This window comes from Tamandua tetradactyla, chromosome 14 (genome assembly GCF_023851605.1).
Source record: "Tamandua tetradactyla isolate mTamTet1 chromosome 14, mTamTet1.pri, whole genome shotgun sequence".
Taxonomy (NCBI): Eukaryota; Metazoa; Chordata; class Mammalia; order Pilosa; family Myrmecophagidae; genus Tamandua; species Tamandua tetradactyla.
Window position 1 is genome coordinate 38142051 of NC_135340.1, and position 143409 is coordinate 38285459.

The 143409-nt window shown below is 34.6% G+C and overlaps 3 protein-coding genes and 5 pseudogenes across 3 annotated transcripts; 1 reads left to right on the plus strand and 7 right to left on the minus strand.

The window, feature by feature from the left end:
* Positions 1 to 26637: 26637 nt before the first annotated feature.
* On the minus strand, positions 26638 to 46948 carry LOC143655324 (olfactory receptor 4K15-like; annotated as a pseudogene).
* A 7643-nt stretch (positions 46949 to 54591) lies between these two features.
* On the minus strand, positions 54592 to 55564 carry LOC143655325 (olfactory receptor 4K15-like; annotated as a pseudogene).
* A 12994-nt stretch (positions 55565 to 68558) lies between these two features.
* LOC143655326 (olfactory receptor 4K15-like) lies at positions 68559 to 69584 on the minus strand. The gene has a single exon (XM_077126697.1). The coding sequence runs from the start codon at positions 69531 to 69533 to the stop codon at positions 68559 to 68561; it is 975 nt and encodes a 324-aa protein (XP_076982812.1). The 5' UTR covers positions 69534 to 69584.
* A 10896-nt stretch (positions 69585 to 80480) lies between these two features.
* LOC143655327 (N-alpha-acetyltransferase 50 pseudogene) lies at positions 80481 to 80972 on the plus strand (annotated as a pseudogene).
* A 3814-nt stretch (positions 80973 to 84786) lies between these two features.
* Positions 84787 to 87728, minus strand: LOC143655328 (olfactory receptor 4K15-like). Its single transcript, XM_077126698.1, has 3 exons — positions 86818 to 87728; positions 85284 to 85355; positions 84787 to 84973 (listed from the first exon to the last, which is right to left on the minus strand). The coding sequence occupies exons 1-3, from the start codon at positions 87726 to 87728 to the stop codon at positions 84787 to 84789; spliced, it is 1170 nt and encodes a 389-aa protein (XP_076982813.1).
* Positions 87729 to 97525: 9797 nt separating this feature from the next.
* LOC143654954 (olfactory receptor 4K15-like) lies at positions 97526 to 98536 on the minus strand. Its single transcript, XM_077126559.1, has one exon. It carries the CDS (start codon positions 98534 to 98536, stop codon positions 97526 to 97528), a length of 1011 nt encoding a protein of 336 aa, XP_076982674.1.
* Positions 98537 to 112854: 14318 nt separating this feature from the next.
* On the minus strand, positions 112855 to 113857 carry LOC143654955 (olfactory receptor 4K15-like; annotated as a pseudogene).
* A 13161-nt stretch (positions 113858 to 127018) lies between these two features.
* Positions 127019 to 138806, minus strand: LOC143655329 (ras-related GTP-binding protein D pseudogene; annotated as a pseudogene).
* Positions 138807 to 143409: the final 4603 nt, after the last annotated feature.

Below are 143409 nucleotides of genomic sequence, written 5' to 3' on the forward strand. Positions count from 1 at the left end.
TCTGGTAAACACAACCTGAGCCAGAAACAAATATATATGAAATTCAGTTTAATAATGGGGACATTTATAAAAATTTAAGGAAATAGAGGTTATTCAATAAATGGAGCTGGTAGGAAAATAATTTCTATTTGTACAGCAGTCCAGGAATAATGAATATTTTTTCTGCTACTTAGTTTTTTATTTCTTTTGATGCCTGGAAAATTTATATATTTATCCCAGCAGTTATCTACCTTAGCACTTCTGTCTCTCTTAAGACTGTATAATTTACTGTTGTTTTAAAATTAACACTTATGTTACCCCATATTATACAAAGTATAATCAATTACCTTTATCTATTTTCATGTATTTTTCTTTTTTCTCCCTTTGCTGCCCATTTTTTAATGTTCCTATATGTATTTTATCACAGGCTAAATTTCCAGAGTTCCTTCAGTTACTCTTTCCCTTTAAACTTAATTTTATAATTTTATATTTTACATTCATATCACTAGATCAATGTTTCCTAGCCTCATTTTTTTCTTAAAATATCATACTATTTTGCCTGGAGGCCCTAATATTTGTACATGTGTTCCTCATCTTATTGTGCTTCACTTTATTGCACTTTCATAGATATTATGTTTCTTAAAAATTGATGGTTTATGGCAACAATGCTTTATCTCAAGCAAGTCTGTCCTGCCATTTTCAGAAAGCATGTTATCACTTCATGTCTCTGGGTCATATTTTGATTAAAGTATATACATTTTCTCTTTAGAAATAACGTTGCTGCATACTTAATAGACTACAGTGTAGTGTAAATATAACTTTTATAAACACAGGAAAACCAAAAATTATCATGTACCACTCTTTATTGCAATTTTCAATTTATTAGAGTGGTCTGGAATCAAACCTGCAGTATTTTGAGGAATGACAGTATAAATGAATCTTTAAAGCCAAATACTGTTATTAAGATACATTTTAGAATTTGTTATTAAGGAAAACCTATCTCAGGTCAAAATCTAGCACTTTTGAAATGTAGATATATTTGGTGTTCGATTGCTATAATGTTTCTTAATTTACAGTTTTAAATATTATTTCTATATCATTGTCTCACATCCCCTTCCTTTTATTCCAGAGACAATGATGATATATATTTTAGATATCTTTGTCGGATTCCATGGTCATCAATTTTTCTCAGTTTATTTATAGTTTTTCATAAACTGCTTTATAATGATTTTGCATCCTTAATTTTTGTTTGCTGATAGTTAATTCATGTGAGATATGTGGCCTCTTATTTTTCTTCATTTACTACCATTGTATGAATGTTGAGTACATTTTAATGTTTATCAAGAGTTTGCATAACTTCTCCTACTAGCAATAAAATTTGATCCCAGGAACTAGTGAGAAATTTTGAAATGCAACCATGTTTTAGCTGGAGAGCACTGCCTCCATTTGAGAAACTCCTATAACATATATACACAATGAGTTGGTTTAAACAATGAACTCTAATTGGCTTATGATGTGAGAGGCCAGGAGTCCAAATCAAGACATTGGACAGCTCTCTTTCTCCTGAGTCAGCAGTGTTCTGCTGGCAAGCAATCCTTGGTTTCTTTGACGTTCATGTCACATGGCAAGATCTTCTCCATTCTATTCCCAGCTCAGTTGATATCTACCTACCAGATCCTGTCAGGGGCATTCTCCCTATTATGTCTGAATTTCTTCTGCTTAACAAGGACCCCCATAATCCGGATTAAGGCCCACCCTCATTCACTGGGGCCACATCCTTACTAAAAATAACAACTTCATGAAGTCTTATTTATAATAAATGCACAATACCCACAGGCAGGTGGATTAAGATTAAGAATATATATATATGGAGGTACATGATTCAACCAAACATGAGTATAATTTTCTGTTGTTGCAATGAGGTACAGTTTCTTTATTAAATAGAACACACGGCCTTCTGAGGTTATTACCTCTTTCCCAACACAATTTACAAGTATTTTATTTTCATTTTGTAGCTAGTGATCTGATGCACCAGAGTCACAGAGTTCTGTCTTTTTGTTTTTCTTCTCCTGCATGGGTCCTTTCATTCTGTCTGTATACTCTCATTTATATTATATGTGTCCATCAACACAGAGAACTAACTTTACTTTTATTCCAGGCTAAGGGTGGATAACAGATCAAAAGTCGCTTGACTTAAAGTTACCTCCATTTGCTCTTTTTATTACCAATACTCTTTTTATTCCAGGAATACTCCAAATTCATATCCCCATGACGTTTGTTTTCACTTTCCTCTGCCTTTGTGTTTCCTTGTATTTCACTCTTTCACTTCATTATATCTCTGCTCAAAATTCACTTCCTCAGAGAGAACTTCCTGATATTATCTGAAATAACAGCCCCTAGGCTTTCTCTCCTTTCCTGATTTTACTATATTTCCAGTTATAACTATGTAATGTTATACTATACATTTGTGTGAACAGAAAAGGTTAGTATACAGGTGGGTTGTGGTAGCTCAGTGCTTATCTTCAGGGATGTGTGAACTCTGGTACTGACTCCTGGCCAAGAGAGGAACAAGAATTGGTGGCCACTTATTTTAAAGTGCTATTTCGAGTCTAAATCTAATCTGTGAGAATGTTGTCTACCTTTATATGAGAAATGTGTGGATTGATGGTTTGCCCTGGTTCCCTTGGTTACACAATCAAGTACTAGTGAGGTACAAATGATCCATCAGTAAAGGACAGTCTTCATTTTATTGGGGATTGAATTATTTTCCCTGCAAAAGAAATGATTTTTTTTAAATCTAAATTTCTGTTAGGATGAACCAATTTGTAAATGGGACCTTTAAACATACCATCAGTTAAGTTGTGGTCACATTGAATCATGGTGCGTCTTAATGCAAATGAATACAGACCTTATAAAGACAGGGATTTCAGGCTCAGTTAATCAGAAGCAGCTAGAAAGCAGGAGAATCAGAGGCTGGTAGAAATCAGAAGTCCGAAGAAGCTAGTTGGAGACAGAGATGGCCATGAGATGGAGGCCCTCCATCAGCACAATACTATCGACTCTGAGAGAAAGTATGGCCTTGGTGACATCCTGATTTTGGACTTCTTGGTTACAAAGCCTGAGACTATAAATTCTAGGTTTTAATCCAACCCAGTATGTGGCATTTGTCATATCATCTGTAGCAAACTAAGACAGTCCTCCAGAATCCAAGGTATGCTGAATGATATCCAGGTGGTTCCCAATCCTGTGCCACTGGGAGAAGATGCTGCGATGTATGCTTGGAAGGTGCTGACACTTAAATGTGTTGTCTACTTTCTTCCGATGTACTTTCACTTTCATATTGTATTTATCTTCATTAAACCCTTACATGAATCTCAGGATACTTTCTGTTATTCAACCATGTGTAATTGATGCAATTTGTGTGATATTTATTTTGTATAGGCTTCTCTGTCTACTTTCTGTGTCCCTAAACATAATTTTTGGTTACAACAGAAATTGGCAAAATATGAATCCGTGACACAAATCTGGTTCACCTTCTATTTTTTGTGTGGCACACTGGATAAAAATATTTTTGCACCACTGAAAGGTTGTAAAAAATAATAATAAAATAAAATAAATTAAATCAAGAAGATAAAATAAATAAAAATAAAATGCACCCAAATCATATGTGGATCACAGAGTCTAAGCATGAACTACCTGACAATTAAATAAAAAAGCTTCCAAGTCATTGTTTTAATTTAACAGGTCTATTTGGTTAATTCATTGCTATATAGATAGCCTCAAGGACACTCCTTGACATATAGAATGTGCTTAATAAAATTTTAACATGTTTATGTATGTGTTTCACACTGGCTGGGAATGAGAACAGAATCAATTTTATTCTAAGAAAGTGTTGCTTAAATATATATAGTGTAAATAATGATGAGAATACAACTTACAAATCACCATTGTCTGTTTCTATGAAAGAACTTCTAATTGGGTAAAAAAAAATCTGTTTGCAAGTCTAAAACCTTTCCTGCTAAATGTTCTATCCACAAAAGTACATGTTAGGTTATACTTCAATAGTTACCTGCTTCCTAAACTCACACCTCAAGAATTAGAGGCAGAAGAGTACATTGGTTAAGGGTTCCCTTGACAATCAGATAGTCTGGGATTATTTTCTTCCTGTCACCACTAGCTGTGTGACCTTTGGCAAGATGCTTCACCTCTCTGGGCTCGAATCACCTATTCTCTAAAAGCAGGCATGGTGCCTGTACTAACAACTAGGATCTTTCAGAGCATTAAATGAGGGCATTTGAAGCTCTAGAATGAAACATTGAAAGGTGCCTGACATGTTCTGTATTATAACATTGCTCATGATTAATACCATTATCAAATTAAATAAGGCCACAGAAAACTTCAGAATTCTGAGGTTAAACTATGTCCATAATATTCACAAGTCTTGAACTTCTTTCTCTTTTTTCTTCCGTTTTCTTAATACCTGAATATTTCTACTTCTGTTTTTCATTGCTTCTTTCCAGATTGAATGTATAATAATACTTTGTTTCAGTTGGCTGTACTATTGCTGTTTGACTAACTTTACATTGATCTTGAAAAGCCTCTTGAGGACAAATCTTAAACTTGTTGCTGCTAACAGGTCTAAGTCTTTTCAATATATTTAATAGAAGAGAATATGTGAGGGGGTGTTTTGGTTTGCTAAAGCCAATATACTAAACATCAACTGTTTTTTACCAATGGGAACTTATTAGCTTATGACTTTACACTTTTTAGGCTGTGAAAATGTCCAAATTAAGGCAACAACAGGATGATACATTGACTCTGACAACAGGCTGTTGGCACTGGGGTCCCATCTGTCACATTGCAATGCACATGGCAACATCTGCCATTTTGTCTCTCCTGGGTTTCATTGCTTTCAACATCTGATTTAGCGACTCCTTTTCTCAGCTTCTCTAGAGTTCTTCTCTATGAGCTTCTATTAATTCATTTCCCTTAGCCTCTCTGAATTCATCTCTTTAATTCTGCATGTGTTTTGTACTCTTATAAAAGACTGCAGTCATAGAATTAAGACAACATGGAATGAATGGGCTAAATATCAATGAAATAACCTAATCAAAATGTTCCACCCTCAAAGGTCTGTGGTCACTGGAATGGGCTAAAAGAACATGATCTCTTCCGAGGTAAATACAACCTCCGAACAACCATAGGAGGAACGCAGAGAATCAAGTTTTCTGCAAATATTACAGCCTATTCCACACTAGGCAGTAGTCCATTCTAAAACGTGTCCCTCTGGCCCAACCAAGACACTAAAAAGCCAAAACAACAAAAACCTGGATTTGAAATTCATTGTGCAACTTTGTAACTTCATAAATTGTTCTATTTCTTAAACCTTTTGAACCTTGCTTATATCAGGCATAAAATGAGAAAAATGAATATTTCATAGAGATGTTTTAAAAAGCAATACTGCCAGCCAAGAATTTATTTACTTTCTTTAAAAAATGAAGGAAAGATTAAGACGTTCCTAGATAAGCAACAGCTGCAGAAATTCATCAATATTAGTACAATCCTACAAGCAATGCTAAAGGTAGTTGTTCAAACTGAAAGGAAAGGACACTAGACAGTAGTTAAAAGCAGCATAAAAGAATAAGCACCTGCACTAATGTAACAATTTGGGTAATTGTAAACACCAATATTATTGTACTGTGTTGTTTAGTATGTAGCTCCACTTCCTACTTTTTACAGGTACTAGGTGGAAGTAAACAAAGAGTAATTACATCATTTAGGGCAAACAATGTGCAAAGATATGAATGGTTGTAAGTACAAGAAAAACAAGGTAAGAAGAAGGGTGATAGAGGGAAAGTATGCATGTATACTATCAAAGTTAAATTGGTATTAAGCCAAATATGATTTTTGTATTTAATATGTGAAATTTTATCCCCATGGCAACCACAAGGAAAATTGACAACAATATATCCAGATAAACAAGAGAAGGAACTTAATAGGGTGCAATACAAAAAATAAATAAATATAAAAGTAGGCATTAACAATAGAATTGAGGAAAGTTATAAAACATGCAAAGCTAAGTAGCAAAATGGCAGATGATAGTCCTGCATTAGCAATAGTGACCCTAAATGTCATTGGAAAATAGTCTCCTGTCAAAAGTCAGAGAGTGGCTGTTAGTCACGGTTCTCTAGAGGAACAGAACCAATAGTAGAGTTATGTAAATTGGAGATTGATAAAGGTATCTCATGCAACCATGGGAATGGAAATGTCCAAAATCCATAGGACAAGCTGTGAAGCTGGAAGCTCCAATGAAGGGTCTGGAAAACTTGACAGGAAAGGCTCAATGGTTGAAGTAGTGAAAGAATCCCTCTTCTTTTTTAAAGGCCTTCAACTAAATGGATTATTTGGTTGTGAGAGATATGCCTTAGTTGATCGCAGATATAATCAGTCACAGATGCAATCAACTGACTGATAATTTAATCAACCCATCATGAAATATCCTTGCAGCAATGGCCAGATCAGTATTTGACTGACTAGACAACTGGCAGAATCACTTGGCCAAGTTCACACTAGATCCTAACCATCACAGTCCACCCCTTGTCAACTTCGCAGCTAAACTCAGCACCTTGAAACATGATTAATTTCCAAATAGAGCACATATATTTCACCTAACAATACACAACTGTCCTGCATACAACTGGAAGTGCACTACATCTCTCCAGAAAAGGGTACAAGTTTTTAGCTAACATTCACTCTTCAACTTTATATCCTATAAATAAACACCATAACATGGCCAATACAATTTATGTCCTGACAAGAGGAAAACAAGATATTTTTCTATGTAAAAATGCAAGCACACTTATAATAAAAGAGAGAGAAAATATTCATTTCCAAATATTCATAACAACCACAGTCTTCATTTATGTAACTGGTCATGTGGTTGTGGTTCATATTTATGATTATCTTTTTCCATTACCCATTCCATGTTCCCTTTACTCTCAGAAAGCATTCCAGCTGGTCATGATTCTTTTCCAGTTGGGGTGACCCAGACCCTCATTCCTGAAGTTTCTGGGCCATTGGTCCTACTTAACCTGGATTGTATTGTTGCAGCTTTCCTTCGACTTTAAATCACAGAGCATGGTAGTACTAAGAGACAACCTAGGGAATCTTTCTGTATTCCAGGAAAACTCTTCCTTACCTACACTGTATAGTTGCAGTGTAGGTAAGGAAGTGTAGGACCCAGACAGAAAAGTAATCTCCTTTCATGCCTGTTGATCTGGTGGCATATGAAGCCCAAATTGGCCAGTTGGCAGTCTTAATTACAAGTTCAGAGGAATCATTATTGTGTCTCCTTAAAGGAGCATTCTTCCTTGTAAACTAAGACCTGTATGCCAAGAGAGCTTATGGTTTCAGGGACAGGAAGCAAAAACTTTCTTAATGGATCACTTGGGGTGATAATGAGTGATTTAATTCCCATTTCCATCCCTTGATTCCTGGGTCTGTGAATCCTGGCTACGGGGGAAACTGCACTACAGAGTGGACACTGATTCAGAATATACACAGCCTGCTGGAGAACATTGCCCAAGCCCTGCAATGTTTTGGGCCTAGTTGGCGCCATACTTGAGTTTATGATAAGCCACAGTCATCTTCCAAGTACCATCTCTTTTCTGCACAAATCAATTAGGAGAGTTAATGGGGATGTGGCGGGGATCACTTGTCCTCATCCTACATGTCCTTAAGAGTGACACTAATCTCTGCAATCCTTCCAGGAATCCAGTACTGCTTCTGATTCACTATTTTGGTATGTAGGGACAGTACTAGTGGTTTCCACTTGGCCTTTCTATGATAATAGCCCTCACTCCATGAGTCAGAGAACCAATGTGGAGATTCTGCCAGTTGCTGAGTATGTTGAGTCCCATTATGTATTCTGGAACAAGGGAAATGATCACAGAATTGGTCCAGAGATCCATTGGATCTACTGTGAGATGGACCTAAGGTAGAAATCTCTCAATCACCTGACCTCCATAAACCCCTACTTTGATATGTGGACCATTTGGACACATATGACATTTTGGATCTCTTGGAATTAGTGTCACTTCTAGGCCAGTGTCTAACAATCTCTGAAATATCTGATCATTTCTTTTTCCCCAGTGCACTGCCACCCTGGGGAAAGGCCATAGGCCTTCCTGGGAAAGTCTTGGAGGAATCTTAAGAGTGTAAGTTTTGAGCAGTGTAAAGCGTCCTTCCCCAAGTTTACCCAGCCCTCCCCTCATTTGAGGGGCTCTGGATCTGTAAACTGTCTCAAGTCTGGGAATTGATTAAGGGACCAGGACTCTCTGTTTTGTTGTAATTCTAGTTAGACTTCTGTTCACTTGACTTAGAATTCTTCTGCTTATACAGCTCAAACAAGAATTTAGTAGACTGCCCATGCATTTTACTTCTAAGTACCCTATGATGTACTAGTCAATGCCACAAGTCTCTGAAAGTCAAATTATATTGACTGCTTCTTTGAGTTTGCTGTCCATTATGATGTCCATGCCCACCTCGTCTCTGGTGATTAACTGTCACCATAGGGCTTCTGCCAAGTTGGGATCACATCATACCCAATGTATGTAAGGATTCGAGGTCAATGGTAACATTTCTCACAGCAATATCTAGTCTGCAGAAAAAGGCTAATTTTTCAAGGATGATGGAGTTAGTCTCACAAATTTTTCTCAAGGTTCTGTTGAAAGATGTGTCTGCTGGGCATTTCTGGGTTGTGTGAGTAGGTGTCCCGTGATAAATGCATTCTAACATTCCCATCTCTCTAAAACTCTGGTTCCCCTCATCTACATTATACCAGGGAAGTTCTGAAATTTTAACCTCAGGTGTTTTCAACCACCTATTGATCTATGTGTCAGCTAACCTTCCAATCTGTTAATGCCCTTTCTAACCCTTTGAGTTACAACACTGAATACAGACTCTCTGCTTATTGGGCCCATATCAATAAATTCAGCTTTATCCAACTTTATATTCCGTCCACCATTACCCTATGCACTTAATATCCATTCCCACACATAATGCTTTGATTTCTGGCTATATAGATTAGAAAAACCATGCAGTTCTTTTGGAGCATAGCATACATTTTCATGGATCACACTTTATATCTCACCTTTTGGGGCCTGTTAGGAATATAGTCTAGTTATAGGTTTGAAGAAAAGAGGGTTTGTGGGGCTGGGTCATGAAAATAGATAAAAATGCCTTTCAAGCCAATTACCTCAGGGCATTCCATTGAAGTTTCATCTGGTGAAACAGAATTAATCACTCCTTACAGAACAGTGAGGGCTCTTTCCCAAGGGGAGGTTACAGGGTGTGCTGGTTTGTATCTGTTGTGTACCCCAGAAAAGCCATGTCCTTTAATCCTCATTCAATATTGCTGGGTGGTATCTTTGTTTCCATGGAGATGTGACCTACTCAATTTTTGGTGGTAATTTTTGATTAGATGGTATCCACGGAGAAGTGACTCCACTCATTCAAGTTGGAGATGTTTACTGGAGCCTTTTAAGAGGGAACTATTTTGGAAAAAGCTTTGGAGCCACCAGAACCAACAGAGCCCACACAGTTAGAGAGCTTTGGAGAATAAGAAGGAAATCACATGAAGGGAGCTTCATGAAATGAGAAGCCAGGAGAGAAAGCTAGCAGCTGTCACGATGTGTCCTCACAACTGAGAGAGAAACCCCAAATGTCTTCAACCTTTCTTGAGTGGAGATAACTTCTTGTTGGTCCCTTATTTTGGACATTTTCACAGCCTTAGAACTGTAAATTTGCAACTTAATGAATTCTCTTTTTCGAAAAGTTATTCCGTTTTACGTATATCACATTCTGGCAGCTTGCAAACTAAGACAGGCTTAGCAGGTAGTGAAGGTTTGTTTATTCACATTAGGTTCTGGTTGGATGGCAGACTCCTCTGAGAAGACTGGAGGCTGGGAAGCTGTTTTCTCAAGGCAAGCTGGAGCTCAGGAACCTCTTTCCTCCAGGCAGTCCATTACAGATCTAGCTAACAAAGGCTTAGCAGATTCCAAGGATCCTGTCTCCCCATTGCCAGCATTATCAAGACATATATCACCATCCCACAGTTCAGGATCCCATTTTTTTTTACCAATCAAAGCCCTTACTTTAATAGCAGACATGCTTCAAGGTTGAAATTTTAGTTTACATTGTAAATCTGCTGCTCACACAATGAGGCTCTGTGTCTGGCTTTCAAAGATATCAATTCCACTACCACAGGAAATAAAATTTTCTTTCAAGCTACACATGGAAACATTTACATCATTCATATTGCACTGAAGTTTCAAATTTGAAACCTTGAACTCATCCCTTTCCCTCATCACCATATCCAGTGTATTTACAACAACCAGACAACATCATAATGCCACTTAATTCTACAAAACTCTGTAAATGTGTCAAAAACATTCTCACCCAGGGGCTTGCCTCATATGCACAGACCTAGTGGAATCTAATGGTGATATTTTGAGTATTTCTTTTGCCACCTTACTCCATGGAATGTCAGTGCCATTTTGTGTTGTATCCCTGTGAAATTAAACACACAGACACACAAGACAGATACAATGACTGCAGCCTTGAAGAGCTTCAGCTGCTTTATTTTATATCCTTTCTCACTGCTCTTTTGCGGACTAAGCCTTTTTCCAAGATCTTAATAGTTGGCCAACTCAGGGAACATTCCTTTCTTTGCATGCAAAGAGGGAACAAAACAAGTCTGTTTGCAAAACATGTTTCTCCCAAGGCCCCGGACATTGCTCCTGGCCAGGAACTCGCTGTTTGCAGCAGACTTCCTCATACCAAGGGCATCCATCTGTAGAGGTCTTTGTGTTTGCACCAAGACCTCAAGTAACCTTCAATTTTAATTATTGGAAATAGAGCCACTAGTACTTCTCAGTATGGTAAGAGTAGAAAATCAATTGTAAAAACCTATTTTTAAGATTCTGTTTCTCAAGAACCACTCCTAGTACCAAGCTGTATTAGTCAGGCTGCTCTACAGAAACAGAACCAACAGTTTTGTTTTTGTAAATAGAAATATATTAAGGTGTTTCACACAACCATGGAAACGTGAGAGTACAAAATCCATAGGGAAGGCTGTGAAGCTGGCAGCTCCAACGAAGGGTCTGAATGAACACTACAGGAGACTCTTGCTGACTGAAGAAGCAGTGAAAGTGTTTCTCTTTTTCCTTAACAGTCCCTAACTGACTGGATTACCTCATTGTGAGAGACACACCTTAATTGATCACTGATATAATCAGCCACAGATGCAATCAGTGGACTGATGATTTAATCAACCAGCCATGAAATATCTTTGCAGCAGTGATCAGGTCAGTACTTGCCTGAGCAGACAATTGACATAATCATTTGGCCAAGTTGACACCAGAACCTAACCATCATACTGGCAGAATGGGTAAAAAAGCATCACCCAACTCTATGATTTCTGCAAAAGACTTCCATTAAATTCAAAGATATAAGTGGGTTGAAAGTAGAAGGATGGGCAAAAATATGTCAAACAAGTAGGAAACATAAGAAATCAGGGGAAGATATACTTACATCAGATAAAATAGACAGGAAATCAAAGATAATCACAAACATATTATATACTGATAAAGGGACAACACAACTAGAAGTTCTAACAATTGTAATTATACAAGCACCAAATAGCAGACTACCAAAATATAGGAAGAAAATAATGACAGATTTGTAGGAAGAAATTGACAATTCTACAGTAATTGTGGGAGATTTTAAAACACCACTATCACTAATGGACAAAACAACTAGTCCTAAGATCAATAATGAAGTAAAGGACTTGAATAATACACTAAAATAACTAAACATAACAGACTTAGATAGAACACTGCATCCAACACAAATACAATCCACATTCTTCTCTAGGGCATAATGATCATTCTCCAGGATAGGCCATATTCTGGGTCACAGAATAAGTCTCAATACATTAGAAAATAATGAAAACATACAATATAAATTCTCCAACCACAATGTAATGAAATTGAATAACAAATGGAAAATGAAAAACTACAAATATGTGGAAACAACATACTCATAAACAACCAATGGGTTAAACAGGACATCACAAGTGGATTTAGGAAATAACTTGAAGTGGATTAAAATGAAAATACCACACACCAAAACTTAAAGCATGCAGTGAATGCAGTGCTGAGAGAGAAATTTTTATCTCTAAATGCTTATTTTGAAAAAGAAGAAAGACTTCAAATCAGATCCCTAACTTAATAACTGTAACAACAAGAAAAAGAAGACCAAATTAGCCCAAAATGAGCAGAAAGAGGGAAATGATAAAGATTGGAGTGGAGATAAATGAACAGAAAGAGTCAACAAAATAAAGTTCGTTCTTTGATCCAGCAATAAAGTTGACAAATCATTAGCAAGACTGATGAAGAAAAAAAAAAGAGAGAAGGCACAAATAATTACAATCAGAAATGAAAAGGGATACATTACTACTGACTCCATTTAAATTAGAAAAAGGATATAAAAGAAACCATGAATAATTGCATGCCAGTAAATTAACTAACATAAATTAAATAGAAAAATACTTAAAAACACACACATTTCTACACTGATTCAAGAAGCAATAGAAGATTCCAACAAATGAATTACTAGTTTAGGGATTGAATCAGTAATCAAAAAATTCTCAGCAAAGAAAACCCAAAATTAGATGGCTTCACAGGGGAATTCTACCAACATTACAAGAAAACATAACTCCAATTCTGCTCAAACTCCTGCAAAACATTGAAGAGGACGGAATGCCCCTAATTCCTTCTATAATGCCAACTTCATGCTCATTAAAAAAGCCAGAAAAAGAAATCTCAAGAAAATACTGCAGATTGATATCTATTATGAATATAAATACAAAAGAATCTTTAAAAGTGTGGGCCATAATGGCTCAGTAGGCATAGTCCTTGCCTGCCATGCCAGAGAACCGGGTTCGATTTCAATCCAGCTGCATATTAAAATAATTATACACCACGGTAGAGGGATATATCTCTAGCACGTAAGGTTGGTTCAACATAAGAAAATCAATTAATATAATATACCAAATTAATCCAATGAAGGGGAAAAAAACACAATCATCTCAATTAATTCCGAAAAAGCTCTTGACAAAATCCAGTACAGCTTCTTGTTAAAAACTGTTAAAACATGAGGAATGGAAGGAACTTCTTCAACATGATAAGAGCATATACAAAAGCCCATCACTCACATCTTACTTAGTTGGGAAAAGGCTTTCCTTCCAAGATGAGGAACTAGACAAGGACTTTTATTCAGCATTTTACTGGAAGTTCTTGCCAGAGGATTTAGGCAAGTAAAACCATTAAAAAGATATGCAAATTGGAAAGGAAAAAGTAAAAATTTCCCTATTTGCAGATAATATGATCCTATACACAGAGAATCATGAGAATATTATGACTAATCTAGAGCTAAGAAATGAATTCAACAAAGTAGTAGGTACACGATCAACTCCTAAAAATCAATACTATTTTCATACAGAAGCAATGACCAATCAAATGAAGAAATAAAATTCCATTCATTATAACAGCTAAAAGAATGAAATATCTAGGAATAACCTATATAAAGTTATATAAAGAAAAACCTATGTAAAGTTATATAAAGGTGACATATAGGAGTTACACATAGAAATCTGCAAAACATTGCTGAATGAAATCAAAGACCTAAATAAATGAAAGAACATTCCATGTTCTGGAATTGAAAGACTAAATATAACTAAGATATCAATCCTGAAAAAGAATTATTCTACTCTCCAGCATTTTGGAGCAGCCAGAAGAAAAATATCTGAAATAGTGAAGTGGTAACCCATAACAAACTCTGAAATCTGTTCTGTAACTACTTGTTGATGTGTACTTTGAAAATCAATGTCTTTTACTTTCTTTTCTTTGTATATATGTGATATTTAATGATAAAGAAGTTTGAAAAAATGTATCAGTCATACCCAAAGCAATGTATAGATCCACTGCATTCCAATCTAAATTCCAACAAACTTCTTTGCAGAAATCGAAAAACAAATCACAAAATTTATTGGAAGGGCAAAGGGCTCCAATTTGCTAAAGTCGTCTTGAAGAAGCAGAATGAAGTTGGAAGGCTCATACTTCCCTATCTTAAACTAATTACAAGGTAATCAAAACAATATGATCCTGGGACAAGGACAGGCATAGAACAATGGAATAAAATTGAGAGTTCTGAAGTCAACCCTCACATTATGGCCAACAATTTTTTTTTCTTATCTTGAACAACGTCAATTTGACATCTCATTTCATTCAGAGAAAATAAAGCATAAAGATGAAAGATGAAAGAATGATTGAGTGAACATATACCAACACATTGCTTTATCTCATATAGTGCTATGAGAATTTTTCTTTAGTGCTTTATCATGTCTGTTCATGTATATTAAACTTTGCCTCATCCAAACATCATTAATTTTGAAATTAGTTTGCATTTCAGGTAATTTGCATACATTAGTTCTGTTCATGCCTAACACTTCAGTATACATATCTTAACTCAAATTAATTTATATATTTTTTGTTATAGACAACATCTGTAAGCAGTTATGCATGAAAATATTTATGTTATCCAATGGTTTTGAGAAACATAAACACCCATATATCTTCACCCTCAAGAAAATAAAGCCTATTACCAGCATCCAAGAATGTCACTTCAGTCTTCCTTAATAAATCTTCCCATCGCACTGCTTACCAAGACACAACTATTAGGCTACTTTTTACTCATTTGTATGTTATGGGGTTAATTGTTCTTGCTCTAAGCATTTTTTGTCTTTATTTTTTTACTCATCTACCCCATACTGGATGAAGGGAGTGCCAGTCACAATGTTTAACAATCTCATGTTCACATAATTAAAGCTATATAGTTGTACAAACATTATCAAAGATCAAGGCTACTAGATTACAGTTCAACAATTTCAGGTATTTCCTTGTAGTCATTCCAATACATTAGAAGCAAAAAATAAATGCCTATATAATGAGTCAGTACTCATAGTAATTTGTTAAATACTAGTTTCTCCATTAAACCTCATCTCCTGCATTTGATCATGCTCTCAATCTTCAGTGAAATCTGGGCATTGATAATTTTGACTATCATGCTAAAAAGGGGTGTTGACCCTATGGGGTAGAGGACTGAGACTGTTTGATGTTCTTGGAGATACTGGCATCTCTGGATTCCCAGGCTTATCTAGCATAAGAACAATCTGGAGGCCTTAAGTTTCTGAAAAAATAAAATTGATAAGAAAAACATTTATTTAATCTTAGCTAAAGCTCAGCCTATTCTTTAGTGTACAAAGCCTACTGGTATAATATCATAGTTACACATTTACCATGACAACCTATATGAGAACATTTTAATTTCTTCCACAGAGCAGAAAGAAGAGGGGAGAAAAAGGAGAATCAAGACAACAATAAGAATCCCATACCCTTCCCTCATATCCTCCTCCATTGACATTTAGCATTGACATTTGCCTTTGTTTAAATTATGAATGAATATTGCAGTACTACTGCTAACTATAGACTGTAATTTGAGTGGATTGTATTTTTCCATATATCATCATTTTTTACTCCTTGAAATGGTGGGTTTCATTTGTTCTCCCTTATGCAAAAATTTTCTTATGCTTGTACATGTAATCACCATCATTATCTGATCTAGGTTTCACTAAATTATGGAGTCCCAGGTTTTATCCTCTTTCCTTCTGGTGTCATATATTCTCATAGTTTATCTCTTTCAACAACACTTACAGTCAGCTTTGTCTAATAAACTTACAGTATTGTGCTACCATCACAGAATTTTGTCTATCCATTTCTGAATAATTACAATCAAACCTGCTGATCATTCTGTACTCCTTAAGCATCAATTGCCCAATCTCCACCATCTTTCTATCTCCTGATAACCTGAGTTATCATCTTAAAATCTTAGAGTTTACTAGTTAATAATTAGTTTATATTAGTGAGTACATAAAGTATTTGTTTTTTGTTTCTGGCTTTTTTCACTTAACATAATATTCTCAAGTTTTATCCACATTATTGCAGGTATAATGGCTTTATTCCATTTTACAGATGTGTAATATTCCATCATATGTATATGCCATTGTTTGTTTATTCACAAGTTCATTGATGGACATATGGGCTGTTACCATCTCTGGACAATCTTAAATAATGCTACCATAAACATTGCTTTGAAACTTTTCTTTCATATCCCTGCTTTTATTTCTCCTGAGCATGTACTTAGTAATGGGATTGCTGGATCAAACAGTAATTCTTTACTTAGCTTTCTGAGGAACTGCCAAACTACATTACAGAGTGGCTGCGCTATCCTTCCTTCCCATAAGCAGTGAATAAGTGCAGCTATTTCTCCATACATTCCCCAGCACTTGTACTTTTCTGCTCTTTTTTTATAATGACCATTCTTATAAGTGTGTGATGATATCTCATTGTGGCTTTTATTTGCTTTTCTGTAATCAAATTGAGATGCAAAGTTGAGCATCTTTTCATATGATCTGAGTCACTTGAATTTCCTCTGTGGAAATGTGTCTATCCATGTTTTTCACCCATTTTATTGGTTTTTTTGTCTTTTTGTTGTTTAATCATAGTATCTATTTTTGTATTCTGCATGTTAAACTCTTATCCAATATGTGTTTTCCAAATATTACCTCCCATTGCATAGGCTACCTTTTTACTTTCCTGACAAAATCCTTTGATGTAGAAATATATTCAATTTGAGTAGATACCATTTATCTATTTCTTCTTTCATTGCACACACTTTGCGAGTAAGGTCTAGGAGACCAAGTTCTACCAAAAAAATCTTCAACCTGTCTCCTTATATTTTCTTCTAATGGCCTTAGTTCTAATGTTTAGGTCTTTGATCCATTTTAGAGTTAGTTTTTGAATAAGATGTAAAATAGGGGTCTTTTTTACATTCCTTTGGATATGGATATCCAGTTCTCCAAGCACCATATTTTGATGTGACTGTTGCTCTAGTTGGGTCAACTTGACTGCCTTATCAATAATCAGTTGTCCAGGGGTGGTGCAAGGGTAGCAAAGTGATAGAATTCTCACCTGCCATGTGAGAAACAAAAGTTTGAGTCCCCGAGCCTGTGCTTGCCTCCCCCTCAAAAATATCAGCTTTCCATAGATGAGAGAGTCTATTACTGAACATTTAATTCAATTCCATTCATCAGGATAACTCTCTTGATGTCAGAACCATAATATTTTGGCCTCTATAACTTTTCAGTATGTTTTGAAGTCAGGTAGTTTGAGATCTTTTACTTCATTTTTCTTTCTCAAATAATTTTTAGCTAATCAGGTCAACTTCTCCTTCTAAACAAATTTGGTTATTGATTTTCTATTTCTACAAATAAGTTTTAGGAATGGTAATTGACATTGCAATGACTCTATATATCAATAAGGGTAGAATTGATATTTTAACTCTATTTAGTTTTCCAATCCATGAAGAAGGTATGTCCTCCTATTTTTTAGGTCTTACTTGATTTATTTTAACAATCTTTCATAACTGTGTGTGTATAGGTCTTTTGAGTCCTTGGTTAAATTTGTCCTAAATATGTTATTCTTTTCACTGCTATTGTAATTGGAATTTTAAAAATTTCCTCTTCAGATTCCATATTGCTGGTATACAGAACCACAACTGAGTTTTACATATTAATATTGTATTCTGCCACTTTGCTCTACTCATTTACTACCTGTAGTAGCTTTTCTATAGGTTTTTCAGGATTTTCTATATATATGATCATATCATCTGCAAACCAATAAAGTTTTACTTTTCCCTTCCAATTTAAATGACTTTTATTGCTTTTCCTTGCCTAATTGCTCTAACTAGAACTTCCAGCACAATGTTGAAAACCAATGGTGAGAGTGAGTATCCTTGTCTTATTCCTGATCTAAGAGGGAATGCATTCAGTCTTTCCATAATGAGTATGATGTTAGCTGTGGGTTTTCATATATTCCCTTTATCAAGTTGAGGAAATTTCCTTTCACTTCTAGCCTTCCAAGTGTTTTTATTAAGAAAGGATGCTGAATTTAGTCAAATACCTTTTCTGCATTAATCAAAACGATCATGTGTGTGTTTTACTTGATCATGTGGTTTTATCTTTTGATTTACATATGTGGTGTATTGCATTTATTAATTTTCTTATGTTGAACTACCCTTGCATACCTGTAAAAAAATCCACTTGGTCATGGTGTATAAGTCTTTTAATGTGCTGCCAGATTAGATTGCGAGTGTTTTGATGAATGTTTCTGTGTCTATATTTATCAAAGATATTAGAATGCAATTTACTTTTCTTGTATCTTTGTCTGGCTTTGGTTTTAGAGTGATGTTGGTATCATAGAATCAGTTAGGTATCTTTACCTTCCTTTCATTTTTTGGAAGAATTTGAGTAGGGTTATTACTAACTCTTTCTTGAGTGTTTGGTAGAATTCATATGTGAAGCCATCTGGTCCTGGATTATATTTGTCGGTAGCTTTTAATAACTTAGTTGATGTCTTGGTAGCTTTTAATAACTTAGTTGATGTCTTGTGATTGGTTTGTTGAGAGCTTCTAACTGTTCTTGAGTTGTTGTTTTTGCAGAAATTTCAAAAAAGTTGTCCATTTCATCTAAGTTGTCTAGTTTTTTAGCATATGGTTGCTCATAGTATCCTCTCACTTCCTCCTTTATTTCTGAGGAGTCAATAATTATGCCTATCAAACTTCAGATTTTATTTATTTTCATGTTCAGATTTTATTTATTTTCATGTTCAGATTTTTTTCTTTGTCAGCATAGCTAAGGGGTCTATCGATTTTATTGATTTTCTCAAAGAACCAATTTCTGGTTTTGCTGATTCTCTTCTTTGTTTTCATGTTTTAAGATTCATTTAATTTCTGCTCTAATCTTGGTTATTTCTGTTCTTCTGTTGCTTTGGGGGCTGTTTGCTATTCATTTCTTTAGCTCCTACACGTGAGCAGTTAATTCCTTGACTTTTGCCCTTTGTTTTCTTTTTTTAACATAGGCATTTAGGACAATAAAACTCCCTCTCAGCCCTGCGTTTGTCACATCCCATAAGTTTGTATATGTTGTGTTCTCATTTTCATATGTCCCCAGCTATTTACTGATTTGTCTTGCAATTTCTACCTTGAACTACTGGTTGGTTAAGAGTGTGTTGTTTAGACTCCACAAATTTGTGAATTTTCCAGCCTTTGACCATTTATTGATTTTCAGCTTCATTCCATTTTTATCTGAGAAAGTGTTCTGTGTGATTTCAGTCTTTTTAAATTTAATGAGATGTGCTCTGTGACCCAACATATCCTGGAGAATAATCCATGAGCACTTGAGAAAAATGTGTATCCTGTTGGTGTGGGGGGCAATGTTCTGTAAAGGTCTGTTAAGTCTAGTTCATTTATCATATTATTCAAGATCTCTATTTTTTATTGATCCTCGGTCTAGATATTCTATCCAGTGATGTGAGTGGTATAAGGAAGTCCCCAACTATCATTGTAGAGATATATACTTCTCCCTTCAGTGTTGTCAGTGTTAGACTCATGTATTTTGGGACACTCTGGCAGGTACATAAATATTTATGATTGTTATTTCTTTTTGATCAATTGTACCCATTATCAATACACAGTGTCTTCTTTGTCTCTCTTGCTTTACATTTGAAGTTTATTTTGTCTGATAATAGTATAGCTACCCAGGCTCTTTTCTGCTTATTTTTATGTGAAACAACTTTTTCTAAGTTTTCACTTACAATCTAACCTTATCCTTGGGTATAAGGTGAGTCTCATGTTGACACAATATAGGTAAATTCTGTTTTTTTGCTTTTTTTGGTCCATTCTGCCTGTGTATTTTGATTGGGGAGTTTAATCCATTAACATTTAATGATATTACTGTAAATGCAATACTTTCATCAACAATTTTCTTATTTAAATTTTATATATCAGATCTTAATTTTTTATCTCTTTTTAACCTTTCTTACCTTTTTTCCCTTATCATTATCTTCATTTCTACATTCCTCTCCAAATCTCTCTGTATAGCACTCTTGTGCTGGTTCAAGAGGATTATTTACCATAGAAATGCCATGTTTTAATCCTGATCCAACCTTGTGGCTGCAACCTTTTTCTTTTAATTCCTATTCAATAATGTAAATTGGCATATTTTGATTAGAGTATCTACATGGAGATGTGACACACTCAGTTGTGGGTATTAACCTTTGATTATATGGAGATGTGATCCCATCTATTCCATGTGGTTTTTGATTAGTTTACTGGAATCCTTTAAAAGAAGAATCATTTTGGAGAAAGCTACACAGCAGAGAGCCCACACAGCCAGAGAACTTTGGAGATGAAGAAGGAATATGCCCCCAGGGGAGCTTCATGAAGCAAGAGGACTGGATAGGAAGCTAGTAGACATCATCATGCTCACCATGTACCATTCCAGTTGGAAGAGAGACTCTGAACTTCATCAGCCTTTCTTTAATCAAGGTAAACTTTTGTTGGTACCAAAATTTGGACATTTTTGCAGACATGCTTTAATTAGGACATTTTCATGGCATTAGAACTGTAAATGTGAAATTTAATAAATTCTCCCTTTTTAAAATCCATTCCATTTCTGGTGTATTGCATTCCAGCTGCTAGCAACTAAAACAACTCCCTCTAGTATTTCTTGTAGGGCAGTTATCTTATTCACAACTTCTCTCAGCTTCTGTTTATCTATAAATATTTTAAACTCTCCCTCTTTTTTTTTGGCATGGGGAGGTACTGGGAATTGAACCCGAGTCTCTGGCATGGCAGGCAAGAACTCTGCCTGCTGAACCACCATTTTTGAACGATAGTTTTTCTGGATATGAAATCTTGGTGGCAGTTTATCTCTTTCTGTCTCTTAAATATATCATACTACTGCCTTCTTGCCTCCATGGTTTCTGCCAGAAATCTACACTTAGTCTTATTGAGCACCACTTGTATATAATGAATCACTTCTCTCTTGCTGCATTCAGAATTCTCTCATTTTTTTTTGACATTTGATAATCTGATTTTAAGCATCTCAGAATAGGTCTAGTTGGATCTATTCCAATTGGGGTATGCTGTGTTTCTTGGACCTGGATATTATTTCTTTCATAAAAAATGGAAAATATCCAGTGCTTATTTCCTTCAGTATTCTTTCTGCCCCTTTTCTTTTATCTTCTTTGGGACACACATTACAAATATATTCATGTGTTATGTCATTCAATTCCCTGGAACCTTGCTCATATTTTTCCATTCTTTGCCCTATCTGTTCTTTTGTGTGTAGGATTTCAGATGTCCTATCCCCAGTTCAGTAATATTTTCTTTAGCCCCTTCAAATCCACTGTAGTATGCCTTCATTGTGTTTTTTGTCTCTTCTATTGTGCCTTTCATTCCCATAAGTTCTGCCATTTGTTTTGCAAGCTTTTGCGTTCTGTGTGTTCACCCAGTGTCTTCTTCATATACTTCATCTCTTTTCCCACGTTTTCTTCTACTCATTAAATTTACTTAGAAGATCTACTTGAACATCTTTAATTAGTTGTTTAAATTCCTATACCTTATATGAAGTTTTAATTTGTACCTTTGACTGGATCATATATTTGTGCTTCCTAGTATGACTTATGATTTTTTGCTTTGTGTCTAGACATTTGATTTTCTTGATTACCTTATTCTGGAGGTCATTTTCTCCCTTTTTCCTAGGGTTTTCTTGATGCTTGGTTTTATTCTCTATCTGTTCTTAGACATATGGTTCAATGAACTCTAGACCTCTAACATAGCTTCTATTTAATTCATCAGAATACTTCAGCTCTTGTTTTTCTCATTCTTGCCCTGACTAAATGGATTGTTGCATCTGTGCTGTGATTTTACTACCAGGGAGAAAACTCTCTCTTTCTTCTTCCTCCTCAGGAATAACATCTGATGTTTCTTTTGTTTTGTTTTTAGCCTCTACATGTTTGTAACACATCTTTCATTACCCCTAGCTACTTTTACCTAGGGGTCTAGCTCTGGAATGAATGTCTCCCAAGATGGGATCAATACCAGTCAGATTTCCCCAGATAAGACAGCCTCAGGACTCATGAAAGAGGCATAATCTGTATCAAGGTTCCCTGGGGATAAAATTCAGCAGAGTGCCAATCATTCCTGTGAAGCCTATTAATTATATGCTTTTCTTGTTCTGCCCATCAGATGGCACTTGTCAGCCTACTGCTGCCCAAAGGCATAAAGTGATACTGTGTCTTAATTCTCAGCAAACACTGTCCCTGCCAGGGTTATGCTTGAGACAGAGTCTGAGCCTAAAGATTGACTTAAATGGATTTGGTTTTTGAGCTCCAGGGGTCTGAATTCTGTAAGTAACCTTTTCTCGGCCTTGACCCCTTTTATTGGGTGTGAGGAGCCATTCATCATCTCCCTATTTCCTGCAGGCTGGAAAAATGACAGGTCTCTCTAACAGCCTCCTTTTCCCCACTACCATGAATGTGTGTGAGGCAGACCTGGTTCCTCTTTTTGTATGTTGAAACTGTTAAATGTTTGAGACAGCCCAGTCACTGCTTTCTGTAAGTTGAAACCTCTGCTGATATCCCAACCCTTAGGGTCTGAATTCTCTGGATGAGAGCTGCCATTTGGACTCAGCCTCATCTCCCCTTTTTAGAGATTATACACCCTTTAAAGAACTAACTCCTCCTCCCAATTTGTTCCTTTGTCTCTCAGGCATTCATTAATACCATGCATGCCAAGAACAGTGCTGAAAACTAAGATGCCTACTGCGTTCTATAATGAGCTGCTAAAAAGTAAAAGAAAATGAAGAAGAAGGAAAATGAGGAGGAGGAGGAGGAGAAGGAGAAAGAAAAGAAGAAGAAGAAGAAGAAGAAGAAGAAGAAGAAGAAGAAGAAGAAGAAGAAGAAGAAGAAGAAGAAGAAGAAGAAGAAGAAGAAGAAGAAGAAACCCTTTTCAGAGCTGGTCCCCAGCCCTCCAAGTGTTCACCAATTAAGAGTCAGAGCTGCTACTCAGCTTTATGTGCCACTTTCCATGAGGCAAAGTCCATTTCCAATATTATGAGCTCAGGCAACTCCAGTATTCTTTGCTTTTTTGTCAGTTCCACCTCCTTGCTGCTGGGGAGAGAGCTCCCAGATTCTTTCATATTTGCCTTGTAGCTTTATAATTCGCAAGACTTGTATTCAGCATTTCAAAATTGTTAATCAAATGTGCAATTGGAGCTTGGTTGAGCTCTCATTCTCTTGTCCCTAGTAAGAGAGATCTTCTGTTTCCCACTGGAGAGATACTCTAAAGCAGCTTACCATACCAGTGGGGGAGGGTCACCAGCCTTCACAGCATGGAAGAATTTACTTACAGTCCTGTGCTATGATCACTGCATTTCCCCTGGTCCATGTTGGTTTAAATTGTGCACCACAGAAGTCTTCCAAAAGATATTTCAGACAGTTTCTGGCTACTTACTAGCTGCCCTTGAGGGCAAACTAAATCCCAGCCCTACCTGTCCCAGCATCTTGCCCAATCTCCATCAGATTTTGACAAAGGGCCAAAGATTAGTGAATTGGGAAAGAATAATCTCTTCAACTAATGGTGCTGAGAAAACGAGATCCCCATTTGCAGTATGCATATAAATATATGTATTCATATGTATATAGTGCAGACCCCTAATTCATAAGTATACACAACTCAACTTAAAATGAATCAAACACTGAAATATAAGAGCCAGAACTATCAACACCCTACAAGAAAACATAAAGAGCCAACTTTATGACCACATGTTATGCAATAGTTTTTTAGACTTTACATACAAATTGCAAAAAACAAAAGAAAAAAGTAAATAAATGAGACTTCATCAAAATTAAACTTTTTGTGTGCCTCAAATGACTATATCCTGAACGTTAAACAATAATGTCCTCAATGGGAGAAAGCATTTGGAAACCACATATCCAATAATGATTTAACAACCAAATCTATAAAGAAATAATAGAACTCAACAATAAAAAGACAAACAAACTCTGTCAGCTTTAAAGTATTATGTACTTCAGAAAAACCATGTTTTAATCTTGATTCAGTCTTGTGGAGGCACCATTTCTTTTCATCTTGATTCAACAATATATAACGGAGAGCTTTGATTAGATTATCTCCATGGAGATGCGATGCGCCCAATTGTGGGTCTGATCTTTGATTAGATGGAGATGTGACTCCACCATTACTGGTGGTTTTGATTAGGTTACTGGAATCTTTTAAAGGAAGAAACATTTTGAAGAGAGTCATAAATGACAGCCAACAGAAACATCACAGCAGAGCTGACACAGATGTCAATACTTGGAGAACACAGACACAGATGTTTGGAGATGCTTGGAGACCAGCAGATGTTACCATGTTATGTTAAGCAAGCTGGAACCTGGAGAGAGCTAAGATGAGCAAAGAGACGAAGGCCATCCTCCGAGAAGCAAATTAGGAACCCCAATAAGAACAAAGGCTGAAAGCACAGAGCCCAGAAGCAAGGGACCAGCAGATGCCAGCCACATGGCTACCCAGCTGACAGAGGTGTTCCTGACCCATATGCCTTCTTTTAATTAAGGCATCTTTCCTGGATGCCATAGTTTGGACATTTTATAGGCTTAGAACTGCAAACTTTTATTAAATTCTCCTTTTTAAAAGCCACTCAAGTTCTCCTATATTGCATTCTGGCAGCTTATAAACTAACACACAACTCATTTAAAATATGGAAAAAGAGATTTGAATAGACATTTCTCAAAAAAGATATACAAATGGCCAAAGAGAACATAAGAAGATATACAACATAACTAGCTATCAGTGAGATGTAAATGAAAAACAAAATGAGATATAAATTCACATCTATTAGAAAAGCTACTATTTAAAATAAAGAAAAAGAAAATAAGTGTTGGAGAGGATGCAGAGAAATAGGAACTCTCATTCATTATTGGTGAGAACATAAAATAGTGTACCTTCTATGGAAGACTAATTGACAGTTCCTCAGAAAGTGATGTATAGAACTACCATATGTCCCTGCCATCCCACTTCTAGTTATATATACAAAAGATTTTAAAGCAGGCACTTGAACAGGTATATCAATGTTCATGGCAGCACTATTCACAACTCCCAAAAATATAAGAACCCACATATTCATCAACCAATGAATGTCCAAATGAATGTGGTGTATACATACAATGGAATATTATTCTGCTATAAAAAGGAATGTCTCTTGATACACGCAGCAACATGGATGAACCTTGTAGACATCATGTTGCATAAAATAAGGCACACACAAAAGGAGGAATATTGTATGATCTCACTGATTTGACACAATTAGAATAAGCAAATTCATAGAGTCTGAATCTACAATATAGGTTACCAGAGAATGGAGTGGAGATAATGAATTAAAGATAACAGAGAAAATGTACAGGGTTCCTATTTGGAATGTTTTCCTAATGGATGAGGGGGATCATTAACACATTTTGAATGTAATTAACCTCACAGAAGTATATATCTGAGTGTGATTAAAGTGGCAAATGTTAAATTATATATAGTGACAGAATAAAAATTTTAAAAATCCCATGATACTACATAAACAATGAACACTACTATGTCAAACATTGGACTACAGTTAATAGTGGAATTATAAAAATGTTCTAGCATCAATTGTAATGACTGTTCCACACCAATGCAAGATATTAATAGGGTGATATATGGGAATCCTGTATTTTATGCATGCCTGTTTTATAAATGTACAGCTTCTGTAATAAATGGGTATAAAGTCCACATAAAAATTATTATATCTACAACACTTTGAAAATGATTCTTTAACAAAAGATAGTGACCGTTAATTCCTAGGGGAAGATAATGTATTTATACTAGGATTCAGGTAACAATCTTCATGAAAATTCGTCTTGAAATTGCCCAGGTTATTTAATAATTTTTCAGAAGATTCAACAAAATAAATAAAACATACAATGGTAAATAAGTGCATGCAGTAAGTTGTTATCCATGAATAATATTTATTTGCAGTTATCTCAATAACGATTTCTGAAACATGTTCACGAATTAAAATGACTTGCTGGAAAGCCATTACATTTTGCATTTCTATTGACATCAGTCATACAATTGTCTTCATGTACTTTCATTCATATAAGGCAATTTTAGATACATCTGTATTAGGCTTATCATATATTGAATATCACATAACACCTATCAGATATAATATTTACATATGTAAATATTGCTATTATCTCTAGCGCATAGAGATACATGCCTTTTGCTTAAAGTTAGTGTCTGAGCTGATCTCTATTTGAGTGAAGGGTTAATCTTTCTTTATCATTTAAAAGTAAATGGTATTTCCCAATGTCTTTCAAAATGATAAGCCTATGTCTTAAAATGGTCTTAAATAAAGAAGAAATGTAGAAAAAAATGAAAAGCACATTGGAAGGAAGAGAATCTTAAAATTCTTAGTGTGCCTTATGTAGCTTCTAATTATTATCATTAACCTTTCATTCATGTTTCCCAATCAGTACCTTCTTTTGGTCAAAATTGTTTGCTTTCATGAGTTATTCCATTTGTAACCACCTAAAGAAAATACAAAAGTGGCGACAGTCTTGTAATTTGCATTGTTTCCAGAAAAAGAATATTTCTTAAGGCTGCGGAAACCTGGCTAGGTTTCAAATACCTGCTCTTCAGTTTTAACATAGCTGCCTTCATCTCTTTGTTCCTTAGAGTGTAGATAACTGGGCTTAAAATGGCAATAAAAATGGTGTAGAACACTGGAAGGACCTTGTCAACTGAATAACTGTTGAAGGGCCACATATAGATGAAGAAGCACGGACCCAAGTATAATAGGACCACCGTGATGTGGGTGGTCAGCATGGAGTGAGCCTTTGCCATGCTGGTGGAGGAGTGTTTCCTGACTGTGATAAGTATCAAAGTGTAGGAGATGAACAGGAGGACAAAGGAACCCATAGAGAGAAAGTCATTGTTTGTCACTATTAGCAGGCTGATGACGTAAGTGTCTCTGCAGTCCAGCTTGGTCACTAGAGGGAGGTCACAGAAAAAACTGTCTACCTGATTAGGACCACAGAAATGCAGGCTAATAGTAAATGCTAATTGGATAGTAGTATGGATGAGGCCAACACTCCAGGAGGTGAGCACCAGAATAACACACACGTGGTGGCTCATGATGGTCATGTAGTGGAGAGGTTTGCAAATAGCAACATAACGGTCATAGGCCATGGATGCAAGGAGCACCATCTCACCACTCACTACCAAATAAGGGGACAAAAAAAATCTTAGCCAAGTGGCCTTTGAAAGAAATAGTCTTGTGCTCTACCAGAAAGTCTGCAATCATTTTGGGGGTAGCAAAGGAGGCAAGACACATATCTGTAAAAGAGGTTTGCAAGCAGAAATTACATGGGAGTGTGAAGGCGGGCATCTGAGGTCACAGTGAGGATGATGAGAAAGTTGCCCACCAAGATTCCTGTGTAAAGTAGTGAAAATATAACAAACAAGAAATGTTGGAGTTCCTGAGAGCTAGAGAGGCCCAGCAACACAAATTCGGACACTCGAGAAATATTTATCTCATTCCTTGATTTTGGAAGTGGCTTATCTTCTTTTGTCTGAATAGGAGAGAAACTGATCAAACAATAAAATAGACATGGGTTGTATCCCAGTTTCACCTCAATCTTTAGTGCTTGTTATTCTACTTAAATATATGCATAGATTTTCAGGCATTGTTACCAATTGTAGAGAAAGCACCTCATCAATCAAAATGAGAGGCCAGAATGAGACACTGAACTTATGCTCCCAAAGACATGGGATAGTGGTGGTTATTGGGAGGTTCAAAGGTGAGAATTTCAACTAACTGATCTATCCATGTATATGACTTTAAGAAGCCATATCAGTTAATTTAAAAATGAAAATGAATATCTGAAAAGTTGTTTTGACATAAAAATTCCAATCTCACAATATAGAGAACAAAACCTATTAGTTTTTTCTGCACCAAATCAAACAAGAACTCTTAATGAGAAAAAAATTTGCTCTTCTATTAGAAAGGATACAATTTTCACAAAATTAAAACTTAATGATGTTAGATTCAAATAATAATTCCATATTACTTTAAATAAATTTGAAAGACAGAGCTAGTCTGTGGTATTCAGTATAGTGGGTGTCCTTGAAGAAAGGAAAGGAATAGGAAAGGTCCATGGAAGTGTCTTCTGTAGTGCTGGTAATGATCAGTTTCTTAATGAGGTTGATAGTTTTATTGGTTTCAGGAGGTAAATAGAAATAAGAATTGACTTTTTTTCTTCTCTTCATGATTTCTGAAGACCTCAACCTGCTGGAAAATTTGAAGCAAACTTCTCATTCGTAATAAGATAGTTTTGTTTTTTGTTAAATATTTTCAATGAAGAAATTCCTATACAAATCACTCCCAGGTTTTCAAATTTGGGTTATTTGACTTTCTAATACTAAGGTGTAAGTGTCCTTTATATTCTTTAGTATACTAGTCCATCATCAGTTATATGATTTGCAATTCTGTGCATTGTCCTTTCATCATTCAGGGCATGAACTGGCTTAATTCTGATGAAGTCCAATTTAATCACTTTATTACTTCATTTGTACTTTTGATGTCATATCTAAGAAACCATTGCTTAATCCAAAACATGGAGATTTAATCCTGTACTTTCTTCTATAACTTTTATGGTTCTGACTCTTATATGCAGTCTTTTGATCCACTTTGAGTTGATTTTTGTATATGGTATATTGTATGTTATTCATTTCTAGCTTCATTACATTGTGTTCAAAGAAGATACACTATGACCTTCTAATAATCATGAAATTTTATGATTTCATTTTTTTTTACTTGCTGAGTTTTTTATAGCCTATCATACATTCTGTCCTGGAGAAAGATCCATGTGCCCCACCCGAATGATGCATATTCCACTGTTATTGCATGCAGACCTCTCTCTCTCTATATATATATCTGTTAGTTCTGGCTGGTATAGAGTATCATTGCTGTCTTCTCTTTCCTTGTTGATCTTTTTCACTAATAGTCTATCTATTATTGAAAGTTGTAATTGAAATATCCCATTATCAATATAGAACCGTCTATTTCTCCATTCACATCTGTCAATATCTGCTTCATATATTTTGAGAATTCTGCTATTAGGTGCATATATTTAAAATTTTTACATTTTTTAATTGTTTGTTTTATCAGTATATAGGTACCCTCTTTGTCCCTTATAATGTTTTTTTACTTTAAGACTAGTCTATCTGATATTAGGAGAGCTAATCTAGCTCCAACTTGATTTCTACTTGCATGGTATATATTTTTTCTGTCCTTTAAATTTCAACCTACTTATGTCTTAAAATTAAGGTGAGCCTCTTATAAACAGCATGCTGTTGGGTCATCCTTTTTTATCCATTCTGCCCATCTCTGCCTTTTACTGGAGAATTTAGTCTATTTACATTTAAAGTAACTACTTATAATCCAGCGTTATCTTTTGCTGTTTTGCTATCCTAATATGAGAGATTTGGGCATTTGTTTTCAGAAAATATCTCTTTCCACAGGTCAGCATTAAGGAGAAGATGCTGCTGCATTTTATTTACATCCAAAATATGATATTTTCTTAAAAAATATTATTTCTACCATTGAAATTACTTTTCCATATACTTAACTATTATGGGTATCAACTGGTGCAAAGTGTAGCTCTCATCATTGTTCTTAAGGTAAGCATTGTTTGTTGAATAAAAGAATAGATGTGATTATGTCCTCTTCTGTCACTGACTAGCTCGGTAATTGAGCAATGCTTTTAAATGAATACCATCATTATTTAGAATGTAAGATTAAGGTGTTGGGCAAAAAAGTTCAAAATTACTTCCCAACATAAAGCAGTTATTTCTGTTAATTCACTCTGAAGATTTTAAATGCTTAATTTATTCAAGTCCCAGAACTAGAAACTGGTGATAGAGCAGTTATTTTTATAACTTGCCAGCTGGTGGTCGTTTATTAGTATCTTTTTTCATTGAGAGAAGATGATGTACCTACGTTTCCCACCATCTCCATTTCCCTTCATTCTTTCCTAGATGAAGTAAGAGTACTTTATCACTTATAAAAAATGGCTGTTTCTTAAGCTGAATAAAATTCCTGTACTCTAATAGAAACACAAAACTGTTGAAATAAAAGATTCTAGGTAAAACCACAGGTGTATTATCAGACAGGTGTATGTCATTGAACAGTTTATTTAGTCTTTTAGGACTCATTGTCTTTAAGTACAAAATGTTGAGAATAATATTACCTTTAAAGAGGAGCCAAAATTATATCTTAACATATTCTGGAGGTTCAAGCTTTTCAAGAAGTTGTAATGACTGCACAAATAAAACGTCCTCAAGGATGATATATTTCAGAGAAGTATTAGTACTTTATTATAATTAAAACTGCTTACAGATAGTATCCTCTGACTTACACAAAACTGAGCTTCATATTGCTGGATGTGTCCAAGCAAAACCATTTTTTCATTTTTTGTTTTATTTAAGGGTGAATGAATACATGCATTGAGGGATTTGCTAGACTACTTTCAATAACCTTCCTATGATAATACCTTCTTATGATAATACACTATAAAATCATCCTCTCTGGAATATTATGATTGGTGGGTAACATTAATATAATTAGATGCCATCAAATATCATTAATTAATGTAAAAATCTTCAGAAACTTTCCTTCTTTTCTTGCTCCCTCCCTGCTTAAAAAATCTTCCCTGCTTTTTATCTATTAGTTACTGTAAACAAGAAAACATTGATGACTCATAGTCTTTGAAAATAAATTGATGAATTTCTTTCACTTATCCAAGATTAAATGAAAAGAATAGACACACTGGTAATCTGTGTGGCTTGGAAAGGGATTGAAAGTTTGTTTGGAAAAATATTGGCCTGTCATTGAGAAGTTGAGTCATAAAACACATTTGTTTATAAAGAAAGAAATGTACATGGGGTGTCCAGAATGGGCTTTCTTCCAGGAAGAGGTAAAAGGCTGGATGAAATTTCCTGATGGAGGACCTGTGCATTAGGGGAACACTGAAAACTTTTAGGAATCTGATAGAAGAAAGAGTGTTGGTAAAATAAAGGAACAAATTAACACTGAAAACCAATTTGGTTATTACACATTCCTTGGAATTTAATATATTAGTCGCAACACTGCTTTTGTTTATAAGATAGTAAATTGCAAAGAGCTCTAGAAATTAAAACCAATCGTACCTCACTAAGATTTAGATGAAGATAATTGATTCCTGCTCTCCATTCTAACTATATATTTTAGTGAAGTACTACCTTCCAATTTAATCCCTAGAAATATAAATGGAGACATTCAAGAAATTAAAGGATTTATCTCAAGGAAGAGAACAATTTTAACTGCAATTTTTTCCCATTAAGTTCTCTTTTTTCAAAAAGAAAATGTTTCAGTAAGAAATAGTAATCAAAGTACATCAAAAATATTTTTGGAAGTACCTCCAATTCTCTTCATATGATTTAAAGTTATAAAGTCACTGAGATATGAGGAAATTGAACCATTTTTCAAAAGCATGTCTACAAATTTTTACATATTTCCTTCCTTTAGCTCACTTTCCCTTCATTTTAAAGAGCAGGAAAATATCTCCTTTCTCTCAAGAATGCATTGTATGTGATCATCATATAATTTAGTCAAACGTTTTGTGCTGTAATAGTGCAATGGATTTTACTAGAGTAGTGACAAAATTCTCAGAGATTACATCACATGTTGTGTATGCATTTTCCTTAATTAGGTGCAGAGAAGGTGTCTTACTTTCATTACTTTTTTCTATACCCATACTGTCATGTCTTGAATAAACAGATATCATTCTAAATGAGAAGCTCTATAAAATTTTGATAAATCACATTGCCCTCTCAGGCACTCAGCTTCTCTTCAAAACAAAGGAGATAAATTCTCCCTTCCAACCTCTATTATGTGATTATCTGAATTTTGAAAGCATGGTAACCAAAGAACAAATTTATTCAAGGTGAAAAACAGTGCATCTGCTTGCATTGATGGAAACAATGTATACAATCAAATAGTTAGGCAAGACTGGTTTCAGAAGGATGGTCAAGCACTATTCATTCTTCAGGGACATGCATTTGTACAATAGATAGAGACAAACTGACACAGACTTGAGCAGATTATGAAAGAAGGTGGAGGATAATGGCCTGTCTCTGCTCTCTCTTCTAACTGAACTGAGATCCTAGAGGGACCTTGTCCCATGCTTTTTAACATCTGCATCTATCAAAGAAACTAACATTTTTGATATCCATGGATGAAAGCCAAAGACTTCAGTGTGACCTTTTTCACTCCCTGGAGTGTCGTTATACAAAGGACACACATAACAAGATGGGAATCATATAAGTAAAAGGGTGGCTGAGAGCGGAAATAAGGCTTTTCACTGTCGATGAGGAATGTTACAGATGAAGGAGAAAGGAAAGCTCGAATGAAGTATTTGGTCCTGTTTTAGAACTGGTGACATCAATATGAACTTATGCTAAGCTTAATATAGATGTAGAAACAATTATGAATGTGTGTATATACTCGTATTAATATAGATATAGAAACAATTATTAATGTGTGCATACTCATCTTAATGTATTGCCCATTTCTGTCCACTCAGAGTGCCTGGAAGCAGTTGACATTCAGTAGCAAGGAGCACATGTAATACCCAGATCTTGGTTTCTAAAGAACCAGAGATCTTTGGAGAAATGCCTGATTCTCGGACTTGTGTTCAGGGACTGAAAGTGTTAAAAAAGTAAGGTACCTTAATGAATTACAAAATGAAGATATGCCAAAAGTACCTGAAAGCCAACCTGAGGAAATTAGGTGACTGAAACCAGAAAAATACAAGCACAATATAAATAATGTAGTATTGGGTCAAAACCAAAGTGTGCAATAAATATCCATATCTTGCATATGAAAATGAAGAATTTTAAAATATGAAAGAAATGAGAGAAATCTTCCTTACTGAAGAATTAAAAAGAATTTTAGAATTACTCACCACTAAAAGGCATGGAACTTAATCCCTCCTATCTTCAGTGTGGCCTGCACACTGTGACATTTTCAAATGATGGGGTAGTGAGTGGTTACATTGGGAAACAGTCACTTTATAGTATAGAAATCTGGCAACCATGAACTTATGCAGGTAATCATTTTATCATTATCTGTGGTATATTTATAGAATATACCTTGATATATGATATAATGAGAAGGACATTACAACTTTATTTTTTTTTCTACTCCACAAACTACAACCTCAAACTAATTGTTAAAAAAGTATCTGAATAACCCAAATTTGAGAATATTTGTGTAATATCTGACCATACTCCTCAAAAATGTCATGTTCATAAGAATAAAGAAAGACTGAAAAATTATCACGATTAAAGGAAACTAAGGAAAGAAGACAACTAATTCTGTGGTGGAATTCTAGATAGAAATCTGGAACAGAGAAAAGCCACATTAATATTTAAGTAAAATAAATGAAATCCAAATATGTTCTTGAATTTGGTTACAAGTAATGTGCTTATGTTGACTTCATTGCTATGACTCATTCACCACAATGTAAACTGCTGATAATAAGAGAAGCTGGTAAATAAAGGAACTCTGTACTAACTTTGTAACTGCATAAATCTAAAATAATGCCCCAAATGCAATTTAACATTAGAATTTAGGGCATAATTTAAGATTCCAGGCATTATGGTATGTAGAGTTTTACTGGGAATAGGAAATTGTACATTATGGATGGTTAATTTGCTAAAATAACCCTATGACCTTTTCCCACCATGCTAACTTCTTGTGGAACTCCACCCACACTAATAAAGGGGGGAAGGTTCACCTCACTATGGGCTTATTGCTATTTTATTGCTATTCAAAGCTAAGTTTTTTATTCCCTGTCCAGTACAATTGTCTACAGTGCAATTCTCACTTTCAGTCATACCTATGGGTAAATAGGGAAAAATTACACTTTTGATGATACAAAAAAATATCATAAAGTGGTTATTTCTGATGACCATCCCATCAAATTGGTTGAAAAGAAGCTACTTCTATGGACTAAAAATCAGCCATTCTTGTGTTAGTATGTGGCTGTGAGTTTATCCATCTCCCCAGAGGCAATGGCTGGAAGATGCTGCTGATGAGGTGAAACATGCAATGGTTTATTGTGAGCTACGGAATTTTCAAAAGATATTTAAATCGCTCCTGCCACACAGAACTAGATTTTGAGAAATGAATACATTATTAATATTTTAAAGTTTAGATTTTGAAATATTTCTTCATCTTATTATTATTTACACCTCTTTTAAATCCAAGCCCTGTATACAAACAAATCAACAAGATTAAAAGTTTTAAAAAGAATATTAACTTAAATAAAACAATTTTTGCACAACTGAATAAAATTTGCGTGGTCCTTAATGAAATCATGTAAATATACATATAACATTAATTATAAGCACTTTAACAATTAGAAATCCTATAAAAACAATACACTAAAGTTCAAATGCTATTTTACTAAATCTTATTAATATGAAAAGCACAACGGTAGTATAAAAACTATACAATGTGATAACATTTTACTAAGAAAAATTAAACTGTAAGAAGTACACTAAAGATAAAAGACAAAATATTTATAAAAGATTGCTAGGGCATTTGGAATTTCTTTTATCCTAATAGTTTCCAGTTTTCTCAATGAACTCAATTGCATTTATGATGAATATACACATTTCTGTGAATTCACATGCTTATGTATATCCACAGGTTTCATGAAATAGTTCATTTTTATAAAATATTTTTGAGTAGTTGCAATTGGTTCTCTTTCTGCATTTTAGTTATTTACTTAAAATAATTAAATTTTAGGTAAAATTCCACTTAATTATGATGTACAGAATTTGTTTTGAGAGTATTGGTTGTCGTTAAGGTGTAATATCAAACAACCAAAGATTTTCTTAAAACAGTATTAATTGAGCTGGATTTATTTTGCAAGAAATATCACACTATTTACTTAATTTTTCAGGTTTTGCTCTTTTTCTGACAACCACAATAATGCATGCTAATATTTGAAATTTGAAAGCAAAAATCATGAAGAACATAATCATTTTCCCAGTAGCAAAGGTGAACACTTTGCTTTAGCTATAAATTCTTGAAGTCCTTTCAAAATGCACATTTGAGTCACACATTTTATAAAGTATTCTACATGTAAGTTGATTTATTACTGATAAAGACCAACATAAGCATTAAATACTGATCCTGAAGTAGTGAAGAACACTGTATCCACTAGATGGGCACAGATGATGGGAAGAAAGGATTCCAGTATAATGGACTGTAAGTCAAATTACACACCTTTTGTGTGTAGAATGTTGATTCTTAAGATTTGCAGTTGCAGAGGGCTGGCACACTAACACTATGGAACCAACCCAGTAAAGAAGATACATAAAATACAGGAAAGCTCCTGATTACTCTACCCATCATTAGGAATTATGTTGTTCAGGAATTTAGGGATTCAGTTACTCACCCAAAGCACATAGGGAATCATTAAAAAAAAATTATTCACACCTTCAGCCAGAAAGGATGGAACACAAAATTGCATGTACTGGGGTGATACTGGTAGACTTGTTTTAAAAAAATGATGAATGGAAAAAAGAGCACCATAAAATGGATGTGGTTGTTGCAATAATATAAGTAGCATTTTAATGAGATGAGATAACTGCTGCCCTGGTCAGCCCAGCTGTGGGTGATGGGAAGGACAATGTGACATTGAGGGAATTTTGGCTGCATGAGCCTTGCTTTTATCCTACAATTACACTTAGCTTGTGCTACTCTCTCCTTATGGACTATCTTTTCTAAAAAGAATTTTTTACCTTAGAATTTATTGGATTTATTTTTAGATAAAGTTCAGATTTTCTATAGCTTAACTGATTTTCTCTCAATTATTGAATTAATGAGTTTTGGAATCTCTAGCTACATTTATGGATTTATTTGTTTCTCCTTAAAAATACATCAGGGGTGGTCAACGGTGACTCAGTGCCAGAATTTCCTCCTTCCACACCAGAGACCTAGGTTCAATTCCTGGTAGCTGCCCATGCAAAAAAAAAAATAAAAATCCATCCATTTTTCCCTCATGTATTTTGAAGTTTTATTGTTATGTGAATAAACACTAGAATTGTCTGTATTCTTAGTGACCTTTTCATTATTATATAATGTCTGTCTCTCTCATAATATCAATGTTTTAAATTCTGCTTTTTATAAAAGTAATGTAGCTTCTCTATATTTCTTATGGTTTAGTTGAGCATGATAAAAATGTTTCAATTTTTTTTGTCTGCAGCATATCCTTGTCATTACATTCTAAGTAGAATTATTGTGTACAGCATATATATGGGAATTGTTCAAGCCCAAACCTAAAATCTCTCTTTTAACTAATATAGACACATTTAACATGAGTGTTAATAGGATTGGATAAAAATCTACCATATTATTTGTTCTTTATAATTTGTTCCATCTGTTCTATGTTTATTTCTTCTTTTTCTTGTTTTAATTGGGATTTTTAATTCCAACTAATTTTACTTGTCTGCTAATTATTTATACTTCATCTAAAAAATTAGATGCCCACAGTTTACAATATACACCTTTAATTGTTTGGTGTTTACCTTCAAATAATGTTATGCTATTTAATCTGGTTAATTTGTAAAGAAATTTCAAATATATATTTCCTAATCCTTCTTTTCATCCTTTATGCCATTTTAGCACTGTTTATATTTATATATGATATAAACACAAAGTAATTTCCTACTATTTATTATTTGGAACATATATTTTATATTAGGGCAATGAAACTATGAAAATGCTTTCAGCTTTACCTCCATTTATTTCATTTTCATTACTGTTTCTTTGGGTAGTTTCAGAATTCAGTCTCTAATTTTTTTTTGCTTGAAGTTCTTTTAAAATTTTTCATAGAGTAGATCTGCTGGCAAACAATTCCTTCAGATTTCTTTCCTTGAAAACAATTATTTGTTCCTCAATTTTTAATGTCATTTTCACTGGGCATAAATTCCTCAGTTGGCTTTTTTTTGTTAAGAATTTTAAAGTTTTTTCTGGCTTAAATTTTGTCATGTATTGTATTCCCTAAAAATATATGTATAATTTCTAACCTCTAGCACCATGAATCTGATCCTGTTTATGATTAGGATCTTTGAAGATGTTAATAGCTAAGATGGAGCCAAACTAGATAGGATATAGGTTTTAATCCAATATGATTAGTGTACTCATAAGATTAGAACATTTGGACATAGGAGGAGACAGAAAGACTATATGTGTGGAAGGTAAAGACTAGATAGGATATAGGTTTTAATCCAATATGATTAGTGTACTCATAAGATTAGAACATTTGGACATAGGAGGAGACAGAAAGACTATATGTGTGGAAGGTAAAGACTGATTTATGCCACAGATCGCTGGCAAGGTGCCATTAACTTGACTGACTTGAGAGGAATCATAACTCTGCTGAACCTTTGACTTCAGATTTCTAGTCTGTAGGTCTGTGAGACAATACATTGCTATTGATTTAAGCCATCGAGTTTGTGATACTTTAAGCCTTCACTAGCAAACTAAAACATAGGACAATATGTGCTTTTTTCTATGGCTTCTTTCATGATTTTTCTTTGTTGTTTCAGCGCTTAGAATATAAAATGCCTATGACTCTTTAGTACATTTGTTTATTTTATTACTTGCATTGCTCTGTGTTCTTTAAGGCTATTGATTCTGTGATTATGGTGTTTGTCATGAATTTTGGAAATTTGTATTCATTATTCTTCAAGTATTATGTTTGACCTGTTTTATCTCTCTCTGTGGGATTCCAGCTATATATATGATATGGTCCCTCAGATTTTGAATGTTTTGTTATGTCTTTCTCTTTATATTCTTTATGTGTTTCAATTTGAATAATTTCTGTCAAACTTCAACTTCAAAGATTTTTTCCTCAACTGTGATGATTCAACTGCTTAGTGTGTTGAAGGCATTATTTTCTTTACTACTGTCCTATTTCTTCATAATATTTCCATTTGGTTCTTCATTAGTGTTGTCTATCTCTCTGCTGAAATTATCCATATAATCTTGCCTGATGTCCATGCCTTCTGTATAGACTATAAGTTAAAGTCTATAAGTTAAAGTTTTAACTTATAAGTGATAGTTACTTTAAATTCCCTGATGGATAGTTGCTATGGTTGCAATCTTCATAATATATGATTTTAATTGAAATAAGTGCTTTATATCTCTTCAGCTAGTGATTTTTTATTGCTTTTTCATACTTCATACTTTTTGTTGAAAGATGCACATATTATGTAGTATATTATCGATGGAATTAAGTAGATTTTAAGCTTGAAAATGGATAGACCTTTCCCTCTGGTAGGCTTATTATGAGGGGCTTCATTTAATCTAGTTAGAAATTGGGCTTGGCACAAGACTTGGTTTTTGTTACTATGATTATTTTCAGTGCACCATGGACAATGTAATGCTTTATGTCTAGGGTGTGGAATAGTATACTTGAGCAATATCTAGTTGTTTCTGAGTTCTAGTACATTTCTTTGTGCTGTATCTCAGAGTGTTTCTTTACATGTTCTTGTTCTTCCTATGTCCCTCATCCACTATTCTGCTGTTACTTGTTATTTGAACCTCTTTAGCTTGCTGTTGTAAGGGGAAGAGGTAGTTAGTGTAATAAATCATGCAGCCTCTCCTGTTCTGATTAACTCTCATTTGGAATCTACACTACTTCCCTAGTCCTGTGTGGTGTGTTCATCTCAAATCCTATGACATTCCCCAGCTAGAGTTGTGGGGTCTCCATGTAATTCTGCTCTTCTCCCAGAAACAGATCCCAAATCTACCGTGTTCCCTTTCTGCTGTTGCAAAGTACTGCCCACGGTATCCTGAAAGGCAGGGTGGTTTCTGTACTCCCTTCAAAATTTTAGGGTTTTCCTTAACAGTGGAAATGGAAAAGAATCAGGTGGAATTTGTTGCACATTCTGCATGACTTTCGCTCCCCTCCACCATGTCTGCACCACAATAGCCACTCCTTAGGGCTCCTTCCAATCTTTTCTGTGAGTACCACACTGGTTTTGTGGAGAAAAGCCAGAAAAAGTTTGTTGATTCCCCCAACCTTTGCAGCCCCCAATGGTTATTTTTCCTCACTCAGCATTAACCATTTTTCAACTAGTCTAGCTGAACTGCTTCTTCTTGTGCCCTGTTGCATCTACTCCAGTTGAATAAGTGTTTATGTCCACTTTGTCCCTGTAGCCAATGCCTCTGCTCAAACTTTGAGCCAATTTCTTTGTCTATGAACTCAGCCCTCAGATGGGCTCAAAAATGAATTTTAAATTAAGCTAGCTATTTATCTTTATGAGATTAGTATTGTCTTTCTTTCCTGCTTTCTACATTCCAATACAGAGCTAGCATTTTAATACATTACTGGCTTTTCTTTGTTAATATATTTGTGAGATATTAGAATGTAGGTTTTTTCTTAATAACATATCCTTGTTAGGTTTAGAATCATGATTTCTCAATCTCATAAAAAGAACAGGAAGTCTTCTCTTTATTCTACATCTAAAAGATTTTATATGAGATTGTTATTTCTTTCTTCCTTGAACATTCCAAAGCATTCACCAATGAAACATTTGGATTTGGACTGTTAAGAGATGAATTTTAAGGGCAGATTTGACTATGTAAATAGATTTGACTATTCAGATTTCTACTTTAATAGTTTCAGTTTGGAGGCTTTTGCATTGCAAGTAATTTTAATTTCAAAAAAATTAAATAGTGTAAAGAAGTTAACTAATGACTTTTATTAACCATTTAATGTCAGGATTAATAGTGATTCTCTTTTTTAAGTTCTGTTATTTTTAAAGTCATATTTTTCCTTTTTATTTCTTTGTCCATATTGTTAGATTTAACCAATTTTATGATTGTTTTCCATTTCATTTCTTTGTCAATATTGCTGTTTAATCAATTTTATGATCTTTTTAAAGAACCAGATTCTACAGAAGTCTATTTGCTAAATTGCAAGTTTATGTTTGAAATTTTCATTCTCTTATTTCCAATGATTTAATATTTTTGCTTCCTACATTTAGTTTTTGTCCTTTAATTTTTTACCTTACTCCATTTTAGAATATGAATTTAAATCTAAACATCCATCCAAGCCCTGTTTTAGTTGCATTCCACTAGGTTTAAAATGCTGCATTTTCTTTTATAATTAAGTAAAAAATGCATTCTTTTTTCTATGGTAATTTCCTTCCTTATCTATAGGGATTGTTTTGTGAAGTGTGTGATATATATTATTTAAATGTTTGGATGTATATTACATTTTTTTAATTGAGTTCCAAGTTAATTTCACAGTGGTCTGGTAATATGCAATTTTATTTCAATTCTGTGTTGACATTTTGGTTTTGGATCACAACAATACCTATTTTGGTAAATGTCCCTGTGCCCTGGCAAAAAGATGTGCATTCTGGAGTAAGTGACCAAAAGTGATTTAATTTGATACATATATCATTTAGTGAGAGTTAATTGTGTTATTTAATATCATTATGTTCTACTAGTGTATTTTTGCTTTCTCAATTACTTAGGGAGGTATGTCAATATCTGCCATGATTGTAAAGGTGTCTATCATATTGACTTTTTCTTTGTTTATTTTGAAATGAGTTACATGCACATTAATGATAGCTATTTCTTCCTAATTAACTGACAATTGTATTATTAAGGAAAATCTAAATATTGTTCTATACACCACTTGCATTTGATTTCATTTACCATCCTTTTTTATATCAACATTTCTGTATCTTTATTTTAATGTGTCTCTTGAAGCAACAGAGACTTATTCTTTTCTTTAATCTTATCAGAAAATGTTTGTATTTTAATTGAAATATTTATAACATTTATATTTAAGGTAGTTTAAAATTGTTTTAAATTACAGTCTTGACATTAGTTTTTTTATTTCAACAATGTATTTATTTAAACAAGAAGCTATCCTTGAAATACTTTATTAAAGGGATGCATTTCTGTTTCAATTTTATTTCATCTTCAATATTTTTTGTTTTGTTTTGTTTTAATTTTTATTGGATAGTATTACATACATCCAAAGCAAAGAAATAAAAAGCAATAGTTTTAAAAGAATCCTTCAACTTAGTTACAGGACAGATCCCAGAGTTTGTCATGGTCTACCATATGATCCTCTTAGATTTTTGCTTCTAGCTGCTCCAGAATATAGGAGACCAGAGGGCTTAAATATATTTTTATCACCACAATCAACTTTTTTTTCCTTTTTTTGTGAAAAATAACATACATACAAAATAGCAATATATTTCAAAGCACAGTGCCACAATTACATATTTCAGAGTTTGACATGGGTTATAATTCCACAATTTTAGGTTTTTACTTCTAGCTGCTCCAAGATACTGGAGACCAAAAGAGATATCAATTTAATGATTCAGCCCTCATTTGTTAAATCCTGTCTTCTCTGTATAACTCCACCATCATCTTTGATCTTTCTATCCCTCTTTTTAGGAATATTGGACTATGGCAATTCTAACATTTTCATGTTGGAAGGGTATGTCACTAATATGAGATATGGAGATAGAATTATCTGATGATCTGGAGAGCTGGACCCTCTAGTTTTTTCAAGACTTATTTGGTCCAGGGAACCTTCTGGAGATTGTAAGTTTCTGGGAAGTCACTCTAGTGCATGGAACCCTTGTGGAATCTTATATATTGCTCTAAGTGTGCTTTAGGACCTGCTGGAATGGTCCTGGTTGGAAGTTGGCAGGTCATGATAGGCAGTGATGCCTAACTGAAGCTTCCATAAGCACAACTTCCAGAGTAGCCTCTCAACTCTATTTGAACTCTCTTTGCCGCTGACACTTTAATAATTACACATTTTTCCTCCTTTCGGTCAGGATAGGATTGTTGATTTCTCAGTGCCAGTTCTGGATTCATCCCTCAGAGTCATCTCCCACCTCGCCAGAGAGATTTCACTTCTGGATGTCATATACCATGTAGTAAAGGAGGACAATGATTTCACTTGCAGAGTTGGACTTAGAGAGAGTGAGGACACATCTGAGCAACATAAAAGATCCTCAAGAAGTAACTCTTAGTCGTGCTTATAGGTAGTCTAAGCTTCTCCGCTACCCACATAATCTTCACAAGAGTAGGCCTCATGATTGAGGGCATGGCCTATTGATTTGGGTGTCCCTAAAGTTTGACACAGTATCAGTGGGACTCCTTGATGGTAAGGTTTAATAGTTGCATAGTCTTTCTCCCATCCATCCTTTAGGGGACATTTTCAATACTTTTTGATTATCTAATATACTCTAGGATGCATCCAGGCATTATATACAGTATTAAAGGACCTCTTTCTTATTCTGTGCTCCCTGTGTTTCAGTTGTTCAAATGAGCTATACAGATATGTTGAATTAAATTATGCACTACAGAAAATTTCAGTTCCCAATCAAATAAACCTTTCTTCCATTGGTCTCAAAGAGTATATGTGGTTCTAAAATATAGACACTGTCTTTATTACCTCTATGAACTGAACTATTTTAACCCCAACTTTTCCTGCTTTGTTCTTATCTCAAATTATTAGGTTATACATAAAACAGCTTCTCAAAATCCAGAAATAATAGTCACCACTCTGGATTTTATATGTCTTCTGTAAAAGCTTAGAATCTAGGACCCTGTTTTTTTATAAGCATTTTCTAAAGGTGACCACACCATTTTTGTTCTTTTGTTTCTGGCTTATTTTTTCTCACCAAATGTCCCACATGCTCATTCACATTCTTGAATACCTCACAACTTTGTTATGTTTTGAAGCAGCACAACCTTCGTTCATAAGTATAGACTGTGGTTGGCCAATCTCCTCCTCTACCAGAGCATCTTTCAGCCACCTGCATTTTATTTTTCCATAGGTTCTTTATTCATTTATTTCTCTTTTCTGATTGTTTTTACATTAACCAATTACTTTTATTATTTAATTTTTCCTCTATTAGATGTTTATTTTTAACTACTTTTATCATCCATCCACTTTATAAACATTTATTTACAATATGATTTACAACTTCATAAGCAATGGGGAAAAAGGAATATTTCACTTATTCACTCATCTTAATTAAATATTTTCATATAGTTTACATTATAAATCATATATTTTAATAAATGATCCTAAGAAGCCAAAATATTATATTATATAAATATGATATAAATATTATATTTATATTCAATATTTACAATTTCTGGTTCTCCTCTATTCTTCCTGAAGCTCAATGTTTCCATTTTGGATCATTTCATTCTCCCTAAAGAACTACCAATTTGATTATTTATAGTGAAAGAAATCTGGCAACAAGTTCCCTGTACCATTCTTTTCTGAAAGTGTATTCATTTGTTTTAATTTTTAAGGTAAATTTTGATGTGTATAGAATTCTAGGTTAGCAATTTTTCTTTTTCTTTCATCACAATATAGATACTACTCTATTTATTGCTGGCTTCAATTTTTACTGTTGAAGAGTTACCATTATTTTTATTATTTCTCCTTTGAAAATAATATCACTATTTTACCCTCTGGTTGCTTTAAAATGATCTTTTCATCTTTGAGTTTTAGTAATTTACTGAGTGTGATTTTTATTTGTACATATCCTACCTGGGCTTCCCTGCATCTCTTGAAGGTGTGGGTTGATGTATTTTATCATTTTTGAAAAATGTCAGCCAGAATTTCATCAAACATTTATTCTTCATTTCTTTTATCCTTTACATTCTGAGTCTCCAGGCATACATATCTTTGCATTTTTTATTGTGTCCCAAATTTCTTTTATATTTTGGCAGTATAAGTGGAAATAGATCTTAAAGATCCAATAGAGATGTGTTTTGGGTTTTGTTAGGAATTATTTCATTTGTTCTTATCCTGGGGATTGTCTTTTGGTCTTTGAGTTTGGGTCTCACTCTTAGGACTGACATTATAGGAATTAAACTGAAAACAAGGGTCTCTCCATTTAGATTGGAACTGTAATGCAAACTTTGAAAAATGTTCTTTGTTCTTTAGTTTCTGAACATTTTTCTTTTGGGCATCCTGCAGAATTGCTCTGTGTAGAAGTAGTTTGTCAGTCAAAGAACCTGAGAGAAATTTTACAATAATTACTGGGCTATTTTTATTCAGTTCCCTTCTCTTCAGAACCCTTCTTCCTACGTAAAAGCCACCTTAGTAGTGTCAAACTCTTTTACCTTTTCTCATTGTTCAGGTGACTTGTCTGAACAATGAGATTTTCTTTCTAGTGACTTGCTTTGAAAATTCCCTCAAAAAGGAAGTGCAGTCAATGTGGAATTTTTTCACATCATAAAATTTCTTTTTGTCAAGGACTGTGATGGTTATTTTAATGTATTAACTTGGCCCAGAGATAGTGTCCAGTTGTTTTTTCAGGTAAGTACTGACTTGATTGTTACTGTAGGGACATTTTGTGAACTTAAGTAAGTTGATTGCATCTATGCTTGATTGCATCTACAATCGACTGAGGAGACTGCCTGCAACAATGAGAGATATCTCATCCAAACTGTTGAAGGCTTTAGCAGGAGAAATGAATTTCAGCTGTCAGACAAGGGAACTTCCATCTCACTTCAGAGAATCATTGTCTCCTATAGAATCAAAGCAAGTAGTCTTCAGAAATTCTGACCTGCGGGCTACCCCAAAGTATTTGGATTTGTGCATCCCCATAGTCATGAGAGAAAATTCTTATAAAAATCTCAAAATATTTATATATATCTTCTGTTAGTTCTGTTGCCCTATAGGGCGCTGATTAATACAAGACTCATAGTCCGGCCTTGATGACTATCTAATCCAAGCAGACTTGCATACATTTTCTTAGGATTTTGTGGTAGTTTATGGTGGTAGTGGAAATCTAATATAGCTACCTTCACATTACCCAAACATTATATCTTTGTCATTTACACTGTTAATGGCACAAGATTTCATTTATAATAACTTCTTATGAATTAAATTATGTTAAGCTATTCTATTGTAATGATAGGTTGGAATACATTTTGCAATGTCTTTCCATACCAACATTATGAATGCATTTTGGTGTTTTCTTGTGTCTCGGTATATTTTTGAAGTTGACCTTGTTAATCCATCTAGGTCATATTTAAGTACAGAGATGTGGGTGGTCAAAATTTTATTATTATTAACCTTAGTTAATATTTCATCTTTTCCTCCTTATTTATTTAAAACATCCTTTATCAAATTCTGAATTCCCTTAAAATGAGGATTTTTTTTACCATTATTTGTCCAATGGACCTATTATTTAAAGATTTATCTACCATAATTTTAATTAATTTAGTTTTAAACATATTTTTGGTATATCATAGGATAAATCCTAACTGCACTGTCCTACTTTTTACAAAATTTTAATCTAATTTTCAAAATTGATCTTTTAAAACCAGATTTAAAAGTCTCTTTGTCAAGTTTCAAACTGTTTAACAACCCATCTCCAATCTTATAGGAATTATGTCTAAATCGCATTGCATTTGCATGTCTTTATTTTATTATTACCTAAAATGATAAATTTTGACCCTTAAGATCATGTAGTCAGCTCTTTGATGAATAATCTGTGCTCTCCTTTTATTTGAGCTTTTTATATATAAACAGTAAAGATTTATTATTTTCTTCATGGTTCTCACATGTATTTTCAAAGTTTAGTGTGAACTGTTTGAACACCTATGGCTATTTGAAATTGTATCATTTCCCTCAATATTTCAAAATTTGTTATGAAATTTAGTGTAGTGGTTTGGAGCTCTGTACTGCAAAAACACATGTTCTTGAATTTAATCCATTTCTATGGGCATCATCCCTTGTAATTAAGACCATTTGATGATGTTACTTCAGATAAAGTGTAACCCTGGATGGGTCTTAATCCTGTTACTGAAGGCATTGTAGGAATGGTCATAGAGAGAAAGAAAAAGCCACAGCACAAGAAGCTGGGTGCTGAAAGTCAATGGAACCTGGGATAAAGGGAGAGGACAGAAGAGGCTGCCAGGTATATCATAGTGTGACAGAGAAGGCAAGGACCAAGGATCATCACCAGCCAGCCCAAGGTTGCCAGCCTTTGAGAAGAAAGCATAGTCCAGATGACAGCTTGATTTGAACTTCTCCCAGCCTCAAAACCTTGAGTCATTAAATTCCCATTATTTATGCCAAACCACTACATGGAATTTGCTTTAGCAATGAGGAAACTATAACACCCATTGAAGGAAGATTTTATCTTTTCCATATTTTATGCCAATCCAATTTCTTGAATTATATTTTAGGAGAATATCTTGTTCTTGGTAGACAATAATTTTTTAAATCCATGTTGAAAATTTGCCTCTTCTTTCTAATATTCTTGCTTTAAGTTGTTACCTTTGTCTCATTTCATAAGACTGGATAGAAACTGTGATTGTAGATGTATTAATTGGCTTTACTCAAGTTATATTGACATGATAATTAACTGCATATGACAGTGGCTTTCAACAAGCAGGATTTTCCTTGCTTGTATTGATTGCTAGCCCTTGGGTGGGCCAAGGCATATAGATGTCTTCTTCATGCTGGGATCCAAATTAAAAGAGAACATTCTTTTTTCATGGAAGAGGAAAATTAGCCCTGGTGAAAACATATAATGGTTGTTCAAGGCTTTCTTATAAAAAGGGCATGTTTAATTTTTCTTATACCTCATTGCCCAACCTAAGATACACGACCTAGTCTAACATCTGAGAGGCAGAAATATGAGTCTTTTATAGGAAAGACTGTTATTCACCTGGGCAGAAAACACTACTTACCTTAGAGGCCATCCTTGTTTGTACTTAAATTCAATAGGAGGGTTTACCTTATTTTACTATTAAAGAATTATTTTGATAATTATTTCTGATATGGATATATTTTACTACATTAAACAATTCCATTCTATGTCTGGTTTATTATGATTTTTATTAAGAATGGGTGTTCAATTTGACCTAATGCCATTTTTTTTAGCTTTTAAGAAGGTCTTTTGTTTTTCTCTAATAATTAATGAATGTAATGTTATAGTCATATATGCTAGTAACATATGGCATGGTATTGAACAATGCTTAAATAAATTGAATAAACCCCATTTGATCATATTACATTAGTTCATGACATTCTACAACAGAATATGGTTTAATATTATAATTTTAATGCTAGGGTCCTAGTTTGAAAGTATTATGTACCTGATAAAAAAACATGTTTTAATCCTTTTCCAATCTTTGGGGGCAGCCTTTTCTTTTAATCATAATTCAATATGGTAGGTCAGAAATTTTTGATAGATTATCTCCACAGAGGTGTGACATGCCTAATTGTTGGTGTGAACTTTTGATAAGAGGAAATGTGACTCTACTCATTCCAGGTGGATCTTGAGTAGTTTACTGGGGACTTCTAAAAGAGGAAATATTTTGGAGAGAGCTTAGAACCAATTCAGATACTTGTAGAACAGTTGGAAATCAGATTCAACATGAGATCCAGAGTTTTGGAGTTGAAGTGCCCAGCAGATGAAAACCACGTGCCTTCCCAGCTGGCATAGGTGTTCCAGATGATATCAGCCTTGCTTGAGTGAAGGTAACCCAGTTCCTTAGTTTGGACATTTTCTCAGCACTAGAACTGTGTAAATTTACCATTTAATAAATTACCCTTTTAAAAGGCATTTCATTTCCAGTATATTGCATTCCGGCAGCTGAGCAGACTAATACAGATATTGGTACCGGAGAAGTAGGCTGCTGCTGTGGTTTGCAAATACCAAACATGTTGGAACAGCTTTTTAAATGGATAGGGAAAGATTCTGGAATTGTGTGAACCTTTATAGAAAAGGCTTAGAATGCTTTGAAAAGACTTCATAGAAATGTGGACTCTAAAGGTACTTCTGATAAGGCTTTAGGCAGAAACAATAAACGTGACATTGCAAACTGGAAGGAAGGCATTCTTTGTAGATGGAAGGCAGAATTTGAGAGTGATGAACTTGAATATTTAGCAGAAGAAATTTCTAAACTAAATGTGGAAAATGCAAGCTAGCTGCCCCTTGCCATTCATAGTAAAATGAGATGGGAAAGAGATGTTGAGAACTAAACTCTAGGGTACAAAAAATAGAAATCGATAGTCTGGAAAAGTCTGGGTTTCCAGAAAGAGAAACCCCAACGACTAGGTCTCTACCTTTAAGCAAACATAGAACCAGTCAGCCATTTCATAAAAGGCAATGATTGGAAATAGAGTTATCCAGAAAGGATTTGTGGAAAATCATATTGGCTGATGGTTATGACACAGTAAAATGCATAGAAAACCAACAAGAGTTTTGCAAGATCTGCATAGAGCAGAATCACTGGTAGTCTGGACTAAAAATTGAAGGAAAAATGGGAAAATGAATGTGGACATACCTTCCTTCAACAGCATTTCAAATGGTATTTAACATATTCCATGTAACTTTCTGTCAATTTCTTCAACTAAGTGTGAAGGAAACTTTACTTATACCTCAATTGCAAAGTTCAAGGAACAGCCTTTTTTAGCATAACTGACTTTGACTTAGATTCTTAAGTGATACATATTTGACTTTAATATCTGAGACTTTTATATGAACTGTAATCTTAACTCAAGAATAATATATCATAGGGTAAGAATCTAGTTTGACGTGAAGGATCATGTTATCCTAGAACATGATTCCTTACTTTTCTTGATAAATGTCAACTTGTTTGCCACTCTTTTTTCATTCAAAGACATTGACTGACATTAGCTCACATTGCTACTGTGTTCTTTGTCTTTTAATTATTTATTTAGAGAACTTCTTTGGATATTTTGAATTCTACTCCTCTACTTGGAATAATTATTGATCTCTTTTTTCCCCAAATTTACACTGTCTTGTTTTCCAGATGTCTTCTTTCAACATAATTAAAACTATATCAGGCAGGCCATGGTGGCTCAGCAGGCAGAGTTCTTGCCTGCCATGCTGGAGACCCGGGTTCAACTCTGGGTGCCTACCAGGCAAAAGATAAATAAATAAAATAACACCTATATCAATTTAATGTTTAGTTTTCCTCCTCCTTGTTTAAAACCCTTTGCCAAGTTGGAAATATTTATAATCTCATATATGTTTTCCATAATCATTTTCTATTTATTCTAGAAATTTTAAGGTTGTACTTTTCACTGTCTTGTCATTTATTGAATATGGGAATATATTTTAAAATGTTAAAGATGAATATTATTCCTTGCATAAGTAACTATTTAAAAATTCTTGGGAGAAAGACTCACAAAGCATTGTATACATCAATTTTTAAGAATGAAAGCAAGTATAAAAATATGTTAAATAAGCATACCATCAGTTACATATAGAATTCACATCTATATTTACTAAATTAAAGTAGACACTCAATAAGGAGTGAAAAGATAAGTAGAAAGGTGTGGGAGAGGGGAAGAGAATAAATTTAATGGATGCAAAGGAATAGGTAAAGGTAGATGCTTGAAATTTTAAGAGCATATATTTATAGTTGAAAAATACAGACATTGAAAGATTACTAAATATGGACATTGAAAGATTACAAAGTGTCTACCCATACATTTATAAAAATGATAGATATATAGATATAAGCACTAAAATATTTAGAGACAGAACCAAAACATGTAAAGATAAATAGAACAAGTAAGGAAAACATGAAGCAAGAAAATCTAAAGTCAATTGCAAAGGCAACAGAAATTTTTAACAGCTTAGAGGGGCTGTTCTTGTGTAACAAATCTGTCATTCATTCGATCAGGAACTTAAGGCTGGGTTATTTGGAGTGATCACATGGATGAAAAGACTAGTTTAGAAAATTCTTCCTTCCTATGAAATAGTTCCTTTTCAAATCTCAAAGCTTATTCTTAAAGTAAGTATTATTTTAAAATAATGGCATATATTTCCACAAAGTTAAAGGATTTGAACACATGTTAACTCATGGCTAAGACTTTAAGAATAAGACCAATTTACTATAAATTTAGATAGCAAATCCCTGTGCTAAGCAAAACAAAACACAAGCAAAACAAAAAAAAATCTTCACTTTATTTATTGGCTTATTTTTAAAAACTGTACAGTTTATGATATCTGGATGTTGAACTTAAGAATCACATGGGATTTCTTTTTTCTGAATGTCACTTTTTTTCCAAAATCATGCTGTTGTTTTCAAATGTGGATATTAATAATAATGTTTAGGAAATTCAGAAACAATAAAACATACCAATGGAAAATTTAAACAAGTCAAGCAGTATAAAAAGCTCTAGCATTCTCAGTGTGGCTAAAAAACGGATTTATAGTTACTAATTTTTTGAACACTGGTCTCCAGCATGGCAGGTGAGAGCTCTGCCTGCTGAGCTACTGTGACCCACCCCTATAATTATTCTTATTCTTATTATTCTAAGGATGCTTTCTTTAGAATAGTGATTTTCAGGCTTTTTCATCTCAGGACCTCTTCAACATCTTGAAAATTATCAAGGACTCTAAAGAGCTTTATTTATGTCAGTGATATCTGGTACTATTTACCATTTTGAAATTAAACTGAGAAAAAATGTCTATTTATACATTCATTCTAAATTGTCAATAATAAACTAACTATGCATTAACATAAATTATGGATATTTAAAAAATAACTTTTCTAGTTAACAACAAAAGTTAGTGAGAAGTGTTGCCTTTATTTACAGTTTGTATAATTCTTTAATATGGCTTAATAGTAATTTTCATTTCTACATTCAGTTTGCTGCAATCCCACACCTCATATAATCTAGAAAACTCCATTTAAATATCGAGAAAAAAATGAGAATGAAGAAAACGTATAATAAATTCATGTTATTATGAAAATAGTTGAGACCTCCAAGCCCAGAAATATTCTCAATGGCCATTAGGGGTGCAGACCAGACTTTGAGAACCACTAGTCAAGAATATCCAATTTGAGTATATTTCATTTGCCTCACAAAATTCACCTGAGAGTTGGTAGATCCAGCCTCCATGTTAACCACACAGTGCTGCAGAGCCTTTTTGAATCTTATCCCATGTCTTTCATATTTATGAATTTTATTTAAATAGTTCATTAATGATAATGATAAACACTAGCATTTTAACTTGAACTACAATGTTTGAGAACCAATGCAGGCAAAATATTCCCAAACAATATTTATCATTATCAACTGAGAAAAAAAGTATTGAATTTTCTCTCTATGTGGTTACACAGCCAAGTGCTAGGGGATGTGACAGATTCCTCAGTGAAGGAGGATCTTGGTTCCCCTGAAATAAAAAATTTTTCTTGTTTCTTGGTAGCTGAAAGCCCAGTGCCATGAAGGAAGGATGCAGACAACTGTGCTTGCAAGTCTTAGACTTCTGGCGTGCTTTCTACACCGTCCTTATTAATTTTTTTTAAATTGCTCCTAAGTGTACTAAAGCCTTACCTATATTTCAGAGATCATTAAATTTTTTAAGCTCATGTGTTTAATGCAAATTATATATTGTTTAATTATGTATGTGGTTGCCATCTTGTTTGATTTCTGTGTCCATCTCTAGAATGTATGTTCTGTGACAGTGGTTTGGAAACTCTGGCGTAATGGACAAAATAGGTCCCAAAGCCTCTTTATCCAAGGCCCAATCATTAAGAATCATTTCTCCACTTTTAAATAATACAAAATAAACCAAGGCAGAACAACAACTATAAACTGAAAAATGTGCAGCAGAGACTCATGGAGGATAAATATTAACTATCTGGCATTTACAAAGGATTTGCCAATCCTTTTTAAGGAAACAGGGATCTAGAGTGTTAAATAAACAGCTCTATAGGTAGCCTCAAGAACAGTGCTTTTCATATAATAGGTGCTCAGTGAAATATTAATGGGTAGGAATATGTGTGTGTGTAACAGTTGAGTTCAAGAAAAGTGGCTCTACTCCAAGGTTGTACTGCTTAAAAATAGAAAGGATAAATATTGATAGAGCACACAATTTATGAGTCTGCCTTGTTCTTCTCCTAGAGGGCAAAGCTAATATTGGATTAACAAATAAAACTTGTTTACATGTCCTCAGAGGTCTGTCTCATGCCTGTGTTCTACCCACCAAGGAGAGCGTTAGAGTAATACTGAAAGAGTTTCCTCCTCCTCAGGCTCACACTACAAAAAGTAGAGCTAGAGTACAAAGGTTAAGAAAAACCTTTGCTTGTCAGACTGTTTAGGCTCACCATCAAGGCTCTGTGACCATTGGCAAGTTGTTTCATCTCTCTGGGCTCCAATCTCCTCCTCTGTAAAGATGTGTGGTGATTGCACCAGTCCATAAAGTTATTGAGGGCATTAGATGAGTCACTGTGTATAGGATTGCTTTTATTTTTTTGCATGGGCAGGCACCAGGAATCGAAAATTCACATCTCCAGCATGGCAGGCAAGAGTTCTACCACTGAGCTACCATTGCACTACCCATGAGTCATTGTATATAAAGTACACAGAACTGGAACTTGAAAACTGCCTGACACATGTCAGTGATATATGAGTGTTCTCACATTTAATGTCATCATCAAAATCAAATAAGTCCCACAGCAAAATAAAATTTTCTGAGACTAATTTATATTCACAATAATAACAAGTTTTAAATTCTTATATTCTTTACCATATAAATGTACAATGTACTTTTTACCAGTCACCTGTCTTCCTGTTGTATGATTAATTTTACAAGATTCTAGAAGAGCCTCTAGAGTCCAAATCCTAGAGTTGTTTCTGGTTTTTCCATATTATTAGTAAGAGAGAGTGTGTGAGAGGTTAAGCAGAGAATCAAGTCTTCTGCAAAGATCAGAACCTACTCTACACTAGGTAATAATTCATTCTAAAAGTGTGTCCTTCTGGGACAACAAGATATCAAAAATCCAAATACAAAAAAACTGGAATAAAAAGGCCCTGGGCCATTTTCAAACTTTTAAAAATTTCTTAATTTCATTAACCTTATTCATATAATATATAAAATGAACAGAATAAATATTTCATTGAGAGGATTTCAAAAATAAAGACTTAACCCACTAAAATCCTTACTACGTCGCTTTTCGTGCACTATTAAAAAATTCAAACTAGCTAACAACAAAGTGACCTATCATGAATTTTATATACCATATTGGAAAAAAAGTATAGAATTGGGGGTTATTTTATTATTACGTGAATCTGAGTATACAGATATACTTAGAGACTAGTACATGCTTGTTTTTACATCATTTTTTATGAATTGAATAAGGTGATACTTTTGTTTCATAAATTAAAATATGCACATTATTTTTTTTTAGTCAATGAAATTATAGATTCCCTTTAGGGGATTCTGGGGAGTGGGATCTAGAAAGGAGTTAGGTAACATTATTCAGATTGAAATTAAGAAGCAGGAGAAAATACAAAAAAATACTTGAAAAAGACATGAGGGAAATCCTAAAATATCATACAGTGGGAATTCTAAGAAATGTCAGTCTCATATGATCTTGGAGGTATAATTTCACTGCTATCACAAAGGTCTAGTAATGGGGCTCCATCATCATTGGGGCCTACATTAGGCAATTTAATGTGTATTTTAACTAAAAGCCCACATAGAAAAATAGTCATTTATACTGGTATCAATCTAAAAACGTACTTTGTTTAATGAAGATAGAGACCGTTAATTCCTAGGTGGAGAAATGGTTTATGCAGGAATTCGGGTACAAATCCTCATGGAAAAGCATGATAGAAAAAAATAACCCATCTCTAAAATAACCCAGATAATTTTATTATGGTTTCAAAAATACAACCATAAGTAAATACAAAAGACAATGGTGAATAAATTTATGCAATACGGTTGTAAGGAATAAATTTATTAAGTACTCACTTTGACCAAGGATTTCTGAAAAGCGCTCTTTAATGCATCTGCTTGTTGCTGGAAAACTATTACATATGATATTTCACTGACACTATTGTCATAAATCAAGGAATTGTTTTCATGTGCTGCCACTTACCTAGTGCTAGTTTATGTGTTCTCATCTAGGTACATCATGTAACCTATATCACATGCCACCTAAAATATATCATAAATATCTATTACCTATATGTTACAGATATGTCTATTATCACTCTAAATTTGGAGTCAAAATGTTAATTTATTCGAGTAATAAGGGGGGATTTTTTTTTCACATTCATACTTAATTGACAATCACCTGTGGTCTCTTAAGCAAAAAATTCTATATCTTAAAAAAGATTTTATTTAAAAAATTTAAAGGAGGAGACAAAAATAAAAGAGTAAAACATCAATGTTTGAAGAAAAGAAATGTTAAACTACTCGCATATATTCTGTATTTTTTATTATCATCATTACATTTTCCTTCCTATTTCCCAATCAATTCTTTCCTTTAGGCAAATTGGTTTGCTTTACCATCAGACAGATTCCATTTGTGACAATCAGCCAACAATACTAAAGTGGCAACAATGCACTAATTTAATTTATTCCCAGGAAAAGAATATTTCTTAAGACAGCAGAAACCTGGCTAGGCTTCAGATATGTGCTCTTTGGTTTTGGCATAGCTGCCTTCACCTCTTTGTTTCTTAGAGTATAGATAACTGGATTTAAAATGGGGGTAAAACTGCATAGAATACAGAAAGGACCTTGTCAGCTGAATTACTACTGAAGGGCCATGCATAGATGAAGATGCACGGACCAAAGAATAGCGTGACCACCATGATGTGGGCAGTTAGTGTAGAGCAAGCCTTTGCCATGCTGGTGGAGGAGCATTTCCTGACTGTGATAAGTATCACAGTGTAGGAGATGACCAGCAGGACAAAGGAACCCATAGAGAGAAAGCCACTGTTTGCAACCACTACTAGGCTGATGACATACATGTCTATGCAGGCCAGCTTGGTCACTAGAGGGAGGTCACAGAAAAAACTATCCACCTGATTGGGACCACAGAAGGCAGGTTCACAGTAAAGGCCAACTGCCTTAAAGTATGGATGAGGCCAATACAAGATTCGATGACGACTAACATGATACACACATGGTGGCTCATGCTTGTCATGTAGTGGAGAGGTTTGCAAATAGCAACATAGCGGTCATAGGTCATGGATACAAGGAGCACCATCTTACCACCACCAAATAGGTGAAGGTAGAAAATCTGAGCCAGGCAGTCTTCGAAAGAAATAGTCTTGTGCTCTTTCAGAAGGTCAGAAATCATTTTGGGGTTAGTCAAGGAGGCTAGACACATATCTGTAAAAGAGAGGTTTGCAAGCAGGAAGTACATGGGGGTGTGAAGGCGGGCATCTGAGATCACAGTGAGGACGATGAGAAAGTTTCCCAGTAGGATTCCAGTGTAAAGTAGTAAAAATATGAGAAACAAGAAAGGCTGGAGCTCCTTAGAACTAGAGAGTCCCAGCAAAACAAATGCTGTCACCAGAGAATGATTTGTCTCATACATCGACTTTGGAAGGGATTTACCTTCACTCACCTCTGTAGGAGAAAATAAGATATAAATAAAAATACAGAACATTCATTTTATTACCCAATTTTACTTCAATCCTTAGAGATTTGGTTTCTCCTAAGATATTTATTTGGATCATTAGGCACCTGTAATTATTATAGAGATAGCTGCAAGTCAATCAAAATGAGACAAACATACTGTTTATAACTTACTGCCTCACAAATTCTTCTAATAAAGTGGAGAAGTGGTTAAATGGCCAGTAGAGAAAGTTTCAACCAATTGATTCATTCAGAAGGATGACTATTAGAGATCAAAACAACTAATTTACAAATGAAAGTCTATTTCTGAAAAGTTGTTTTTACATCACAGAAATCCTGTCTTAGAATCTATAAAAAAAGCATCATTTTTCTAAGACAATTTAAATAATAATTATTAAAAAAAGAAAAAGTATGAACTGGTAAGAGAGAATTAGAATTTCGCAAATTAGTGTTGACTGAGGTATATTAGACTCAAGGAATTCAAGTTCTATTATTCTATTTATATACCTTTCAAATACAAGCAGGACTAATCTGTGGCATAAAAAGCCTCAATACTGGATTTCCTTGAAAGAGGAAAGGGATTAGAAGTGGGTTTGGGAAAGGCTTCTGGGGTGTTGATAATATTCCTTATCTTTATTTAGGTTGACAATTACCTCCATGTGTGTTTCAAGAATGGGATGGGAGTTCCTTGCCTTGTCATGTGTTCTAATGACCTACTCCTGTAAAACCTGAAGTTGTTTTCTCACTGCAAAGAAGATAATTTTCAGAATTGACTTAAAAAACATCTCCTTCCAGAACTCAGCATTTATGCAAAGAAAAATTTTTGGGATTATCTTAATGGCTGACACTTTAATTTTATTTGTAAGGGTTTCTCTAGCTCACGCTAAAGGATTTATGGGTAGAATGGAGGCACTTTCAGCTCACTTCTTTGCTTCAGGGAAAATATTGTCAGAACAATAAGTTGATGGATGTGCTTATTCACTCTTCGGTCACTGTCTAACTTGATACATTTTGACAAAGCTCTTAAATCAAGACCTTCACTTTCTAGAATGTAAGAGAAAGGTGTTGGGCAATGCAAACTCTAAGTTTCTTTCAAATATAAGTTCATTCTTTCCTGTTCTTTCCTCTGAAGACTTTAATTGCCTATGTTACCCTGGGCACTGAGCAGTACATTTATGATAAGGGAAATTTGCTTTATGCCTTGCCAAATGAAGGTCATTTACTGATACAGTCTTTTGTTCATTTAGGGACGATCATGTACCTCCATTCCCTTCATCCCTGGGATCTCCTTTCCCAGCTGAAGCAAGAGGATTGTATGACTTGATAATAGGACTTTTTTTTAACCCGGTAAGTTCCTTCAAGTTGGGAAAAAAAACTGCAGGAATAACATTGTATAGGATAAAATCACTGCTGTATCTTCAGCCTGCTGTAAAACATTGGGCAATTTATTTAGTCTTTTAGGACTCACTGTCCTCAAGAACAAAATACATTACTCGCAAAGAAGCACTGAAACTATTTCTTAGAAGATTCTATAGGTGAGAGCTCTTGAATCAATTGTAATGACTATGTATGTAAAACATTCTTAATATTTTTTTCAAAGCTGTAATTTGTATTTTTCCTGGTAATTAAAAGTGCACAAAGTAGGTGTGATCTTCCTTATAGGGAAATGATTTTGTCATTGCTGGATGTGCTCAAGGAAAGTCAATTCTACTTGTAATATTTTAGAGTGAATTAATGAACACTTAGAGAGAATAGTTAGACAGCTCTTAAATCTCTCCTAAAAGACATCCTGTAAAATTACCCTCTGCCAAATACCTACCTTTCTGAAATATTATGAGCAGTAGATAAAGTGAAGTAGGTGCTAGGTACAATTTGCAGATGTTACCAAACATTAAGAATTCATAGTGAAGGTCTTCAGAGTCTTTCCTTCATTGATGTCATCTCCTTCGTACCTTCCCTTGTTCTTCCCTGCCTTTCAATGAATACAAGAGGACACTGACTATGCACCCTCCTTAGAAATATATTAATGAATTTCTTTCACTTACCCAAGATGAAATGAGAGAGTGGACACATTGTTTATAATCAGAAAGTCTTGGAAAGTGGTTGACAGTGTTCTGGGAATAACACTGATCAGGTGTGGAGAAGATGAGTCATAAAGCAGGTTAGTTTTTAAAGGAAATAGATACAGGATGTCTGTAGCTAGGATGTGCTATCTTGCACGTAGTGGGACAGGCCTGGGTGCACTATCCTAGTGGAATCTCCACACATTAGGGGGGCACTGGTAAATCTCAGGAATCTAACACAAGAAAGGAGATTGGGTGAAAAGAAAAGAGGCAAATTAACACTGCAAATAAATTTGCTTATTTCATATGTTGTTTGGAATTTTGCACAGTTGTTGCAGCATTGCTTTTGTTTACAAGAAGCAATTATGAAAAGCATTAGCAATCAAGGTAACTGGCAAAGACCTCACTGAAATTAAAGTTTATCATACCTCACTAGGGATCACATGAAAAGACCCGATTCTTGCTCTCTGTCCTGTGTATATTAGTAAAGTGCACCTTCCAATTTAAACCTCCTGAAATATGAATGGAAACCTTCAAGGAATTCAGCAGTGATCTCAAGGGAGGGATCAGCAATCTCAGCTATAGAATGGACTGCTCATGATGAACGATCTCCAATCAATGGATCATAGGGTGGGGACACTGGGTAACAGAAACCTTACAGTAGAGAAATCTTGCAAACACAACTTGAACCCACCCCAAATATTTATGAACTTTAGTTTAATAATGGGCATTTGTAACAATTTAAGGAAATAGAAGTTATTCAATAAATGGACTTGGTGGGAAAATAGTTTTATTTGTACAGCAGTCCTACAAACAAGTGAATTTGAGTTGGAGCAGAATTTTTAACAAAATGTTACTAGACATCAGCAAGATGAAAGAGCAAGATATTCTTAGAAGATACCAACCCACAGAAATTTTTTAAAAAGACCATGCAGAATCAGTCAGAATCAACTTTCCTGACTTTCCCAGAATAATGGAAAACAGTCCACTTTAAAACAGCCAAGTAAACACTATAATAAAAATATGTAAAAATTAGATAGAACTAATAAGAAAAAAGAATATTTAAATATTTGTTTAAAAACTCGTTTTAAGTAATTCTGTGCAAATAGGTAAAATTTATATATTTTTTTCAGTTGTTTGAGCAAAAAGTTAGATTTTTGCTTTCTGCACCACTCTGAATATCATCTTCAATAGATTACATTTATGTACATTTATTTATAGAAATGATTTTTTTATTTCTGCAGTTCTTTGATGTTATATGTATACTGTATATCAGTAAATATAGAACATTTCTTACACAATGTTTGACCTGTTTTTTATGCTCTTTAGTTTTTACTTTTTCTTGGTATTTTAAAAGTTTATGTTTTTGTTCTTGCTATTATCCATCTTAATCACTTTTGTTACACTTAGGCTTTTATAATTCACTGTAATTTTAAAAGGAAGAATTTTCCTAATTCATATTATATTGGTTGTGATCAATTTGATTTACCTACATTCAATTTTTTATTTCTTTTTTCTCCCAAGGCTGCCCACTGTTTAGATATTGCTAAACATATATATATATATATATATATATATATATATATATATACATAAAAAAGCATATATGTATATTAGCTTTTCCAGAATGTTTTATTATATGATATAATAAGTTTTGAAATTACACAGAAAGATAGAAGGAAAATTGCTTTGTGGGAGGGTCTGGAAACCCAGAGAGTGGACAGGCTTCTGTTCACTGAGAATGCAGCTGTCAACGCCCCTACATTGCTCCCATAAAATCGCCCTCCAATGTTGGCTGAACACCTACCAAAGAGCAGGGGCACAGGGATGCCCCATGAGGTTCAGGAAGTGGAATGGAGGCAGGGCTTCGATGACAGGCAGAGACAGCCCCATGGTGGGGGGCCTGTGGAGCTGAGGGGTTGTGCACAAGAGAAATGCCTTTGTGCACTCATCGACCTGCAGGTAGGCGCCTGCATGGGGAGTAGCACCCTGCAGACAGAGCTACTAGGCAGACAGGTGGCAAAAGCATGGGTGGGTGGGAGTGGGGATGATTGTCCCCAAGGGTTTCCGTGGCTTTGGGATGCTAGGGCACAAATTGGGCAAAGGGAGCAAAATGGGCAAGGGGGCCAGGCCTTGGGCTGCCAGATAAAATGCCAGCCACGTGCCCCGGCCAATTCTTGTGCTATACGTATAAAAGATTAAAGATTAAATTTACACAGAATTCTTTCAACTATTCTCTCCCTTTAGATTTTCACTTTATGATTTTATATATTACGTTCATATCACTAGTCAAATGATTCCCTGGCTTGTATTGAAAAAAAATCATAGCATTTCTTTCAGTCATCTTCATGCCACATCCCTTTATTGTACTTTCATAGATTTTATGTTTTTCACAAATAGAAGGTTTGTGGCAAAATGTTTTATCTCAAGCAAGTCTACCAGCACCATTTTTCCAACAGACGTGCTCACTTAGTGTATCTTGTGTCACATTTTAATTAAGACATCTACATTGCCTGTCTTTTTCCAAATAATACTATCACAAACTCAATGAACTACTAGATAGTGTAAATGTAAGTTTTATAAACACTAGGAAACAAGAAATAAATCATGTGACTCATTTTATTAGGGTTTTTAATTTATTAAAGTGGCCTGGAAATCAAAGCTGCAGCACCTCTGAGGAATGACTGTATAACGGGGTCTTTAAGGTCAGATACCATTACTATGATACATCTTAGAGTTGGGTATTTAGAGAAACCTTTCTCAGGTCAAAATCTAGCCCTTTCAAAATGTAAATATACTAGGGTTTTTCCATTACTGCAAGCTTTTTTACTGTATGATTTTAAGTATTATTTCTGTCATTATTCTCTCACATGCCCCTCCTTTTCTTCCCGAGAAGAAATACAAAATTTGTCCAAAATACAAAGGTATTTTGGATACCTTTGTCTGATTCCTTAGTCATTAATTTTCTCCAATTCTTTCATACTTTTTAATATGATTTCTAAGGATTTAAGAGCCTTAACTTGTGTTATTTTTCTTCCTATACTACCATTGTATGAATGTTGAGTAATTTTAATATTTATTAGAATGTTTGTGTACTTTTCCTATTAACAATACAAGTTGATTCCTATTAACAATACAAAACAAAACAAGAAGAGTTTTCAGGTGTGACCAGTGATTAGCTTCAGAGTACTGCCTCAGTTTGAGAGACTCTTAATGCATATAAAAACCATCAGTTAGCTTAAACAATGGGAATTTCTTGGATCATGATGTGAGAGGACAGAAGTCCAAATCAGGGCATTGGCTAGATAACTTTCTTCTTCCTGAATCAGCAGTCTCCTCCTGGCAGGCAATACTTGGTTACTTTGACTTTCATGTCACATGGCAATATCTTCTCCATTCTGTTCCCAGCTCAACTGACATTTGCCTACCAACTCCTGTTTGTGGATTCTCTCCCCTACTCCATCTGAATTTCTTTTGCTTATCAAGGAATCCAGTAACCCAGAATAAGTCCCACCCTCATTCACTGAGGCCACATCCTAACTAAGAATAACAACTTCATGTAGTCTTATTCACAATGGGTTCATCATACCCACAAGCAGGTGGAAAAAGATTAAGAATATGTCTAAATTGGAATGCATGATTCAACCTAACCCAAAAGTTAGGTTGGTAGTAAAGTACAGTTTCTTTATTAAAAAGAACACAGGGCCTTCTGAGGCTGTCTCCTCTATCATGGCACCTAACAGGTATTTTATTTTTATCCTTCTAGCCAGTGCTCTGATGCTGCAAAGTCAGAGTTCTCTCTCCTTGTTTTTCTTCACCTGGATGGGCCCTCTCATTCTGTCAGTACACTCCCAATTATAAGTGTTACACCATTCCTGAGATCTCACTGCATTTCTTCTTTTCCACCCAACCCCTCCCTGTTTCTCCATAACAGAGCTGACTGCAGATCTAACTTTGATAGCATCAAATATTTTTTTCTCAATTTTTGTCTATTTATGTTGGAATTTATAGCATTAACTTTTCTATTTTCTAATTATATTTTAGGGAGGTGTCAAGGTTGATTACATTGCTCTTATTATGGATCTTCATTATTTTGGGAGATGTGTAGAGAGACTCAGATTTATGTAATTAGGATTATCTGTAATACCAGGAATGGTAGACAGAATATAGCCACCTGCTCCAACTATCAAGTGCTCAATTATATCCCCTGACGTGCAGTAGACTTTGTAATTGTGATTAATTTAAGAATCTTGAGATGGAGAGATTAAATTGGATTACCCATGCATGCCCAATGTAATCACAAGGGTCCATATAAAAGGGAGGCAGAAGAATCAGACTCAGTAAGGGAAGATGTGATGATCAAGTTAAGATGTTGGAGTGGCATGAGAAAGGGGCCACCAGCCAAGAAAACAGGTGCTCTTGTGAATCTGAACAAGGCAAAGAAATGATTTCTTCCCTGAGCCTTCCAAAAGAATACTACCTAAAGAATCCAACTATAAAGAATTTATAGTTCTGGATCCAAACTATAAATCTGGATATTTGTAAGCCACTACATTTGTGATAATTTGATACAGCAGCAGTACTAAACTAATAAACTAAAACATCAAATATCAATGAGAAAAATTTAATTTGTGGGAATCCTGAGACTTATTTTTAAAGTAGCATTTCCTCCTATAAGGATTTGAAATCGCGTTTTCAAGAGCCGGGGTTACAACCATAGGATTAGGACTGAACTCTTCATGAACGCTGAGGTAATCTTGCCATCTTAGTTTCCATGCTAACCAACAGTTTTTCACTATGTTCAAATTTTATTTTATTGCCAATAATTTCACTTACCTCAAAGTTAGCTTCCATTGCTCTTTATGGTTCACTTTCTTTACAAACTCTTCTGACTTTGATCTTTATAATATACTGATACTTCTATTTTATTTCGTTTGTATGTTTTTGTTTTGCTTTTCTGCGGGGTGTCTTAGAGATTCATTTTTATTGACATCAAGCCCAGATTTGTAATAATATATTTTTCAGTTGAGGATATAGCCTTTTTTGTAGAATGAATATTTTCTGGGTTTTTAGCTTGTATATATGAAAATCATATTCAAGATCTCCTTGAAATAATAAGTTGAGATCTATTCAGAGTTACCTATGGTATTTAGACCGCAGACATTTCCGTCTTTATCATCATTCATTTAGAACATCACTGACCATATTCTAATATCCTCTATCTTCTTTTTGATTCAGAAATAATCCAGATTCATACCTCTGTCTTGACTTTCCTCTTCTTTTGAGGTTCTTATGATTCAATCTTCATTTCATCATATGTCTGCTCAAAACTTGCCTCCTCAGAGACATCTGCCTGATAAACATATCTGAAATAGAGAACTTAGGCTTTTATCCTTCCCTTATTCTGTTTTAGCTTCAGTTCTAACTATGTAATGCTATGTTATATATGTGATTACAAATTATCACCTAACTTTGGGGTGTTTTCTTCCAATCAGAAAGAGTCCACTACTTCCCAGAACAGTGTATCTATTATTAGAGTGCTCAAATGGTTCTACCATCTGTAGAGAATAGATCAATTTTCAACTCTCTTCAATATGATGGTTCTTCAAGTATTTGAAGGTGCTCCAATTTTTTTCTCCATAACGGACCTTCAAATTATTTGGAAAAAAAATTCAGGTATTTTTTCAACTAGATTTATAAAATATATTTTCTAGAAGCCACATAGACTATGTCCAGAAGTTGGGAGGCAAGATTTAATGATTATATTTAAAGAAATTGAGGATAAGATTCTGTACCACTCAGCAAACTCAGCTCACTGTACATATTCTAGTAAAAATTTCATAAAAATTGTGTTGCTTAACTCACATAGATTATGTTTAATGTTTTCAAACTAAACAAACAAAAAACAAGTAAAAAAGAAAAACATCTAGCAGAGTATTGAGATAGCCCAGGATGGAATGATTCTGGCAAAATTCATGAAATGTATGGCAAGTTCATGGCAGAATTTAAGTGAACATGTGGAGAAAAAAGGAACTCTGGAACATTCCAATATTGACTGGAAAGTTTAATGCTTAAGACATAAGTAAATGGACTTCATGGGTGGGAGCTAGAGTTTTCACAATTGGTGAGGGATGTTACATATAAACAAGAAAAGAAAGCTAAGATGAATGTTGTAGCTCTGGGATAGAGTTGGAGCCATCAGTATAATCTCATGCTTAGCTTACTATAGATACAGAATCAATTATAAATGTGTGTAAGCATGGGTTAGTACCCATACATTTATTGCCTTGCTCTGTTTGCTAAGAGGGCTGTTGTGTTCCACTGATCTAGCAACAGGACCCAACCTGAAAGAACAAATATAGAAAAACCAAGCCAGCACTGTCCCAAAACCACCCTACAAATGGGGCTGATTGCGATCTTAAAGAAAGTAAACACCAGATGACCAGTCTATTAGCACTTTTTATAGGAATGAGCATACAGAGAGCTGCAGCTACCTTACAATGGAAAACACTGATATTGCAAAAAATTCACTCAAGTATGTACATATCTGTGACAACTGCACTATAGATTGATTCTGGTTGAAGAGCAAGGGTAGCTAAGTGCCAGGGGTTTGCCTGCAAGTATTGGGAAAACATCTTGGTATGTGCACTTTTTGAAAAATAGGATGGGCTCAGGGAAGTCTATGCTCAATTTTATAATAAAGCTCAGAATTTTTCCAGGATGTTGTGAGAGGGGATTTCAGATGTGGAGGTAGGAGTGAGATCAAAACTCACTCAGCTAGGAGATGCTACGTATAGCTACAAGAGACTAGAAACGATGAGTCCCAAGTACCAATTAGCGTGCACAGTTCTCAAGTCTTGGTTTCTAAATGCCACTCTCTAGTAAAGGGAATTAAGGATCCTTGGAGAAATTTCTGGTTCTAGAATTTGGGCAGGGAATACAAGATGAGCTTGTAGCCTTTTGTACTTCTAAAAATTAAGAAAGCATGCAAAAGCTAAAAGACAGAGACATGTCAAAGGGATACAGATGTCAGTGTGAGAAAGTACCAAAAACAAAACTGGAAAATTTGGAAGAGCAGAAACAATGCAACATTGGATTGATTACAAGGAATAAATAAATATCCAAAACTCCATGCTGTATACAAAATGCCTAATGACCTTTCTTAAAATAGCAGCTCAAAGCCTTTTCTCTTTCCCCAGTATAGATTTAGTGGTAGTGGTCACTATCTTAATGCTATAATGTATGTGTGGAACATAAGATTAGCTTGCAGGTGGTCAGTGCCAGCTTGATGCTTATATTCAAGAATGTTTGGAACCATGGCCCTGAGTCCTGGCCAAGGATGAGAAGTAGTAGTCAGTGATTTATTATATGTGGCTCAAGATTTAAAACCACTGTCTAGGCACACCTAACCATGTTTCTGCATTTGTTTATTAGAAACATGTAAATTGATATTTTGTCCTGGTCCACTTGGTTACACAGCTAAGTACTAGTGAGGAACAAAAGACCCTTCAGTGAAGGAGGATCTTGGCTCCCCTGAGATCAAGAACTGTTGCTTGTAACTTAATTGTTCACCTGCCTCTGCCATTGAGGAAGAGCACAGACAAGGGTATTTGCAAGTCTCATACCTCTGATGTGCCTTTTACACTCTCTCACTATAATCTTTTTTGTTTAATAATTTTTATGTTTACTAAGGCCTTACCTGAATCTAAGGAATCATGAAATTTTTCAAACTCTGGTATTTGATGCAAACTATTTCATGTTTATTTACTTGTGTGTTTGCTATCCTGTTTGGTCTCTGTGTTCATCTCTAAAATTTATGTTCTGTGGCAGTGGTTTGGTAACTTTGGCCTAATAGGAACAATAGGGACCAAAGTCTGTTTCTGCATGTACCAATCATTAAGAATAATTTCTCCACTTTTAAAATAATGTAAAATAAACCAAGGCAAAACAACAACAATAAGCCAGAAAATGTGCAGCAGAGACTCATGGAGCCTAAATACTAGCTATCTGGAATTTACAAAAGATTTGCCAGTCATTTTTTCAGTAAACAGGGATCTAGAGTATTGAATAAACACCTATATAGAAGGCTTCAAGAACAATATTTTTCATGTAAAGGTGATTATATGAAATTAATAGTGAAATGTTAATGTGTAAGACTATGTGTATGTAACAGTTTAGTTCAAGAAGAGCGACTCTACTCCAAGTAGAGTCTATTTCTAAAGACAGAAAAGATAAATAGTGATAGAGCACACAGTTTATGAGTCTGCCTGTTCCTCTGTTGGAAGGGAAAATATTCGGATTAGAAGAATAAAAATTTGTTTCCATGTCCTCAATGGTTCTCTCCTTGTCTATATTCTGCTCACCAAGGAGGATGCTAAGAGTTATTCTGAAATAGTTTCCTCCTTCTTCAGACTCACACTACAAAAAGTAGAGTACAGAGGATAAGAAAATGTTTGCTTGCCAGTCTGCCTGAGCTCATTTTTATGCGCTGCCACCAAGGCTCTGTGAACACTGCTATGTTCTTTCATCTCTCTGTTTCATCTCCCCAATCTCCTTCTCTGTAAAGATGTGTGGTAACTGTACCAGCCCATAGAGTTGCTGAGAAGATTAAATGAGTCACTACATGTCAAGTACATAGAACAGGGCCTTGAAAAGTGTCTGACACATGTCACTATTATATAGGTGTTTCTCATGTTTTAATGCCATCATCAAAATCAAATAACTCCCACAGCAAAATAAAAATTTCTGAGGCTAAATGTGCCCGCAATAATCACAAGTTTTATATTCTTCTTCCTTTTCTGGTCTTTTCTTAATACTCAGACATAGTTGTGTTTTGTTTCTGATTTTCTTAGTTTCTTTACCAAATGAAAGTGCAATAGTACTTACACCAGTCACCTGTCCTCCTGCTGTATTTCTAATTTTGCAAGAATCTGAAAGATAATCTGGAGTCCAAACCCTAGAGATTTTGCTGATAATGTGCCTGACTTCTCCACATTATTAGTAGGAGAGAGCATATGAGAGTGTAAGCAAAGAATCAAGTTTTCTACAAAGATCAGAACCTAATCTACAGTAAGTAATAGTGCATTCTAAAAGTGTGTCTTTCTGGCATAAGGTAAAAATCCAAACACAACAAAAATCTGGATAAGAAAACACTCTGCCATTTCAAACTTGAATTTTTTTTCAATTTCCTTAACCTTTCTTAACCTTATCCATATAATAGATACAATGAACAGAATAGGTATCACACTGAGAAAATTTCAAGACTAAAGACCTAGTCCATTAAAATCCATACTACATTGCTTTCTGAGAATTGTTAAATAAATTGAAACTAGCTAGTAACCAAACAACATGAATTTTATACATCATATTGGAAAAGTGCAAAAGTGTACAATTTGTAGATATTATATTATTAACTGAATGAGTAGCTGTATACACTTAGAGACTAGTACATGCTTATATTGTCATTTTTTATATCCTGAATTATTTGGTACTCTGTTTCAGAAATAAAAAATATATGCTGATATTTTTGGTAAATGAAATTATAGATTCCATTTGAGAAATTCTAGGGAGTGGGGCCTAGGAAAGAGTCAGGTGACATTATTCAGATTAAATTACAAAGCAGTAGAAAATAGATTAAAAAATCCTTGAATTTGATTTGAAGGAAAGTGTAAAATAAACTGTTATGGGAATCCTAAGAAATTTTAGTCTCATATGTGATCAAGGATTTATAACTGCACTGCTATCACAAAGGTCTGGTAATGAGGCTCTGTCATTAGGGCCTGTATTAGACACTGAAAAAATATATTTTAACTAAAAGCCCATATAGAAAAAATAATCATTTTTACTGGTATCAATCTGGAAAACTACTTTTGAAAAAGAAAATAGAGGGTGTGCAAGGGTAGTACAGTGATAAAATTCTAGCTTGCCATGCAGGAGACCTGGGTTTGATGTCCGATTCATGCACTTCCCAAAAACCAAACCAACAAGCAAAACAAATGATAACCAACCAAACAAAAATTCAACAAATGGTGCTGCAATAATGGAATACTCACATGGAAAATTATGAAATGAGACCCTGCCATAGAGCATACAGATAAAAAAAAGGTAGAGACTATGAACTCCTAAGTAGAGAGACAGTTATGCCAAAATTCAAGCACCAATCCTCAGGAAAAATTATGATAGAAAAGAATAATTCATCTCTGAAATAACCCAGATAATTTTGTTATTTCTTCACAGACATAACCATAAATAATGCACAGTACAATGGTGAGTAAATTTATTCAGTAACGTGTTATTTATGAATACATTTATTAGGTATTCAATTTGACCAAGGATTTCTGAAAAGTGCTCTTCAATGCACATGCTTGTTGCTGGAAAACTATTATATATGGTATTTCACTGACACTATTGTCATAAAGTATGGAATTGTCTTCATGTGCAGAATTTAGGCATTCTCATCTAGGTACATCATATATCCTATTCATAGATCACCTATAATATATCATAAATATCTATTACCTCTGTGGTACAGATGTATGTCTATTATCACTCTAAAGTTGGGATCAAAAGAGTAGTTTATTTGGGAAAGAAGGATGAAATTCTTTTTTTACATTTATACTTCACTAACATTTCTCTGTGGTCTCTTAAGAAATGTTACTATATCATAAAAAGATTTTATTTAAACAAACAAACAAGGAAATATAAAAAAAATCTTTAGAAGGAAGAGAGTGTTAAATTGCTAGTATATATTGTTTTTAATTATAATCATCACGTTTTCATTCATGTTTTCTGATCAGTCCTTCCCTTCGAGTAAATTGGTTTGCTTTACCATCAGACAGATTCATTTGTGACAGACAGTCAACAATACTTAAGCAGTAACAGTGAGGTAATTTAATTTATTTCCAGGAAAAGAACATTACTTAAGGCAGCAGAAAACTGGCCAGGTTTCAAATACCTGCTCTTCAGTTTTGACATAGCTGACTTTACCTCTTTGTTCCTTAGAGTATAGATAACTGGGTTTAAAAAGGGAGTACAAATGGCATAGAATACAGCAAGGACCTTGTCAACTGAATAACTACTGAAGGGCCATGCATAGGTGAAGATGCACGGACCAAAGAATAACGTCACCACCATGATGTGGGCGGTCAGCGTGGAGCGAGCCTTTGCCATGTTGGCAGAGGAGTGTTTCCTGACTGTGATAAGTATCACAGTGTAGGAGAAGACCAGCAGGACAAAGGAACCCATAGAGAGAAAGCCACTATTTACGACCACTACTAGGCTGATGACATACATGTCTATGCAGGCCAGCTTGGTCACTAGAGGGAGGTCACAGAAAAAACTATCCACCTGATTGGGACCACAGGAAGGCAGGTTCACAGTAAAGGCCAACTGGCTAAGAGTATGGATGAGGCCAATACAAGATTCGATGGCGACCAATATAATACACACGTGGCGGCTCATGATTGTCATGTAGTGGAGAGGTTTGCAAATAGCAACATAGTGGTCATAAGTCATGGATACAAGGAGCACCATCTCACCACCACCAAATAGGTGGAGGAAGAAAATCTGAGCCTGGCAGCCTTCAAAAGAAATAGTCTTGTGCTCTTTCAGAAGGTCAGAAATCATTTTTGGGGTAGTCAAAGAGGCAAAACATATATTTGTAAAAGAGAGGTTTGCAAGCAGGAAGTACATGGTGGTGTGAAGGCAGGCATCTGAGGTCACAGTGAGGATGATGAGGAAGTTTCCCAGCAGGATCCCAGTGTAAAGTAGTAAAAATATAACAAACAAGAAAGGCTGGAGCTCCTTAGAACTAGAGAGTCCCAGCAACACAAATTCTGACACCCAAGAATGATTTGTGTCATTCATTGTCTTTGGAAGGGATTTACCTTCACTTACCTGTATGGGAGAGAACAGGATATCAATTTTTAAAAGAGAACCATGATTTTAACCCAAGTCTATCTGTCTTTAGGGATTCTATTTCTTCTGTAATACATAAATGTGGGTTTTCAGGCATCTGTAACAGTTTTAGAGGCAGCCCCATGACAATCAAAGTGAAACAAGCAGCATAAAATGGGGACACATATTCTTTTCATAAAGTGGGGAGTGTTTTAGGTGTCATTAAGGAATGTTTCAAGGTTCATTTAGAAATATGAGTGTAAGACGTCACACAGCTGATTTATAAATGATAATCTATGTCTGAATTTGTTTTTACATCATTGAAATCCAGTCACGGAATCTATACAGACAAAATGACATTTTTACAATAATTTAAATAAGAATATTTAAAAAAGAAAATGTGTACACTGCTGACAGAGAATTGGGATTTCACAAATTAATGTTGACTAAAGTATGTTAGACACAAGGAATTCACGTGCTGTTTTTCTATTTAAATACCTTTCAAAAACAGGCAGGATTCATCAATGGCATAAAAAGCCTTAATAGGGGATATCCTGTAAGATAGGAAAAGGACTAAAAGGGGGCCTGGGAAAGGCTTCTGATGTGCTAGTAATGTTCCTTTTCTCTATTTAGGTTGATAGTTGACCAGGAGAGGGTAGAGGCTTCCTTTCCTTTCTCTTCATCGGTTCAGATAACTTCCTATTCCTGTAAATCTTGAACTCCTTTGGTCATTGCTAATAAGATTGTTTTAGGAATTTATTTCTTAAAAAAGAAATCTCCTCCCAGAACTCAGCACTAATAGGAAAAAAGAAAAAAAATTATATCTCAAACTATTGAGATTAATAGATGATAATTTAATTCTATCTTCGATGTTTTTTTCCCTCATGCTGTAGGGGCTAGGGTAGAAGGAAGAAGTAAGACATTCTTGATTTTTTCCAAGTCATAATTTGCAATTATTTTCTGATAATTAAAAGTGCCCAAGGATGGTATGATCTTACTTATACAGAAATGATTTTCCCATTGCTGGATGTGCCCAAGAAAAGCCAATTTTTCTTGTAGTATTTTAGAGTCTATTACTACATGCAAAGAAATGTTTGCTAGATGACTCTCACATCGTCTTATAAAGACATCGTGCAAAATTCCCCTCTGCCCAGTACTTACATTTCTGAAATATCATGAATGGGGTAAAGTTAGGTACTAGTACAATTTACAGGTGCTATCAAACATTACCCATTCAAGGTGAAGGTCTTCAGAATCTTTCCTCATTACCTGCTCCCTCCTCCACCCCTCCCCTTGTTCTCCCCTGCCAGTCAGTGTATACAAGGGGACACTGGCAATCCATACTCTTTCAAAATACACTGATGGATCTCTTTCACTTACCCAAGATGAAATGGACAGAATGAGCACATTATTTATGATCTGAAAGTCTTGGAAAGTGGTTGACAGTTCTCTGGAACATTCTGACCCTGAGAAAATGAGTCATAAAACAGGTTTGCTCTTAAAGAAAATAAGCTCAAGATGTCCATAGCCAGGATGAGCTTCCTTCCAAATAGTGGGACAGGCCTGGGTGCAATGTCTAGTGGAAACTCCTCACATTAGGAGAGCACTGGAAAATCTCAGGAATCTAGCAAAAAAAAAGGGCTTGGGTAAATATAAAAAGAAAGAGGCAAATTAACACAGAAACAAATTCACCAATTTCCTATGTTGTTTGGATTTTAATATAAGTTGCAACATTGCTTTTGTTTATAAGAAAACAAATTGTGAAAACGTTACCCATCATGATAACTTGGAAAGTCCTCTAGAAATTAAAGCTAATCTTACCTCACTAAGGGTCACAGGAAGAGAACTGATTCCTGCTCTCCATCCTAACTATGTATATTAGTGAAGTGCACCTTCCAATTTAACCTCCCAGAATATGAATGGAAACCTCCAAAGAGTTAAGCAGCAATCTCAAGAGGGGGATCAGCAATCTCAGCTCTAGAATGGACTGCACATGATGAATCGTCTCCAATCAATGGATCATGGGGTAGGGACATGATGTAACAGTAACTTTACAGCAGAAAAAATGTGGCAAACTCAACCTGAGGCAGAAACAAATATTAATGAAATTTTTTTAATTTGAGGAAATTTAAAACATTTATAAAATTTAAGGAAATACTGTTTATTAAATAAATGGATTTGGTGGGAAAAATAGTTTCTATTTGTATGGCCATGCTAAAAAAATGAATTAGTTGGAGCAAAGTTTTGACAAGATGTGACCAGATTTCTGCAAGATGAAAGAATAGTAAGACATACCTGGCAACCAACAGATATTCCCTCCAAAAAACAAGCACAATCTGTCAGAATCAACTTTCCCAGAATACTGAAAAATAGTCGACTCTAAAGAGCAGTTGTCAAGTAAGCGCTTTAATAAAAAAATTTAAAAATTACTTAGAGCTTGTTTTAAAAATAACATTTAACCAACACGAGTTAAAAAACTTGGTTTACAGAATTGTGGGAAAATAGGAAAATTTATATATTTTTCCCACTTAACTTGATAACAAGGTTTGGTTTTTGCATTCTGCACCATCCTGAAAACAATTTTCTTCAATAGCTTCATTAAGCGTATATACATTTGCTTATATAACTGATTTTTTTCTACAATTCTTTAATGCTATATGAATGCAGTATAGAATTAAATATACAGCATTTCTTACACCATTGTCGTCTGTGTTTTCAGCTCTTCAGTGTTTTATTTTTCCAGTATTTGGAGTGTTTATGTTCTAGAAATTACCTATCTTAGTCACTTTTGTTTCACTTAGGATTCTATAATATACTGCTACTTTTAAATGAAGATGTTTCCTACCACCTATTATAGAAGTTGAAATAAATCTGCTTTATCTGTTTTCATTTTTTTTCTTTCTTTCTTTTTCCTTTTTTCTCCCTATGCTGCCCTTTATATGAATAAATCTTTATGTATTTTATCACAGGCTAAATTTACTCAGAATTCTTTCAACTAATCTCTCCCTTTAGACTTAATTTTACAATGTTATACTTTGCATTCATATCACCAGTCCAATGTTTCCTTGGCTCATTTTTTCTTTAAAATATTCTAGTATTTTTCCCTGTTGATCTAATATTGTACAGGCATTCCTTATCTTACTGCACTTCACTTTATTGCACTTTCATAGTATTCAGGTTTATCACAAATGGAAGGTTTGTGGAAACAATGTTTTAGCCCCAGCAGGTCTAATGGTGCCATTTTTCCAGCAGCATTGCTCATTTCGTGTCTCTATGTCACTTTTTTCTTTTTTTAGCATGGACAGGCTCCAGGACTTGAACTCAGGTCTCTGGCATGGCAGGCGAGAATTCTGACACTGAACCCCCATAGTACCTGCCCTGCATCACATTTTGATTAAGGTATATATATTGCCTTTTTTAGAAATTATTCTATTGTACACTTAAAAACCAACCATATAGTATAAACAAAATTTCTATAATCGGTGGGAAATCTAAAATTTCATGTTATAATTGTTTTATTGCAGTGGTCTGGAATCAAATTTCCAATATTTCTGAGATATGGATGAAATATTAGCACTTTGAAGTAAAAAAATGTTACAATATATCTTAGAGTTGGCTATTCAGGACAAGTTTTCTCAAGTGAAAAATCCAGCTCTTTCAAATTGTAGATATATTTTGTTTTGTGATTCCTGCAAATGTTCTTACTTTATAATTTCAGTATTTCTATGTCATTGTTATATCATATTCCCTCCCATTTTTCAAGGGACAATTATGTGCATTTTGGAAATCTTTGATTTATTCTGTAGCCATCAATTTTTCTCTAGCTTTTTTTATACCTTAGTGTGCTGATGTCTAACAATTTCATATCCTCAAGGCTTTTTTGTTTTGTTTTGTTTTCTTATTGCTGATAGTTGACTCATGTGAGTTTAGTAGACTCTTATTTCTTCTTTTACTATTATTGTATGAATGTTGCATACTGTTTATTGTTTACTAGAAGGTTTGTATTCATTTCATAACACCTAGAAAAACTGATTCCATTAATTATCGCAGAGCTTTGAGGTGTTACCGTGGTTTAGCTTAAAGTCACTGTCTTAGTTTGTATGCATGAAATACATACAAAATGGGTTGGCATTGGCAACAGGAATTTTAGGACTCATGATCTGAGAGGACAGAAGTCCAAATCAAAGCATTGGCTAGAATTTTTCTTCCTCCTGAATTGGTAATGTTCTGGCTGGCAGGAAATCCTTGGTTTCTTTGACTTTCCTGTCACATGGTAACATCTTCTCCATTCTATTTCCATCTAGCTACCAGCTCTTGTCTGTGGTGTTCTCTCCTACTATGTCTGAATTCGTTTTGCTTATGAAGGACTCCAGTAATCCAGATTAAGGTCCACCCTCATTGACTGAGGTCACATCCTAACTAAAGATAACAACTTCATGAAGCCTTATTTACAATAGGTTCATCATACCCACAAGCAGGTGGATTAAGATTAAGAATATGTCTAAATTGGAGTACGTGATTCAACCTAACCCAAGCATCATCTTCTCTTGGTAATGAAGTACAGTTTCTTTACTAAAAAGAACACAGGGCCTTCTGAGGCTGTGTCCTCTATCATGGCACCTTACAGGTATTTTATTTTGATCCTTCTAGACAGTGCTCTGATGCTCCAAAGTCAGAGTTCTATTTCCTTGTCTTTCTTCACCTGGATGGGCCCTCTCTTTCTGTCTGTACACTTCTTTTCCACCCAACCCCTCCCTGCTTCTCAGCCACAGAGTGGACTGCAGATCTAACATTGCTGGCCTCAAATATATTTTTTTCTCCAGTAGATGTGATTTGGAATTTAGAGCATTAACTTTAGTATTTTCTAATAATATTTTGTGCAGATATCAAGGTTGATTTCATTGATCCTGTTATGGATCTTCACTGTTTTTGGATATGTGTAGAATATTCAGATTTGCATACTAATATTATCTATAACACCAGGAATGACAGACAGAATATAGCTGCCTGCTTCAAATCTATCATGCCCTCAATTATATCACCTGATGAGGTCAAGGAGACTCTGTAATTGTTATTTATTTAAGAATCTTGAGATGGAAGATTAAATTGTATTATCCATGGGTGTCCAGTGTAATCACAGAAGGATCAGATGTAGTAAAGGAAGATGTGATGATCAGATAAAGAAGCTGGCGTGACCTGAAGAAGGGACCACAAGCCAAGATAAACAGGTGTCCTTGTGAATCTGAAAAAGGTAAAGAAATAATTTCTATCCTGAACCTTCTAATGAAAAGTGCCTACAAAACCTTGTTTTTATACTTCAGGATCCAAACTATAAATCTGGATAGTTTTAAGCCTCTAAAATTGTGATTTATTAAAACACCAATAATACATTAATATACCATGACATCCAATATCAACATGTTCTCTGGGAATTCTAAGACTTCTTAAAGTAGGCTTTCTTCCTATAAGTATTTCCAATTGTTTTTTCAAGGAACCAGGATTACATACCTAGGACTATGACTGAATTCTCCATGAACTCTCTGCAGAAAACTTGCCATCTGTGGTTCTACTGCTTACTTACAGTTTTACTTTATGCTTAGACATTTTATTTTATTGCCAATAATTGCATATCCCTTAAACTTAGCTCCATTTGCTCTTTATAGCCAATTTTCTTTACAATCTCTTTTGATTTTGGTTAAATAGTATATTATTATGTTCTATTTGCACTCATTTTTATGATTTTATTTTCCTTTTGTGATGGGTGTCTTAGAGACTTTTTTTTCTGCCTTCAAACCCAGGTTTGTAATAATTTTTTTCAATTGATGATATGGCTGTTTTTTGTAGGATGAAGGTATCCCGGATTTTTAACCTGCAATGAAGAAAACGATAGTCAAGTTCTCCTTGAATTAAAAAATGGATATCTTATCTTAAATTATCCATGTTAACTAGACACTAGATGTTTCTATCTTCAACTTCATTTGTTTAGAACCTAAGTCACCATATTCTAACTTCACTACATGTCTTTGTTTCTGGAATACTCCAGATTCATGCCCCAGTGACTTTTGTTTGGACTTTTCCTTTGCCTTTGATCTTCCTGTGATTCAGTCTTTCACTTCATCAGATATCTGCTCAAAATTCTCTTCCTCAGAAAAACCTTCCTTATAAACTTATCTAAAATAGCAGTTCCTGGGTATTTTTTCTCTTTTCCTGATTTTATTTTAGTTTCAGTCCTAAATAAACATAACAGTAATGTTATGCTATTTACTTCTGTGGACAGAAAATGTTGATTGCAGGTGGTCTGTGGGAGCATAGCACTTATCTTCAGGGATGCATGGAATTATGGTGCTGACTCCTGGCCAAGAGGAAAATAATACGTAGAGGCCCACCATTAAAATGTGCAGATTCAAGTCCAAATCTAATATATAGGCATACTTAACCATATTGTCAACATGTGTATATTGATGGTTGACACTGGATTACTTGGTTTCACAACCAAGGTATAAATGATCACCAGTAAAGGACTTTCTTGGTTCTTATTGGGAATGAATCATTTACCCCACAAAAGACATGATTTGTTTTAAATCTGCCTTTTTGTTGGTGTGAAGACTCTGTAAATGGGACCTTTTGAACTTGTTGTTATTAGTTAAGTTGTAGCAATATTAAATCAGGGTGGTCTTAATCCAAATGAATGTAGGTCTTATAAAGACAAGGAATCAAGGCTCAGTTAATTAGAGACAACACAATATATTGAAGCAACACAACCTTGGAATAAAGTTGACTTTGTTCTCCTTCTCATCCAGTGCCCAGAACACATACATAAAAACCTTAAAACTTTATTGATCAGGTATTTTATGTCAAGCATTGTACTTGAGGTTATCTATACATCTGTGAAAATAATCAAAGAGAGCTGTTCACAGAGAACAGTAACTGGGAAGCTTTTCCTGCAATTGCCAGTTAGTTAATCTTTAGATTCTGAGATCCACATATATCAGTAGAAATCGGAGGCTTGTAGGAATCAGAAGTCTGAAGAAGCCAGAGAGACAGAGATGGCCATGAGATGGAGGCCCTCCATCAGCACAATACCATAGACTCTGAGAGAAAGCATGGCATTGGTGACATACTGATTTTCGACTTCTTGACTACAAGGACTGTGTCTATAAATGCTAGGTTTTTAAGCCAAACCAATAGATGGTATCTGTCACATCAGTTCTAGCAAACTAAAACAGCTCCCCAGAGATTATGGTACGTTAATTGTATCTGGGTGGTTTCTAAATCCCAGGAAAGATGCTGGAATCTGTGTTTGGAAGTTTTTTACTCTAACATGAGCCTTCTATTTTCCCTTAGTCTACTTTCACTTTTATACTGTATTTATTTTAATTAAACCCTTACATAAATCTAAAGATACTTTCAATATTTTCAACCACAGTAATATGATTCAATTTGCATAATGTTTACTTGTTTGTGTGTTTGTTTCCCCTCTCTGTCCCCAACCAGAATTATTCACTATAAGAGGAATTAGAAAACTACGACTCCAAGGCTCAAATCTAGCACACACTCTATTTTTGTATAACCCACTGGATAAAACTATTTTTTACACTACTGAAGGGTTTTAAAATAAGTAAATTAAATAAAATGAGAAGAATATGCACCAAAATCATATGTGGATCTCAGAATCTAAATATTAACTAACTGGCAATTCCAGAAAAATTTCCCAGTCACTGTTCTCTGTGAGCAGCTCTAGTTGCTTATTTTCACAGATGTATAGATAACCTCAAGTACAATGCTTGATATAAAATGTATGCTCAATAAAATTTTAAGGTGTTTGTGTATGTGTTTTGGGCACAGGGTTTGAAGGAGAACAAAGTCAATTATCTTACAAGGTACAATATAGACTATGTAAACATGATTGTGAACACACCTGATGAATATTCATTGTCCATTCCTATGAAAAAATTCACAGTGGTCTAAGAAAAATAAAATTGATTTGCACATCTATTTACTCTAGTTCCTCTCCTGCTAAAATTTCTATCCAAAAGATATATATTAGGTTATATTTCAATAGTTATCACCTCTCTATGCTGTACCAACAACTAGGATTATTTGATAATTAAATGAGTTTTTGTATATGAAGGCTGTGGAATGGGGCATTGAAAAGTACTTGATACATATTTAGTATTTTTCAGTGTGCTTGTGATTAATACCATCATCAAAAACAAACAAACAAAACAAAACAAAAAAGACAGACCTGCAGAAAAGTAAAGAGTTCCAAGCTCAACTAGTTATAATATGCAAAAGTCTTGAAATTCTTCCTCCACTTTGTGTGTGTATTCTTAGCAATTACATATCACTGTGGCTTCTTTTTATCTGTTTTCTTACTTTCCTTGCCATTTGAATATACTATAATACTTTCTAGCTGTCTCTTGTGCTCCTGCTCTATGAAAGAACTTCCCAAGCATTTTCAAGACACTCTTGAGTCCAAATCCTAAACTTAGTGTTGATAATGGGTCTAAGCCTTTTGCATATTATTAGTAGGAGAGAATAAGAGAGAAGAGTAGGAGAGATTCAAGCTTTTTCCAAGAGTCACAACCTACTCCACACTAGACAGTGGTCTATTCTAAAGTGCATCTCTCTGGGTTAAAAAAGACACCAAAATCCCAATGCAGCAAAAACCTGCATATGAAATTCTCTGTGCCATTTTCTAATATTATAAAGTTGCTCAATTCCTTACCTTTTTAAAATTCACTTGTATCATGTATAGAATGAATAGAATAAATATGTCATGGAGATGTTTTAAAACTTGAAAGAAACCATGCTTGTAACATCCTTCTTGTATTATTTCTTGTGTATTGTTGCTACTTAAAATGCAATTAATACCACTACCAGGATATCATGTAATTAATATATCACATGGTAAAAGTGTTCAAAAATACAGAATTCTGGCATATTTCATTATTTTAAAAAGCGTGAGAACATAAGTAAACATATGATTATGCATACTATTTTTATTTTATTCTTTGTGCTGACCAATTTGGTAACTTTTAACTAAAAAAAAAACTTACTTTTCAATAATAGGAATTATGGAATCCCATTTGGAAACTACAGATGGTAGATTTAGAAAAATGTCAGTTTGTATTATACCACATTATGAAACCAAAATGCAGTAGAAAATAATAGGAAAGGCATGAATTCAATAAGACAGGGAAAGTCTAAAATAACCAGTAGCAGGGATCCAAAGCACTCATGGTCTCCTAAGTGATTATGGAAAGGTAAGTCCACATGTATTCCCAAACACTTTTGCAAGAGGACTCTGTCAACATCTGGACCTGAATTAGGCATTTTAATAAGAGTAGTTTAACTGAATAAAAGCTTACATGGAACAATGATCATTCTGCCAGGTATCAGTCTGAAACTCTGCCCTCTCTGAGAGTACTGGGATCATGAAGACCTAAGAGGAGAGAGGATGTTCAGGCACCAAACTTCATGAAAATCTCAGTTGTGAAAAACACAGTTTAAACAGACAAAATCAGATAAACAGAAAACACTTTGGTAAAGAGGATTATACAGTAAGTTGCTATTCATCAACAATGTTTATTAAGTAGGCTCTTTGAACAAGAATATGTGAAAAGAATATGGTGTATGTAATTGTCTTTTGCCGAAGAGCCATTACATTTTCTTCTATCACTGGCATCATTAAAACAAGAATTATATGGAAGTGCAATGCTCTTTATAGGTCCATCATATATTATAAGTCATCTATGGTATGTATCATATAGTTTATTTATAAATAGATCTATTGAGACTGCAGTATAGTCATAAACACCTATATTTATTCCAAAGTGTGAATCAAAACAGGTATTTTTAGAGGTGGAAAGGTACAATTCTTACCATTTATAAATAAGTGAGTTTTCCTTTCCTCTTCAAAACCAATAGTAAGATTACCTCTTGAAAAGTTTCCAAATAAGGAACAACTAGAAGAAACCGAACCAAAAAGGAAGAAAACACTCAATGGATAAGGAGAATATTAAAATTGTTAATGTTTATTCTGCAGCTTTGTATTGTCATCAGGACACTTTCATTCAACTTATTCAATCAACCCTCCCCACAGGTCAAAATGTTTCACTTTTACACAACAGTGGTTCCATTTGTTACATTCATAACAGTGTAAAAAGACAGAAATAAAGTAGTTACAGTCCTGTAAGTTCACTTTGCTTTCAGGAAGGGAACCATTTTTGTGGCTGCAGATAACTGGCCTAGTTTCAGATAACTGCTCTTCAGTTTTGACACAGCTGCCTTCATTTCTTTGTTCCTCAGAGTGTAGATAACTGGGTTTAAAATGGGAGGAAAGATGGCGTTAAACTCAGCAAGGACCTTGTAAACCTAATAACTGCTGAAGGGCCACAGGTAGATGAAGATGCAGGGACCAAAGACTGATGTGACCACAAGGATGTGGGTGGTCCACGGGATGCAGGCCTGTGCTATCCATGCTGGCGGAGGAGAAACTCACCATCAGCACCCCTAACCCACACTGTTTATCAGAAATAAGTAGACTGATGGCTAGTCCTGGTCTACATGTTTACACAGCCACATACTAGTGAGGGTAAAATATCCCTTAGTGAGGGAGCCCCTTGGATACCCTGAAATCAAAAACCTTTGCTTGGGGCAGGGGCCTGAGCCGAGCACCCACGTGCTTGCATGGAGAAGCTGGTCACCCATATGGCAGAGGAGGCATCGCGGACCCCTGGAGGCACATGGCCATGCTAGACTCTCCCGGCCTAGGTCACCCGCTCAGCTTCCTGCCCCAGGAGAGGAGACCGGCCTGCAGGGTCGAGTGGCAAGACCTGAGGGCATGAAGTGCTCAAGGGAGCAGAGATGACATGTTGGTATCAGTAGTCAAGCCGGCCTCAGCACGTGGTGAAGATGAAAGTCCAGGTGAAGTTGGGAGATGCACAATATTAAATGGCTGAATAGAGTAAACCAAGTTATCTTTCCAGGAATGACAAGTTCTACAAGGATGTGATGGAGGTTGGAGAGCTAGCAAAACGTGCCTGTTTCACTGATATTGTAGTACATGCAGTATGCTGTAGGGTGGATCCTTCACAGAAGCAGATGAGCCTTTATGTCGTGATGCTAAGGATGTCTGGCACCTTACCAGAGGCTAGGAATAGGAACTAAAATGTTAATTCATGTCTTAAACGTCTGTGAAAAAAATGGCACTTTTGACAGCATCTATCTACATGTCCAGACCAGCAATGAGTCAGCAATGGATTTCTACAGGAACTTGATTTTGAGATTATTGAGGCAAGGAAGAATTACTACAAGAAGATAGAACCTGCAGATGCTCATGTGCTACAGAAAAACCTCAAAGTCCCTTCTGGCCAGAATGCAGATGTGCAAAAAACAGATACCTGAACAAATCACAAATGAACTTTCTTGCACTTGTTTGTCACCAAATAAAAGAGAGGCCCATTGATTTTTCCCCTTTTTCTTTTAAAGCTTCCTCCATCGTTATCTTGTTTCTCTCTCTTTCTTCTCTATTTCCTTCCTTTTTCCCTAAAATTTTAATACTTTCAAGTACTTTAAACATTAATCATATTTGAATTGTTTTAGTTTTCTGACTTTTGTGAGGTGGTTTCATTGATGGAAGGAGAAGGTATAGATATGTTTAGTTTCATAGTTAAGATATATGGTCTCAAAGAACAGGATGTCAAATAATGTCAAAAGTTTAGCTAATTTTTTTCATGAACTGCTTTCACATTAAAGGGCAGAGCCTATAAAATATTGTATATTCAAAAGACAAAAGAAGCAACAACAATATCTTATTAGTAATTCATAGAGTTTATTTTATTTATTTATTTTATTTTAACATGTGTGGGCACCAGGAATTGAACCCTGGTCTCCAGCATGTCAGGCAGGCGAGAACTCTGTGAGCCACTGTGGCCCGCACAGTACTTGGGGTTTTTAATACTATTTGTGGAATACTAATCCCTAAACACTGCCTTCATTCCACCTTTAGTCCTTCTGAGTGCTGTCTCAGGAGCTGGACCATTACTATTATCCTTGTAAGAAATACTTAAGCTTTTGTTGTTTCCTTAGCAGCTTTTCCTCTCTTCCCTGCTGGTGGTTGAGGTAGATGGGGCAGTTTGGTGAGGTAGTGTTTATACTTCAGTCTCAGTGTTTGGGTTAAACTACTTTTTCCTGGTGGGTGGGCTGGTTGTTAGCAGCTTTATTTTTCCTGCTATTGATTGTTCCTAGTAGCATTAACTTTTAGAGTGTGGGCTGGTTAGATCAATTTATTTTAATAAATAACCCAGCTATAGACATGGCCTTTAACTGGCTGAAAGACATTTGTTGTGATTTACCTTTCTTCCTCCTGTCCTTTTCGTTCAGTGAACCCCAACAGTAGTTTTAGTCAGCATTGTTAAAAATGGAGTCTAGACCTTTGAAGGTTAAAGCCCTCTAATTAAATCTGAAGCAGATGTTTTCTCTTGGACTTTATTAAAAAGGACTTAAAGGGAAGTTTAGATGGACTTGTGATACAAAAAATTCATTTAACATCAGCTAATGCAGGTAGCTAAACCTGTGGCCACTGAGTATTTGACTATATAGGAAAGAATACCAGGACAGTATTTTTGAGAACATAGTTATGCTATTATTTATCTGTTGGAGAAGAGCCCAGATTTAATGTACTCTGTACCTGCAATGTTGAGTTTAAGGATTTAGGGAAGAGTGGAATTGTTAAATGTATTGCTTCTATCCTTGGAAAAGTAGAAGTCTAGAAGTGTTAATAATGCATGTGTCACTATGACCTACTCAACTAAAAGAACTGACTTATAAAATGGAATATTTTCTGGCACGTAGACAAGTGACTTTGATTGGTTGATATAATTTTGTATGATGGGAAACATCTGAAATGGTTTTGTCTTTTCTTCCCATAGTCCCTTCTCCAATATTTAAAATTTTTTACATTGTCAATACTGATGGCCCAGTACAATGTCCCATTAGATTTTATAACAGTGCACAGGGTTTGCATTTTCTCTCAGTTTACTTTAAAAGGAAAGTTGATTCATAACATTTATCCTATTTTGTAAAATTCTGTTATGAAAGCCTCATCTTTCCAAATATACTATTTACAAGGTGTTTATGTACATTTTATAATCCTAAATTTTTATTTGAGAATGTGAAAGTATAATAGACTTAAACAGTCTTATTGAGTGCCAAGAATAATACAGAAAAGGAACGTAGTTGATGAGTGAATATACAGGGTTCTAATTTTAAGATATTAAAAATCTCCAAAGACCATGCTATTTCTTGAGCATCAATTTCTTAAGCAGTCCAAATCTAGCTTAAAAGAAAGGTTTCATATGAAGCACCTTTAGCCTTCATGGATAAGCTTCAGCTCCCTCTGGCCAAGAGAAGGGTATTTGAGTTACAGAAGGCATTAGTGTGAAGAATTCACTCTTTGTAGACTTCAGATATCAAAATAGATTTTGATATTTAAATGAGTTTTCTGAGATGGCCCTGCATCTATTGTAATATATATAGTAATATATGGTATGTTACCATAACCATTTTGCCTGGACTATCTAATCAGTCCTATGGATGTATCCTTAAGTGTGGTTGTTGAAACCAAAATAGCTGCCTCATGACTAATTAAACACATGTTATTTAAGGAGGGAAAAAAATTAAATTCTGAAATGTGTAGGGTCCCTGTCATTATGGTTTCTCTTTTTCCATACTAGTCAGTAACTTAACCTAAATCATTAATATGTGTAAAAGGTTGATTTTCCTGCCTCAAACTTGTATTAAATAATTCCACCCACTTAAGAACGTAGATGCTGGACACCAAGTCATATGCCTATGAATCAGCAAATAATGAAGAGTGCCCTATGTTGAGTTGGTAATTTTAATATGTAATAATAATTAACCTTCTTGGAAGTAATACAGTAAATGATTCTATTAACTGGAAGATCACAGAATGTGGCCATATTACAGTAAAGATTTTACTGTGGGGTGAATAGGTAAAAATTATATTGTATGATAATTGATTTAGGTTCTAAAGCACAGAATCTGCAGATAAATCTATTCAATGTATAATTTGTCCAGATTTGTTTTCATTTGTGTGAGGAAATTCTGAAATATCTCCCAAAGCAGTGTACTTTCCAACTGAAAGTCCTCCAGAAATAGAAGTATTGGGGAATCATTGTGTTTGGTGGTGGAAGAGAAATGCTCCCTCAGTTTTTTGGATGAAATAACTCAAAAAATACCTAAATGGCTAAGTTTACTTGGTGCAGTTAAGAATTAAACTTGTCAATTTTAACATTTCTGTTACATCAGAAATAAACTTATGCGATGTTCTGCTGAATAAAAATAACTTTTTCTTGTTTCTTGGTGGTTAATTGCCCTGTGCCATTGAGGAAGGGCACAAACAACTGTGCTTGCAATTCTCAGACCTCGGACATGCTTTCTACACTCTCCTGTTTCAAACTTTTTTTTTAATTACTCTTATATTTAGTAAGCCTTACCTGAATCTTAGAATATATTGAATTTTCAAGCTCTTTTATTTGATTAAACTTATTTCATGTTTATCTACTTGTGTGTTCACTATTTTGTTTGATATCTATTTTCATCTCTAGAATTTATGTTCTGTGGCAGTGGTTGGGACACTCTGGCCTAATGGGAGAAATAGGGACCAAAGTCTGTTTTTGAATAGTCCAATTATTAAGAATCATTTCTCCACTTTCAATGAAACAAACAAACAAAAATCAAAACAACAACAGCAAAAGTGGGAAAATGTGCAGCAGAAACTCATAGAGCCTAAATATTAACTATCTGGAATTTAGAAAGGATTTGCGAATCCCTGCTTTATGTAAACAGGGATCTAGAGTGTTAAATACACAGATACATGGATGGCCCTAAGAACAATGCTTGTCATATAATAGATGCTCAGTGAAATATTAATGTGTAGGAATATGTGTGTATGTGATGGGAGAGTTTAAGAAGAGCAACTGTACTCCAAGGTTGTACTGCTTAAAAATTCAACAACTAAATATGGGAAGAGCACACTATTTGTGAGTCTGCCTGTTTCTCTCCTAGAGGGGAAAAATAAACCATATTGGATGAGAGAAATAGCACTTGTTTACATATCTTCACTGGCTCTTCTCTTACCTAATGTTCTGTCTACCAAGGTGAATGTTAGAATTCTAGTATATGGTTTCCTCCTTTCTCACTCACAGTAGAAAGTAGAGCCAGAGTACAGAGGTTCAAAATACCTTAGCTGGCCAGCCTGACTGGGCTTAATTTTCCATTGTGCCATCAAGGCTCTGAGACCATTGGCAAGTTGCTTCATCTCTTTGTGCTCCAATCTCAACATCGGCAAATAAGTGTGGTAATCATACCAGCCCTGAATAAACCTAAAAAAATAGAGGTTTTGAGAGGATTAAGTGAGTCATTGGTATATAAAGTAAGAACAGACATTGAAAAGTGTCTGTCTTATATAAAAAAGTACTATATAAGTGTTCTTGCATTTAATCATTAAAATAAAGTAAGACCCAAGGCAAAATAAAAATTTCTGAGGCTAACTTATTTCCACAACAATCACAAGCTCTTCAATTCTTCCTTCATTTTTTGTCTTTTCTTAATACTTGTGCATTACTGAGTTTTGTTTCTGATTTTCTTAATTTCTTTACCAAATGAATGTACAATAATATTTATTCCAGTTACCTGTCCTCCTGCTGTATGACTAATCTTACAGGAGTCTTAGGAGGCTCTTGAGTCTGAATCCTAGAATTCTTGCTGATAATGAGTCTGACTTTTCCATATTACTAGTAAGAGAGTGTGAGAGTCTAAGCAGAGAATCAAGTTTTATGCAAAGATCAGAACCTACTCTACACTAGGTAATAGTCCATTCTATAACTGTGTCCTTCTGGGACAAGATGCCAAAAATCCAAACACAACAAAAACCTGGACAAGAAAGACACACTGCCTTTTTCTAACCTTTGAAAATTTCTCAATTTCTTTAGCCTTTCTTAATCCTATTTCTTAATCTTATAATGCATAAAATGAGCAGAAAAAATATCTCAATGAGAAAAATTTCAAAGACCTAATGCACTAAAATCCTTACTACATGGCTCTTTGTGCTGTGTTAATTGAAATTAGCTAGTAACAAAGTAATAGATCATCTGTTTTATATACTACATTGGAAAAGTACAAAAGTATATAATTTGGGGATATTATATTATTACATAAATCTGAGTAGATACATATACCAAGACAGTAGTGCATTCTTGACTTTATGTTTTGAATCCTGAACAATATAACATCTTTCTTTCAGAAATAATTTTTTTGGAACTAAGATTATAGATTCCATTTGGGAAATTCTAGGCAGTGGGGTCTATAAAAGAGCCAGACAACATTATTCAGATTGGAATTAGAAAACAGCACAAAAATATATGAAAATCCTTGAATATGATGTGAGGGAATCATAAAATAATGTACAGTGGGATTCCAAAGTAATTTTAGCCTCAAACGTATTCTTGGAGGTGCAATCCCATTGTTATCACAAAGGTGTAACAATGGGGCTCTGCAATCAGTAGGGCCTACATTAGGCAATTTGACAATGATTTTAAATGAAAGTCCATATAGAAAAACATCCATTTTTACTGGGGTCATTATGAAAATCTACTTTTTAAAAAGAAGATAGAGACCTTGAATTCCTAGGTGGAGAGAAGATGTTTATGACAGGATTCAGGCACCAATCCTCATGAAAAGGCATGCTACTGAAGAATAATTCATCTCTAAAATCACCACATTTTTTTTAATTTTGTCTCTATCATCTGAAAATTGGGTTCAAAACAATGACTTATGAGAAATAGGAAGAGCTTTTTTCTTTTTTAACATTTATACATAAATGGAATTTTCTCATGATCTCTTAAGTAGATAATTCTATATCTTAAAAAGATGTTATTTTAAAAAATTGAAGTATGAAACAAAAACAAAGAAGTAAAGCACCCATGATAGAAAGAAGAGAGTTTTAAAATTGTTAACATGTGTTCTGTATTTTCATTTTCATAATTACTCTTTCATTCATGTTTCCCAATCAATCCTTCCCTTTCAGCAAACTGATATGCTTTAACCTCACAGAGATTCCATTTGTGACCACCAACAATGCTAATGTGGTGACAATGCACTAATTTAATTGATTTCTAAGGAAAGAATATTTCTAAAGGCTGCAGAAACCTGGCCAGGCTTCAAATACTTGCTCTTCAGTTTTGACATAGCTGACTTCACTTCTTTGTTTCTTAGAGTGTAGATAACTAGGTTTAAAATGGGAGTAAAAATGGTGTAGAACACTGCAAGGACCTTGTCAGCTGAATAACTACTGAAGGGCCATACATAGATGAAGATACATGGACCAAAATATAATATGACCACTGTGATGTGGGCGGTCAGCATGGAGTGAGCCTTTGCCATGCTGGTGGAGGAGTATTTCCTGACTGTGATAAGTATCACAGTGTAGGAATTGACCAGGAGGACAAAGGAACTCATAGAGAGAAAGCCACTATTTGCGACCACTACTAGGCTGATGACATATGTGTCTATGCAGGCCACCTTGGTCACTAGAGGGAGGTCACAGAAAAAACTATCCACTTGATTGGGACCACAGAAAGGAAGGTTCACAGTAAAGGCCAACTGGCTAAGAGTATGGAGGAGGCCAATACACCATTCAATGATGACCAACATAATACACACATGATGCCTCATGATCGTCATGTAGTGGAGAGGTTTGCAAATAGCAACATAGTGGTCATAGACCATGGATACAAGGAGCACCATCTCACCACCACCAAATAGGTGAAGGAAGAAAATCTGAGTCAGACAAGCCTCAAAATAAATAGTCTTACTCTTTACCAGAAAGTCAGCAATCATTTTGGGGGTAGCAAAGGAAGCTAGACACATATCTGTAAAAGAGAGGTTTCCAAGCAGAAAGTACATGGGGGTGTGAAGGCGGGCATCTGAGGTCACAGTGAGGATGATGAGAAAGTTTCCCAGCAGGATTCCAGTATAAATTAGTAAAAATATTACAAACAAGAAAGGTTGGAGCTCCTTATAACTAGAGAGTCCCAGCAATACAAATTCGATCACCATAGAATGATTTGTCTCATGCATTGAATTTGGGACTTCACTTACCTGTATAGGAGAGAAAAATATATCAATCAATGAACAGAACATAGGTTTAATTACCCAATTCTGCTCAAATATATATGCAGATTTTCAGGCATCTGTTACAACCACATGCCAATCAAAGTAAGACAAACAGTCTGTCTCATCATAGGAAAAAGAAATCAATTTCAGCCAGTTGGTTCATTCACAAAGATGACTACTACAAGTCAAAGCAACTAATTTACAAAGGAAAATCTACATCTGAAAAGTTAATTTGATATTACAGAAGTCCAGTCTCAGAATCTGCAGGAACAGAATGCCATTTTTCTTCAATAAATTAAATAAGAATTCCTAGCAAAAGGAAAAGTGTGCAACTGGTAACAGAATTAGAATTTCACAAATTAATTTGACTAAGGGGTGTCAGACTCAAGGAATTCATGTTATATTATTCTATTCAAATACCTGGCAAAAAGAGATCTGAAAAGTAGATATTCTTGAAGAGAGGAAAGGGACAAAAGGGGGCTTTAGAAAGTTTCTGAAGTACTGGTAATATTCAGTTTCTTTATTTAAGTTGATATTTGGCTTCTTGGTGGTGGCAAGAAGAAATGAGATTTCCTTTGCCTTTCTCTTCATGGGTATTAATGACCTATTCCTGTAAAACTTGAAGTACTTTTCTCATTGCTAGTAAGAATGATTTTGAAATTGACTTAAACAGACATCTCATTCCAGAACACAGCATTAATAGAAAGATAAATTTTACGTTTTGCATCCCAAACTATTAAGATTATCTTAATACCTGAAAATTCAATTTTATCTTTGAGTGTTTTTTTTTATCATATGCTATAGCATTTATGGATAGAAGGGAGGGAGTTTCAGCTTGCTTCTTTGTTTCAAAGGTCAGTATTGCCCCAACAACAAAAAATATGATACGTTTATTTGCTCTTCTGTCATTGACTAGCTTGGTGAATTTCGGCAAAGCTCTTTCAATCAAAACCTTTACTTTCAGAATTTAAGAGGAAGATATTGGGCAACAGAATCTGTAAGTTTCTTTCCAATATAAATCCAGTATTTTCTGTTCATTCTCTCTGAGGATTTTAAATGCCTAACTTTAGCATGGGCACTGAGAAATGCATTTAACATAAGGGAAGTTAGCTTTATACTTGCCAGCTGAAGACCATTTACAGATATCATAGTCCTTTGTTCATTTAGGGAAGATCATATGCCTTCATTTCTCACATCCCCAGGACCTTCTTTTCTAACTGAAGCAACAGAAATTCATCACTTAGTAACAGGACTATTTTTTGTTTAAACCAAGTAAAATTCCTTCGTGTGGGGGGAAAAAAGCTATATTAATAAATTATTATAAGGTAAAATCACTGCTGTATCTTCAGGTTGCTGTATGACATCAAGCAGTTCATTTAGCCTTTTAGGACTCTGTGTCCTCAAGAATAAAAATTTGAGTATAACATTGCTCTCTAAGAAGCATTTAAAAGAAACATTTGAATCACTTACTTAAAGATTCTAGGATGAGAGCTGTTTAATCAGTTGTAATGGCTAATTACTACACATGTAAAACATTTTTAATGATGATTTTCTCCAAGTCATATTTTGTATTTGTTCCTTGTAATTAAAAGTGCTGAAGATGGCATGATATTACTTATTTAGAAATGATTTTTCCATTCCTGGAAATTCTCCACAAAAGACAATTTTCTTATAATATCATAGAGTGAATTAATATATACATAGAGAAATGTGCTAGATGACTCTCACATCCCTCATATAAAGTAATTCTGTAAAATTCCCAATACTACAACAGTGAAATAGTGTTAATGGTACATAAACTGGAGTAGGTGCTAATGCAGTTTGCAGAGGCTATCAAACATTACGAGTTAAAAGTTAAGGTCTTCAGAATCTTTCCTTCATTCCCTTCTACCTCCAGCCTGCCTCCCGTCTTCTTACCTGTCAGTCACTGTAAATAAGAGGACCTGAAAATGCTTACTCCTTAAAATATGTTGATGAATTTCTTTCCTTAACCAAGATGAAATGGACAGAGTGGGACACATTATTTACAGTCAGAAAGGCTTGAAAAGTGGTTGACATTTTTCTGGGAAAAACACTGACCTGGTACTAAGATGAGTCATAAAGCAGGTTTATTTTTACCAGAAATAGGCTCAAGATGTTCATAGCCTGGATGAGCTCTCTTCCAGGAAGTGGTACAAGCCTGGGCACTGTATCCTAATGGAATCTCCATATATTAGGGGAGCACTGGAAAATCTCAGGAATCTAACAGAAGAAAGGAGGTTGAGCAAAAAGAAAGAGACAAATTAACACTGCAAACAAATGCACCTATTTCATATGTTGTTTTGAATTTAATATAGTGTTGCATCATTGCTTTTGTTTCTAAGAAATCAAATTAAGAAAGTTATTTGCAATCACAATAACTAGCAAAGACCTCTAGAAATTGAAACTAATCCTACCTCACTAAGGGCCACATGAAAGGGTCCAATCCCTGCTTTCCATCCTACCAGTATATATTTGTCATGTGCTACTTTCAAATTTAACCTCCAGAAATATAAATGACAATCTTTAAGGAATTAAATCATTGACCTCAAGGGAGAGTTCAACAATCTCAGCTCTACAATAGGCTGCACAAAATGAATAATCTCCAATCAGTGGATCATGGGGTGGGGACACAGGCTAACAGTAACTGTCTAGTAGAGAAATCTGCTAAACACAACCCGAGTCAGAATCACATATTTATGAGCTGTAGTTTAATAATGGGATCATTTATAACTATTTAAGGAAATAGAGGTTATTCAATAAATGAATGTGGTAGAAAAACTATTTTATTTGTACAGAAGTCCTTCAAGCAAATGAATTTAAGTTAAAGCAAAATTTTAAGAAACTATAACTAAATATCAGGAAAATGGAAGAGTAGACACACCTGGCAAATGCCAACTCACAGAAATTTCAAAGAAAAAGGATAAGCAGAATCTCTTAGAAACAATTTTTGCAAAATAATGAACAACAGTCAACTCTAAAAAATAGCCGTGTAAGCACTCTAATAAAAATGTGTAAAAATTAGGACTAATAAGAAAAAATAATATTTAAACAATGTGAGTAAAAAATATTGACCTAATTAATTCATTGCAAAGAAATAATATTTTTGTATTTTTCCCAATAGCTTGAGCACAAAGTTGGAATTTGCATTTGGAGCCATTCTGAAAATCATTTTCTTCAATAGATTAGTTAAATTTATGTATATTTATTTATAAAACTGATATTTCTTTTTAATTTATGCAGTTCTTCTATGCTATATGTATGTCATATAGCATTAGTTATACAGCATTTATTGCATGTGTGTCTGTTTCTTCTGCTTTTTAGTTTTTTATTTCTCTTGGCATTTATAATTTTAGGTTTTTGTTCTCATAATTATCTACATTAGTCACTTTTGTCACACTTAGGGCTCTACAATTTAGTTATTTTAAAATGAAGACTTCCTACCCTATACTTTATGTGTTGTAATCAATTAGCTTTATCTGCTTTCATTTCTTTACGCTTTGCCCTTTTATCTCTGTATGCTGTCCACTGATTTAATATCACTTTATGTGTTTTATCAGAAGTAAACTCACACAGGATTCTTTCAACGTTTCTCTTCCTTTAGACTTAATTTTACCATTTTGTATATTACTTCATATCACTAGAGAAATGTTTCCTTGGCTCAAATTTTATTTAAAATATCATAACATTTGTAAGCTAACATTTGATAGCTTACAAGAATTCATTGCCTTATTGTACTTTATTACACTTTCATAGATACTAGGTCTTTTACAAATAAAGGTTTGTGACAACAATGTTTTAGCTCAAGCAAGTCTGTTCGTACCACTTTTCTGAAAGCTTGTGCCCACTTTGTGTCTCTATGTCATATTTTAATTGGTTGTACACATTGTCTTTTTAGAAATAATGCCATTGCACACTTAATAGACTATAGTGTAAATGCGACGTTATAAGCACTGGGAAACCAAACAATTCACATGACTCACTTTATTGCAACATTCTTTTTATTACAGAGGTTTGGAATCAAAACTTCAGTACCTATGTGGTATTACTTTATAACTCTCTCTTTAAAGTCAAATGCTTATGATATATCACTGATGTGGCTATTTAGGGAAACCTTTTTCAAGTCAAAATCCAACCCTTTCAAAAGGTAGATATACTCATTTTTTTGATTCCTACAAATTTTCTTACTTTATAATTTTAAATATTTCTGTATCATTGTTTTTCATATTCACCTCCTTTATTCCAGAGACAACTATATGTATTTTGGATATCTTCATCTGATTCTAAAGTCATCAATTTTTTCCAATTCTTTTATAGTTTTTAGTATTCTGAGTCTAATAATTTTATTTCTTAAATCTTTTGTTTGCTGATGCTTGATCCATGTGAGATACATATCAGCTTATTTTTCTTCTTTTATTATCATTATATGAATGTTGAGTAACTTTCAATGTTTATTAGAATGTTTGTGTACTTTTCCTATCAGCAAAAGAACTTTATTCCATAAACTAGTGAAGAGTTTTGAGGTGTAACCATGTTTTACCTTGTGAACACTGTCTTACTTTGACAGACTCTTATAACATATATATATAGAGAGAGACACACAATGATTTGGATTGAACAAGGGAAATTTATTGGTTTATAATTAATGAAGCTAGAAGTCCAAATCAAGACATTGGCTAGAAAGTTTTCTTCTTCCTGAGTTGGTAATGTTCTGGCTGGCAGGCAATCTTTGGTTTCTTTGACTTTCCTGTCACATGGCAATGCCTTCTCTATTCTATTCCCAGTTTAATTGATATCTGGCTACCAGCTCTTGCCTATGGCTTTCTCTCATACTTTATTTGAATTTCTACTGCTTGTAAAGGATTCCAGTAATTCAGATTAAGTCCTGCCCTCCTTCATTGGAGTCACATTCTCACAAGCACGTGGCTTAAGATTAAGCATCTCCTAAACTGTAGTATATATGTATGCATAGCTTTAAGCCACTACATTTATGATAATTTGTTACAGCACCAGTAAGAATCAAATACAACAGTACATCCAATATCAATGAAAAAAGTTTAATTCATGGGAATTCTAAGAGTTTTTCTTAAAGTAGGATTTCCTCCAAAAGGATCTGCTTTTTCAAGAAGTCAGAGTTGCAACCCTAGGACTAGAAGTGAATTCTCCGTGAACTCTCTGAGGTAATCTTGTCATCTGGAGTTCCAAGGTTAACCTAAAGCTTTCCTTCATGCTTAAACTTTTTATTTTTTTGCTAATAACTACACATTTTAAAGCTAGCTCAATTTGTTCTTTAGAGCTCACTTTTTTTACAACCTCTCCTGATCCAGTTTCCTAGACTATATAAATATTTTTAAATTTTTATTTATTTGTATGTTTTCATTTTGTGTTTCTGAGAGGTATGTTTAGAGAGATATTTTTTATAGCACACATTCGTAATAATTTTTTTCATTGAAGATGAATATGCTTTTGGTAGAATGAAGATTTTCTGGATTTTTAGCCTGTAGAAGTGAAAATCATATTCAAGGTCTCTTTAAATAAAAAAAAACTGTTATCTTATCTTAATTATCTATGGTATCTTGTTCTTAGATGCTTCAATCTTCATCTTCGTTTATTTAGAACATCACTCACAGTACTCTAATTTAACAAACATTCTTTATCTTTCTGGAGTACTCTAGATTCCTATCCTAATGATGTTTGTTTTGACTGTTCTTTGCCTTTGAGCTTCCTGTGATTCATTCTTTCACTTCATCAGATATCTGCTCAAAATTCACTTCCTCAGAGAGACCTTCCTCATAAACTTATGTAAAATAGCAGTCCCTAGGCTTTTTCTCCTTTCCTGACTTTATTTTAGTTCTAGTTCTTGCTATGTAATGTGCTATTTACTTGTGTGAACAGAAAATGTTGGTCTGCAGGTGGTCTGTGGTAGCTCAGTGCTTATTTTCAGGGATGTGTGGGACTCTGGTACTGACTTCTGGCCAAGAGGAGAATAGAATAGTCACCAGTTATTTATGATGTGCTGTTTCAAGTAAATCCAGCTGGTAGGCACACTTAACCATGTGGTCTACTTGTTCAAGAGAAATATGTACATTGATGGTTTGCCCTGATTTACTAGGTTACACAACCAAGTAAGTACTAGCAAGGTACAAATGATTCCACAGTAAAGGATTTTCATGGCTCTTATTGGAGATTGAATCATTTAACATGCAAAAGGCGGTATTTACTAGTAAATGCATTCCTATGGCTTTGAACACTTTTGTAAATAAGACCTGGTCAGCATGTTATTATTATTTAAATGGTGGCCAAATTGAATCTGAGTATCTTAATCTGAATGAATGTAGGCCTTATAGAAATGAATTTCAGTCTCAGTTAAGCATCAGCAGCCAGAAATCTGTATAAATCAAGGACTGGGAGAGGTCAGAAGTCAGAAAATGCCAGAGTGGAGACTGAGAACTGTGAGCTGGAGGACCGTCAGCAGTTGAGGTCTTTGACACTGAGAAAAGCATGACCTTGGTGACATCCTGATCTGCAACTTCACTACAAAGACTGAACTATAAATTCTAGGTTTTTAAACCAACCCAATATGTGATATTCATCATATCAGCTCTAGCAAACTAAGACAGCTACCCAGAGTCCAAGATGTGGTGAATAATCTGGGTGGATCCCAATTACAGGCCATTGAGAAAAGTCACTGGGATCTGTGCATGGAAATTGCTGACTATAACGTGTAACTTATACTTTCCCTTGAAGTTTCTTTCACTCATATTTTATTTATTTAAATTAAACCCTTATGCAAATCTCAAAAGTCTTTCAATTATTCAACTATGTATAACTGACATAATTGTGTAATGTTTAATTATTTGTTCCTTTGCTGGCTTGTTTTCTTTTGCATTCCCAAACAAAATTATTGGCTACAGCAGGAACTGGCATACTGTGATTCCATAGGCCAAATCCTGCACATACTCTATTTTCATATGGCACACAGAATAAAATATTTTTTACACTACTTGATGGTCATTAAAATACAGTAAGAAGAATTTGCATCAAAACCATATGTGGATCACAGAGTGTAAAGATTAACTATCTGGCAATTCCAGAAAAATATTTCCCGCTCACTGCTCTCTGTGAACAAATTTTGTTTGCTAATTTCATAGATGCATAGATAGCCTTAAGTATAATGCTTGACATATGATATGTACTCAATAAAATTTCAAGATGCTTGAGCATGTGTTTTGTGCACTGGATGAGAATCAGAATGAAATCAACTTCATTCAGAAGTCATGTAGATTAAACACGGATGGTGTAAACATGATTGTGACCACATCTTATGGATATCCATTGCCTGTTTCCATGAAAAATCTGACAGTGGAGTAAGTAAAATAAAATTTGTTTGCACATCTAAAATGGTTCCACTCCTGCTACTTCTATCCACAAAAATACATGTTAGGCTATACTTCAGTAGTTACATGTTTCCTAAGACTCACACTACAAAAAAGTAGAGGCAGAAAAGAATATTGGTTGGTAATACCCTTGGCCACCAGATTGCCTGTGGTCACATTCTTGATCTGTTGCCACTTGCTATGTGACCTTTGTAAAGTTACTTCATCTCTCTGTGCTCCAACAACTAGGATTGTTCAGATAATTAAATGGATTATTATACATGAGGACTATATAATGCATATTGAAAAGTACCTGGCACATATTTAGTATTTTTAAGTGTGCTTATAATTAATACTGTCATCAAAGAAAACAGGCCCACAGAAAAGTAAAGAGTTCTAAGGCTAACACAAGTCTTGAAATTCTTCGTCCATTTTGTGTTTGTGTTCTTAGCAACTCATATTACTGTAGCTTTATATCAGTTTTTCTTTCTTTCCTTGACATTTGAATATGGTTTCTAGCTGTGACCTGTGCTCCTGCTCTTTAAAACATTTCCAAGGATTTTAGAGACTCTCTGGGGTCCAAATCCTAAACTTGCTGCTGATGGATCTAATCCTTTTGCATATTATTAATAAGAGAGAGTGTGGGAGAAGCTTAGCAGGGAATCAAGTTTTCTGCAAGGGTGTCAACCTACTGCACACTGGGCAGTAGAGCATTCTAAAAGTGGGTCTCTCTGGGCCAAAAAGACACGAAAAATCCAATGCAGCAAAACCTGCATATGAAATACTCTGTGTCATTTTGTAATATTATCAAATTCCTCAATTCTTTAAAATTTCTTAAAATTATTTATATCATGTGTAAAATGAGTAGAATAAATGTCATGGAAATGTACTAAAACTTGAAAGCAATCATGCGTGTAAAATTCTTGAATTATTACTTCTTGCATATTATTATTAATTTACTTATAATTAATGCTTCAGCCATAATATTATATCATTTAACTAATATATCACATGGTAAAAGTGTTCAAAAATACCAAATTTGGGGAAATTTGCATTATTTTATAAGGTCTGAGTACATAAATATACTTAGATGATTACACATTATTTTTACTTTACACATCGTGCTGATCAATTTTATATCTTTTAACTCAGAATTTTTCTTTTTAATCACAGGAGTTATAGAAACCCATTTGGAGACTCAAAAGCCTGAAGTTAAAAAAAAAGTGTGGAGTCTAAAAGTGAAACAGTTTGCATTATACCACGTTATCAAACAAAACAACAGAAAAATATGGGAAAAGGCATGAATTCAATAAAGAAGTGAAAGTCTAAAACAACCTGTCATAGGTAGCCTTAAGAAATCAGGAACTGATATGGAAGGGTAATTTCATGCCTATTCCAAAAGCTCTTGCAAGAAGGCTCTGTCATCACCTGGGCCTGAATTAAGCATTTTAATAATAGCATTTAAAAAAAAATAATAGTATTCTAACTGAATAAAAGCTTATATAGAAAAATGAGCATTCTGTCAGGTATCAATCTGAAACCCTAACCTCTCTGAGAGTATAAGGATCATGAAGATGTAAGAGGGGAGAGGAAATTTTACTCTAGGGTTCAGGCAACAAACATGAAAATCTCAATTATGAAAACCCATTTATTTTATTATGTTCAAACAAAAATATACATAAATTTGAAACGTCTTTGTAAAGTGGATTCTGCAATAAGTTGCTATCCATACACAATATTTATTAAGTAGGCCCTTTGAACAAGAATATGTGAAAAGTATAGGATGAATGCAAATTACTTTTGCTGAAGAATATGTGAAAAGAATATGATGAATGTAAACATCTTTTCCTCTATTACTGACACCATTAAAACCAGAATTACTTTCAAGTGCCTTCAGTTACAAACACAATGCTCATGGGTACTTATATATGTCCATCAGAGATCACACATCACCTATGATACATATCACGTATGTTTTATATATATATATAAAATCAATGCAGTATAGAGATAAATATTTTCATTCAAAAGTGCGAATCTCAATAGTTGTTTTTTATTGTGATGCAAACATTCAATTTCTTTACTGTTTATGAATAAAAGAATTTTCCTATTGTCTTCAAAGACAATAGAAATCTTACCTCTTAAACAGTTTCCAAGGGAAGAATAACTAGAAGGAACAGAACCAAAAAAGGGAGAAAACACTCAATGGGTTAGGAGAATATTAAAATTGCTAACGTTTATTCTCTGGCATTTTATTGTTATCATGACCCTTCGTTCAAGTTATTCAGTCAAACCTTCCCACATGACAGTGGTTCCATTTGTGACTGTGTAAAAAGACAGAACTAAAGTAGTTAGGGTCCTATAAGTTCACTTTGCTTCCAGGAAAAGAGCAATTCTTATGGCTGCAGATACCTGGCCAGGTTTCAAATACCTGCTCTTCAGTTTTGACATAGCTGCCTTCATCTCTTTGTTCCTTAGAGTATAGATGGCTGGGTTTAAAATGGGAGTAAAAATTGTGTAGAACACTGCAAGGACCTTGTCAACTGAATAACCACTGAAGGGCCACACGTAGATGAAGATGCATGGACCAAAGAATAATATGACCACTGTGATATGGGCAGTCAGTGTGGAGCGAGCCTTTGCCATGCTGGCAGAGGAGCGTTTCCTGACTGTGGTAAGAATCACAGTGTAGGAGATGACCAGGAGGACAAAATAACTCATGGAAAGAAAACCACTGTCTGCAACTATTAGTAGGCTGATGACATAAGTGTCTCTGCAGGCCAGCTTGGTCACTAGAGGGAGGTCACAGAAAAAACTATCCACCTGATTGGGACCACAGAAAGGTAGGTTCACAGTAAAGGCCAACTGGCTAAGAGTATGGATGAGGCCAACACCCCATGGGATGAGGACCAACATAATACACACATGACAGCTCATGATCGTCATGTAGTGGAGAGGTTTGAAAATAGCAACATAGCGGTCATAGGCCATGGATACAAGGAACACCATTTCACCACCAGCAAAGAGGTGGATAAAAAAAACCTGGGCTATGCAGGCTTCAAAAGAAATAGTCTTGTGCTCTACCAGAAAATCTGAAATAATTTTTGGGGTAGCAAAGGAGGCAACACATATGTCTATAAAAGAGAGGTTTGCAAGCAGAAAGTACATTGGTGTATGAAGGCGAGCATCTGAGGTCACAGTGAGGATGATGAGAAAGCTACCCAGCAGGATTCCCATGTAAAGGAGTAAAAATATGATGAACAGGATAGGTTGGAGCTCCTTAAAGCTAGCGAGTCCCAGCAACACAAATTCGGTCACCCGAGAAAGATTTGAATCAATCATCATCATTAGAAGGGATTTATTTTCAGCTACCTGCATAAAGCACCAACAGAGATACATCAATTTTCTGAACTTGTTTGATTTCCCAATTCCACTGCGGTCCTTAGAATTCTAGTTTCTGCTCATATCTATATCTGTATTTTCAGGCATTCTTAAGATTTTAGAGGTAACACCTAGTCATTCACAATGAAGCAAATAGAGCCAGAAGCAAACACTGATCCAAAACACTTCAAGAAAAGCAGGGATTTGGTCATGCATTAGTGGGGAGGATTTCAACCAACTGGTCATTCCGTTACCTGAAGCTAAAAAATTGAATCAACTACTTATAAATGAAAATTCATATTGAAAGTGTATTGAAATCTATTCTCACAATCTATAGACATGCAACTTGTCATTTTTTGTTGTTGTTGTTCACTAAGTCAAACAAGAATTCGTAATCAAAGAAAAATTGTGCATGCTACCAGAGAGGAACAAAATTTCTCAAAATTAATGTTGAGTAAAAGATTTTAAACACAAAAAAGGACATGCAGTGTGATTCTCTTTCAATAAAAATTCCAAGTCAAGTAAAATTAATCTTTGCTATAAGAAAACAGTTTGTTATCTTTGCAGGAAGGAAAGGGACAGGAGGGAGTCATGGAAGGGATCTTCTGGAGTGATAGACATGTCCTGGTGCTTGAGGCAGTTGATGGTTTTAATTGGCTTCATAGGAGATCCAGAAAAAAAGGAACCTTCTTTTCTTTTCCCTCCTGTTCTTAAGGTCTCCTCTTATGATAAATTTGAAGTTATTTTCTTATTGCTCATAAGACAGTGGGACAACTGGTTTCTTCAAAAATTATCTCCTCCAGAACTCAGTATTAACAGATAATTTCACATTTTATTTTCCAAAGAATTGAGATTTTTCTTCATAGATGAGCATTTAATTGCATCTTTGAGGGTTTTCTTTCTTACACAAAAGGGTTTATGGGCATAACAGGAAGTACTTTTGCCCACTTCTTAGCTCCAAAGTAAAATCTTGTCTGAGGAATAAAATAATAGGTATGATCTTTCCCCCTTTTGTCACAGACTAGCTTGGGGAGCTTGGGCAATGCTCTCAAATCAAGACCTCCATTTTGTAGAATGTAAGATGAAAGTGTCGAGCAATAGAAATTCTAAGTTTCTTCCCAATATAAGCCACTTATTTTTTGCTGATTCCCTATACAGGTTTTAAATGTCTACTTTACCCTGAGCAACCAGCTAGGTACCCTTGATAAAGAAATTAGTGTTCTAACTTGCAAACTGAAGATCATTTAATAATATCTTAACCTTTTGCTCAATTAGATAGATAATGTATCCTTATTTCCCTTCAACCCCTGCACAAATCGATCTAGGCCAAGTAAGAGTAGCTTTTTCATGTAATAAAAGAATTGTCTTTCTATGCCAATAAATGTTTCCCTCCTTCTCAAGGATGTGATATGCAATATCATTTTAGTTGCATCAAACATTTTGCAATGTGTTAACATAAGGGATTTTGCCAAAAAAGTGACAAGATTCCCAAGGTAAGAATTTTATATGGAGAGCATTTTTTCTATAATTATAAGCATAGCAATGTTTATTTTCCATTATTTTAAATTACAGACTTTAAAATAGGCTGAAGTCCATATTCAAGAATAAGGTCCAAATACATCATAGCCCATAGAGAGAATGTTAGCCTGGGATTTAGGAAACTTTGGCTCTACTTCTCCATATCACTAAATAGCTTTATAAAATTTAGGCAAATCACATACCCTCTGAAGCAGTCAGTTTTTGTTAAAAAAAATTGTCTTTTCTGAATACTAATATTCTATGTCCCTTTTACTTTTGAAAACATGCTCCAAAAGGAGCAAGCCAATTGAATGTTAAGAACAGTGAAATTGGTTGCATTGATGAAAAGAGTATAAGCAATTAAGTGAATAAAATAAGTCTGATTTTAGTAAAGAAATTGAGGCATCATTCATTCTTAAGTGTCAAGCAGCTGTACAACAGTTAACAGACAAGATGGGCTCAGAACCTGAGCAGATTAAAGGCAATAGTAGAGGATGATAGCCCATCTCTGCTCTCTCCCATGCCTTATGCTATCTCCACCTATAAAAAGAAACAATTTTTCAAAATCCATTCAATAAGGGCCAAAGTTAGAAAACCAAAGACTTTTCAGACTTCACTGTAGCTGGTTATGCTCACTGGAGAGAAAGAGAGAAAGGAGAGAGAGAGAGAGAGAGAGAGAGAGAGAGAGAGAGAGAGAGAGAAGAAATCTTGAAATTTTATATTATGTTACATATTGTGCACATTGTCTTATCTCAGGAAAAAAATGTGAGATTTCTGAAAATGTTGTAATTAATTTCTTAATGTCTTAATACAACTTCTATCTTCCCAAAATCTAATGTATAATAAAGTTGATAATTTTCATCTTTCAAAATAAAGAAAACAACTACAAAGTCATCTTCACACTAACTTTCCAACAATCAATTAAAAAGTGTTATGGACCAGACTGTTGTATTTTTTCTTTTTATTAATTAAGGTAGGCACACTCTAGTAAAAAGGAATAATATTCTTCTACATACCAGCTTTGAAAATAGAGCTAGACTATCCCCAACACTATTTTCATGGTTAAAATCCTAAATTCAGTAGCAGCTGTGTAATGGGAGCATGTAGAGTTTAAATATTTACACTCACTTCCTTGGATGTATGTGCTCAGAACATTGAGCAGTTTTTTGTATTAATGAATCATTTACTCTTTCATTGTTACTGAATTTATGACAAAAATGCTTTCAAATCACAAAATGCATCCAAAGAGAATGTCTTCTCCTGATTTAAAATAAAATTTAATTTTTAAAAATTGAATCTTACTAATGCCTACCTCTAAAATGTGTCAGTAGAACTCTGAAATTCTAAGCATAGATAATTTTATTGTACTTTTTAACATTTTAATGCTCAACTTGCTATAATCCTAGAAGCAAAAAGAATTAAAGGACAACATGTTGACCATTAATCTACTTCATATAGCTAATCCTCTCTTCATTCCAGTCAAATTTCCAGAGTAGAAATATTTGTTTAGCAAATGGCCAAAATCTCTGAATGAACATGTAAGGCACGTGCAATGATTATAACATACTTCCTTTGTCTTATCATGTTCTTATCGTATAGCAATATGGGATGCCCCTAAACCAGGGAAGCATGGGAATCCAAGGAAAAGAGGAGAGCAGAACAGGTATTTACCTCTTCCAGACGGAGTGTCCAATTTAAGTAAAACAAAAACTGACCCCCCCTCACTTCCTTCTAGTTATCACATTTACAACCAGAAGACAGTTCAATCACTAGTTCTCTATTCCAATCAAATGTGTTCAAAATTCATTTGCAATACTTACACATTGTAGTAATTTCCCTCAGACCTCATTTTCTCTAACATTTCTAAACTTCCCCTTTTCACCTGTGAGTTTTCATACTGAAAATGCTTGTAATATACTCTTGATGTAATTAATGCATATTAATCTAGTCCCCTGTACTAAACTCAGTTAATGTAATCTCCTCATGTTCTGTCCTGGGGTAGTGTGGACTCTGTTCCTCTTGCTCTTGACCACACAATTGCAATATCTCAAGTTAAGACAATATAAAGCCAAAGTTTTTTATCCTAATGCCAGGGCACTGGCCTCATTATGGGAGTATGAAGTCACCTGCTGTGGGAGTAATTATGTTTTACGCATATTTTTTCCTAGGGACAGATTAATAAAAACAACTTTTTACCAAATAGTCAGTATGGCTGAATATAAAAGTTACTTGATTTCATTTGAACTCCCAGTCAGCTAATAATTTTTTTAGTTCCCAACTTTCGGGCAATAAAACAATCACACGATCTTACAAATGATCACCTAGTTTCAGGTGGTTTCTTCCAATCAGAAAGAGCCCACTACTTCCCAAGGCAATTTGATCTATTTTTAGTGTGCTCAAATGTTTTTACAATCTCCTGCTCAAAGAAAATTTAAACACTGTTAAATATGATAGTTATTCAAATATTTGAAGATACTCTCATTTTTTTCTCCCTGTAAAGCCTTCTATTTCTAAGGGGGAAAAATCAGTTATTTGTTCAACTAGATTTATAAAATATGTTTTCTAGGCGCCAAATGATAGACTATCTCCAGAGGTTCTGATATATATTTTATGGATCATCTTTAAAGGAATTGAGGGTGAGATTCTGTAACACTCAGCAAACTCAGCTCTCTCTATATATTTATAAACACAGGATACATGCACAATGGTGTTCTCTGCAGCACTGTTAGAGAGAGAAAGGATAGTGGAAGCAACCTAAGTGTCTTTTAATTAGAAAAAGGAGAAATGAATTATAATATTTTATTGCAACATAAGACTACACAGTGATTAAAATTAATAAATGGTATTTTATGTGAGAACCTGACAAGATGAACAGTAAATTTTTAAAATGGCAGAATTATTGTGATCACATAATGTAACAACCTATAAATACAGGGAGCCCAGAATAAGAAAGAGGTCCTTTAATCCTGTATAGTTTAATGTAATGCCGGGATACATCCTAGAGTATATTAAGCAGATAATCAAAAAGTATTGGTAAAGTCCCTTGAGGAATGGGAGAAAAAATATGGAACTATTAAACTTTACTGTCAGGAAAACCCCTGATACTGTGTCAAATTTAGAGACATCCAAATCAATAGGCTATGCCCTTGATCTTGAGGCTTACTCTTGTGAAGCTTATGTATGTAGCAGAGAAGTTTAGACTACCTATAAGAATGACTAAGAGTTACTTCTGGAGGACCTCTTTGTTGCCCATATGTGGCCTCACTCTGTCTAAGCCCAGCTATGCAAGTGAAATAATTGCCCTCCCCACTACATGGGACATGACATCCAGGGGTAAAAGTTTCCCTGGCAGGATGACTCCCATGGATGAGTTTGGCCCTGACACCATGGGATCAACAATTCCATCCTGACCAAAAGGGCAGAAAGAAGTGTAACTAATAAATTATCAGTGGCAGAGAGAGCTCAAATAAAGTTGAGAGGTTACCATAGAGGTTGTGCTTATGCAAGCTTCAGTCAGACATGGTTACCTCTCATGGACCAACCAGGATCCCCAACCAGGACCATTACAGCCAGCCCTAAAGAACACCTAGAGCAATATATAAGATTCCACAAGGGTTCCATATACTAGAGCAACTTTCCAGAAACCTACAGCCTCTAGAAGTGTCCTTGGACCAGATAAGTCCTGAAACTTAGAGAGTCAAGCCTCTCCAGAACATCAGATAATTCCATCTCTCTACCTCATATTATTGATGGACCCTTCATCATGAAAACATTAGAATGGCCATAGCCCAAATACCCCTAAAGATAGGGATAGAAAGACCAAAGGTAATGGTGGAGTTATACAGAGAAGATAACAAATCACAGAATACAGAGAAGGTTAACAAATGAATATGAATGCTGAATCTTTAAATTAATGCTTCTTTTGGTCTCCAGTATCTTGGAGCAGCTAGAAGTAAAAACCTAAAATTGTGGAATTATAACCCATGTCAAACTCTGAAATATGTTCTACAACTAATTGTGGCTCTGTGCTTTGAAATTTACTGCTTTTTTGTATGTACGCTATTTTTCACAAAACACAAGAAAGAAAAAAGCAATTGTGGTGACTTTTTAAAAAATATTTTCTAAATATTTAAAATAATATTTAAATAAAAGAATTTAAAAAAATATTTAAGCCCTCTACCCTCCTATATTCTGGAGCAGCTAGAAGGAAAAACTTGAGAGGATCGTATAGTAGCCCACGACATACTCTGGAATCTGTTCTGTAACTACATGTTGAAGAGTGCTTTGAAAACTCTTGCTTTTTTATTTCTTTGCTTTCTATATATGTTACACTATACAATAAAAAAGTTTAAAAAAAGAATTATTGCAATCACATTTTCACAAACCAAATAAAAATATGTATATATCTTTATGAAATAAAAGTTTAAAAACACCCAGGGGTAGAATACATACCAAATTTAAACAGTATTGAAAGGCAGATAAGGGAATAGATCAAGAAATAAATGAAACGGACTTCACCTGCATCAGTATTTGTAGTATTACAAATTTGCAATATTTGTAAAGGTTTGAAGCAACTATGGTAAAAATGACAACATTTCCTATATGTGGGGGTAAATGCAGGAAACTAATTTAAAAATTTTCACTTATGCTTTTCTTTATGTCCTAAACATTTTGCCCTAAAATAGAACTTTATACTATTCTGTATGGTATAGGGCTTATAGACACCTATCTGTATGCATTTGCTAAAACTCATAGAAGCTGTTTTTTTTAACTCATAAAAAATTTAACTTGGGCGGGCCGCGGTGGCTCAGCGGGCAAAGTGCTTGCCTGCCATGCCGGAGGACCTCGGTTCGATTCCCGGCCCCAGCCCATGTAAAAAAACAAACAAACAAACAAAATACAATAAAACAAGAAAATGTTTAAAGATGTTTCCCTTTCTTCCTCCCTTCCTTCCTTCCATCCTTCCTTCCTTCTCTCTGTCTTTCCTTCCCTTCCTTCCTTCTCTGTCTTTCCTTCCTTTCAAAAAAAAAAATAAATAAAATAAAAAATTTAACTCATGAGATTTAACTTTAATATTTGCAAATGTAACAAACAATGAACAAGCAGACAAGAAAAACATCAACTAGTTTTGATATATCCCGGGATGGAGTGAAGGTGATGGCAGTTACAGATAAATGAGAAAGGAAAGCTAGGATGATTCCTTTAATACTGGATTAGAGTTGCAGACATCAATATAAACTCATGTTTAGCTTAATATAGATATAGAATCAATTATAGATGTGTGTATACGTGTGTTAGTATCCATACATATATTGCCTTGCTCTGTCTGCTGAGAGGGCTGTTGTTTTCTGCTGATTTAGCAGCGGGGTTCAACCTGAAAGAACATATAGGGAAAAACCCTAGCATTGATTGACCCTCAACAACCCTATAAATGGGACTAATTGAAATTCTAAGGAAAGGGGAATTAAACATGAGGGTGGTCAGTCCAATACCATTTATTATGGTAATGAATGTTCAGAGAGCTGTAACTACCTTGCAATGGACAGCAAGATTGCAAAAAGTTCACTCAAGTATGTCCATATCCTTGACTTCTTTATAGGCTGTATCTGGTTGAAAAATGATGGTAGCTAAGTGCCAGGAGATAATCTGCAAGTACTAAGAAAACATCCTGGTATGTGTACTTTTTACAAAAGAAGATGGGTTCAGAGTAGGCTGTGCTCAAGGTTATTACAATCAAAGCTCACATGTTCCCAGGATGATTTGGGAGGGGATGTCAAAGTAGGAGGACAGGTGTGGCATCAAACCTCAGTCAGGTAGGAAATGCTGTATGCATCAAGCAAGGTCCTAGGAGCAATGAGACCCAAGTAGCAAGGAGCACACACAGTGCCCAGATATTGGTTTCTAAACAGCAGCCCTAATGAAAGAGATCCCTGGAGGAATGGCCAGTTTTGGGACTCGACCAGAGAACACAAGATTACCCTGGAACTTTTTATAGTGCAGAAAACTGAGATATAATATGCAAAAAAAATAAAATATGGAGAGATGTCAAAGGGACAAAGAAGCCAATGTGAGAAAGCACCCAATAACCAAAACTGGAAAACTTGGACTAAAGTAAACAATGCAGCATTGGATTAATTACAAGGAATAAGTAAGAATCCACAATTCCATGCTGCATACATAAATAATTGGATGATGAAATAAATGGGAGGTAAGGGATGTAACTTCTTTAGAGAAAATTCAGATAATTTATGCAATTACTTCCCATTCAAAGAGGTGGAACTTAATTCCAAATTCCCTTGAATGTGGACTGCACTTAATGACTTATTTCCAAAAGTAGAATATAGCTTATAAGACAAGAGAAACAGTAACTTCACAAATGAGAAACCAAAAACATAACTTTGGTTAGGTAATCATGTTAGAATTATCTGTGATAATTTATGCTGATAGATTGTACATTTGATATGATGTCATGAGAAGGCCCTTCACATTTATTATATTTTATCCAAAAGCCTCAACCTTGGTGTAAGCATCAGAAAAAAAAATCTGTAAAAGTCACATTTAGAGGTATTTTGTAGGATATCTAACCAATACTCTCCAAAACTTTCAAGACTGAAAATTTATTACTGACCAAAGACGGCTAAGGAAACATGACACTTAATTGTAATGCAGAATCCTAGATGGAATACTTGAGCAAGAAAGGGCCTCATAAATACTTACAGAAAACCTATAAAATACAAATAAGGTCTAGAATTTGGTTTATGTTACCAATATCGAATTCTTGCTGTGACAAATATACCATAGAAATGTAAGACATTAACTCTAAGAGATGTTGGAGAATAAATTAACTCACTGTAATTCTTTGTAACTTTTAAGTCAATCTAAAATAATTCTAAAATAAGAATTATTTTTAAGAAGTTTATTAGAAAATGAATGTATGAGGATAGGTAGAAAACTCTTAAAACAAAGTATGATCAGTGAGTAGTAGTAAGGATACTGAAATATATAAGAAAAGTGCCTAACAAATATTTTGATCCTAAGACAAAATTAATCAGTCCAATAAGTAGAAGAGAACAGCACTAAGAAACAGAACCAAATACTATGAAAGATAGTTTGTAATAATGGAGACATTATTGATAACTTAAGGAAGTATAGGCTATTCAATAAGTGGATTTGATGAGAAGAGATGAATTTGTATTTGTACAACAGTCCTAAAACCAAAGTGAATGACATATGGATAAAATATTTTTTAGAAAGCCTACAAAGAAAAAAAGAAAGCTACAAAAAACTTCATGAACTATATGATCAAAATCTTGTTGCTGGCCACTCTTATTAAGCAAAATAATAAAGACCATAATGGTAACATTGATCAATTTAACTGCATATACTTTTTTACATTCTGTATATGTTTAAAAAAAATAGTCAATATGGAATAAATACAGCAAACTGTGAAAATATTTACAACTTATGACTGACAAATAACTCTAATTCCTTATAATTGAAAATTCTATTACAAATGAGAATGAATAACCATTAATAACCATTTTATAAAATAAGCAAATCATATATATAAACCCTACACAGAAGCAGAATACTTTCCAAATGATCAGTAACATAAGAAAATTATTTCCAACTCAGTCATAAATGCAAACATGCTAAGTTTAAAGATAATGATAACTCTTTACATTATAGATTGACAAAACTTCAAAATAATTAGGTAGGATTTGGGGAACATATACCTTGATTCACTGTTATTGAAAGTTTAACTAGAAGCGCCATTACCAAAAGGCAAATTTCATGTGTTGATTAATATCTTTACAGTATTTGTGAATATTTGTGAAATATACTTATTTCAAAAAATAAAAATACCCAATTAAAAACCTCCTTCATATTCAAATAAATGAAAAAAATGAAGAAAATGTCTTTCTTTTTTGCCAATTAAGAAGTTGGCAAAATGACCAAACAAAAGGTATGCTGCCCAGAATTTGCCTTGGTAAGACATTTGATAAAAATGGAAAGGCACAGAGATTAACATGATTGTTGCACACCGTTAATGGTAATTGGTGAACCATTATATATGTCTTAATGAAAATTGGCATCAAAGACATTTGTGACACTGTGAAAAAACTAGCTAATATGTACTTGAAGTCTGAGAAGAAGGAAACAGAAAAAGTAGCATTTGTTGAAGAGATCCTGGCTGAGAGTTTTAAAAAACTGTGGTATAATCAAGACATAGTTTGAACAATTTCCCTATAAGCCATTAGCAAAATAAGCATAAAATTACAGGAAAAACTTTTGAAAACAAACAAAAAGAAAAATCTAGAATGTGCTCTAAGGGTAAAAAGATACATTATCTTCAAAGCAACAGAATAAAACTGTCAGCTGTCATTGACAGACTAGAAGGTAGATGACAGTGGCAGAACTTCAAAAAGCTAAAGTAAATTAATACTAAACCAGAATTTGATTCCCAATGAATATTTATTTTAATCTGAAAATGAAATAAAGACAAAAACAGAAAAATTAAAAATGAGGAAATTTTGTCAACAGGAGACCTGTATTAAAGGAAAACTTAAAGATTGTTTTTCAGGAAGGAGTTAAAATATCTCAAGTAGAGTTACCGGAAAGAAGAAAAAAGTGAAAAGCAACAGAATAGGTAAATATGTAAATAAATGTAAATGAATATTGATTATATAAAATGAAAACAGTATATTCTGATGTGCTTGTTATGCCAATATTATAGTATACAACAAAAATAGCACATAATTTAGGAAGGAATAATTGAAATTCAAATGTTTTAAAACCACTGCATTTTCTGAAAATACATAAAAGTACCAATTTAGGTACTTCTAAATTTAAAATTTGCAGAGTCAAGGAATGGTATTTTAATTTCCAGGAAGCAACATGAAGAATAGAAAAACAATTCATAATTACCCAGATATCAGAGATTAATAGTGAAACTAAAAAGAATCAACCATAAGAAAAAAGAGAAGACTGAAAAGACATAGCAATCAGTGAAAATAGAAATCAGATGGAAAGAAATAGATAGCAACCAAATATCCAAAAACAAAAAAAAGAATACAAACTGCCATTAAAAGATATAGTGTTAAGATGGATTTTTAAGAAAGTCAACAATACACTGATTTCAAGAGACATATTTAAATTTAAGGATACAGAAATGTTGCAGATATATGATAGAAAAATACTAAACCATCACCACAACGACTAAAAAGAGAAACCAAAAAGTTAGTATAACTGCATTAATATCAGGCAAATTAAACTTTGTGGGGAAAATATTATTAGAGATAAAAAGGGACATCAATAAAAGACCTAATTTATTTGAACACAGTAATTCTGTTGTATTCTTCCATCCACTGCCTCAAAAATATATAAGGCAGAAAGGAGTTAAAAAGGAAATATGTAATCCACAAGCATAGGTGCCAATTAACACATCTTTAGTAATGAATATGAAAATGAAAAAAAGTAATATGAAAGATTTGAATAACATACTTAAAAACTTGACCTAAGAACTCTGGACAAAAATATATTGTTTCCAAGTAAACATAGATCATTATAAAAACTGACTATATTAGAAGCAAATCTTCAATGTAAAAGATTGAAATGACACAAAGTATGTTCTGAGATCATTTATATAGTAACCTAGAAATAAGTTGAAAATCCCAACGTATAATAAAATAATAATAAATAAGCCAAAGAAAAACACTATAAATGGAAATTATAAAACATCTTAATGTAAATAATAATGAAAATATTACCTATCCAGTTGTCAGAAGTAGTTAAAAACAAGAAATATTTGAAGGCAATATATTCGAGTTGTGATTCCAGTGGCGAGAAGTAAGGGCATTGGAAAAGTAAAACATGGAAGAAGAAACTCTATGAAGTTCATAGATGGACTGGTTAGCACTAGTCCGTTAATAAGCTCAATGTTTCTGAACATCTCCCTGATTAACCATGCACAATGTATCTTGGGAGAACCTGGGGTATCTACCTTCTGATTTCCAACACCTCCCCCTTGTTTAGGGTTGCTTTCGAGAGTATGAACTCCTTTTCAATTATGGTTGTGTCTGTGTGATTTGGGAAGTGTTAGAATTATTCCTGACTCAACATAGCAGAGGTGTTTGAGGGCATATACTTGATGTAGACCACTGGCTATATGCCACCGTGTTGAGATTAGGTGGGTCAAGAGGTTGAAGTGCAATGCATAACAAATATTTGATACCCCTTGTATTCCTAATATCTGCTTGTGCCTCACAATAAGCCCACTCCGTCACTGACTCTCCAAGTGACTGATGAAACTATTTTTAAAAGAGTTTTGGAATAAACTATAGTACAATATTGCAGCTGATCTTCAGGACAAATTTATATTCACAGGCTCTCTCTTTCACCATCTATGTCACATAATCCTCAGCACCGGCCAGTACTTCAGCTGGTCCTGGTTGAATGGCTGTTTGGGTGACTTAAACCTTTGTCCCTGAGGTATGGTCAGGTCAGATTGTTGTAACTGATGTTTTTTATTTCTTTAGGCATGAAATGAATGAGAAGCAGTCTAGTGAATCCCCTAAAATCCAGCCAAATCCTTCTCTGCTCACATTATTTACTATGAACTTTAGCTCCTTATATAAGCCATGTCCACTGTTCTTCCCACTAGAACCATTCCGGTTTCTGTTGTTGTTGTTGTTTTCATCTTTTGGTCCATCAGCATAAGGAATCCAATGCTTCCAGGTCAAAGCTTTGGTTCAGAGGAAACCAATAGTGCAGGAGTGTTGTCCCTCTGGACATGAAGACGCTCGATCCAATAAAGCCTAGAATTGCATTGAGAGGAAGCACAAATGGATCACTTGAATCATGGGGCAGGTGATGATTTTAATTCTATTCCTTTTTCCTGGATATGTATATTTTAGCTGCTGATAACACAACATCAAACATAACTGCTAGTTCAATATCTGCCAAAGGTCTTAGAGTTCATCACATACCAGGTGGATGTAATTGCAATGCTAACCTGTTATCTGAACCTTTAACAAGCCACTCATTTTTCTTTGATATTTCCTTAAAAATAAAATTTTTTATTTGTATCTCAAAATATGTGCCTATTGTCCCAACCTCTCCATTGTAAAATACTCATTCCATGCTAGAATCTCTTTTTGTGGAATCCCATATCCCATAAATCAGATACTCAGTAAGCCTAAGAATAATAATTCATGGAATAATAGTAATGTAGGCTGGGGTGAAGGGGAGAAAATTGTATCTGGAGTAGGCATCAATTCCAATAATGATAAATCACCCTTCTCCATTGATGATCAGATATAATGTAATTGGACTTGTAAACTCCATGGTTATTTCACTCATGGACCCATTGTGTAAGCACTGAGGCGAGAGAGAACAAAATTCCCTTCTTTTCCACATCTTGATTGCTTTCTTTGTGAAGTAGTATAGACCAGGCATTGTTTTAAGACCCATAAGTTGTGTGCCCGATCATTTAGGCCTTCCCTGATTCTCATTATCCAGACTGCCTTTCTCTGATTTTCCAATGCTATTCCTCTGTGGTCCTTAATAAACTGACCAAGCCATCTCCCCTGTTTAGGAATTCACAGTTATTTGTACCTAAGAACAGTTCTCTTTCCAAAGTTGATAACCAAGTAAAATGCTCAAGGCTTTGCCCGTGAAAAGGATTTTCCCACACTAAGCTTATTTCAGGTCACCCAGAGTGGGGTTGCAATGCAACAAGAGCCTATTTTTTGGCAGGCACCAAGACAGAGAAAGACCTATCCATAAATCAAGACAGAACTCTTCTTCCTCTTTCAGCTGGTTATGGCAAGTTTCCCATGAGCTGATAAATTTGATCTGAAGGAAAAGTGATAATGCAACAAAATTAAGATTTGTGGGTCTACCTACCTGTCCATGTGGATTTCTTGTGCCTTTGGACCTTCTTCAGCCTGATCCCGGATGTACCACTTTGGACCATATAATAGCTTGGTAGTTTGATTGCTAGAAATTGTGACAAGTGATGAGGAGTCCTAGTCACAAAATTACTTAGTAGCCCACAGTCAGGAACTCATTCCCTATTAAAGTCAAGTAGCATTCTGAGAACTGCTTTAAAATCAACAGGTAGTTTTCTGTTTCAGAATGCAGACTTTTCTCCACAATTATATGAATCAGCACTATCACTCAGCTATTTGGCCTTTGTTAGAGAATAAAAACAATGCCTTTATTCATCAATTTATTACCTCAATTTAATCAGGTGACCTTGTTCATAAGTGGAAGGACCTGAGCATAAGTGCCACTTTTTCTGGAGACTGGACTGAACATAGGGGCACCCTGAAAATTGGCAAAACTGTGAGTCACCCAATAACTGAGTCAGAAGAGTATGTACAGAGTGCTCTATTGTGAAAGCAGGAGAGTTAACATAGAAAGAGACAAAGCAGTGCATGCACATATTGCTATTAACATTAAAAAATTATTTTTAAAAATAAGTACTTCCTTATTTACATTAGGATAAAAATATTCTATTAATTGAGATCTGAACAATATATTTTCCCCCATAGAAAACCTAACGTACTTAAACTTTACAAATAAATGTCATATACTTGAAAGCCAATAACTCTTGATCTTAAAACTGTTTAGTTTTTATAAAAGAAGAAATAAAGCAAAATGGAAGAGAATATTAAAATTGCTAAAATTTGTTGTGTGTTTTATTATCAACCTTGCCATTTAATTTAAGCAAACATCACAGGGACCGATATTTAACAGTCTAGAGGCAAGACTCAAGTAACGGTCTTTTAAATTTACTTTGCATCCAGGAAAAGAACATTTCTTATGACTGCAGAAACCTGGCCAGGCTTCAAATACCTGCTCTTCAGTTTTGACATAGCTGACTTCATCTCTTTGTTCCTTAGAGTATAGATGGCTGGATTTAAAATGGGAGTAAAGATGGTGTAGAACACAGCAAGTACTTTGTCAACCGAATAACTACTGAAGGGCCACACATAGATGAAGATACACAGACAAAAGAATAATGTGACCACCGTGATGTGGGCGGTCAGTGTAGAGCGAGCCTTTGCCATGTTGGCAGAGGAGTGTTTCCTGACTGTGATAAGTATCACAGTGTAGGAGATGACCAGGGGGAGAAAGGAGCTCAAAGAAAGAAAGCCACTGTCTGCAACTATTAGCAGGCTGATAATATAAGTGTCTATGCAGGCCAGCTTGGTCACTAGAGGGAGGTCACAGAAAAAGCTATCTACCTTATTAGGCCCACAGAAAGGCAGATTAACAGTAAATGCCAACTGGCTAGTAGTATGGATGAAACCAACACTCCAGGAACGAGACCAGAATAATACAAATTCGACGGCTCATGATTGTCATGTAGTGGAGAGGTTTGCAAATAGCAACATAGCAGTCATAGGCCATGGATACAAGGATCACCATTTCACTACCAGTGAAAAGATGTACAAAGAAAATCTGAACCAGACAATTGTTAAATGAAATAGTCTTACGCTCTACAAGAAAGTCTGCAATCATTTTGGGGGTTGCAAAGGAGGCAATACATATATCTATAAAAGAGAGGTTTACAAGAAGAAAGTACATGGGGGTTTGAAGGCGGGCATCTGAGGTCACAGTGAGGATGATGAGAAAGTTTCCCATCAATATAGATAGGTAGAGTTGTGAAAATATTACAAACAAGAAAGGCTGGAGCTCCTTAGAACTAGAGAGTCCCAACAACACAAATTCCATCACCTGAGAATGATTTGTCTCATTCATTGACTTTGGAGGGGATTTATCTTCAGTTACCTGAATAAGAAAGAAAGACAATAATCAATGATTTGAACATGAGTATGATTTCCCAATCCACCTCAGTCTTTAGGGATTCTAATTCCTACTACTATATATGTGTCTTAGTTTATATGCATCATTATAAATTATAAAGACAGTATAAAGTTTTATTAAAAAAGAAAGATTGGGATGAGTGAGGTTGGGAGGGGAGATGTTCAACAAATTGGTTCATCAAATTAAATGAATTTAAGGAATGAAGTCATCTAAAAAAGAAAAAAAGAAATGTGGACTCCTACCACAGAGGAATAGAATTTCATAATCTTAATGTCAAACAAAAACTTAGACACAAAAGAGTAAATACTATAAGAATCTATTTAAACAAAATTAACAAATAAAGGAAATTAATCTATGGTGTTAAAATTCTAGATAGTGATTATCCTTGTAGAAGTATTTAAATACCTCCTTTCCCATAGCACTGTGCTAGGAACTGGTGATAGTAGAGTTAGTTTCAATACTTGCTTGTTCTGCATAGATTATTCAGTAACAGTCACATTTTTTTCTTCATTTAGAGAAGATGATGGGCCCTCATTCTGTTGCATATTCCTTACTAAATGAATCATGAGTAACTTTATCATTTATTAAAAGGACTGTCTTTATAAGCCCCATAAAATTACTGTACTAACATAGAAACATAAAGCTATTGGAAGAAAAAAGAGTCTAGGTTAAAAGCACAGTTTTATCATTGGGAAGATACATGATATTGAGTGGACAATGTAGCTTTTTAGAGCTCATTGTCTTTGTGTACTAAGTATTGAGAATAATATTACCTTAAAAGTCTTTCAAAATATTTTTAAAAGTTATGCAATTGAGAACCCTTTCATACATATTGATGACTATACATATGTAAACATTCTTAATAATGAATATTCACATCAAAATAAACCCTTTGCTGAAAATTAAATCTGCTCAAATGGTGCAGTCTGACATGTAAGAATAATTTTCCCATTAGTAGATGCTCAAGTAAAGGTCAACTTCTCATTTATTATAATATTTTAGAGTAAATTTATGAATGCATATAGGATTGTGCTAAGTGACCTTCTGGTCCCTTCCATTCTGAAATTCTGCCAAATAAATATTTCCCTAATAATTCTGTCTGGGATATATTATGAATAGCAAGTGAAATAAATTAAACATGAGTATAGCTTACTTGAGCCATGGAGCTCTACCAGTTCAAAAGTGCATCTTTCACAAGCATTTCTGCTGTCACTAACCTATCCCTTACCATTAAATCCAGGTCAGAAGTATATCAGTCACTGTGGAGACAAATGATTGCCATTGGATTTCAGAAGTATACTAAGAAAATGCTTTCATTTACCTAAGATAAAATAGAAAGTGTGGAGATATCCTATAGCCTATAGCCATTGAAACTTAGAAATATTTATTTGTGACTTCTACCTCTTCTAAGAAAATACTGACCTGGTCCTGAGGAAATGGGTCATAAGGAGGTTTGTTTTTAAGGAAGGAAACAGGCCCAGAGTATCCTGTAGCCAAGATGGGCTGACTTCAAGGAAGTTTGACAGGGTTGGTTGGAGTGTCCCAGTGGAGTTCCCTGGAGCTGGAGAACACTTAAAGGAGTCAAGAATCTGAAAGACAGGAAGGGAGCAGATCAAAGGAAGAAACAAAATCTCCTATTTCACAACTTGCATAGGATTTAGCCTAACTGTAGCAATATTGCTTCTCTTTACAATAGCCATAAACTAGATAATGACAACTCTCAAAGAAATCTAGAAATAAAAACCAATCATAACTCACTAAGGGTCACATGAAGATTGATTCTGGCATTCATTCCAGTGTCAAGTAGAAAGGATTTACCACATATGTAAGAAACTGCTACCTTGCAACTAACCTCATCAAACAGGTCCAGAAATATGATAGAAATTCATCTAGAAGTTAAAACAGTGTTTTCAAGGGGAAGCCTCAGCAACCCCACCTACAATGTTTTCATATAAGCTTTTTATGATCAGAAAAAAAATTTAGCAAGAATAATTTTTAGGAAGTATCACCAATGACAATGATTGGAATATGATTTGCGGTCTGTAAAAACAGTGATGTATCAGGAATGTCATGTCATTTTATCAAAGCCACATATAGGAATTATTAAGACTTCTCTCTTCATCTCACTTTCTCTCAATTTAAAGTATGATTTTTGCCCCTACTTCCTCGGGATGTGCTATACATAAATGCCATATAATTGAGTCAAACATTTTGAATAGTAATAAAATAATGAATTTTACCTTAATATTAATAAGATGCTAAAAATAGAAATCATACATGGAATACATGTGTTTTTTTCACAAGTAGTTAGATAGTCAAATAATTTGACTTTTATAACAAACTTATGTTAGAATCTTCTTGTCATTAATTAACAAGGTCAGTTCTAATTTAGAAGCCCAATCCAATAATGATGTCCAAAGATATTATGTATTATAGAGTATTAGCCTTGGATTTAGAAAATAACAGCTCTACTTCTCTAACTAAAAAATTTTACAAATTTTAGACAAATCACATACTCTTCAAGGTTCTCAGTTTCACTTCCAAAGAAAAGAAAAGAATAAGAATTATTTTTCCTAAATTGTCATATTCTGTTCTTTTCTGGCTTTAGAAAACATAATCCAAGAAAAGCAAACTAACTCAGTGCTGAAAATAATTACAACAAGCTGCATTGAACTGAACAGTATATTCAATCAAATATTCAAACAGCTGGGTTTGCAAAGTATTATAGCCATCAATCACTTTTTAGAGTCCATTATTTGAGCAATAGTTAAATAGACAAAATGCACACAGAGTCTTCAAAATTTAAGTGTGGGTTTTGATGATAATTGCTTATCTGCCCTCTGGTTTGACTGAATCTGGAGGCTAGAAAGGACTGGCTGCTTTCTTGTCCCTGCCTTGTAATATCTTCTCCCACCTGGAGCAAAATTCTTCAGAATCCATTGGGTGGGGACAAAGGAAGAGCACCCATGTATTTCCAGACTTCAGTCTTCACTCTTTTCAACTGTCATTGTCCTCAGTATATAGATATAAGAAAGAACATCACTATGATTAAAAGCTAATTAGGGACTTGATGTCACAAGTTGTAGTGACCAAGAAACCCAGAGGAGGCAGCAGAAATTTCCTTCATTAGGGATAATTACATGGGTGATTTTGTTTGGAGCTGTTCACAAGAAACATAGTGCATTACCTTGAAGATTTTACAAATGGACCAAGCAGTAGAAGTATAGAAATGCATTGTTCTGTTGAGAAAGATATTACGTGGTAGAAATAAAGATAGAAGAATGAATAATTTTGCTGAGTAGGCCATTCTGGTTCAGGAGCACTTTAGAACAGCATCATTGGAAGTGTCAAAAATTGATGTGGACTGAGACCTGGGTTTGATTCTCAGCCCACGAACTTCTCAAAACAACAACAAAAAAATCAACAAATGGTGCTGCAATAACAGGATAGTCATAAAAAGAATGAAATGTGATCCCCACCATACAGTATACAAAAAATTTGACGTGGATTAATTATACAAGTATACAAAAGTTTTCTTATGAACTAGAACAAATGTATATCACTATTACCAGTGTAAATAATAGGGTGATATGTGGGAAAATATTAAGGAAATGAAGGTTATAGTGAACAGTTACTGAACATTCTTTCATCAATTGTAACAAAGGTACTATACTAAAACTAAGCATCAATAACAGGGGGGTATAAGGAGCATGGGATTTTTTTTCCCAGATCAATGAGAATGTTCTCAAATTGTTTGTAGTGAATATACCAAGAGCCACTGATTGTATACTCCAAAAGATTTTATGTGTGTGATGTATGGTCTGTTTAAAAACAGAGCCGATGAGTCTCATCTTGGGGTTTGTTCATGTGAACCTTATTCCTGCAAAAGAGAGGCTAAGCCTACTTAAAATTAGCCAAGAGTCACTAGAGAAACTCTTTTGTTGCTCAGATATGGTCTCTCTCAGCTAACATGACAAGTAGACTCACTGCCCCCTCTCTATGTGGGACATGACTCCCAGGGGTGTGGTCTTCCTGACAATGTGGACAGAAATCCTAGAATGAGCTGGGACTCAGCATCAAGGGATTGAGAGGATTCTAGACAAAAGGGGGAAGAGGAAATGAGACAAAATAATGTATCAATGGCTGAGAGATTCCAAACAGAGTCAAGAGGTTTTCCTGGAGGTTATTCTTATGCATTGTGTTGGCTTGAAATGATGTATGTCCCCTAGAAAAGCCATGTTTAAAATCCCATTCATAAAGTCATAATAATCCTATTCAATATTGCATGTTTGAAACTGTAATTAGATCATCTCCCTGGAGATGTGATTTAATCAAGAGTGGTTGTTAAACTGGATTAGCTGGAGGCATGTCTCCACCAATTTGGGTTGGTCTTGATAATTTCTGGAATCCTATTAAAGGGGAAACATTTTGGAGAATGAGATTCAGGGAGAGCAGAGAATGCTGTGCACCCAGGAAGGAGAGTCCACGAGCCAGCAACCTTTGGAGGTGAAGAAGGAAAAACCTCCCAAGGAGCTTCATGAAACAGGAAGCCAGGAGAGAAAGCTAGCAGATGACACCATGTTTGCCAAGTGCCCTTCCAGATGAGAGAGGAATGTGTGTTCACCATGTGCCTTCCATTGAGAGAGAACCTCATTGGCCCTCTTGAACCAAGGTATCTTTCCCTGGATGGATAACTCTGATTGGACGTATCTATAGGTTTGTTTTAATTGGACATTTACTTCGCCTTAGAACTGTAACTAGCAATCATTAAATTCCCTTTTTTAAAAGATTCTGTTTCTGGTATATTGCATCACAGCAGCTGGCAAAATAAACATGCATTATATAGGTATCACCTTTTTACTTAGGTGTAATGGAGGCTGGAGGGAACTTCCTGAAAGTGTAGAGCTGTGTTCCATAGCCATGTTTCTTGAATGGTGTTAATGATACAGCTTTCAAATTGTCGGGGGGGCGGTGGTCAGGGGCAAAGTGTTGCCTGCTATGCCGGAGGACCTCGGTTCGATTCCCGGCCCCAGCCCTGTAACAAAAAGGAGAAACAGATACAATAAAAAAGAAAATGTTTAAATATGTTCCCTTTCTTCCTTCCTTCCTTCTATCTTCCTTCCTTCTCTCTGTTTTCTTTAAAAAAAAAAAAAAAAAAAAAAAAAAAATTGTGACTGTGTGATTATAAAAACCTTGTGTCTGATGCTCCTTTTGTCTACTAATGGACAGATGAGTAAAACACATGGATTAAAAATAAATAAATAATAGGTGGAACAAATGTTAAAATAAATTTAGTAAATTGAAATGCTGGTGATTGGTGAAGGGGGAGGGGAATGGTATGTTCGAATTTTTTATTTTTTATTTTTATTTCTTTTTTGGATTGATGCAAATGTTCTGAGAGGTGATCATGGTGATGAATCTACAATTAGTGATTATATTGAGAGTATTGATTATATATTAAGAATGGATAATCTATGGTAAGAATGTTATGTTTGTATGTTGTTATGTTTAAAAAATTAAAAACAGGCTGAAATATGAATTAAATGTAAGTATGAGAGAAAAAGAATTTCAGGATGACAACTCATCCTTCAGTGAAAACAAGAAATCACAATGAGGATATGACATGGACTTTTGCACAGGGGTTATCTCGAAGATAAGACTCATTATAGAGTCTAACATCAGGAAAGCAGTGAGAGCCAAGTTACAGCTTCGGACTAATATATGGGCATGTATTTATTTTGCAGGATGAAATGGATCGAGATAAAGGGAGGAACTGCCCACTGCCACAAAGGGGTATTTCATGAGTTCCAGGCATGGTGTTAACTCCAGTGGGGAAAGAGGGAAATGGAAAGGAAACAATCCTTCCTGTGTCTGGACTTGAAGACTGAAGTGTCTGAGAAACTACTGGAGTTGATTCTGTTCACCTAGAAATGAATAAATACTATTTTATGTGTCAGGCAGAATAAGCAGGGTATGGAAGTTAGGGGTAGGGATATGCAAATAGATGTCATAAGTCAACATGTGTTTTAAAAGATAATTAACTTATATTTCTAGCATATGCACACACACACACACACACAATTGAGTCAGAGAAATTATGTGTCCCTGCATGCCTTACATCAGGGCAAACACCCTAGTATTTTAACAACTCAAGAAACACCACATGTTTAATTTCCAATGCAGGGATTCAAAGGTAGGGAAACAAGACCTGTTTTGCAATAGAGACAAAGCATCCTGCAGAGTGAACTCTGGTAAAGGGATTCAGAAATTTTACAACACGTTGATCTAAAAAAAAAATAAAGATCAGGAACAGGACCAGTATGTCTCCTGTAACCACTGCTATTCAACACCACACTAGACATTTTCGCCAGAGCAAGTAGACAATAAAAAGAAATAAAAGGCATCCAAATTGGAAGGGAAGAAGTAAAACTGTTACTATTTGTAGATGACATGATCCTATATAGAGAAAACCCTGGAACTAGCAAAGCTCATAGAGCTAATAAATGAAATCATCAAAGTGATAGCTTAAAAGATCAATACCCCAATATCAGTAGTGTTTATATATACAAAGTAGTGAGCAATCAGAAGGAGAAATCAAGGAAAAAATTCCATTTACAATAGCAATTAAAAGAATCAAATATCCAGAAATAAATCTAATGAAGGATGTAAAGGACTTGTACACAAAGAACTACAAAACATTGCTAAAAGAAATCAAAGAAGATCTAAATGAATTAAAGGACATTACATATTCATGAATGGAAAGACTGTCAAGATGTCAGTCCAACCCAAAGCAATTTGTAAATGCAACACAATCTCAACCAAAATTCCAAAAACCTTCTTTACAGAAAGGAAAAGGCCAGCAATCAAATTTATATGGACAGCTAAAAGGCAGTGAAAAGTACAGTCACCATGAAAAAGAAAAATAAAATTGGAAAATTCACATTTCCTGAGCTTAGAACCCATTACAAAGGCACAGCAATCAAAATACCATGGTGCTTGTTTTGTTTCCTCTCTCTCAAAGTCAACTCAGTAGAGTACACTTAACACCCTCCCCCCTACATGAGACATGATTCTCAGGGGTATCAATTTCCCTGATAACATGGGACAGAAATCTTGGGCTAAAATGGGGTCCAGCATCAAGGGATTGAGAAAGGCTTCTTGACCAAAAGGGGGAAGATAGAAATGAGACAAAATAAAATTTCAGTGGCTGATAAATTTCTAACAGATTTGAGAGGTTATCCTGGAGGTTATTATTAAGAACTATATAGATATCTCTTTATAGTTTATGGTATATTGGAGTGCCTGGAGGGAAGTACCTGAAACCATTGAGCTGTGTTCCAGTACCCTTGATTCTTGAAGATGATTCAAGAATGTATAAATATACAACTTTTACAATGTGGCTGTGTGTTTATGAAAACCTTGTGCCTGATAATCCTTTTATCCATTGTATGGACAGATGTGTAAAAAAATATGGATAAAAATAAATATAATGGGGGGTAAGGTAAGGGGTAAAATAAATTGGGTAGATGGAAATACTAGTGGTCAATGAGAGGAAGGGGTAAGGGGTATGGTATGAATGAGTTTTTTCTCTTTTCTTTTTTTATTTCTTTTTCTAGAGTGATGGAAATGTTCTAAAAAGTGATCATGGTGATGAATACACAACTATGTGATGATACTGTGAGCCATCAATTGTACACCATGTATGGAATGGATGTGTGTGAAGATTCCTCAATAAAAATATTTTAACAATAGCATGGTACTGACACAAGGACAGACATATAGACCAATAGAATCAAATTGAGAGCTCAGAAATGAACATTTATGAATGATTTTTTACAAAGGGGCAAAGACCAGTCATTTGGAAAAGAAGAGACTATCAACAAATATGCTGGGAAAACTAGATCTCCATTTGCAAAGATAAAAGGAAAATGCCAACCTCACATCTTATAAACAATCAGCTCCATGGGAAAAATACCTAAATGTAAGAGCCTTAACTATTAAACTCCGAGAAGAAAATCCAAGGAAGTATCTTCAGAACTTTTTATTAGATGTTTCTTGGACTTTTCACCCAAAGTACAAGCAACAAAAGAAAAACTAGATAAATGCAATCTCATCAAAATAAAAAATTTTTCACCTAAAGGGCTTTATCACGAAAGCAAAACAAGCACACAAAGGGAGAATATATTTGGAATCCACATAACTGATAAAGTCTTAATATCCAGAACATGTAAAGAAATCTTTCAACTTAACAAAAAGACAACTCAATTTTTAAATGAGCAAAAGTCTTGAATGACAGCTCTCTGAAGAAGATAAACAAATGGCCAGAAACCACATGAAAAGATGCTCAACATCATTAGACATGAGGTAAATGCAAATCAAATCCACAAATGAGATATCATTTCATATATTTTGGGTATTTTAGTTGTTTTTGGGAAAAAAGAGCAGATATAGAACCTGTCGCTCCATATTGTCTGGAAGTTGAAGTCCAAATTTCTTTTTAAAAAAATGAAAATGAGAAAATAGTCTTTTGTTCCCCTTGCACATTTACCATTTCCAGCAGAGACATTACTCTTTTTTATTTTGAGTTTCCATCTGATATTTCTTCCTTCAGTCTTAAAGACTTCCTTTAATTTGCCATTTTTATAGTAAAGTTTGCCAACCATGATTCTTCTCAGCTTTTGTTTGACTTTAAAAGTCTCTCTTTCATTCATGTTCAATTTTGAAGGATGTTTTTCTGTATCAATTTATTCTTTGTTGTCAGTTTTGTTTCCTTCTGGCCCTTTATTGATGTTATTCCTCTGTCTTCTGATAAGAACTTTTCAGTTATTCTTATCTTGGTTTCTCTGTACATGGTCTTTCTTTTTTTCTTTGACAGCTGAAAGCCTTTATCTTTATCATAATTTTCCAGCAATGGGCTATGGTATATCTTGCTGTGATTTTCTTTTGGTTTATCCATCAAGAGGTTCTTAAGGATTCTCGAATATTTATGCTAAAAAGTTTCATCAAATTTTAGAAAAAATATTCTTTGTTTCTTAAAATATTTTTTTCTTTATCTCTCTTCTCTCCTCTCCTTCTGGGACTCCAATTACATGCATATTAGACCAATTGATAATGTCCTACATATCTCTGTGATTCTATTCAGTTTTTCCTTTTCTATTTTGACTCTTCTTCTGCTCAGATGCTTTTTCTCTTGCTATTTCTTCAAATTATTTTACTAATCATTTCTTTCATAGTATATAATCTGCTGTTAATCAAATCAAGTGAACTTTTAATTTTAAATAGCAAACTTTTCATCTCTAGAGATTCAATTTTGCTATTTTAATATTTTCTAATTATCTCTTCGTTGTATTCACATTTTCCTCTACATCATTGATCATATTTAGAATAGTACTTTAAATGTTATTTCCTTCTAATTCCATCATCGATAGGTCATATCTGGGCCTATTGCTTTTGATTTCAATTTATTCTGATTATGTTTTATATTTTCATGCTGCACATGTCTAGTAATCTTTGATTGAATAGTGGACATTATAAATTTTACACCTCTGAGTGTTAGGTTTTCTCATTCTTCAAAAGTCACTGTTCTTTTGTTCAGTCCATCAATTAACTTGTTATGGAATCAGGTTATTTATTTAAGATGTATTTTGCAATATTGTAGGGTGCATTCAAAATAAACTTTTCTAGGCTACTGTAGTCCACGTCCTAAGGAATTACCCTTCTGAGGATTAATTTCAAGAAATCATAGGTGTCACATCCCAGATTGAGCTCTTGTAGTTCAGCTTTCAGCATTACAGATTTTTTTTTTGCACAGATTCTTTGAGCTTTAGGGTTTGTGTACACATTTTGTTATTCCATAAAACAAAAGATGCCCTATATATATTTTGGGAGTTTTTCTTTGGAAAGCTTCCTGTTTTTTTTTTTTTTTTTTGGTTCTGGATGCAGATAGCACCTACCTTTCTCTACCTGAACTCTGTTTTTTTATTCTTAATACATCAAGCCAACTGCGAGTTGATTTGTATTATGCTCCCTGCACTGAGGTGAAGGAAGTACCTCCCAGAGGAAAATGATGTTAATATTGTTCACCTTACTTTCCCTCTTATCAGAATCATGATCTTGTGTAACTTGTAGTTCAGTGTTTAAATACAGTCATTTTATATATTTTGTCCTTTTTCTAGTTCATTTGTAGAGGAAATTAATTCCAGTACCAGTTACTCCATCATGGTTAGAAAAGGCAGATCTTGCTTCATTTTTTATCGTGAGGATTGCTTATTTTTTTAATGATATATTATCCATACATAAAATTCACTCTTTTCAAGTATGCAATTCACTGGGTTTTCATGTATTTACAAAATTATTTGACCCTTATCATTATCTAATTTTGGAATATTTTTCCCATCTCAAAAAGAAACCCTATACGCATTAATAGTCATTATCCATTTCCCCTGCCCCTCAGCACTTGGTTACCATTCATGTACTTTTTATCTTCTATGAATTTGCCTATTCTGGACATATCATATAAATGGTAACATATAATATGTGGCTTTTTGTATCTGGCTTTTTTCACTTAAGATAACGTTTTCAAGTTTCATTCATACTATAATATGTATCAGTACTTCATTTCTTCTTAGGCTGAATAATATTCCACTGTATGGATATGCCACATTTTGTTGATCAATTCATCAATTGATAGCTATTTGAGTTGTTTCCATGTTGTGGCTATTTTGAATAATGCTTCTAGGAACACTTGTGTACAAGTTTATTCATGGGTGAACATTTGTTTTCAGTTTTCTTGGGTATATACCTAGGAATGTTATTTCTGGGTCGCATAGTAACTCTTATGTTTAACTTTCTGAGAAATTGCAAAACAATTTTCCACAGATACTACACCATTTTGCATTCCTACCACCAATGTACAAAGTTTCATTTTCTCCATATCCTCACCATCGTGTTATATTTCCCTTTATTATCATAGCCACATTAATGGGTATATTGTGGTATGTCCTTATGGTTTTTATTTGTGTTTCCTTAATGGCTAATCCTGTGGAGCATCTTTTTATGTTCTTAAGTATACATATATACATACATATAACATACATATACAAGTATGGTTGCATATATGAGTACATACATAAGTACACATATATAGGTCCATATATATATATATATAGAGAGAGAGAGAGAGAGAGAGGGAGAGAGTTGTTTGTTCAAGCCCTTTGCTCATTTTTTTAAATTGGGTTCTTTGTCTTTTGATTGTAAATTTGTAAGTGTTTTTTTTTTTTTGAGGCAGTAATCTATATTTTATTAGTGCGTGATTAAAGAGCATACTCACTACTATGAACTTGGGTCCTATGCCATAGGATTATTTTTGCCTTTCCCCCAAAGAATTATTCACTTTTGAAGTAACAGGCTTTTAAGGCACATTTTAACAAAAATCCATCATATACCCAGCTTGAAAAATGGAAGCTCCACGTGGTTATAACATATATATTTATATACCTAAGTTTTCTGTGGTTTACCAGGTAGGCAAATGTCTCTATCTTGAGGATAAATTCACATTAGAAAACTGATTCTTTATTTAATTATTCAAAAGAAAACATTCTGTAAAAAAATTAGAGAATTAGATTTATAAGAATAATCTGTATGTGTTAGGCTTGTTGGCAAAGGCCCAATAGGGTATAACTCTGGAACTCTGGGGAAAGACTTCCGTGGAGCCCTGGGTTCCTACCCACCCAGGTTTCTTAGTAGAAATCATGAGGGAGTTAGGGCACCTGACAGATTTTTAGAAATTTTCCAAACTGCAGAGACCCTTGGGAGGCCCAGACTTCAAGTTCCAATCAGTTATCAGCTTTGAGGAAATAAGACTTGGGGGGAGGGATGAGAAAAAATGAAAAGGAGTCACAGATAGGAGAAGTGAGAGACTTTCAAGGACAAGTTACTTTAGGGGCTTCGTACATTTTGCTTTGATATCCCTTAGGAGGATCCACTAAAACAGAACAAAATAAAATTATTTTCTAATGCCCCACATGTATGCCTTAGGGCACTGATCTTTGGGGTAGACAAATAATCTACTTGGAATGATTTGGAGTGGGAATAGATTTAGGAGTCTTTTCATTTTCCTGTTAGTCTAAAGTAAACAGAAATAAATACCAAGCTAATTTTAATACCTGCCATGGACATCTCTTTTTCCACTGACCATTAGGGGTTTTCTGGGATTGCAATTCAGCCTTAAAGAGCACACTGGTGGCAAGCTGAGCTTTGCAAGTTCAATCATAGGATGGAAAAGGACAGAGCACATGAGGCACAACTGCAGAGGAAAAGAAGGCTTTAAAGTGACAAATGTGCCCGATAGGATTAAGCTCTGTGATGGAGATCTGAGACTTGCTCTATTCACTGTGTCATGGAGCAATAAGAAAACGGCCCTGACTAAACATACTAAATGTAGCACAACAATAGGCCTACCTCAGAGGGGCCCAAATACAAAATTGTATATTATTTTTTAGTCTGCAGTTGCCAATCATCTATATTTGGGAAACTTTTTGGCCTCTAATATCACTTTAGCTCCTGGTGGCAGGTACAGAAAACCCTCCAGAAATTCTGCATTTCAGCAACATTCATTCTCTACCATGGCCGGCACTATTTAGAAATCTGGTCCCAAAGGTTCTAAAAAACTGTTAACACAGCAAAAAGAAACAACTCTTTGTATAAAGTGACTTCAGAGATGTATGTTGAGGTAAAGAGCTTCATAAAAACTGTTGATTAGGGAAGTACTGCCACAACTATAGAAATTTTTAGTTCGGTGCTATTATTATTCTACAAAACTCCTGTTTACACCAGTTATAAACTGGACAGTTCTTATTGCTACTGGGGCTTGCTGCACAAGTCTGTTCCAGCTCCACTGAAAAATGTTTTTCTTAAATAATTGGTAGCAAATATTCCCATATTTATAAAAAGTCACTGCCAGTGTATCATTTTTTGATTAATTTCTGATTGCCTCAGGTATACAGACTACAGTATGCATGTCCTTGACACCAAGTACAGAAAAAAGCTTAAAAAAGTAGTTTTATCAAAGTTCAGTTCAATGAGAAAAAAACATGAAAAAGTGCAAAATACATACAGTTCCTGGCAGTTCTTATACGTGATTTTTCTTACTACAGACCAAAAAAGTTTACATTTGTATAATGAAATTACAGTAGAGTTCACTTCATTGTTAATATACAAGTTTTTGCTTCAAAGTGCTTATTTTATTTAAAAAAGAGAAGACTGAGTGGATTGCAGGAATTTTTTTTTTAACGACATATCCTTGTCATGTCATCTTCTCCTTCCTCCTGCTGTAGTGCAACAGGGCACAGAAGCCTCACCATAAAGATCCGATTTCAAAAGATGTTCCTGAATTCTCACCTAGAGCAGCATTCTAGGGGTCCCATTAGGGATGGCTCCTTTTTTCTTCTGCAGCCAATTTTGAACCTTTTGCGATTTCACCACTTTCATTCTCACCTCAAATACTTCATGGATGGCCTTCCGGAAGCAGTGAAAATTATAGTTAAAAAGCCCTTTTCTTTCAAAGCTTTCCTCTCTGACAAAGCAAACAAGAGCCAGGAACTTTGTCACTTCTTTTAAATAAAGAACTGTTGTATTATTCAGCTTTATAATCGCTGTTGACTCCTTGTCATAGGGGGTTCCTGCTCCATCTTCCTTGAGACCATAAATACAAGAGATGTCAATAACCACATCAAGCATATCACAGCAGAGCTCGTAGGTTTGCATATCAACTGGAGTACTATCAGTTGCAATATAAATTTTGCTGACAACATCAAAGAGAAACGCCTTTTTGATTCCAGAATTTGAGATAAAGATGTTTAGCAAATTCTCCAGGGTTGGGAGTTGTGGAATCAGTTTCTGGACCACTTTGCTAAAAGCTTCAAATATTGAATGATCATATATGCTTGTCAGATAAAAGCTGAGGTGATTTTTTTTCTAGCCCAGCATCTGCAAGGTCATCGTTTGCCCTCTGGTGAATATCTCTTTGGGTTTCAATTTTGTGGTCATCTGAGAGGCCGTCCACTTTATGAATAAATACCTCAAAGTTGATGTCAGTGTTGACTTTGTAGGCCCGGGTCACTGTGAGGTGGAGCCTGGCCAGGGCTTCCATGTAGTCGTCCTGGGAGTCAGTGACAAATATCAGGGCTCCTGTTCCCCTGAAGATCATCTCATAGTCAAACGTAGGGTCAAAAAAGTCAATCTGCCCTGGGAAGTCCCAAATCTGAAAATTAACAAAGGAGCTGTTGGAAACATCTTTCCTGGCATATCTTGTTAGTGCTCTCCAAAAACAGGGTTTCGTTGGGAGACATTTTGTGAAAGACAACTTTCTGAATAGACGACTTGCCACTTCTCACGCCCATGAGCAAGATTCTCGGCTTCACCTCAGTGCTGAAGGGATTGCTGAAGTCCAGAACTCCCTCCTCAGCCCCGCTGTCCGGGTGGGCGTCGGAGAAGTCGGGTCGGTCCCCATAGTCCGCTAGCCCCACCAGCTCATCCTCCTCGTCGTCGTCGTCCTCCTCCGCCTGCGCCTTCCCCAGCGCCTGGCTCAAAGCGCCCGCGGGCCGGCCGTCTTGGGGACTGTGGGAGTCCCGGGTTGGGGGTTCAATCCTCTGCGTCTGCAGCCCGCAATCTATTTCTGAATTTGGGTTTTGCCTGGAGCTTCGCTGGAGCCGGAGGAGGCGGGAGCCGCGCGTTCCCCGCAGCCGGCGGCTGCCAGGTCTGGGTCCCGCAGTTCCCAGCACGCCCAGAGCCCCCTCCCCCACCCCGCCCGCCGGCGGAGGAGTCAACCAGAGCGGGGAAGTTCCTTCCCGAGGAGGGAGAGAGAGAGAGAGAGAGACTGCGTGACCCGAGTCACCTGACACACTGTCTCACACACACACACACACACACACACACACACTGTGTTTTTAAAATATATTCTGCATATTAGACCCTTATTGAGTATGTAATTTGCAAGGAATTTCTCCTAATCTGTAGGTTATCTTCCACCCTTCTAGATAGCATCATTCAAAGCATATTTTTTTTTTTTTGTAATTTTGATGAAATCCTTCTATCTAGTTTTTCTTTGGTTGCCATTATTTTAAATATCTAAGAAACCATTGCTGAATATAAGGTGTGGTAGTTAGATTTAGATGTCAACTTGGCCAAGTGAAGGCAACTAGTTTTGTTGCTGAGGACATGAGTCAATGGTACGTGAACCTCATCTGTTGCTGATTACATCTGCAGTGGCTAGGATGTGTGCCTGCTGCAATGAATGATGTTTGATTTAAGTGGCTGGTGCTTAAATGAGAGACTCAATGTAGCACAGCCCAAGCAGCTCAGCATACCTCATCTCAGCACTTGCAGCTCAGCCCAGACCTTTGGAAATGCAGGAAGGAGTCACCCCAGGGAAAGTTGTTTGAACCCAGAGTCCTGGAGAGTAGGCCAGCAGAGATTTCCCTGAGCCTTCCCATGTAAGAACCTCAGCTGAAAGTTAGCTGCCTTTCCTCTGAAGAACTAACAAAATAAATCCCCTTTTATTAAAAGCCAATCCATCTCTATTGTGTTGCATTCTGGCAGCTAGCAAGCTGGAACACAAGGTTACAAAAGTTTACATCTAGGATTAGATATATTGTGTTTTTATATTTATTATCCCAAAATATTTTCTAATTTCCCTTATAATTTATTCTTTGATGAATTGTTTGTGAGGTATGTGTTGCTTAATTTCCTTGTTTTTGTGATTCTTGATTTTCTGACTTGATTTCTAATTTCATTCCATTGTTGAACATCTTTGTATGATTTCAGTCCTTTCAAGTTTACTGATATTTGTTGTATGACCAATTATACAGTCTATTCTTGAGAAGGTTTCATGTGCATTTGAGAAGCATGTTTATGCTGCTGTTATTGAATGGAGGGTTGATAAACGTTTGTTAAGTCTAGATGGTTAATAAAGTTGTTCAAATCTTCTATTTCCTTGGTCTTGTTCTATTATTGAATGTGCAGCATCAAAATCTCCAAATTTTATTGTCATGTAAGTTTTTGTTTCAAGTGTCCCATAGTTCTCTTGATAGATACATATATATGCATATATATAGATAGATACACATCTAACATATATATATATATATGTTATTTTGATGGACTGGTTCTTTTTTCTCTACAAAATGTGTATTATTCGCTAGTGACAATTTTTTCCAATTTTTTTTTTTTTTTACGTCAGGATACAACTCCAGCTTTCATTTTGATTACTGGTGGCATAGTATGTGTTTTTTCCATCCATTTCCTGTCAAACTACTTGTCTTTGATTCCAAAGTAATTCTGTTGTAAACAGCAGATAGTTAAATCGCATCTCATTTAATCTATTTGGCAAATGTCTGATTTTTAATTGAAGTGTTTAATTCATTTATATTCAATATGTGTAGGCTGTATGTCTGCCATTTAGCTATTTGTTTTTTATGTCTTATCTTTCATGCTCTATTTCTCTGTTACTGCCCGCTTTTGTGTTACATATATATGTGCTAGTGTAGCATTTTAATTCCTTTCTTTATTTTACTCTTTATTTTGAATTATTTTCTTAGTTATATTAGGACTGTCAATTATCATCTTAACTTATAACAACTTAGTTTGGAATAAACACATTAACTTCAATACTTTGTTGACAAACATTTTTCCCCAGAATTTTGAATATAGCAACCCACTGCCTTTTCATCTCATAGCCTTTTTTAGGAGATGACAGGTGTTAATTGAGTGTGGTTTATAAATATGTCATTTTTTTTCTTGTTGGTTTCAAGATTCATCATTTATCTTTTGCATTCAACAGATTGATAATGGTGTTTCTCAATGTGGATTTTTTTAGGTTATTTGTCCTACTTGAAGTTTGTCAAGCTTCTTTGATGTGTAGATTAATGATTTTTCATAAAATTTGGGAACTTTGGGGCCATCGGCTCTTTGAATATTATTTGTGCCTTTTTATTTCTCTTCCCTCTTCTTCTTCTGGGAGTCATGATGCATATGTCTGTATAGTTTATGGTTTCACAAAGGACACTGGGGTCCAGTTAGATTTTCTTCATTATTTTTTTTTCTTTTTCTTCTTCAAATCTGGGTAATCATAATTGGCTAATATAAAAGTTTTATGATGATTTCTTCTGCTTGCTCAAATCTTTTTCCAGGACACTACCTAATTTTCACTTCAGTTATTATAACGTTCAAACCAGAATTTCTATTTGGCACTTTTTATAATTTCTCTCTCTTCATTGATACTCTCCATTTTGTGAGACATTATTATTATATTTCCATTTAGTCCTCTAGACATTATTTCCTTTCATCTTTGAACATATTTAAAATAGCTGACTTAAGGTCTTTATTTAGTAGGACTTCTGGGCTTTCTCAGAAAGAGTTTTTATTTTGTTCCCCTGTATATGTGCCATCCTTTGCTTCCTTGCATGTGTCATTTGTTGTTAAAAACTGAACGTTTAAAATAGTATCATGTGGTAACTTTGGGACTCATTTCCCCACTTCCAGGATTTGACATTGCTGCTATTTGTTGTAGCTCTTGTTGTTTGTTTGGTGAGTTTTTAGAACTAATTATGTGACTTCCAGCCAGTGTATTTTGTAGTCACTGAAGTTATCTGCTTAGTTTGCTTGGTGGTCAGCTAATGATTGAATGGAGATTTCCTTAACTTCTGGAATCAATCAGTCTCCCAATCTTCACTCTGAATATGTTTTAGAGCATAACCTCAACACTCAAACAGTTAACAAATCTGCATTAGCCCTTACTTCATTCTGAAAAGCCTTAAGATTGGCCAGAGGTTAGAGTTTAGGACTTTCTCAGATATTTCCTAAGCATTCATACAGCCTTGGACATGGTAGCCCTAGATATTTGTATACTCTTCTAGACTTCAGAGAAAACATCAGATTAAAAAAAAAACAAAACACTTACAGATCTGTCACTCCCAGGCTTTTCTTTTAAGCTTTTTGCTTACTCTATTGTTTTCTCCAACTGTTACTCACCACTTCAAGCAACCTCAGAGTTAAACAGTGACCTATAATTGTTTTTGATAAACACCCCAAGGGAAAAGTCTTATCTACAATGCATGATTAAATACAGGTTTAACATTGCCTTGCAAGTAAGATCTTTATAGCAGCCACCAGACAGGTCAAATAAAGACCTTCCTGTGGAAACAGACTTGTGGAAACTCTAACCCTATTCTGTCACTGACAGTGGTTGCCAGGCTACTGGTTTTTACTGTTGACATGGGATATATGTTTCAAGACAACCACAGACCTGGAAAGCAGGGATGAGGTTATGGCAAGTTAAAACTCTGCAAAGCTTGCTGTTATTACCGAGATTTAACCATATATTGAATAAATATGCCCCTGATTTCCTCAGGTTTTAGTAAATTTTCAGAGTACTGAAAAAGTTGATTCTGACAATTTTTGCCAATTTTCCTGTTGGTTTCCTGGGAGAGATCATTTTCAGAGGTTCTTACTCTGTCATTTTAGCTGATGCCATTGTTTCTAAATTTCCTGATAAAATTAGAACCAAAGAAGTCCTATCATTTATTGAGAACAGCTTTTGATTTTTTCAAGTTCAAAACGAAATGGGATGTTCAGTTGAACATCTCAGTAAAGGTATTCTCCAATATCCTTCCGGAGAGGTGGCCATAAAAGTAAATGGACAAGGGAAATTCCTTTTAAAGACAAAACTGAGGTTTACTTTTTCAGCTGGTGACAGAATATAACTATTTTTCTTTTTTACATGGGCAGGCACCAGAAAATGAACCCAGGTCTCCAACATGGCAGGAGAGAACTCTGCCAGTTGGCCACTGTGGCCCATCCAGAATATACTTTTGAGAGGCTACAAATACCACATCATTCCTTTCTAGAACAATAGTGATATGTGGCCATCATGTTTTCCATTATACTATCTTTCTCCTGCATGGGATTTTTTTATTATTATTAAACATACCAACATACAAACACAAATATTCTTACCATATGATCATTCCATTCTATGTACATAATCAGTAACTCACAATATCATCATATGGTGGTATATTCATCATTATGATCATTTCTTAGAACACGTATATCAATTCAGAAAGAGAAATACAAAGAAAACAGAAAAAAATCCATAAATACCATACCCCTTACCCCTCCCTTTCATTGATCACTAGCATTTCAATCTACTAAATTTATTTTAACATTTGTTCCCCTTATTATTTTTTTATTTTTTATCCATATGTTTTACTTATCTGTTGATCAGGAAGATAAAAGGAACATCAGACCCAAGGTTTTCACAACCACACAGTCACATTTCAAAATCTATATCATTATACAATCATCTTCAAGAAACACTCTATGGGAATTTTCAGTCTAATATTTTCCTTCTTACTGATAGCATTGATAATTGTTAGTTTGGTATGTTGTTACAGACAACATCATTTTAAAGCATAGTTATCTTGGATCCAAGATCTGCATTTTCAGTGACAACCAGGAGATGGGAATTTATTAAATGCAGTAAAAGGGAAAGATCTTTAGGAAGGAAATGTGTTTTTTTGTGCAAGTGGGAAAATTTTTATTAGAGTGTGTATGTGGGAAAGGGCATTTGGACTTGGTTCCAGAGAAGGAAGATACCTAAAAGGTATTTTTTTAATGATTTTCTCATTTTTAACAGCAGACATAAGGAAAAGTGATCACTCCTGCCTTTGGATATAACCCCTGGAACTCCTGCAGTATTCTTGAAACCAAGAAGGGAATCAACCAGAATAAAACATAGCTTCAAGTTGACAGTATAGAGATGACAGAAAGCTGACTCTTTCATGACTGGTGCTATTAACTGTGATATTTCCACAATGACATTTTCTCTGGACTCTTTTTCATATGATATGATATAGTTATATTTATCATTTAAAACAATTTCAGCCAGAATTTTCTGATTCAGTGGCATCCTTTAGAAAATTCCACAGGATATTTTGATATTCCAATTAATTTGGGATCTAGTCAATTAATTGAACTTTAAAATCATTTTGAATCAGATATATTGTAAAACACTGCCTCTTTCTATTCCAAGTTTTCTTTTGTGTAATTTATTATTTTTTTCCCTTTGAACTGGTATTCTAGATGAGTGGAGGAGATAACTGCATCATTCCCAGGTACCTTTATATTACCTGGGCCCAAATAGTAAAGTTTTCAGGCACAGACACTTTTTATATTCTTAGTTGGTTAAAAGTTATTTTTTTCAGCAATGATTGCTAACTGATATCATTTTTTTAACTTATGGAAATAATCATATTTTTTATTTCTTTATGTTAGGGTGAATTATAATGAATCTTAACCATGTTAGACCAACCATACCTTCCTGGATAATTTGGACTGGACCATGATTTTCTAACTTTCTATATACATTACTGGATTCAGTTTCTGTTTTGTAAAGAATTTTTGTCCTTTTTTTGTGAATGTGATCAATGTATAATTTTCCCTTCTTAAACCAGTTCTGTCAAAGTTTGAAATCAAAGGTTTGCATGCTTCACTAAGGGAGGGGAGGAAAGTTTCACCACAAAAGAAAATCAATATTATTTTCTATTCTCAGAGATAACTTGAACAGAAGGAACCACAAGTTTTCTTTTTCTTGAGGACTTGCTTTTAAGTCCTCAAATATAATATAATATATACACATATTATTGAATATATTATATTATATATAATATATTATATAGAATCCAGATATATTATAGAATCCAGAATTTCCAATATATAAATTAATATTTGATTTTTTGCTACATGATTGAGAGATAAATTACTCAAGCTAGTCTCCCAGCAATAAAATTATTGGTTCATAAGTATGGACATATTGTAATACTATACCATGTGGCTTTCTAAAAATTGTTTAATAATTTTTGATGGAGCAGAGCCCCCATATTTCTAAAATTTCAGTACTATTGAAAATATTTCCCTTTCATATTTTTCTTTATCAATCTGATAGTGAAAAATTTCTCAATTGTTTTGATTTAAATGCTTTTTATGTTAGCTTTAAGATTTTTACTTTGTTTAGAATTTGTATACTTTTTCTTTGAATTTACTGTTCATGATATTTGGCCTTTAAAATGACAACTGTATTTCATTATTTTCAATTCAATGAATGCTCCTGTGCCTTTATCACTTATAGCTCATAAGCAACTAAACTGGTTCCTTTAAATAACCACAAAACTTCCACATTTATCTATAAGCATTGTTTATAAAAGCACACCTGTATTACATTTATAAATTATGCTGAATTTTAAAGACATAGAATACTGCAGTAGCAATGATCAGCTGAGTTTTGCTGCTCTGGCTTTGAAAAAAAGAACAACATATCAGAAAATATAACTAAATTCTTAGTAAAGTCATAATAGTACTCTTTACACCCTCTGTGAGAAATGTTATAGCATTTATAAGCAAAGTCTCTTTATGCTTTACTATAAAACTTCCATTGGTTGAACTTCACTGCAGTATGTCTGAATAAATAGTGATTTGTTTGGTTGATTTTAGTTATAAAGTAGCCACAAAAGCACATATATCAGTAATCAGAAGATATATTCCATTCACCTTTTTTTTCCTCAAATTTTAAGAGAGACTTCTGAAGCGCCTACCAACTTATAGGAAAAAAAAATGGAGAGGAAGGCAAACACATGATTGTTTGGTTCCTTATCAGCCACAGAATCTGTCACTGTCATCACTGGACGATTTAATTCATGCCCAGAGTAGTTTATTCTGTTTGTGCTTCTTTCAATTCAACTTCAATATAATTGTTGATATGAAGATGTGATATGGATGATGTGAAAATAATGAAATACAGTTGTCATTTTAAATTTAAATTCTATATTAAAGGAGAACAAATGTCAACTCCGAATGAGAGATTTTAAAAGTTAGTAATGTTTGATTTTAACCTTCTTAGAGGTATTGAAACACCTAAAGAAAAACTAGACCCAGTCCTGACTACACGGAGAAATAAGAGGAGTCACTAAGACAAATAACAGAGCCCATTCCAATATTGTTCAAGTGGGGTTTACTGCCAAGTAATCAGTCTGATGGTCTTACACTTCTCAATTAGTTAACCAAAACTCCTAATTTTAACACAGATTCCTCAAAAACATTTAATAATAATTTGGCTTCTGTTCCAATCACAGTGCTGTGATTATTTGTTTTGTTGGACAATTATAATTTAGAATGCAATTTGACAAATATCTTTTTAGGTTTCTTGCAATGATCGATGACTTGGAGTTTCTGAGTCTGTGATTCTGTGGCTCAAAATTTGAACTGTGGCAAATTCACTCCGTTAATGTTAAGTTATCAGGTTTTCTGGTGGTTGGCCAGATAAGTGTCTTTTCCTGGCAATAATCTTCTGGGACCCTTATACAAAGGAAGCCACTTTTTTATTCAAAATGTATGTGATTCCTTGATTTCTTAGTATGCAGTCATTTCCATGAGGCCATAGCTCTTCCTTACTCTCATTTACATATCCACAGTACCTGGCATAAACTAAGGATGGAAAATTGCTGAAATGCACTGACTTGATTGAGTTGAAGAGACTGAACCTTACCACAATAAGATTATTAGCTCAATATATATGTTTAATAATGAATATAATATACTTCACTTCCCTCTATTATCTAATGATTTATGAACCTGTTTATTGCTCAGCAGACTGTTTTGAAGTTTTTCCTTAAAAGAGCACTGTGGAGCAGTGCAGTGGTGGCTCAGCAGCTACCTGCCATGACAGAGATCCGGGTTCGATTCCCAGTGCCTGTCCATGAAGAAAAAAAAAAACAAAAAAAACACAAAGGGACTGTCTCTTTTTTTCCTCATTTTTTAAACATGTCATTGCCCAGTACAGTGATATCTGTTCAGCCCATTTTTAATTAATGACAGTTTCTTAAAGAGTAATCCAAATAAGTAACCTTACATATGGATACCTACATGTGAAAACAAGAACAGAGTTCTAAGGAACTCATTGAACCATATAAAATTCTGAGACTCAGAAATGGGCAATCTACTTTTCCATTGGCTTTTTAACCCATGACTCTATGTGCCTCATTTTTATGAAAAGACAATTTAACATAGCTGAAATATCAATATTTAGTGTATTATATCATCCTTATCGTATGTACTGGATGTAATTGCTTGTTAAACTTTTGGAACATTGATAAACTGCAGTTAAAAATAGAAGAATATTTGCCTTACGAACTTATAAAACACAATCACATCTTCATATCAACAATTATATTGAAGTTGAATTGAAAGAAGCACAAGCAGAATAAATTACTCTGGGCATGAATTAAATCATCCAGTGATGACAGTGACAGATTCTGTGGCTGATAAGGAACCAAACAATCATGTGTTTGCCTTCCTCTCCATTTTTTTTCCTATAAGTTGGTAGGTGCTTCAGAAATTTCTCTTAAAATTTGAGAAAAAAAAAGGTGAATGGAATATATTTTCTGATTACTGATATATGTGCTTTTGTGGCTACTTTATAATTAAAATCAACCAAACAAATCACTATTTATTCAGACATACTGCAGTGAAGTTCAACCAATGGAAGTTTTATAGTAAAGCATAAAGAGAATTTGCTTATAAGTGCTATAGCATTTCTCACAGAGGGTGTAAAGAGTACTATTATGATTTTACTAAGAATTTAGTTATATTTTCTGATATGTTGTTCTTTTTTTCAAAGCCAGAGCAGCAAAACTCAGCTGATCATTGCTACTGCAGTATTCTATGTCTTTAAAATTCAGCATAATTTATAAATGTAATACAGGAGTGCTTTTATAAACAATGCTTATTGATAAATGTGGGAGTTTTGTGGTTATTTAAAGGAACCAGGTTAGTTGCTTATGAGCTTTAAGTGATAAAGGCACAGGAGCATTCATTCTAGAGACTTCATACAGCCTATCATGATGCTACAGATTCTGTTTTCTTAATTGAAATAATGCTAAATTGTTCTCTGTGTTACTCCAATTGAGTCAGATAGCTTAGCAAATCTGATTTAATATAGAGCCATTTAAAAATGTTACAAGAGATATTTTTTAATATTTTAATTCTTTTAGTATATGAAGTTGCTATGTTTCAGAGAAGATAAGGAAGCCAGAAAATATAGGAATTAATATCATAATAATGAGATACCACTGTATTTACCAAAGTTAGATCACCACCTTCAAGTCTTCTAAAAGCAAAATCCTATTTGTCATACAAACAAAAGGATAACAATCATACACAGTCTCTACAAAAGACTGAGAAGCAGAGATTTGTGTTTCTTATTCACAGTTGTCTAAAAGAGCTGCTTAGTACCCACATGTCGGTTCCTTAACTTCCTCATAACTTCTTTGACATCTTTATTCCACAATGTGTAAATGATGAGGTTAAGGAAAGGAGTAAAGAGTAAAAAACACGGAGATAAATTTATCAATTGGGAAGCTCTCAAAGGGCCAAATATATGTGGAAATCAATGGACCAAAGAACAGAACCACCGCAGTGATGTGGGAAGAGAGGGTGGAGAGTGCCTTGGACATCCCACCAGAGGCTTGGTGATGGATAGTAGTAGCAAGGATGATAGTGTAAGAAATGAGCAAAAGAAGGAAACAGATAAGTGAGAGCAGGACACTGTTGGTGAGCACCAGGATCTCCAAAACATAAGTGTCTAAGCAAGCAAGCTTGATGACAAGCAGGAGGTCACAAAAGAAATTGTCTACCTTGTTGGGTCCACTGTAAGTGCCAGGTGGCTGCCTGAGTGCACAGTGCCATTGGCCCAGGACACCCCTACCAAAATAGCACACACCTTTTGACTCATGATGGTCATATAGTGCAGAGGTTTGCAAATAGCAATGTATCTGTCATAGGCCATGACAACAAGAAGCACCATCTCAGTACCGCTGAAGACATGCAAGAAAAAGATTTGTGACATGCAGCCCTGGAAGGTGATGGTTTAGTGTTCATTGAGGAAGTCTGAAATCATCTTGGGGGTCACAAATATGGCCTGGCACACATCAATGAAGGAGAGATTACTAAGGAGAAAGTACTTTGGGGAGTGCAAGTGAGAGTCGGTAATTACTGTGAGGATGATAAGAATGTTTCCCAGCACATTTGTGTTCCCATAACACAAAGAAAAGAGAAAGAAAAGGAACAGTTGGAGTTCCCGAGAGCTAGACAAGCCCAACAAAATGAATTCAGTAACAACTGACTTATTTCTTCATCCATTAGCTGAATCTGGACTGCTGAAGTTATCTGGAAGGAACAAAAATAATTGAAAAGAATAAGGATAAGCCTTTCATCTTTCATGTAAATGAAATAGATGTTTCAATTTCAAAAACTATAAAAATAATATGTGAGACTGTAAAGACAGTGTTTATTCACATTAAATTTAGGAAATAAATATTTACCTGTGATTATTTGGATAATTATGAGTTTTCCTTTTTTTTAAAAAAAGTGACTTCCTTTCTTTTTTTTCCTGTTTGAATAGCATTACATATAAACTGTTTACTCAAACCAGAAAGCTGAGAGTCACTATAGATTCTTTCCTTTCATAACCACATACTGTCACCAAGCCCTGTGGCTCCTGTCCCATTTATCTCTCATTGTGAAACACTTCCTTTTGCCTCAATCATTCATTTTTCTACTGGATTGATGCAACAGGATAAAAGCAGGTCTTCCTGCCTGCCTGTGCCTCTTGATTTTTTTTTTAACAGACACTTTCCCATGATGAGTTATTCTTTACTTGTTAATTTATGCATTGAAAAACTGAATAGATAATAAATAAGTAGATGAATAGATAGATAGACACACTTTTCTATTTAATAAATAAGTCACTATGGAAAGAGTGCAGATGAGAGAAAGAAGTATTTGCCATCATATTCTAAAAGTTTTCATGCACAAGCATGAAAATTATCCATAGTAGCTTGAAAGTCAAATTCTATACTTACACATTCAGACTGTGAAGGGTATAAAATCATTCTAGTAGCTTTAAAAAATCTTCGAGGGAGAAGAAATTTAGTCCAAATGTAGAGAGATGGAAATCAGCACAGTTATTTTGGTGAAAGATATCGTAAAGGATGTGGCCATATATTTGAGGTACCTGCAGTGATAAGAATAGATAAATTAATTTGAAACAAATTAAGATAGCATGAGCAAGAAATTGTACTCATTTTTTCTATATTAAAACAATTTAGATTTTACAGTGGTGAATTAGATGGGTTAGACGTGAAAGTAGTAATTTCCTAGAACCTTGGAGGCCTACATTGATTTTAATAGGAAATGGCTCTTTCAGTTTCACAGTTGCACTTTCTACCTTTCCCAGTTATGATTTCCCTTTATAGCAGTTGTATATAATACTGTTTTATCTGTCTGGCTACCTGTTCTTCAAGATGAGACTGTACGCAAATTTTAATTAGCAAATGTATTTTCTAATTAAATTTATATTTGATCTATTTCTCTTTTCTGAGGCATTCATAATCTCTCCATTCTCTAATAGAGTTAGTTTCATAATAGCAAAAGTGTTATCCAAAGCCGGTTGAGTAGTCTCTGTTGTAACTAATTCATTCCACAAATATGTATTGAACATCTGCTCTGCTCCCAGTACTATTATAAACACTAGATACAAAGCAATAAACAAAAATACAAAACTTCCCCATCCTCAAGTAGCTTGCAGCCTAAGGAGAAGGAGTAGTACCGCAGAGGCAATCAACAAATAAATAAGTAAAATACATGTCATGTTAATGATAAGTATGATGGAGAAAAGCAGGCAAAAAGGTACAGACTATATCTTGATGGTCAGAAAAAGCCTCACTAATCACATATGTTTCAGCAAAGACTGAGGAAAATGAAGCGCAAGGTGTGAGTAAATCCATTGCAGAAAAGAAAGAAGTATGAAACAAGTACAATAGCCCTGTAGCTTATTTATGTGAAATGAATGTTCCTTTGGGAAACATTGTAAAATTTGGGCAGATTTATCAGAGATTAAAAATGGATGGAGGGCGGGCCGCGGTGGCTCAGCGGGCAAAGTGCTTGCCTGCTATGCCGGAGGACCTCGGTTCGATTCCCGGCCCCAGCCCATGTAACAAAAACGGAGAAACAGAATACAATAAAACAAGAAAATGTTTAAAAATGTTTCCCTTTCTTCCTTCCTTCCTTCTCTCTGTCTTTCCTTAAAAAAAAAAAAAAAAAAAAAAAAAAATGGATGGAAAATCTAGTGTTTAATTATATTGCAGACTTAACAGAAGTATAACCAGCTTTTCTGAATGTTAGCTTGCTTCATGGGCTTAACTATGTTAATAATGTGGAAAACCATAAATTCAGTCTTAAAATAAGAACTCATAAAGAACTAACCATTTTATTTTTGGTAATGAAACTGTTTTGAAATTTCTCTATTTCCATAAAAATGCATGATTTTACTTTGGTAATTGAAAATAAATTTAAAATGATCTGCAAATCCCAGGGGAAGCTCTTTGAGATGAAGTTCATCTCAGCTCTCCCAACCTGAGAGGAATACCCTGTATGTATGCCTGGAGTGACAGTCAATCACAATAGTTGAGGTGTACTATTTAATCATGGCATAACTTAAATATTTAGGTCATTAAAAAACTGTTCATTACTCTTTATGGTATGATAAGATATCACAGAATCTTATGCTTTTTAAAATGCTTTACTATACTATTGTTTATGTACACAAGGGTTGACAAGAATTTGAAAAATAGTGAATGCATTAAACCAAAACTTTTCTGCCTGAAACTATTCTACCTTGTCTACAACTACTATTCATTGAATTGACTTTATTTAGCTCTATCCATACAAACAGAATTTTTCTAAAATCTTTCAAAAGTCTTATTCTTATTAAGGACAAATCCTCATCCTTATTTAGAGCTGTATGATCACCCAGTCTTCATGGAAATTTGCATAGGATGCTCTGATGCAAAGAGCATACAATTTGAGATCAGAAGAGTTGAGTTTAATTCTTGGTTTCACTATGTACTTTTTATGACTCTGTTCATGCATTCATTCAACTTTTTGAGAACCTTCTATGAGTATGTACCAAGCTCCTTGTAGGTCTGGGGATATAACAGTGACCATAATAAATGGTATTCATGTCTTGTGCAAGACATCACAACTCTCTGATGTTTTGATTCCTTAACTGTGATCAGATACATTTGAAAGAACTGTGTAAACAATGAAGAACTATATGATTCTTTGTTGGTTAGCATACTATCAAATCTGAAAATCATATAGTGAAATTTTACTACCACACACAGATAAAACCCACCTAAATGAAAAACTAGATGCTTCTGAGCAGATTCACAATCTGTTAGACCTCAAAAGACCAAAAATAAGATTAAAATGAGATAGTATTAAAAGGATTTTTTTCTATAATAAACATAAGTTTTTTTTTTAAATAAAGAGATGGTAATATGACATAAGTGAAATTAGAGAGCTAAGAAAAGCCAAGTAGAATTACTCACAATTCTATTTGTGCCTACCTGTGGTTCCTTCTAGTCTGTAGAATTCTTTACCTGCTATCTGTAAAAGAAGGAAAGTGGGATAAACCAAAGCTAGAATTATTTGAAGTTTCATAATGAAACTACCTTAGATTTCATATACAGAATTAAGTGGTTAGTGTGCTGAGTTGGACATCAGGGAATCCTAGGGACAGTCTTTTTCAGTCACTATTTTGGAAACTAATTTCCTGTTTCTACTTAATCAAAAAGCTAACCAGATTTTTATTTTATTCTGGTTTTTATTTTATTGAAAATCAAACCAGATTTTCAATTAAATAATAAAGTGTCATTCATATGTAGTACATACTGGACTCGGAATTGATTTGATTCAGTGAGGAGTTTCAGTTGAAAGCTTTGTAGAAAGCATTGCAAGCAAGCAAAAAGAGAGAAGCAAAATATACAAACCATTAGGGTAAATTGTAGCAGATTTTCCTTTGGGTCAAAATCTAAATTGCTCAACTCGGATTAACAAACAATAATTGGAAGTTTTTCTTGGTGATAGAGATGTGAGATATAGAAAGAATTAATATGATATATGGAAAAGAAGAAAGGTAGTTTGGCAAACAAGATTACATTTACGTGATTAAACTGACATCTTGTCTCTGCATAATTCGTCAATCTGGCTAAAGGCTTTTGTATATAAAGAACTTGATTTAGTTGCCTTGCATTCATTGCGTGTGTGTGTGTATATATATATATATGTCACTCTGATACAAGACAATGTAAAACAATAAAAGCTAGAAAAGTCCTCAAGGGAAGGAAGCAAATTACAGCATTCTGTATTTATAAAATGCTGGGAGGAAAAAGCCTCTGGGACTTGTAATTTTAATGACCAGTATTTTCCGAGTTACCTTTATGCAAAGTCTGTGCTAAACCCTTCACACATTATCTCATTTATCTTTAAAAATGTTACAAATGAAGTATTATTTTCTTAAATTTACAATAAAAGAAGCTAAGTCTTGGCTATAAAGTCATTGGCAC

Coding starts and splice junctions, on each gene's coding strand:
- LOC143655326 (XM_077126697.1), bottom strand. CDS start 69,533: ATGAATGACACAAATCATTCTTGGGTGTCAGAATTTGTGTTGCTGGGA.
- LOC143654954 (XM_077126559.1), bottom strand. CDS start 98,536: ATGCAGGTAGCTGAAAATAAATCCCTTCTAATGATGATGATTGATTCA.
- LOC143655328 (XM_077126698.1), bottom strand. CDS start 87,728: ATGCATGAGACAAATCATTCTATGGTGATCGAATTTGTATTGCTGGGA. Junction 85,356..86,817: donor ATGTCAAAACTGAAGAGCAA/GTATTTGAAGCC, acceptor ACTCATTATCAG/CAAGAATTCTAGGATTCAGA. Junction 84,974..85,283: donor GTCATACAGCAGGAGGACAG/GTAACTGGAATA, acceptor CTATTTTTTTAG/GTTTATTCAGGGCTGGTATG.